A 144,179-nucleotide genomic window follows, 5' to 3' on the forward strand; every position below is an offset into this window, starting at 1 on the left:
CAGAGTATGCTGTTGAGCAAAGCTTTGAAAATGCAGCAAGATCTGGAAGACAAGAAACACGAAGTTATAATTGAAAATTTAGAAGGCAAAATAAAAGAGCAATCAGCTGCTATTGAAAAGAAGAACTTCGAGCTTCAAGCAACTGAAGGCTTATTGGCGGAAGCCGAAGCTAAAATAACAGAACTGAACACGAAGCTTCTCTGCCAATCTGGGCAGTTTGAACAAGAAAAGCAAGAACTTAATGCAAAACTTGAAGCCGAAGTTCAACAAAATTCAGATTTGAAAAAACTATTGGCAGGCCTTCAAGACAAATGTTTGGAATTTAGCAACAAATGTATTCAACGATTGAGAAAAATTTTCCACTCAGTTGGAGCTAGCAGTGAGAAATTCACCCCGTCAGCTGAGGATTTACCAAAGACCTTCGAACATATTGAAGGTGAAATTGACGAGCTTGACGAAGTTATAGCCGGGCACGGTGACTTCTGCGCCTGGGTAGCTTCTCGGGGCACTGCTGCAGCTTTCCTAAAAGCTAGCTGCGATCATGGAAAAATTGTCAATAGGCCCAATTTTACTCTGTCACCATCAATTCTAGATGACATTCCTGATCTCGCCCGAAGCATTTCTAATAGATTTGTAAAGATGATATGGACAAAAGGCGGGCGAGAAAAGGCTGGAGACGAAGCTCGGAGTCATCTTGAACCAGTAAGAAATCATACCTTGTGCTTACCTCTTTCTTCAAGCTCGATTTTGACTTACAACAACTTAATTCATGTAGGATGACGAAGCCGAGGCCGATGCTTAAAGAGAATGGTGCCGAAGCTGAGGTCCCTTGAAGATTAAATAGGAGTAGACTGTAGACAGACTCAAGAAACTTTTGAGATAACTTTTGTAAATGTGACTAAACTCGTTCTTAATGAATTCTGTTCATACCTTGTAATATGTTCTTACCCTTCCATTAATGTATGAGAGGTGCTTCGATGTGGACGAAATTGCCTTTTTGAGCCGAAAGCGAAAAAACACCTTCCCTTCTTTTCGTACACAGCGAAGCATAAAAAACAACATTTCCCTTGCTTCCGAAGCTCTTCTTTTCGTACACGAAGAAGTACAAAAAGACTGTTTTTTCTTTTTGCCGAAGCAGCCACCTATGTTATGATGATGGTTACCCTACATATGCCTAGATGAATGTTTATGAATGCAAATGTTATGATGTAATGTGATGTGCAAATGAATGTCCAAACACATATCCGAAGCCATAATCACAGCCGTTATTTCGTTAGAAACAATCACATATCAACGCTGACTTTTCGCTATAAGCTCTGCATTCCCTTAGGAACGACTTTGGAGCTTCTTCGCCTTTTACTTTCGGCGGAATCAGCGTTGATTTTTCGCTGTAAGCTCTGCATTCCCTTAGGAACGACTTTGGAGCTTCTTCGCCTTTTACTTTCGGCGGAATCAGCGTTGATTTTTCGCTGTAAGCTCTGCATTCCCTTAGGAACGACTTTGGAGCTTCTTCGCCTTTTACTTTTCGGCACTCGATGGTGCGTTCTCAGCTTTTACATTTACATTCCTTGGGGGATTTTGCTCTTATAAAACTAGAAAAGGAAATTACATATGGTGGCCCCATTAAAAACCTTTCTCCCCCTTCAGAAAGGAAAAGGGTGCCATGAAAAAGAAAAGACATAAAAAATTACATCAAGTTACACATAATATCGCCGAAGCTCATCCGCATTCCAAGATCTAGGAATGTCGTTGCCGTCCATATCCTTCAATCTGTATGAACCGGGTCTTGACGAAGATGCTACCAAAAAAGGCCCCTCCCATTTCAACTGCAACTTGCCCACTGTATCTGGGTTAGCCACTCGCCGAAGCACCAAATGTCCTGGCTCAATATTCTTTAGCCGAACCTTCCTATCACGCCATTTGATTGTTTCGGCTTGATACTTATTGATGTTCTCCACAGCTTGAAGCCTGATCCCTTCTATAGTATCTTTTTCCACAGAATAAACAGCTTCAGAATCTGACTCTGCCGAAGCTACTACTCTTATTGATCCAGTTTTGGCTTCCTCCGGAGTTATTGCTTCGTCACCAAACAATAGTTTGAATGGAGTAAAGCCTGTTGACCTTGACATTGTTGTGTTGTGGCTCCATACCACTTTGATTAATTGATCTGGCCACTTTCCCCTAGGTTTATTGAAGATTAACTTCATTATTCCTGTCATTATAATGCCATTGGCTCTTTCAACGAGTCCGTTTGACTCCGGATGCCTGACTGATGCAAAATGGATCTTCGTACCAATTTGATCACAGAAATCTCTGAAAGCTTCAGAGTCGAATTGTGTTCCATTATCTACAGTGATGGCCTTTGGTACCCCGAAACGACAAACAATATTCTGCCAGAAAAACTTTTGGATGGTGGCCGAAGTTATTGTGGCTAAAGGCTTTGCCTCAATCCATTTAGAAAAATATTCCACAGCCACTACAACATATCTTAAGTTCCCTTGGGCCGGTGGTAATGGACCTAACAAGTCAAGGCCCCACCTTTGCAATGGCCAGATGGGTTGTATGAGCTGTGTTAAGGACGAAGGTTGTTTTTGATCTCTTGCACATTTCTGACAACCTTCGCACTTTTGAACTAATTCCGCTGCATCCGAAGCTGCCTTCGGCCAATAAAACCCTTGGCGGAAAACTTTTCCAAGTAACGGCCTAGATCCAATGTGAGATCCACATAGGCCTGCATGTATTTCTTTCATCAATTCTATGCCTTCGGTTCTAGATAAACACTTGAGTAGTGGAGCACAAACTCCATGCTTGTACAACTCCCCTTCTATCATGACATATGGACGAGCTCTTGCCTCTATCCTCCTGTTATAAGTTTCGTCATCTGAAAGGAATTTACCCTGAAGGTAAGAGATGATCTCAGTTCTCCAGTCTTCGCTATAAACAGGAGATATATTGAGAACTGCTCTTTCAAGAAGTTCCACTGAAGGTGCTTTTATTGTTTCGAAGAACACATCCGAAGGTAAGGGCAGCCCCTGTGCTGCTGACTTAGCTAGCAAATCAGCATGCTCATTTTGTCCTCGAGGGATATTTTTGACAGAAAATCCTTCGAAAGAAGCTTCGACTTTTCGGACCATGTCTAGATATTTTTCAAGCTTCGGATCTTTAGCCTTGCAACTCTTGTCGATATGACCCGAAACAACTTGGGAATCAGTTTTAAGAATGGCCCTTCTGATTCCCATTGCTTTTAACTTCTGAAGACCCAAAAGCAGGGCTTCGTACTCAGTAATATTGTTTGTACAACTGAAATCGAGTCTTGCCGCATAACAAGTTTTAACTTTGGATGGTGAGACCAACACAGCAGCTGCTCCTGCTCCGAAGGTTCCCCAAGATCCATCGCAAAACACTGTCCATACTTCGGCATCTTTATTTGTTTCTTCATCCTGAGCCCCTGGCGTCCAATCGGCGATAAAATCTGCCAACGCTTGAGACTGGATCGAAGATCTATGCACATAATCAATGCAAAATTCATTGAGCTCTGCAGCCCATTTTCCAATCTGCCCAGTAGCTTCCCTATTTCTCATAATATCCTTCAACGGCTGCGAAGAAGGAACAACAATATTGTATGCTTGAAAGTAATGCCGAAGCTTCCTGGATGCCATCAAAATAGCATATAACACCTTCTCCAATTCTGTATAGTTTTTCTTTGATATACTAAGAACTTCAGATACAAAATACACTGGGACCTGCTTCTTGACTTGGCCATCAAGCTTCTCCTGGACAAGTGCTGCACTTACCGCTGAGTGCGAAGCTGCCACATATAATAACAACGGAGCCCCTGGCGTTGGTGGAGTTAATGTTGTTAAATCTTTCAAATATTGCTTCAGGTCCTCGAAGGCTTTTTGTTGGCTTGGTCCCCATTGAAAGACTTCGGCTGATTTCAGCACTTCGAAGAATGGTAAATTTCTTTCTGCTGATCTGGATATAAATCTATTAAGAGATGCCAGCCTCCCTGTCAATCTTTGGGCCCCCTTTTTTGTAGTTGGTGGCTCCATTCGAAGTATAGCTTCAATTTTACTTGGGTTAGCTTCAATTCCCTTTGTTGAAACCAAGCATCCAAGAAATTTCCCCTTCTTTACTCCGAAGACACATTTTTCTGGATTCAACTTTAGGCCAGCTTGCCTAAAACTGGCGAAGGTCTCTTGCAAATCAGCAATGTGATTTTCCTGCTTCGTGCTTTTTACAATGATATCATCAACATAAGTTAGCACATTTCTGCCTATGTGAGATTGGAGAACCTTCGCAGTCATTCTGCTGAAACTTCCTCCAACGTTCTTGAGCCCCTCAGGCATCCGAAGGTAACAATATGTTCCACTAGGGGTTATGAAACTGGTTTTTGGCTCATCTTCCTTCTTCATCCAAATTTGATGATAGCCTTAATAACAATCGAGAAGACTCATAAGCTCTGACGAAGCTGCTGCATCAACTAAGGAGTCTTTCCTTGGCAATGGGAATTCATCCTTCGGACAAGCCTTGTTGAGATCTGTAAAATCGATACACATTCGCCATTTGCCATTGGCCTTTTTTACCATAACAGTGTTAGCTAGCCATTCTGGGTACTTTACTTCTCTGATAACTCCTGCACTGAGGAGTCTTTTGACTTCATTACGAGCACCTTCGGCCTTATCATCAGACATTTTCCGAAGTCTCTGCTTTCTGGGTCTGAAGGATGGGTCAACATTGAGCGAGTGTTCAATAACATCCCTATTAACTCCGCAGAGATCATTGGCTGACCATGCAAAAACATCTTTGTTGTTGAACAAAAACCTTATCAAGGTTTTCTCCTGTTCTTCGGATAATTGAGAGCCTAACAGCACCTTCTGCTCTGCTATGTCTTCACATAAGAGCATGGGCTTCGGCTGATCTGCTGAAGCTGCTTTCTCCCTTCTGAATTTGTATTGTTCACAAGCTTCAGCTCCATCTATGTTATGGATTGCTTTTGAGTCAGTCCAGTTTCCTTCGGCCCTTCTGGCAGCTTCCTGACTTCCATGAATAGCGATGGGTCCTTGATCCGAAGGTATCTTCATGCAAAGGTAAGCAGGATGAAGAATTGCTTCGAAAGCATTGAGGGTGCCACGACCAATAATTGCATTGTAAGGGTATTCCATGTCAACAATGTCAAACACAACTTGCTCAGTTCTAGTGTTGTTGATGAACCCGAAGGTCACTGGCATGGTGATCTTGCCCAGTGCTACAATCTGTCTTCCTCCGAAGCCACAGAGAGGGTGTGTAGCATCATGAATCTTATCTTCTGGCTCTTGCATTTGCCTGAAGGCCTTAGCAAATATGATATCAGCTGCACTGCCTGTATCAACCAAGACATTGTGGACCAGAAATCCTTTGATAACACAAGAGATAACCATGGCATCGTTGTGTGGGTAATCCTTGAGTTGAAGGTCCTCTTGGGAGAAGGTAATAGGAATGTGAGACCATCTTGACTTGATGAAGGGTCCTTGCACCCCAACATGCTGTACCCTTCTCTGTGCTTCCTTCTTCTGCTTCTTGTTGGCTGGCTCTGAACATGAACCGCCTGTTATCGGGAGTAGCAGCTTCGGAGCCGAAACAGCTCCAGCTTGATCGTTGAACGAAGCCATCAGCTCAAAAAAGTGGAAGTGAGTTCACCGGAGGTGGGCGCCAATGTTGGGGACTTGTTCTCAAATGCTACGAATTAAGAACAAGGCAACATAAAATGTTAAATGTTAATGTCCTTCATCCATGAGGCATTATTCCCTTGAGGATAATGGATCTTGGATGAAGGTTGATGACAATACGGTTACGAAAGTTAAATCTTCGTAATCGAATTGTATTAAGTAACATAAAATAAAGAGCATCAAAGGTAAATGAATTATAAACAAATCATATTATATTTACTCAGTATATTTAATTATTGAATACAGTTATACCTCTGCCTTGGCAAAGATTGATTCCCGAATGATGCAATTGCCAATACCCGAATCCGTGAACAGTAAGGGTACTGTTTACTATTTATAGGCACAGGACACAGCCTGTGAGAAATTACAATTATGCCCCTTACAAAGGATTACAACAGCGACCTAAGCACTTATGGACTAGAGGGTCATTCTACTTTTAAGTCGGTTTGTAATACCGAAGCTTCATGAGTAGGAACCTTCGGTCATCTCATACGAACAGCTTCAGCCGAAAGCTGCTTCTTCCTACAAGACCTTCGGCGACGAAGCATAGTCCCAACAGATAGCGATGAGGAATTTGGTAACTTGTTTTACGCTCTTGGCACTTGGAAGAGGTCCATTCGGTGCTGGATGTCGATGGTGATGACGAGTCGGTCTTGTAGTAAACAACCTTCTTCATCCGCTATTTCTTGCCATCTTTCTTCTTGTGTGTCTTGGAAGAGTCGGTGGATTCTTGTTTACGCTCCTTGTGTTTGTCCCCCAAAGACGCCTTGATTTCTCCCGATAGCATATTATCTTCGTGCTTCTCTCTCTCGAGAGGGTATTCTTGTTCTTGGTAATTTGTCCCAACAACACTTCAAGTGGTTAAACTCTAAATGAAGTGTCAGGTTCTAATACCAATTGAAACTTGCCTAGAAAGGGGTGAATAGGCGAAATCTGAAACTAACAACTTTAAGCACAACTTCAAACCATAGGTTAGCATTAAAACGAGAATAAGAATGATCAGAGTGAGGGGGAGATGTTATTCTTACTTAGAGTTGCACTAATGATTGCAGAATTACTTGGGTGCAACTTAAATTGATACAGAATCAATCACAAGCAAGGGAACAAGAGAGAGGGGAGAGGAAGAACCAAATCACAAAGTAAGATCAAGCATAAAGAACATGGTGATTTGTTTCCTGAGGTTCAGTTCTAAGGACCTATTCCTCATTAAGGAGTCCACTTAGGATAGGTCTCTTTCAACTCTTTCCCTCCCTTAAACGGTCATGGATACCCATCGAGATTTTCTTCTCTTCTTAGGGACACCAAGTCCTACAAGGACCTCCACACAAAGAAATGGAGTCTCTTGCTTAGCTTTACAACTTGTGAGAATGGGAGTGAGAGCGAGAATTAAAACCCAAATCAAGAGCACAAGAGATTGCAACATTGGAGAGCATAAGCACTAAGTCTCTCTTCACTCAAAATAGTCGAATGCACACCGGACCGGTCCGGTGCGCCAAACTGCAAACCAATTATTACAAACTTGTCCAATTCCTTCAAATGAATTTGACTAGTCTTGAGGATTTTCCTATGACTTAAACAAGTGTATCTAGTGTCAATCCAACTGGTCTAAGTAACGGAATTCAGACAACACAATTTATCTAACACACGTTGCTTATTTTAGCTAAACTAATCTGAGCTCTCCAACCTCTATAAGTGTATCAAATATGTGTCCTAGGGGTGTTTAGGACTTATCCAAAGTATAGAACTAGACATAGTTCATCTATTCCAAGTTTAACCGCTTTATGGTTGAAGTTGAGCTAATTCTGACTTAGAAACTGAACTGTTTGAACTTATGAACATGTGAATCAAAGACTAGGCAAACTAGTTAGTCCATAAGGTTATGATGGTCATTAAGCACTGAAATCAATATAGGAAATATCTTTGGGGCCATTTCCCTTTCAGTTCTCATTGGCAAGGCTAGGATCAAGTGGTGGAGAGTGTGGCCAAAAAGTCGACACCATGGTATAATGTGAGAAATTTTCATGTTTGATATCTAACTTCGTCCATTCTAATTTATAAGGCAATTTGCATAAGTCAAGACTCAAACATTATAATCATAAATTTGACACTATTAGAGTTATAACGAAATGTGCTATTCAATAGTCATTAGATTATAACTACAAACAATATAAAATAAAACAATTAAATAATTAAAATATAATTTAGAAAATTGTGTAACATTTGACTAATCAACAATGAGTTGAATTATTGTCTACACTGACATTGTTGTCCATGTTAAGCCTCTTTCCATCAGCTGATGTAGTGGACAATCATATTTTTTACCGCATGAACCAAATTGTTCCACACCATTTAACCATCTTTTAGTAGCGCCCGAACCCATCAAGCAAATCAATAGGATTTTCTCTCTCAAAAACCTAGATCATGTGACCATGGAGAGGGAAGATGATGTGGCTATAGAAGACAATATCACTCATAGCTCCTCTTGCTGCAAGGGGAAGGGTGCTCATCCACAATGGCCTCTCCTAGTGATGCTTGTGCCTACATGTGTGGCTACATCGATCTTGCCTCCTCTAGTGATGTAAGGGCGCATGCTAAGACTCAAGCATTGCATACTTGATAAGCATGCTTGTCTTGGTCATTGCCTTCATAAAAAACTTAATTGAGAAAATTCTTGGTCAAAAGCTAAGTCAGCCATTATTGTATAATGGTAGACATTCCAACAATATCCTCTGACTTTTGACATAAGGAAAGCCAGAAATATTAGAGTATGTGAAAGTCGCCTAGAGGGGGGGTGAATAGGGCGAATTTGAAATTTACAAACTTAATCACAACTACAAGCCGGGTTAGCGTTAGAAATCTAAATGAGTCCGAGAGAGAGGGTGAAAAACAAATTGCGAGCAAATAAAGAGTGAGACACGATGATTTGTTTTACCGAGGTTCGGTTCTTGCAAACCTACTCCCTGTTGAGGTGGTCACGAAGACCGGGTCTCTTTCAACCCTTTCTCTCTCTCAAACGGTCACTTAGACCGAGTGAGCTTCTCTTCTCAATCAAACGGAACACAAAGTTCCCGCAAGGACCACCACACAATTGGTGTCTCTTGCCTTGGTTACAATTGAGTTTGATCACAAGAAGAATGAGAAAGAAAAGAAGCAATCCAAGCGCAAGAGCTCAAATGAACACAACAAATCTCTCTCTAATCACTAAAGCTTTGTGTGGAGTTGGGAGAGGATTTGATCTCTTTGGTGTGTCTAGAATTGAATGTTATAGCTCTTGTAATGTGTTGAAGATGGAAAACTTGGATGCCATTGAATGTGGGGTGGTTGGGGTATTTATAGCCCCAACCACCAAAAATGGCCGTTGGAAGGCTGCTGTCGCATGGCACACCGGACAGTCCGGTGCGCCACCAGACACTGTCCGGTGCGCCAGCCACGTCAGCAGACCGTTGGGGTTCGACCGTTGGAGCTCTGACTTGTGGGGCCCCTAGGCTGTCCGGTGGTGCACCGGACAGGTCCTGTAGACTGTCCGGTGCGCCAACTGCGCGTGCTCTGACTCTGGCGCGCACTGTAGCGCATTGAATGCGGTTGCAGTCGACCGTTGTGCGCGAAGTAGCCGTTGCTCCGCTGGCACACCGGACAGTCCGGTGTGACACCGGACACTGTCCGGTGAATTATAGCGAAGCGCCCTCTGATTTTTCTGAAGGTGGCGAGTTCAGCCTCGAGTGCCCTGGTGCACCGGACAGTCCGGTGCGCCAGACCAGGGTGCATTTGGGTTGTCTTTTGCTCTCTTTGTTTGAACCCTTTCTTGGTCTTTTTATTGGCTTATTGTGAACCTTTGGCACCTGTAAAACTTATAGACTAGAGCAAACTAGTTAGTCCAATTATTTGGGTTGGGCAATTCAACCACCAAAATCAGTTAGGAAAAAGGTGTAAGCCTAATTCCCTTTCAATCTCCCCCTTTTTGGTGATTGATGCCAACACAAACCAAAGCAAATATAGAAGTGTATAATTGAACTAGTTTGCATAATTGTAAGTGCAAAGGTTACTTAGAATTGAACCAATATATTCTCATAAGATATGTATGGATTGTTTCTTTATATTTTTAACATTTTAGACCACGCTTGCACCACATGTTTTATTTTTGCAAATCCTTTTGTAAATTTATTTCAAAGTCTTTTTGCAAATAGTCAAAGGTGAATGAATAAGATTTTGAGAAGCATTTTCAAGATTTGAAATTTTCTCCCCCTGTTTCAAATGCTTTTCCTTTGACTAAACAAAACTCCCCCTCAATAAAATCCTCCTCTTAGTGTTCAAGAGGGTTTTAAGATACCAATTTTGAAAATACTAGTTTCTTCCCCTTTTGAATACAATAAGATACTAATTGAAAAAATCATCATTTTAAAACCTTTTCTTAACTTTAATTTTGGAAATTGGTGGTGGTGCGGTCCTTTTGCTTTGGGCTAATACTTTCTCCCCCTTTGGCATGAATCGCCAAAAACGGATACTTGAGTGAAATATAAGCCCTTTTAAACTACTTTCTCCCCCTTTGGTAAATAACATATGAGTGAAGATTATACCAAAGACAAAGAGTTGCTCGGAGCGACGGCGAGGGATGAGTAATTCGATGGAGTGGAGTGGAAGCCTTTGTCTTCGCCAAAGACTCCAATTCCCTTTCAATACACCTATGACTTGGTTTGAAATTCTCTTGAAAACACATTAGTCATAGTATATAAAAGAGATATGATCAAAGGTATATTAATGAGCTATGTATGCAAGACATCAAAAGAAATTCCTAGAATCAAGAATATTTAGCTCATGCCTAAGTTTGTTAAAAGTTTGTTCATCTAGTGGCTTGGTAAAGATATCGGCTAATTGTTCCTTAGTGTTAATGTATGCAATCTCGATATCTCCCTTTTGTTGGTGATCCCTTAAGAAATGATACCGAATGGCTATGTGTTTAGTGCGGCTATGTTCAACAGGATTATCCGCCATGCGGATTGCACTCTCATTATCACATAGAAGAGGAACTTTGGTTAATTTGTAACCGTAGTCCCTAAGGGTTTGCCTCATCCAAAGCAATTGCGCGCAACAATGACCTACGACAATATGCTCGGCTTTGGCGGTAGAAAGAGCTACGAAATTTTGCTTCTTTGAAGCCCAAGACACCAGAGACCTTCCCAAGAACTGGCAAATCCCCGATGTGCTCTTTCTATTAATTTTACACCCTGCCCAATCAGCATTCGAATAACCAATTAAATCAAATGTGGATCCCCTAGGATACCAAAGCCCAAACTTAGGAGTATAAACTAAATATCTCAAGATTCGTTTTACGGCCGTAAGGTGAGCTTCCTTAGGGTCGGCTTGGAATCTTGCACACATGCATACGGAAAGCATAATGTCCGGTCGTGAAGCACATAAATAGATTAAGGAACCTATCATCGACCGGTATACCTTTTGATCTACTGATTTACCTCCCGTGTCGAGGTCGAGATGCCCATTGGTTCCCATGGGTGTCTTGATGGGCTTGGCATCCTTCATCCCAAACTTGTTTAGAATGTCTTGAATATACTTCGTTTGGCTAATGAAGGTGCCTTCTTGGAGTTGCTTCACTTGAAATCCCAAGAAGTACCTCAACTCCCCCATCATAGACATCTCGAATTTCTGTGTCATGATCCTACTAAATTCCTCACATGTAGATTCGTTAGTAGATCCAAATATAATATCATCAACATAAATTTGGCATACAAACAAATCATTGTCAAGGGTTTTAGTAAATAAAGTAGGATCAGCCTTTCCGACTTTGAAGCCATAGTGATAAGGAAATCTCTTAGGCATTCATACCATGCTCTTGGGGCTTGCTTGAGCCCATAAAGCGCCTTAGAGAGTTTATTTAAGTGATTAGGATACTCACTATCTTTAAAATCGGGAGGTTGCTCAACATAGACCTCTTCCTTGATTGGTCCATTGAGGAAGGCACTTTTCACGTCCATTTGGTAAAGCTTAAAGCCATGGTAAGTAGCATAGGCAAGTAAAATGCGAATTGACTCAAGCCTAGCTACGGGTGCATAGGTTTCACCGAAATCCAAACCTTCGACTTGTGAATATCCCTTGGCCACAAGTCGGGCTTTGTTCCTTGTCACCACACCATGCTCATCTTGCTTGTTGCAGAAGACCCACTTGGTTCCTACAACATTTTGGTTAGGACGTGGAACTAAATGCCATACCTCATTCCTTGTGAAATTGTTGAGCTCCTCTTGCATTGCCATCACCCAATCCGAATCTTGAAGTGCTTCCTCTACCCTGTGTGGCTCAATAGAGGAAACAAAAGAGTAATGTTCACAAAAATGAGCAACACGAGATCGAGTAGTTACCCCCTTTTGAATATCGCCGAGGATGGTGTTGACGGGGTGATCTCGTTGAATTGCTTGGTGGACTCTTGGGTGTGGCGGTTTTGGAACTTGTTCATCTTCCTCATCTTGATCATGGGCATCTCCCCCTTGATCATTGCTTTCCTCTTGAGGTGGCTCAACTTTTTGATCTTCTCCTTCATCATTTTGAGCCTTATCCTCATCTCGAGTTGGTGGAGATGCTTGTGTGGAGGAAGATGGTTGATCTTGTGTTTGTGGAGGCTCTTCGGATTCTTTGGACACACATCCCCAATGGACATGTTCCTTAGCTCAACGCACGGAGCCTCTTCATCATCTAGCTCATCAAGATCAACTTGCTCTACTTGAGAGCAGTTAGTCTCATCAAACATAATGTCACAAGAGACTTCAACTAATCCAGAGGACTTGTTAAAGACTCTATATGCCCTTGTGTTTGAATCATAACCTAGTAAAAAGCCTTCTACAGCCTTAGGAGCAAATTTAGATTTTCTACCTCTTTTAACAAGAATAAAACATTTGCTACCAAAGACTCTAAAATATGAAACATTGGGTTTTTTACCGGTTAGGAGTTCGTATGATGTCTTCTTGAGGATTCGGTGTAGATATAACCGGTTGATGGCGTAGCAAGCGGTGTTGACCGCCTCAGCCCAAAACCGATCCGAAGTCTTGTACTCGTCAAGCATGGTTCTTGCCATGTCCAATAGAGTTCGATTCTTCCTCTCCACTACACCATTTTGTTGTGGCGTGTAGGGAGAAGAGAACTCATGCTTGATGCCCTCCTCCTCAAGGAAGCCTTCTATTAGAGAGTTCTTGAACTCCGTCCCATTGTCGCTTCTTATTTTCTTGATCCTTAAGCCGAACTCGTTTTGAGCCCGTCTCAAGAATCCCTTTAGGGTTTCTTGGGTATGAGATTTTTCCTGTAAAAAGAACACCCAAGTGAAGCGAGAATAATCATCCACAATAAATAGACAGTACTTACTCCCGCCGATGCTTATGTAAGCAATCGAGCCGAATAGATCCATGTGTAGGAGCTCGAGAAGCCTGTCAGTCGTCATGATGTTCTTGTGTGGATGATGAACACCAACTTGCTTCCCTGCCTGACATGCGCTACGAACCCTGTCTTTCTCAAAATGAACATCTGTTAGTCCCAAAATGTGTTCTCCCTTTAGAAGTTTGTGAAGATTCTTCATTCCAACATGTGCTAGTCGGCGATGCCAGAGCCAGTCCATGTTAGTCTTAGCAATTAAGCAAGTATCGAGTTCAGCTCTATTAAAATCTACTAAGTATAGCTGACCCTCTAATACTCCCTTAAATGCTATTGAATCATCACATCTTCTAAAGACAGTAACACCTATATCTGTAAAAAGACAGTTGTAGCCCATTTTACATAATTGCGAAACTGAAAGCAAGTTGTAATCTAAAGAGTCTACAAGAAAAACATTTGAAATGGAATGGTCAGGTGATATAGCTATTTTACCCAATCCTTTGACCAAACCTTGATTCCCATCCCTGAATGTGATAGCTCGTTGGGGATCGTGGTTTTTCTCATAGGAGGAGAACATCTTCTTCTCCCCTGTCATGTGGTTTGTGCACCCGCTGTCGATGATCCAACTTGAGCCCCCGGATGCATAAACCTATACAAAACAAGTTTAGTTCTTGATTTTAGGTATCCAAATGGTTTTGGGTCCTTTGACATTATATACAAGAACTTTGGGTACCCAAACACAAGTCCTTGACCCCTTGTGCTTGCCCCCAACATATTTGGCAACTACCTTGCCGGATTTGTTATTTAAAACATAAGATGCATCAAAAGTTTTAAATGAAATTTTAGAATCATTTGATGCAATTGGAGTTTTCTTCTTAGGCAATTTCGCATGGGTTGATTGCCTAGAGCTAGATGTCTCACCCTTATACATAAAAGCATGATTAGGGCCAGAGTGAGACTTCCTAGAATGAATTCTCCTAATTTTGCTCTCGGGATAACCGACAGGGTATAAAATGTAACCCTCGTTATCCTGAGGCATGGGAGCCTTGCCCTTTACAAAGTTAGACAATCTTTTAGGAGGGGCATTAAGTTTGACATTGTCCCCCTTTTGGAAGCCAATGCCATCCTTGATGCCAGGGCGTCTCCCACTATAGAGCATGCTTCTAGCAAATTTAAATTTCTCATTTTCTAAGTCATGCTCATTAATTTTAGCATTAAGTTGAGTTATGTGATCATTTTGTTGTTTAATTAAAGCCATATGATCATGAATAGCATCAATGTTAATATCTCTACATCTAGTGCAAATAGTGACATGCTCAATGGTAGATGTAGAGGGTTTGCAAGAATTAAGTTCAACAATCTTAGCACGTAAAATATCATTGTTATCTCTAAGATTGGAAATGGAAGCATTGCAAACATCTAATTCCTTAGCCTTGACAATTAATTTTTCATTTTCAATCTTAAGGCTAGCAAGAGAGACATTCAACTCTTCAATCTTAGCAAGCAAGTTAACATTATCATTTCTAAGATTGGGAATTGAAACATCACAAATATTAGAATCAACCTTGGCAATTAATTTAGCATTTTAATTTCTAAGGTTGGCAATAGTGTCATGGCAAGTGCTTAGCTCACTAGATAGTTTTTCACATTTTTCTACTTCTAGAGCGTAAGCATTTTTAACCTTAACATGCTTCTTATTTCCCTTAATTAGGAAGTCCTATTGGGTGTCCAAGAGTTCATCCTTCTCATGAATAGCACTAATTAATTCATTTATTTTTTCTTTTTGTTGCATGCTAAGGTTGGCAAAAAGGGTGCGCAAGTTATCCTCCTCATCACTAGCATTATCCTCATCACTAGAGGTTTCATATTTAGTGGAGGATCTTGATTTTACCTTCTTTTTTTTGCCGTCCTTTGCCATGAGGCACTTATGGCTGACGTTGGGGAAGAGGAGGCCCTTGGTGACGGCGATGTTGGCGGCGTCCTCGTCGGAGGAGGAGTCGAAGGAGCTCTCGTCGGAGTCCCATTCGCGGCACACATGGGCATCGCCGCCCCTCTTCTTGTGGTACCTCTTCTTTTTTCTCCTCTTTCCCTTCTTGTCGTCGCCCCTGTCACTGTCACTAGATAGTGGACATTTTGCAATAAAATGACCGGGCTTACCACACTTGTAGCAAACTTTCTTTGAGCGGGGCTTGTAATCTTTCCCCCTCCTTTGCTTGAGGATTTGTCGGAAGCTCTTGATGATGAGTGTCATCTCCTCATTGTCGAGCTTAGAGGTGTCGATGGGTTGTCTACTTGATGTAGACTCCTCCTTCTTCTCCTCCGTCGCCTTGAATGCGACCGGTTGTGCTTCGGGCGTGGAGGGGCCATCTAGCTCGATGATTTTCTTTGAGCCTTTGATCATTAACTCAAAGCTCACAAAATTCCCTATTACTTCCTCGGGAGACATTAGTGTATATCTAGGATTACCTCGAATTAATTGAACTTGCGTAGGATTAAGAAAAACGAGGGATCTTAGAATAACCTTGACCATTTCATGGTCACCCCATTTGGTGCTCCCGAGGTTGCGCACTTGGTTCACCAAGGTCTTCAAGCGGTTGTACATGAATTGAGGGTCCTTGCCTTGGTTGAGTCGGAATCGACCGAGCTCCCCCTCGATCGTCTCCCGCTTGGTGATTTTGGTCACCGCATCTCCTTCGTGCGCGGTCTTGAGAACGTCCCAAATCTCCTTGGCGCTTTTTAGTCCTTGCACCTTGTTATACTCCTCTCGACTTAAAGAGGCGAGGAGTATAGTGGTGGCTTGGGAGTTAAAGTGGCGGATTTGGGTGACCTCGTCCGAATCATAGTCTTCATCCCCCGGTGATGGTACCTATACTCCAATCTCAACAACATCCCAAATACTAGTGTGGAGTGAGGTTAGATGATGCCTCATTTTATCACTCCACATATTATAATCTTCACCATCAAACATAGGTGGTTTGCCTAATGGGACGGAAAGTAATGGAGTACGTTTGGAAATGCGAGGATAGCGTAGGGGAATCTTACTAGACTTCTTGCGCTCATGGCGTTTAGAAGTTACGGATGGCGTGTCAGAGCCGGAGGTGGATGGCAATGAAGAGTCGGTCTCGTAGTACACCACCTTCCTCATCTTCTTCTTCTTGTCACCGCTCCGACCCGACTTGTTGTGTGAAGGGGATCCCTTCACCTTGTTGGAGGACTCCCCGGATGGAGCCTTCCCATGGCTTGTAGTGGGCTTCTCGCCGGTCATCATCTCCTTCTTGGCGTGATCTCCCGACATCACTTCGAGCGGTTAAGCTCTAATGAAGCACCGGGCTCTGATACCAATTGAAAGTTGCCTAGAGGGGGTGAATAGGGCGAATCTGAAATTTACAAACTTAATCACAACTACAAGTCGGGTTAGCGTTAGAAATCTAAACGAGTCCGAGAGAGAGGGTGAAAAACAAATCGCGGGCAAATAAAGAGTGAGACATGATGATTTGTTTTACCGAGGTTCGGTTCTTGCAAACCTACTCCCCGTTGAGGTGGTCACGAAGACCGGGTCTCTTTCAACCCTTTCCCTCTCTCAAACGGTCACTTAGACCGAGTGAGCTTCTCTTCTCAATCAAACGGAACACAAAGTTCCCGCAAGGACCACCACACAATTGGTGTCTCTTGCCTTGGTTACAATTGAGTTTGATCACAAGAAGAATGAGAAAGAAAAGAAGCAATCCAAGCGCAAGAGCTCAAATGAACACAACAAATCTCTCTCTCTCTCTCATCACTAAAGCTTTGTGTGGAGTTGGGAGAGGATTTGATCTCTTTGGTGTGTCTAGAATTGAATGCTATAGCTCTTGTAATGTGTTGAAGGTGGAAAACTTGGATGCCATTGAATGTGGGGTGGTTGGGGTATTTATAGCCCCAACCACCAAAAATGGTCGTTGGAAGGCTGCTGTCGCATGGCGCACCGGACAGTCCGGTGCGCCACCGGACACTGTCTGGTGCGCCAGCCACGTCAGCAGACCGTTGAGGTTCGACCGTTGGAGCTCTGACTTGTGGGGCCCCTGGGCTGTCCGGTGGTGCACCGGACAGGTCCTGTAGACTGTCCGATGCGCCAACTGCGCGTGCTCTGACTCTGGCGCGCACTGGAGCGCATTGAATGCGGTTGCAGTCGACCGTTGCGCGCGAAGTAGCCGTTGCTCTGCTGGCACACCGGACAGTCCGGTGAATTATAGCGGAGCGCCCTCTGATTTTCCCGAAGGTGGCGAGTTCAGCCTCAAGTGCCCTGGTGCACCAGACACTGTCCGGTGGCACACCGGACAGTCCGGTGCGCCAGACGAGGGTGCCTTTGAGTTGTCTTTTGCTCTCTTTGTTTAAACCCTTTCTTGGTCTTTTTATTGGCTTATTGTGAACCTTTGGCACCTGTAAAACTTATAGACTAGAGCAAACTAGTTAGTCCAATTATTTGTGTTGGGCAATTCAACCACCAAAATCAATTAGGAAAAAGGTGTAAGCCTAATTCCCTTTCAGTATGTCATAGTTGTGTCCTAATAGCCAATCTATAAGTACCACCCGACAGTCCACCACATCACACAACTATTAAAGTTGGGTTGTCTAGTTCAATTCTCCCTTTGACCCATATGCCAAGTTAGGTGGCTCTAGTAGCATTCCAACAATAACACTAGGTAGCCTACTCTTCACCCTCCTTCTCCCACTCTTCTCACTCTAGTTTATCACTCAAGGACTCTTTGAACCCTAATAGAGGAAGAAAGAGTAACACTTTGAACCCTAATTAAATAAACTTTGAACACTAATATTGAAGTGTGACTATATGTTAGCATGCCTTGGGTGGGTATTTGTTATATATGTGGATTAATTATGATGCTAATTTTTAAAACTTGTGTAAAAGATAAGCAAGTTTATTTCTTTTGTGTTCTTGACAAATTTATTATAAAAGGGGGAGCATTTTTAGCACATACATTGCACATTTATTATTTTAGCGGAGATTTTGGTTTGTATCTTTTGTTGACGATTTTTCACATTGCTTTTAGTTTATATTTTTATCGGAAATAATTTTTTAAACCGAATACCAATGTTCCATACATATGTGGCTTTGTTAAGGGGGAGATTGTAAAATCATGTACGATGAAATATTGATTTAGGTTGAAATTAGCTTGCAGAGTAATTAGCATAAGACATGGGGTTGTGCATGTGTGCAAATGTGTCGTCTTAATATTGATGTAACAAAAGTGGAATAATATGGATTGACTCTAAGTCAAGTCATGGACTTGTGCTCATACAAGATTTCATGTATTATTGATGTGCAGGTGTTGCTTGTAGTGGAACATGATCGGTGACGACTGAAACATGGTTTTGGGACTAAGTTCAAGGAAAACTGAGGTTATTGGACAAACATATTGTGCAGGACGTTTCAAAGTAAAGTTTGTTGCATATGAAGATTATGTGTGTTGGAGACTTGCATGAGATATCTAAAAGGGAAAAAAAAAGAAAAGAAACAACGAAACCATAAAAAAGAAAAAACAATAGTCGATCGACGTCACCCAACAGGGTGTGGCTGGCGTAGCCTAGGCCTAGCCGGTGCGGCCCCAAACGACTGAGGAGTGTGGGCCTCTGAGCAGTTGGTGTGGCCTAGTGTGGCAGCAAGCAGGCTAGGCTTCAAGATGGGCAGGCTTAGCCCACCTAGTACACCTAGGCAGGATGGTGAAGATGGCCGGCCCAGGAGGGGTCAATGCGGGCTAAATTAGGTCTCTTTACCTTAATAATATTGTAGGACCGGCGAGGCGACCAGAGGGGGGTGAATGGGATCCACTAATTTTTTTTGTCCTGCGTCCAAAGATCAACCTGAAAGACCCTCTAGGGACTTAGAGCAGCAGATTAGAGCGCAACACAAACTAGTGTCGTTTGTATGCACCAAAAACCCTAAGAACTGTAAGCCAAACATCCTAAAAATTATCAGAGTCAAAATCACCAGAAATTCAGAGTGGCAGTGTCGGCCTTAGGTTCGGCAGTGCTATAGGTCCAACAGTGTCGGTCGTTTAGGTCCGGCAGTGCCGGGGTATGGTAGTGCTGCACACACAGGCGGCAGTGCCGGGCAAGCAAAAATGCCCAGAACAATCTCAAACTTGACAGACAGTTTGTGCGAGGTGTAAGATGTTCTCTGGTAAAGTATGAACCCGAACAAACAAGAGATCAAGTCGCAGATTGGAAATCCTGAGAAGGATGGGGTTTTCTCAAAACGAACTCAAATGAGAATCAACTCGGATCATGACCAAGAACTGCTCATGAGGGCGTATGCAGTGATCCCAAGAGTCTATCTCCACCCAAATCAAACCCCAACAGTACCCATGTCACAAGAACTCAATGTTTCTCCACAAATCTACAAGAGAAAGGGAAGGGAGAAACCAATGGGACTGAGAAGTGACAAAAACCTGAGACTGAGAAGTGACAAAAACCTATGGGCCATACCGACGACCCTTCCTCATATTAAACTTGAAGAACACAAACACAGACGAAGTACAAAATCGTTGTGGATCCTTGGCTAAAACTAGAGACGTCTAGCGATGGGAAATATGAGTGCTAAATCTCTAAGCCAAAACAAATGGCAGCAAAGTGATACTAAACTAACCAGCCCTCCCCTCTATTTATAGAGGGTTATTATCACTTCCTAAACTACCCCTATTTACATAGAGCCTATCCACTCCACCGAGGGCAAAATGGACCAACTCCTGGGATTTTGATCCGACGACCACAACCTTCACACGAAGTTGCTTCACCATGACGCACCCTCCGCGATCACGCCACGTGCTGCCACCGGTTCCCTCCGGAATCGCCGCCGCCGAGTTTTGGGGGCCAAACACAGCAAAACCCACCATCTGTAGTGTTGGGTGGTTTTGAGGCCCAAACCACAAAACCCGCCGTGAGCACCGCACCTTGTACACGTCCTCCACGACCAGACACGTGTCCCACCAGTCCTCGACCATGCCGGCAACACGATCCACTCCACCACATCCTCGTGTGAATGCGTGTCCTAGGTGTCAGCCACCGCAGCTGGTCACTCGGCTGCTCTAGTCCGTCAGTCAAGACCCAGCACTCGCCCTTCACTGCTCCCGGTCCATTAGCACGAGCCCGCATGATCTTCACCTCAGCCGTCGACCACTGTCCCTGTGCTCCACACCTACACACCACAAGCCGACCGACATGGTTGCACAAGCATAATCTCACACTCTAGTCAATCCACTAACTACCCAAAGTGCTACCCATTGACAATCACCCATCATCAAGCCGAACCACAAGGGACAAATCAACCTTGTGTACGCAAATACCAGATCGAGTTTTTTATTATTTAAGAGCAGATTAAAGAGCAGTTTTAGATTAGATCTAATAGATTATATTAATCTAAAGCTTTTAAGGATTTTATGAGAAATCCCCTTGGTGCTTTTTGGGAGCACTTTGTCCATACAATCTTAATGATTAAGGTGATGTTTATGTAAGATTAGTGTGGTAGTCTTGTTCCTCTTCCTTTGCTCATTATTTGCATGCCTAGTTTTATTTCTAGATTAATTTATTAATTTCATGTTTGATTCTTGATTCTGTTCATCTTGATAATTGCTAAGGCATCAATTGAGTGATCTACAAAGTTTGGTTAATGTATCTTTTATGGTTCTTGGTTGATCATGAAATTAGGGCTTGATCAATTTCGTCATACTCTGTTATTATAGTCTTGTTTTGTTAATATATCTAGATCAAGAAGTCTGATCGATATTATTTTAGTTGGGTTAGTCACATAACTTTATCTAGTTTAATCTTTTACTTTTTTAAGATGACTAGAGTTATAGAATTTGAACAATCTCATTTTTTCTAACGATACAAAGTTGTGCCTATTTTTAGAAAAAGTAAATTAGTTTTATTTTATAATTACGAGATGTTATAATTTTTTAGCTTCCACAATCATTCAAGCTCCTCTTATTGTCTATCCTTGTGTACTATGATCCTACAAAAGGTGTCCTTAGAAATAACCTAAAGCTAGTATCCAAGTTTAAGAACTTCACATTGATTAGCATTGAAGATGGGCAAAGCTACCTCTTCTGAATTGATAACTACACAAATTAGAGTCTAGCGTCTACCGCTCCTGAACTCTACTCCTTTGCTAAGAACAAACTAATTTAAGTAAGCACAATTCTAAGAATGGAAACCTTTAGAGCTCTTCCATTTGACATTCTCTTCAGTGGCTCTAGCTCACATGCAAGACCTCCTTGCTAGTATGACTACTTTCACACTAACTGATGACAAAGACAAATGGAATTATAGTTGGGGACCCAGATCTTTCTCAACATTCATAATGTACAAAGCCATGATTCATCACCTAATAGTTGATCCTTCTTTCAAGTGGATCCGGAAAGCCCATGTCAACCAAAGCATAAAAGTATTATTCTGGTTACTCCTTAAAGACTGGCTTAGAACCAGAAAACCTTAATGCCTTGTTCGGTTGCATGTGAATCAAAGAGGATTGAGAGAGATTAAATCACTTTCTATTCAATTTTGACTAGCAAGGGATTTCATCCCCTTCAATCCACTTCTAACCGATCATGCCCTAAAAGGAGGGAAACATAGCCCTTGTTAGGGTGTGCTCTACAATTCAACTATGGAGGAAACCTCTCAACACCTCTTCCTCCATTGTGATTTTGCTAAGCAATGCTAGAATTTGCTGGGAACTAGTATCCCCATAAATGCTTCATAGAAATCACTTTCACCTTCCAGACAAGGCTAAGTTCTTCATGGTGACAACTATCCTAATGAGTTGGTACATCTAGAAAGCAAGGAATGATCTAATATTTAAAGGGTTTCAACCAAATATCTAGTGATCCAGGAGGATCTTCTTTCGAGAATTGATGTTTCAGCTCTACATCCCCTTAGGAACGACTTTGGAGCTAAGCTTTACATCCCCTTAGGAATGACTTTTGAGCTTCTTCACCTTTTACTTAGGTGGTATTTTAGCTCTGCATCCCCTTAGGAACGACTTTGTACCTTTTACTAGTGTTGTATAGAATTCAAGTTTTATATCAATACAAGTTATAAGTTCAAAGAAAATTTTACGAACAAAAGAAGCAAACATACCTCTAAGTTCTTACTGATCGAATCGAAGTCGTGCATACATTGTCGAATGCCGATCTCCTCGAAGGTCGGGGTGCCAGAAAAGGAGCGGAGTCAAGTGGCGTCTTTGGTTGAGAGCTAGGGTTCGCTGGTTCATCAAGCTCGCCGCCCGCTGGGGACGGATTGCATCATCCTGACGAGTGAGCTCGGTCATGTCGGGTGGACCGATGTACGACAATAATTATCAGCAGAGCAGGGGTGCTAGGAAGGCGACGAGTCGGGCATCATCATGCATCAGGAAGGGAGCGGTGGCAAGCGACATTAGGGATGGGCATCGGAACGGACTGACCCGAACGATGTCGGGAAGAATGGGGCCAGATGGATAGATGCAAGGAGTGGGACAAGAAGGAGGAATGGAGTCGAGAGGACTGAATCGATCCAATGACGAGACCTAGGACGGGGTTGTTTTAGCGCACACAAAACTTTATTTTTTTCTATGCAAATAAACATTCAATATAAGATGTTTTAGAAAAAAAATTGAGGGGGACCATGGCCCACTTTGCTCCTCTCTCGGTCCGCCACTGGTTTAGCTAATGGATTTAATTCACTAGTTATAGATGGATTGAGGTGGGTTATTTAGTTAAGTTATTGGTTTTGATGGGTTAGAAGGGCGGACGTGGTGCAGCGGCAGAGCCTACCGTCTGTAACCGGAAGGTCCTAGGTATTGTATTGGTTTCGTTGGGTTGAAGTCGATGACTGATTTACAATGGGTTGGTGTGTTTTACTGTTTTAGGGCAAGTTTGGGAAATCTATTTTCCATAGGATTTCTATGTTTATAAAAGAAAATGAAGTAATTTTTTTAGGAAAATAAAAATCCATTCGAAAAATGAGGTTCCCAAACAATGGCTAAGTTTACTGGGAGCTTACATACAAATCAAGTTTCGTAAGATTTCAAGCTCGCTGGATCCATCGCACGACCTGCTAACAGGGAAAAGGGCAACGTGGCGCGCTGCTGCATGGGTGATATGACGCTTAGGATATGTTTGGAAGCACCTTTGAGGTGGTTCCAAATATACCAGTTTGTATCTCAATTTATAGAAATTATATTCTCAGTTTATTAAAAATCAAGAAGCTGGTCTCTCCTAACTAAAATATAAAAACCAGTTTCTTGAAAACTGGATTGCCCCAAACAGGACCTTAATTAGACTGCGGTTTAGTTGTCAGAAGATTATCAAGCCGGTCCTGCATCACCGGAAGCAGTACCACAAGTTGAGAACAATGAATCGATCCCGTGTATCCTTACCCTGCACATATATACATGTTAAAAGCACCTGGCTTCAGTTTCTGCTCAGCGTTACCTATGCCAAGCATGAGAAATTCAGAGTCCAGAGCTGTGAGACAATCAGGCAGACTAGCTTTGCTTGCGAGTGTATGTGCCTGCACTGCATATAATATGCATGCATGTATGTGGATGTCCTGGAGCAATATATATATATATATACCGAGAGGCTGCAAGGTCTCTGTGAAACTCGTGATGGTGCATGATGTGTAAGTACTTTGAGGCAGCATACTGTAGCCTAGCGTGAAGACAGGAACTTGGCCTTTGTTGGGACGGTTAATGTGCTCCATCTACCCTCGCTCTTTGCTACCCTCCAGTTTCCAGTTCCGGCCGGACCCTGAACTGCATGCCCGCGCGCGCGGTGAAGCCATCAGTTAGATGACAGATCGAAGACGACAGTGAGAGAGAGAGAGAGAGAGAGAGAGTTTGGCGGCTGCTGATGGATGGAACCCTTCGTGTCGTGGTTGTATAGCTACCGTACTGGTGCTTTAGCCTCTCTTTTACAAGGATTCTGGGATTCGGCAGCTGGCTCGTACTCGCATCCGGTCAAATGTGTGGTCGCTGCCGATCCATCACACTGGATCCCCGCATCAAATGCGCTGTTTACAGAGACTATTGTGTGCAGGCCGGGCCGGCGCAGCAATGCAGCATGAAGCAGCGGCAATTGGACGGGTTCAGGGGCGAGCAGACTGAACATGCATGCATGCATGCATATATGGCGTTTGTTTGCTTGCTTGCTGGGTGGCTGGCCCAGCATAAGTCTTGCCAGGCAGATTGAAGTTCCCAATTGCTGCTGCCATCCATCCCTAATTGCATATGGCCACATCTCAAAACACACACTAATGCAAACACTTGGAATCCGTCGTTCGTACACTGGTTTGGAAGGAAAAAAAACACAGACACGTAAACGGAACTCTGAAAGTTTTCTTCTTTGTCCTCCTTTTACTTGACGACCACACTCTCTCTGCTATGTGTGTGTGGCAGCGATCGAGAGGGATCGCATCACCGTATCGCCGCCGCAACGAACGAACCGCTTGCTGCCATCCGCCTCGTCGGGCGGAACGGGGGCGATGATTGACGACGACGATTCACGTATCGTCACACGTCTCTCCCATCAGACATGCTAGCTACCACTACAGATGCATGCCAGCATTGTTCGTGGACGAAACCTTTGCCCACCGGTAGTACTACTACTACCAACCAAAACATGCATGCATGATGCCGAGCGGGAGAAAAGCTGCTGTTTGGCTCGGGAAAACAACAAGGGCTATTCTCATTGCTCGCTCGCCCTCCTGCGTCAAATCACACGGACCGGACCACCGTACGTACCGGCCCCCTTTCTCTGTCTGTCTTTCTTTCTTTCTCCCTCCCTACTGGAGGAGTACACACACAGACACACTCCCTCTCTCTCTTCCTTCATGCATCATTGGCGAATATTTACATTGCCATCTCTGCTGCACTCCCATTGGCAAGTCCAATAACCAGTTCCCTCACCACCTGCACACCCTCCCTCCCTCCCTCAGGCTCAGCTCTCTCGGGCTTGCTACCACCACGCCTAGGACTTGGAGCGGCAGCCAAGCTCTCACAGGGTACGGTATACGGTACGGTGCAGAGACAGACAAGATGAGGTGCTTCAAGATCCTCCTGCTGGTATCCCTCATCCCTCTCGTGCTCAGGGGGGTCTCGCTTCTGGGCAACGTCATCCCTGCACCATCGCCGCGCGGGCAGCCGTCGTCGTCCAGCCCCCGGACGAACGGCGCCGCCACCGTTCCTTCTCCGCTTTCTTCGGCCTCCTCGCGCGTGGGCGTGGGCCGTGGCCGTGCCCAGCTCCCCGCCGCCGCCGTCGCCCAGCGGCGGTTCGGCGGCGACGGCGGCGGCGGCGGCTTCTTCAGGGACGACAAGAGGTTCTCCCCGACCGGCTCCAACCCGTTGCACAACTTGTGAATCATCCACACCCCACCCGCATTGTTCAGGAACCAGCAGCAAAATGCAGTTTGGAGCAAGTCCAAGGCTTTCCAAGCCGATGCCCGCCCTTCTGCGGAATTGCAGATGAAAAGACGCGTAGTCGTCGTTCTCATATACTATATATTTTTCCTCTGTCTCTCTGTATGTTCGTATACCTGTTGTAGTCTGGCTTTGTGTGCATACATTTTGTATTTGTTCTTTTACAGCTTGGAAAATGCTGAATTTTTCCGCTCTGTTCCTTCGTGTTTCGTGTGTTAATTGTTTCACGGCGCGAGAGCAGTGACTCGCGAACGAGAGCGAGACAGACATGATAGGATGGTCGGCTGCTCCGTATGGCCGTATACCGGAGAAAAAAGATACTCCCTCCGTTTCTTTTTATTTGTCGCTGGATAGTGCAATTTTGCACTATCCAGCGACAAATAAAAAGAAACGGAGGGAGTACTAATTAGGATGGTCGGTTAGAATAGAGAAACCAACGTAAATTAGTAATTTTTGTTGCCTCCTCCTTGTCGATATAAATTAGATAATTTTTGTTAGGTGTCTGGTTTTAGCTAATAACAATACTTATTTTTGTGGGCTTCTCTTATGTGACGAAAAAAGGTCAAGAGATGTTTGAATACACTTAGCGCTAATGGTTAGTTAACTAAAAATTCCTAGTTGAATTAGCTAGCTAATAAATACGTATGTAGGTGTAATTATTAACTAATTTACTGAGAGTAGCTAATAGTTAAACTATTAGCTAGACTCTTCGTGTGTCTTCAAACATTACCATAATTTTTTTAAGTAATCGATAAAAATAGTTAATTTTATAGGTCTAAATAAAAGTCCACAAAAGATATTTTATTCCATATTTTTTTCTGTTTCCGTGTTATGCAACAAAAATTATTTTGTTCTATAAAATTCTTCCGGTTTCGTGTTATGCGCCCAATCCTCAACCTCGAGCGACAACCCAACCTCAACTAGCGCTTGCAGATCCAGCCAGCATCGGGGTGGCGCGGACAATACGTTGGAGGTGGCCTATCCAGCTACACACACTCCCCTCCCTGTTCCGGCAGATTTGACTAGTGCAATGCCGGCTAGTAGCTCGCAGGTGCGATTAGGCTTGTTCGCTCTGTAGCTTTATGCAGCTACAGTTTCAATAGTATTTTGTTTTTATAGATTGCAGTTACAACAGGCCGAATAGCTATATTATTATATCTAGAGTGAAAGGTGACAAGTTTCTTAAGTAGGTTGTAGCGACACTAACGAAGAAAGAGTGATCACTATCGTTTGAGAAGTAAGGCTATCCAAACTCATACTACTCTAAATTCGTACTCTAAAAGAAATATTTTATCATTGTCAGCAAGATTATCTACTCTATACTATAATTTTTCGCTGTCATATTTACTTTATATCTTAACTATATACCAACTATCACATATTATATTATTTTTCTAACTTCATCACTCCCTCAGCTGCACGTGTCCCTATATGAGAGACATTTAGAGTGCAAGAGTACAAACGTTGTATATGGAGTTTCCCGTGTCCTCTATATGTGTGCAGTCATCGGTAGGGTATCCACACTACCAGAATCCAGCTCTTTGCCGAGTGTTCGGCGCTTTGCCGAGTGCTTTTTGTTGAGTACTCAGCAAAGAATTGTTTGTCGAGTGCCACACTCGGCAAAGTCACACTCTCGGTAACGACTACGTTTACCAAGAGTAAGATACTCGGCATATAGACAGACACTCGGCAACGATCGTTTGCCGAGAAACAACCTTTGTTGAGTGCCTTCCAGTGCACTCGGCAAATGAATTAACAAAGGGGCCCGCTGGTGATCCCTTTGCCGAGTGCTAGTCCGGCGGGCACTCGCCAAAGAGGGAGCCTTTGTCGAGTGCCACCTAATACTCTCGGTGAAGGAACTGACAAAGGGGCCCACGGGGTGCTTATTTGCCGAGTGTCAGTACAGTAAACACTCGGCAAAGAGTGAGTCTTTGTCGAGTGTCACCATGGCACTCGGCACAGTCTCAATCGCCATCACCTGACGCCGTGACGATGACTTTTCTTTGCCGAGTATCGAGTGACACTCGGCAAAGTCTTTGCCAAGTGCCCGATAAAAAGTACTCGACAAAGAAGTCGTCGCCGATATATAGTTTACCGAGGCTTCTTTGCTGAGTGTTTTCTAAGCTTTGTCGAATGCTTCAGACACTCGACAAAGCAGTTGTTTCCGATAGTGCCGGATGCAAAATTTTCTTACTGCATATCCAAGTAGCGTCCAGTTTCCAGCTCGTCGCTCGGGTAGCCTAACTACAAGACTAAATTTCTAACCGATATTAGATAATCTATACTATACTTAAAGCACCAGTTTCAACGGTCGTCCCGCGTCATCTTTTTACAAATAACCCCTCACAGATATTTCAAATTAATCCGCTGCACGCCTATAGATAACCAAACGGCGGCCCGACACGGGCCAGACGCACACGGTCCACAACTATGTCCCAGGCACGTCATGGCGGCCTGCTGACTGTGTCGGGCCAGTTCGTTATCCCGTCGGCCTATTTGATTAAATTAGCGTAAAATGTTAAAAACGGTGTAAGAGGTGGGGTTCAAACACATGCCCTGATGGAAGAAAGGTGAGAGACACTAGGTAAAACTGTATAACCAGTAGAACATCATGCTCAGATGTTTTTAATATTGAATATAATTTGTATATATATATACACGTTTTTTTGTAAAATAAAAAAATATAATCGTGTCGGGTCGGACCAGCACTACGGGCCGAGGCTACAGCCAAGCACGACACGACGTTCTTGGCTCTTGCAAGCATTAGGTCGTTTCTGAAACCATATTGGCGCAATGGACTACATGGTGTTTGAGGTTGCTGAATTAGATGGAGCAACAATAATTTGTCACACTAACAGTAAAATAATATAATTCCACCATACAGAGACCAAATAAGAGAAATTTGTGAGCTCAAGTTTCTAAAATAAGTCACATGAAGTCAAACTGATAAAAAAGATAGATCAAAATATGAAGTGATTGCTAAAGTCAGACATCAATAAAAACTAGATGCGCTCCATATAAATTAAGTATTTTCTTTTTTCTTCTTAAAGTCGACACATTTATTAAATCTAAATGTAGTGCATCTTTTGGTTTAAATGTACAAGCAAGTCCCTTTTTCCGTCCATGTTCCTTTTACGTCTCTGTCCACCGGTGAACTTGGCCTTAGACGCCAATTATACCTTAGTGCAGAAAATAAAAAATAATAATTAGCTAAGAACTAGTTTACCAAAGCATCACTTACAATACATCACTTATAGCTTCAAGGCTAGTCGGTGGTTAGATGTATTTTCTTATTTCATGTCTAAGGGATAGTTCATGATTTAACTTCTTTTTATTTTTACGATGATCCATGTTAGCACGATTCATATGAAAACATATAAAATAGAAAAAAAATAGAGTTTAATATTGAGCTCAAGAATAATAGATGTACTTGTTAAAATAAACAATGTAAGTATTATGGGAGCCAACATAAAGGAAAAACATGGATAAACATTATTTTGTTTGTGTGTAAAACTGCAAACTCTATAACTAAGATATATAAAAATAATGTCATAACAACGAAGCCTCGGTTTCCAATGTGCTGCATGTGATAGCGTTGGCAAGGTGTCCTTAGACTCTGGGTGGTGCAATGTACGAGCTCACCAATTAGAAAGACTTGGGCAAGACCATATTTACAGGGGAAACATTACTATAGGCTCTAACTAAGAATAGGTACTGCAAGAGTTTGGGCAGAAACTAATGGGGTGTTTGGTTTGAGGAACGAGCTAGTCTATCATCTTCTCACTCACTATTTTTGTTTGGTTTCTGGAATAGAATGAGTTGATCCATCACCACCTCATTCCTTATAGTAAGTTAGTTAGTACTAATATGAGGAATAGAGTCATTCCACCAAATTTGAGGAATGGACTCATGATGCACCACCTCAATTTGGATGGTTTGATTCCTCAAACTAAACACTCTATAAAAGTTTTGGTCGCGAACCGAAGAATATTTAGTATTGGTTCTTAAAAAGAACTAGTACTAAAGACTTCGAATAAATCGGGATGGGATTTTTATTACCAGTTATTTTTAAGGTACTAAAGTTATTTGGGTATAGGAACCCTAAACTTATAGGCGGGAATGAAAAGTGACCCATATTAGATCTTTGCTAGAATCTTTAATAAAGATATCTCTATTTTTGCACCAGATTAAGGATGATGAGTATCCGTTGGTGTCTTCAACAAATACTAAAAACTTGACTTTAGTCCTCGTGCTCGACAAAGAAGGCTCTAGTGGACCCCTTTAGTACTTCCTTTACCGAGTGCGCTGGGAGACAGTCAGCAAAGGGAGCTTCTTTGACGAGTGCCAGGACTACATCACTTAGCAAAGGGAGACACTTAGCAATCCCTTTGCAGACTTCTAGCTTTGAGTGCAAATGTGCAATGGTTGGTCCATGTCGTAATGTATATATGTATTTCTCTTTCATTGTTGACTATTGTCTTGTGTTGATGGTTGATCCACTATGATTTTTTGTAGTGGTTGAAATGTGAACAATCAGGGGATCACTACCGAAATTTGGCTCTTTGCCGAGTGCCAAATATTTTGCCGATTGTTTTCTTTTAGGCACTCGGCGAAGAAGCTCTTTACCGAGCGTCGCGCAAAAAACCCTCGGTAAAAGAAATTGTCGAGTGTTTTATTTTTAACACTCGGCAAAGAGTTTCTTTGACGAGTGTCAAAAATCTAACACTCGACAAAGAGCTCTTTGCCGAGTGTTTTTTTTCAACACTAAGCAAAGAAAATTTAAAAATCACATTTTAAAGCAGTAAATTAATACACATGAAAAAGTTTTCAACTACAAATTTGTATAACTCATCATGATGTACAATTTATATTTTGAACATTTTTTCATATGACAAAATAAAAATAAATTTGTTCATAAAACCTATATCTCTCGTAGTTTATGAAACTACGAGAGAGATGTATAAGATTTGTACATACTGTTAGAACCATCATGTGAGATGAATAAATGACCAAACAATTAAAATAAACTTTATAGATCTTGAGAAATTATAAAATTTTGTAGATGGCAACCTTTTCATTTGAAGTCATCTTGTCAACGAAAACTAAGTCTGAATTTAAAAAATTAAAATTTTGAATTTTGAAAATGACCTCGAAAGAAAAAACTACCAACATGAAAGTTGTAAGTATTGAAGAGTTATGAAACTTTGTAGTTGACAATGTTTTCGTTTGAAATCATCTTGTCGTGCAAAACTATATTTGAATTTTAAAATTTAAAATTTTCAAACTACCTCGGATGGAAAAACCACCAAAATAAAAGTTGTAGATCTTGAAATGTAATAAAACTTTGTAATTGGCAATTTTTTTATTTGAAATCATCTTATCATTGAAAAAATCGTGTGAAGTTTTCAAATTTGAAATTCAAAATTTGTAAACGGCCTCGGATATAGAAACTATTAAAATATAACTTCTAGATCTTGAAAAGTTATGCAACTTTATAGTTGGTCACATTTTCAAATTAATTCATTTAGTGCCTTAAATAATCAAATTACTCTCGGTTGGTTATAGTACATGAGGAATGGAAACGTAGTATAGACATAATTGGTTTATTAGTAGTGTAGTGGTAGAGTAGGGTATGCGTGAGAGAGGTTGCGAGTTCGAATCTCACTATTCACAAAACATGTAAATTTAATTCAAAATAATAGTGAAAATGATTAGGGCGATGGGTATGACTAATAAATAGTGGTTGAAGAGTTGTTCATATAATTTAAAAAATATTTTGGTGTTTTTTGGATTTTTCATAAAACATGTAAATTTAATTCAAAATAATACTGAAAATGATTAGGGCGATGGGTATGGCTAATAGATAGTGGTTGGAGAGTTGTTCATATAATTTAAAAAATGTTTTGGTGCTTTTTGGATTTTTTCCAATTCATAATTTGCCGAGTGCTTTCGGCGAAGAATCGTTTGCCGATAAAATGTTTGCCAAGTATTCTTTGGGCTTTGCCGAGTGTCTTAGACACTCGACAAAGAACACGATTCCGGTAGTGGAGTTCGAATCTCACTATTCATAAAACATGTAAATTTGATTCAAAATAATAGTGAAAAATGATTAGGGCGATGGGTATGGCTAATAGATAGTGATTGGAGAGATGTTCCTATAATTTAAAAAATGTTTTGATGTTTTTTGGATTTTTTTTTCAATTCATAATTTGTCGAGTGCTTTTTGAGACTCGACAAAGTCTTTGCCGAGTGTTCGAAAACAGTACTCGGCAAAGAACCCTTTACCGATAAAATGTTTGCCGAGTATTCTTTGGGCTTTGCCGAGTGTAAAATGGCTTTTGCCGAGTGTCTTAGGCACACTCGGCAAAGAACGCGATTCCAGTAGTGGATACTATAATATTGACTTTCATGGCGTTGAGAAAGTGTATGCCAGATAAGTAGTATTATAATCTTTATGTCTATTTTATAACATGTTCAAACTATTTGTATTCTAATGTATTCGAATTTCATACTTCATTGTTAAATGTTTGAATTTATATCTATTTATTGAATTATTTACTGAATTTACTATAAAATTGTATATACATTATACATAGTTGTATATGAAAAAATCATGGCACATCCTATATAAAAAATCTAGGTCCGCCATTAATCGTGACACTAAAAATAACAAACAAATATATGTTTCTTACATGTTCTCCAGGTCCTACGCCATCACTGGAATGTTTTCAGGGCCATCATGCATGTCTGAAATCATGTTTAGTGCGAAATCATGTTTAGTGCTACGGTACTCTACTATATGTATTGCACCCACAGACTCCATGAACTCTAGGTCATAGTCATTGTTGCAAGGAAGGTGTTGTTTCTTGAGTAATGAATTCATGATTATGTTCGAGGTTCACTAGATCAATTCACATAGCTATGATATTCTTTTTGTCATCATTATAAATCTTTTTCAATTTTATCCGAGCTTTGCACTACATTCTTCCTGTGTGCTTATTGCTGGCTCTTAGGTTATCATCTTCCCTAGATGCACATTTTCCTTTCCTTGAACAATTCAACCACTTGCAGTATATCTTCTGCCTGTACCTTTTCAGTGGGAAACCAACTTCATATGTGTACCACTTATAAAATTTGTATGCATCATCCACATCATGAAACATCATGCCCACTCTAGGAACTATACTTGGATCAATAGTATCATGCTGGTGCATACACAACAACGAGCAAAATTATGCACATCATTTACATCCAAAAATATATAAATCAAAGAACAACGGTGGCTACATGCAAACATTATATACATACATTGGATCGAAAACTTACATGGGACTGCAGGATATGCAGTGTATCGATCTCACAAAAATCTATAATGGTCATAGGAGCCCATAGCAAAGCCGTCACTTGATTTCCCACATGCACGTGGTTGATCTCGTCATGTCGAGGCGCTCGCAGAGTTGGTGACACACCCACAATTGTTGGATATGCCGGCGACATCCGATGACTGACTCAATACCAAGAGTGTGTGTAAGTCACAATCACAGAGTTGATCATGTTCCCTCCATCGTTGCCATTTTGACTACTCAATACCAAGAGATGGTGTAAGTCACCTAGAGGGATGAATAGGAGAAACCTAAAATTTACAAACTTAAACACAAACTTCAACACCGGATTAACGTTAGGACAAGTATAAAGTTAATCAGAGTGTGTGAGAGGTGTTCTTCTTGCTAGAGTTGCTCAATCGATTGTCAAATTACTTTGGGAGCCAACTCGATTTGATATGAAATCTATCACAAGCAAGAGAACAAGAGAGAGGGGAGAGGAAGAAGCAAATCACAAGTAAATGATCAAGCCCAAAGAACACAACAATTTCTTTCTCGAGGATCCACTCTAAAGAACGCATATCCCTATTGAGGTGTCCACTAAGGACGGGTCTCTTTCAACCCTTTCCCTATCTCAAATGGTCATGGAGACCGATTGATTTTCTTCACTTCTTGGGTACACGAAGTCTCGCACACACAAAGAAATAGAGTCTCTTGCTTCACTTTACAACAATGATAATGGGGAGTGAGGGTGAGAATGAAAACCCAAATCAAGAGCACAAGAACTTGCAACACTCAAATGCACCGGCCGCTAAGTCTCTCAAACTCAAATCGATCGAATGCGGCGTGTATATGGCTTTGAATGCGTGGGAGGTGTTACTCTTTATGTATAGTTGATTAGAATAGTTCTTATGTGTTCAATGTGCTGGTTTGGGTGTATTTATAGTCCCAACCATCGCAAATAGCCGTCGTGAAGTGGGATTGAAAACTGCTCTATCTGTGTGTGCACCGGACCATGAACAATAGAGGTCTAGTGCACATCAAGCCCTCTGTCCCCTGACATGGCAGGTAGCCATTCTGACCTGTCAGGGGTATCGGATTAGGTCCATGCACAAGGACCTAATGCCACGTGAGCCGACTGTTGGAGATCCGAGAGATAGCCATTGAAGACTGATCGATCCGGTCCATCGGAATGGGGGACCGTTGCCTGAGGCTGAGTGCATCGAAAAGCATCTCTCTACGTAAGTGGTTCATTGATCACCAGACCATGGTTCGTTGAGTCCAACAACCGAAGTCCTTTGAGAAGCTCTCTACACTAGTGGTCCGATGATCACCGGACCATGGTACATTGCACATGGAGAGGCTAAATTTTGAATCTTCTATCTTTTCTTCTTCTATTCAATTTTACTGCTCTTGAGGTTGTTCCTATGACTTAGACAAATATATATCTAGTGACAATCCAACTAGTCTAAGTCATGGAATTTGTCATTCTAAGTTCTGTAACTCAAATTCTTTTGTTTTAGCTCAAACTAGCTCCAAAAGTGAGTTTCGATGAATCTGAGATTTCCAACATTTCTAGATAGGTCGATTAGGTTCACAGGGGTATTTATAACTTTTCCAAACTATAGAACTAGACATAGTTTGTCTTTTCCAAGTTTTACCCCTTTTGGTTGGTTTTGAGCTGATTCTGACTTAGAAATTGAACTGTTGAACTTATGAACATGTGAGTCAAGGACTAGGCAAACTAGTTAGTCCGAAAGGTTGTGATGGTCATCAAGCACCAAACTTAATATAAGAAATGGTTTAAGGACATTTCTCTTTCAGAGGGAAGGCTAGGATGTCTGGAGTTATGATAGTTCCGGATGAGATTGGGAGTATCATGTCCCAAAGAGGGCGAGGGGGATCCACATCCAGTCATCCACCATGTTGGATTGGTAATTCATGTAAAACAACCTAGATTCGCGCACGTCTATTTTGATATGGTTCCGCGTGACAACAGACTGATCTTATAACAATATTTTATGTTATGTATGTAACTATTTATGCTACATATGTAAATATTTATGTTATATCTATAACTATTTTTGCTACATGGTGATATCTTTTTTACCAATTCATGCTATTTCTATAACTATTTATGCTATATTTAATAACTAATTATGCTATATGGCGACCTCCCGTTTCCCTATGATGGTTATCGGTTAAGCATATATGTTACAGTTCATGCTAAAATTAGAAGGTTTTATACATTTTCCTCACTTGTTCCACAACACGTCGTTTCACCATTGTTTCATGGACTTACGATACATGTGTAACTTTTTATGAGAGACACAAACGATTTGTATGGTCATATATTTTTAGATATCAACAACGTGTCGATTTGAATTGTTTCATCCACTTCCCATCTAAAATTACGACATTCAACACATAGTTTTATGCTTTATCTCATCTCCACACCGATCAGATCTTGTGCCACCCTGCGCCACGACCTGGCAGTAGTGCTGGGAATTGGGCCGGGCCGGGCCAGCCCCACTACCGGAATCAGCTCCTTTGCCGTGTGTCTCAGACACACGGCAAAGGCAATTTTACACTCGGCAAATGCTTTGCCGAGTGTAACACTCGGCAAAGAACGCTCGGTGAACTGTACATCGGCAACAGCCTCTTTGCCGAGTACTTTTTGTCGGGCACTCGGCAAAGACTTTGCCGAGTGCCAAATGGCACTCGGCAAAGAAAAGTCACCGTCACGGCGCCAAGTAACGGTGACGGATCCTTTGCCGAGTGCCGTCTGTGGCACTCGGCAAAGAGGTCAATGTTGCCGAGTGTTTGATCGAGAGGCCCTCGGCAAAGACTGACCCAGTGGACCCCACTGCCAGTCCCTGTGCCGAGAGCTCTAGTAGGCACTCGGCAAAGGAGGCTTCTTTGCCGAGTGTCTGTTGGACAGGTACTCGGCAAAGAACCCTCCAGTGGGCCCCTTTGCCAGTCCCTTTGCCGAGTGCCTTGGCAATGGCACTCGGCAAAGATGTCTTTGCCGGTTCCCAGGTTTCCTTGTTTGCCGAGTGCCATTGTCAGCACTCAGCAAAGATGGCTTTACCGGTTCCCAGGTTGCCTTCTTTGCCGAGTGCCGTGGTCATAGCACTCGGCAAAGCGCCCCTTTGCCGAGTGTTACACTCGGCAAAGTGACCAGAATGTCCCTTTTTTATTTGCTTTTGTTGTTCCATCCAAACAAACAAAATATATATATGATTCACATCACATTATATATCAATCACATCACAGAATGAACACATTTATCATGAACACCATATATATCACAAAGTCTCACTAAAGTCTCACAAATATAAGTAAGGATCATCACAAAACAGATATAAGTCTGCGTCATCACTAACATCACCAAGTATCTCACAAGATAAAGTTTAACTAACATCACCAACACTCATAAAGGTAAGTCTGGATCATCACAAAACAGATCATCAACGAGGTGGGCATCTGGACTGGTTCGGCGAAGGGCTGGACGAAGCATGAGGGTTGTTCGACGCCGCCGATTGACCCTGCACAGAGAAAAGATTGTATGCGTGAGAACATATGAATAAATATCATGCAGTACTAAAATTTTGATACTCACAGGAGTAGTGAACTCTGTAGGGTCAGCTGCAGGGAACAACGGAGGTGGTGGAGCATGACCCTGTGCGGCGCCAAGGCTCTGCATGTACGCGAACATCTCCGCCATCCTCTTCTCCAGCTCCTCACGTTGCCTCCTCTCATCATCTAGCTGAGTCTGTAATATTTCGCCCTAATGTTACGATAATGCAAAGAACAGATATATAAAAATCAATGAACGATGAATAGATAAGGAATAACCTGGAGTTGCTGGATACGATGTTGTGAGGTGTCCTGCCGAGGTCGTATGGCTGGGCTCGCGCTCGTGCTCCTTGCTCGCACCTGAGAGAGAGTGGGAGTGGAGGACGAGTCGATTGCCCCGTCGGCAATCCAGTACCGCCCATGCCTCTTGCCTCCTCCGACCCTCATGAGGACATCTCCGTCGATGTCCTCGGTCCTCGGATCGTAATCTGGCCCATGGACCTCCTTGGCCATGGCGGTGTACTCACTGAGTCGGCTGTGGATGGCGGGGTTGGTGTACGCCTCGGGCCTGTCATCCGGGTTGTAGGTGACGTCGGACGTCGCCTTCCCCTTGTGGGCCATGGCATATGCCGAGAACGTGGAGCAAGGCGCGCCACCATGTGCCGCCGACTGCGAGAAAACCAACGATATGGTTAGAAATCATGTCTAATCGAAAGTTATATACCTAAATAAAAAAGAGCGCGTACCCATGCTTCCGCGTATTTGCCCAGGCTGCGGCTGCCTTGATGGTGGGAGGGACCTTGCATCAGCAAACGCCGTTCCCGGCTAGCGTTGTGCGCCTCGTCCCACTCAGCCGAGCACCACCTCTGCACCATCTTCTCCCAGCACTCAGGATGCGCGGCGCACCAATGAGGAATCATCTAAAAAAATATAAGTACACCGCATATCAGAAGATAAGAATAAGCATATTTAGTACCAATAATAAAGTTTTGTATTTACCTGCAAGTACTGGTCCGCAGTCAATGACATGGTTCGGGCGTCCTTCTTGTTCACCTTCTCCCCAAGGACGGAGCCGTGGTAAGTGACGATGGCCTGGATGCGCGCCTCGTAGTGCATGTCCACGACGAGCTTCTTACAGCACGTCGTAGACACCACATCCGCCCTGGCCTCGTATCCAGCATCGCACCTGAAGAAATCCTACATACAAAGACGATGTATCCATACATTATTTCAAGAATATGCAACAAATGCGACTTATTAAACAATATAGTGCGAGGAAGACTTACCCACAGCTCTTGCTTCACCCGCTCCGCCTTGTTGTTGAATTGTCTGCCGTCCCGATCTACTGCATCGGGGGCGACGGCGTAGTGGTCGAAGGTGTATGCTGGGCTCGTCACTCCGGCGTACTCGACAAGTCCAGGAAAGTGTTCCCGGCATAGAAGGCCGAGGATGCCATTGGGGTTGCGGCCGTGACCCCCTGCAGTCTCCAAAACCATCCAAGACCTGTCGAAGTGATTAAGATGAAGTATTAGTTTCTATTATTAATTTGAACATATAATATGAAAAAGCAGCAACAACATCTAAAGTTACCTACCTCTCTCCATCAGGTCGTATCAGCGGACGTCTGTCATGAAGTATGGGTCGCTTAGGTAGGCTCGCGGGACCTCGCAGGTAGATACTCCTCGAACCAGAGGAGCCAGAACCTGAGATGTCCTGCTGAGCGGCGTCGTCGTCGTCGTCCTGCTGCGCCGCATCGTCGTCGTCCTGCTGTGCCGCATCGACAGCGGCTTGCTGCTCCACCTGCTGCTGTACGGCGTCGTCCTGCTGCGCCTCCTCCTCCGTCCTACGGGTGCTCCTCCTCCCCCTCCCCCTCCCCCTCCCCCTCCTCGTCTAGGGATGAAAACGATAATCCGAACTGTTAGAACAAATTTAATATTTTAAAATAGATATGCATAAAATCTAATGTTGATCTTTTCTTATGTTATCAAGCACATTAGTACACATATGAATAAAATATTACACAAATTATTTTATGTATTATTTGCTCTCTACAACACGAAACGTTAAAAAAAATACCGAATTTATTTCCGAATCCATACCGAAGTTTATATCTATTATTTGAGAAAATATAGAATGAATTTGAGGTTTACCTTTTATGAATCTTTACAAGCTGGATGTTAAAAACAAGAATACAAATTTGTATTGTAGATTATATATCATATTTATTCGCAATCAAAGAAAAACGACTAAAAAACTGATTACCGAATAAATACCGTTTCCGACCGTTTTCATCCCGACCTCGTCCTCGTCCCACCGCCCACCATCTTTGTCCAACAACCTGCAATTAAGAGTAAACAATTAAGCACAGATAAAAAAATATGTATTTAGAAACATATGCAAAATAAATGAAATATAGCATTACATCGATTAAAAATAATCTTCATATGTGTCCGGGTTAGCCGGATCATAAGTGTCATCATCACTATGAACCATTTCATAGTCAACATCATCTGAAGGCGTAATTTCGTCATTGGCATTGCCTTCAAGTATTTCTAAGTCATTCTCATTTTGCACCTCATCATCCTCGTCATCAACAACCATTTCAATATATACTTCCATTCCGATCGCTTCGGTTAAGTCTATCTCAAATTGCCCTTCGAGCCCATCTTCTTGGAAGAACTCTCCGTCATATGTGTCCGGGTCTAAGTTATAATCTTCATCGTTTGGAACATGTAATTTAGCGTGCGGTGATACCTTATACACAACATCCCAACCCTTAAGATGTTGTTTCGTTTGGCACGCATATGGAAGATAATACACTTGTGTGGCCTGTTGGGCCACAATATAGACATCGTCTCCTGGTAAGGTGGAATCCTGTCGAATTTCGACTAGCCCAAGATTAGAATGTGTCCGTCTCGTAACTTCAGGGTCAAACCAATGACATTTGAATATCACTGGAGTAAGAGGTTTGGAACCATAAAAATTGAGTTCATATATTTCTTCAATTGTTCCATAATACTCGACCTCGTCAAGCCCGGGCGTAAAGACTCCAGAACACGTGGTTTTTCGATTGGGCCGACTTTGGTCGTAGCTTGTTGTGCGAAAACGGTATCCATTGACGTCATACCCAGAAAATTTCCTGACCCTATAGGCAAAGCCATTGGCTACTTGTCTCAACTCGGCACTCATAGACGGCTCTCTTTGGCCCTGCAAGTTCAAACACGCTAGATTGTTATATTATTCGCACGTAAGAGCAACTTGGAATAACAAACTAAGCACGTACCTTATGTTTAAACCAGGAAATGAAATCGGGCAATCCATTTCCCGCACCCTTTCTAAGAAGGGTATCATATTCCTGTGGAGTTGGGTCCCTTGATCGACGCCAGAATTCATGAAGAAATTGCTCCATGTATGGCGTCACCTCTTCAAGGTTGGTCAATACATATAGCATGATATGGCGCCACTCTTCATGTCTCAGGGTCTTGGTGGTCGAACCACTCGCGCTTCCGAGTTGCCCTCGAAAAATGCTGAGGTTCGATTCATTGCCGCCATCATTGTAACGAGGGGGTGGATTATGCACGCTCGGCAGTTTGTCACCATAGTAAGTTGTTGTGAAGTTTGACACCTCCTCCAGTATGTATGCCTCTGCAATGGAAGCCTCGATTTTGCATTTATTTCTACATTTCTTTCGGATACTCTTTAGACATCTCTCGATTGGATAGCACCAACGTCCCTGCACGGGCCCCCCCATTCGTGCCTCATACGGGAGATGAATAATCAAATGCTGCATTGGATTGAAGAAGCCGGGTGGAAAGATCTTCTCCAGCTTACACAGTAACACGGGTGCCATCCTTTCCAAGTCTGCAATCATGGTCCGAGCTAACTCTTTTGCACAAAGCTGGCGGAAGAAATAGCTCAACTCTGCAAGCGCTAGCCAGACATGCTCAGGGACATAGCCTCGAACCATCGCCGAAAGAATTCGTTCAATCCATATGTGGAAGTCATGACTCTTCATCCCTAAGACTCGCAGGGTAGATAAGTTCACCCCCCTACTAAGGTTAGCTGCATACCCATCAGGGAACATTAACATCTTGATCCATTGTAGTACTTCCTTCCTCTGGGCCCTGCTCAGGACGAAATCGGCCTTAGGCCTTCTCCATGTCTTACCACCACTAGGCGGCTTCATCTCTTGGTTTGGTCTATCACATAACTCTGCCAGATCCACTCTTGCCTTTACGTTATCCTTTGACTTATCAGGAATCTCCATAATTGTCGCCCAAAGTGCCTCGGCGACATTCTTTTCAGTGTGCATCACGTCAATGTTGTGTGGAAGGAGCAGGTCATCATAATAGGGGAGCCGAGTCAAGCCCGACTTATGTGTCCACATATGTTGCTCACCATATCCCACAAAACCACCTTCTGGGTTGGCCACGAGACCATCTATCTGTTCACGAACTTCGGCACCAGTCATCATTGCAGGTGGGCGGTCTGTCACCACGACACCTTTCGTAAAGTTCTTGATGTCTAGTCGGAATGCATGGTCAGGAGGGAGAAATTGTCGATGTTTATCAAATGACGAATATTTGCCACCCTTCTTCAACCAAATGAACCTAAGAGCTTCCTTGCAAACTGGGCATGGGAACTTACCGTGAACACACCAGGCGCAAAATAGCCCATACGCCGGAAAGTCATGCATGGAGTACTGGTACCAAACATGCATTTTGAAGTTTGTCTTCGTAGCTCGGTCGTACGTCCATACCCCTTCCTCCCAAGCACGGACCAATTCATCAATCAAAGGCTCCATGTACACGCCCATTTTATTCCCCGGGTGTCCAGGAATTATCAACGACACGAATATGTTCTGTCTTTGAAAGCATACGCCGGGGGGAGATTGATGGGGATAACGAACACGGGCCAACATGTGTATGGGGCAGCGGTCATTCCATAGGGATTGAACCCATCTGTGGCCAGCGCAACACGAACATTACGAGCCTCTTTGGCTTTCTCATGGTGAATGGCATCAAAGTGGGTCCATGCTTCACCATCGGATGCGTGAACCATCTTGTCAGGATTGTATCGTTTGCCTTTTTTGTGCCATGTCATCTGTTTCGCGGATTCCTCTGTCATGTATAGACGCTGGATCCTCGGTATGAACGGAAGGTGGCGTAGGATTGTCACGGGGATGTCGAGCTGCCTCTTCTGTCCATCACCAGAGTCTACCTCCATGAACCTAGATGATTTACACTTCGGACAGTACTTTGCCTCAGTGTGTTCTTTCCTAAATAGGACGCGGCCCTTCGGACAAGCATGTATCTGCTCATACGTCATCTTGAGTGCACGAAGGAGTTTCTGTGCCTCGTACATGCTCTTTGGCAGAACGTGATCCTCCGGAAGCAGGCTGCCAATAACTGTCAACAAACCATCGAATGCGTCTCGACTCATGCTATACTGCGACTTGAACGCCATTATACGCCCAATGGCATCCAGTTGAGAAACCTTTGTGTTGCCGTGAAGGGGTTTCTGTGCCGCGTCAAACATGTCGTAGAATGTCTTTGCGGTCGCCTCTGGCTCGTCCTCCGTACGTCCTTCGGCGAACTGTGCCTCGTGATAGTCGTTCAACATGTCTCCTACCCCGGCATCAGCATCGTAATCCTCGACGCGTTGTCTCACCACCTCCTCTCTCGTGCGATGCGCTTCACCATGGAAGATCCACCGAGTATAGTCCGGCGTAAATCCATTCTTCCAAATATGTTCTACCATGGCCTTCTTTGGTTTTCTTTTCCGGTTGTCACATTTGCTGCACGGACAAGGGACTAGGCTAGCTCCTTTAGCAGCTTCGCCATATGCCCGTTCCACGAAAGCATCGGTCTTCCTAATCCATTCTGGGGTGACATCATTACGTCGAACGCGGCCCGTGTACATCCACTCACGGTCCTCCATCCTCTAACATATATAACCGAGTATAGTTTAATATAGACATGTAATGCATGTACACTACGTTCCTACCTTCTAATAGGTGAGGATAGGTCCTAATCCCACCCGCGGTTGCGTAGATGTAGTTAGTTTCCATGCTCTACTCCGATCCGAGATAGAATTTTGGCAGCACCTCCCCGCTGTTCTCCGGATACACGTCCTGGCAGGGAGAGTGTACTGTCCGGAGAACAACAGGGAGGTGACGCCGAAACTCTTTCTCGGACCGGAGTAGAGCATGGAAACTAACACCATCTACGCAACCGCAGGCTGTCCAAAAAACATGGACAATTCGAAACTGATACATTTGTAGATATGCAAAGATCTGCATATCTACACCGTATCTCTTTCGAACGGGAGACGCCTAACTGGGTTACGTGATCTACGACCATGATGCGGAAATAGAGGTTATACCTAGGGTGGCGGTGGAGTCAGGCTAGTGGGGCTGTGGCGGGTCGGTGCAGTGGCGACGTGACGCGGTGCAGGCAGACCCGCAGCGGCTAGGAAGACCTCTGCAAAAAATACATGCCTGTCAACAAAAAATTCACATCACCGGCACTCGATTCCAAGTCTGACTTTTATTTGATAATTGATATGTGTGTGCGTGCCTATATATAAAACATAGTAGAAGAGTTCAGCATAGAGCATCTATCTCCTTTCCTGGTAGATTGAGAAAAGTGAATAGGGACACGTGCCTTGATCAGTAGATTGAAAAAACACTTTATTATGCGCAAGTGAGTCTTCATGGTAGTCTTCTTTCGGATCTCTTTCCATTATCTTTATTATCATGTATTTGACCAATACGTTGTTGGTCACACATTTCATTTTGTACACGCTCAATGACCTCACCACATTTCATAGGATCTTATAGGACTACAAGCCCTAGTGTACAAGCAATGGTACATGGAAGCACTAGGTGGCAAGGGTATGGAAATCTCACTAAGCAGCAGGCCTAAACTTAGGGCAAGTGCTAAATAGTTGTGAGGATCTAGATGGCTAGAGAGGTGTGAATAGCCAAAAAAATTCTTCTACAAATTTGACAACACTAAATCAAGCGGTTAATACAATAGAAAATCCTAATAAAACACTACAAGCACTCGCTCTAGTTCATTCGAGCAAGGTCACTATACAATTCTAGTAGCTAGTTGATTCCATCCTAATCGCTCCACCAAACAAATCTACTAGCTATACAACTACAATAAAAATGATTCATACACTCACTAGGGCGCGGGCGGACGGGCGGGCGCCGGCGAGGGCGCGGGCGCCAGCGAGGGAGGCCGCGGCGGGCGCGGGCGCGGGCGCTGGCGAGGGCGGCCGCGGCGGGCACGGCGGGCGGCGGCCGTGGCGGGCGCTGGCGTGGGCGGACGCGGCCGGCGACGGCACGGCGGGCGGCGAGCCGGCGATGGCGCGGAGCGGCGGCGGGCGCGCAGGGAGGCGGCGGTGGGCGCGATAGAGAGACAGCGAGAGCAGAGAAAGGAGGAGGAAGGAAGCCGCGGGCGAGTATATTCGCCTTCTTTGCCGAGTGCCCGTGATCTGGCACTCGGCAAAGTTTTTTTAATTTTTAAAATAAACTTTGCCGAGTGCCAGATCGGTGGCACTCGGTAAAGGATCCTTTGTCGAGTGCCACCGATCTGGCACACGGCAAATATTAACTTACACATCTTTGCCGAGTGCCACCCTGGGGGCACTCGGCAAAGAAGTCTTTGCCGAGTGTCTTCCTTGGACACTCGGCAAAGTACATTTTTATTTTTTTTATTTTGCCAACCAAAATTTTTGTGGTATGTTCCTACACTATATAGACCTACATGTACTATTTTGGGACAATTATAACAGTGTTTTCTATAGCTAGTACATTTAGTTTGTTTATTTGAATTTCTTCGGAAATTTCAGATTTGAACTGCAGGTCACTCGAAACTTGGAAAACCGTGAATGCAAAAATGATATCCATGCTACATAGCACAAGTTACGACCGATTTCAGGAGCGGACCGGAAACTTCGAGCACCATGCTCACTCAACATGGCCGTGAACTTGCCATACAACTGTTTAAAAAATTTATAAAACACAAACAAACTTAGAAAATCATGAAACTTGTCCACATGTCATGATATCATATGTAGAGTCTGTGATAAAAAATTTAGAATGTTTGGAGAAAGTTGTGAGACACTATGTGTAGAAACCTAAGAGAACCACACATGAAATCATAGAGTTTCAATGTGGATCTCTTAGGTTTGTACACATAGTGCGTTACAGCTTTCTCGAAACTTTTTCAAATTTTTATCACAGCCTCTACATATGATATCATGACACGTGGACAGGGTTCATGATTTTCTGACTTTGTTTCTGTTTTATACAATTTTTAAACACCTGGATGGCAAGTTTACGGTCATGTTGAGTGAGCATGGTGCTCGAAGTTTCCGGTTCGCTCCTAAAATCGGTCGTAACTTGTGCTATGTAGCATGAATATCATTTTTGCATTCACGGTTTTCCAAGTTTCGAGTGACCTGCAGTTCAAATCTGAATTTTCCGAAGAAATTCAAATAAACAAACTAAATGTACTAGCTATAGAAAAAATTGTTATAATTGTCCCAAAATGGTACATGTAGGTCTACATAGTGTAGAAACATACCACAAAAATTTTGGTGACCAAAATAAAAAAAATAAAAATATGCTTTGCCGAGTGTCTACAGAGGACACTCGGCAAAGACTATGTTTGCCGAGTGCCAGATATTTGACACTCGGCAACGACTGACGGTCGTCAGTTGTAGACGGCCGCTAACGGCCCTTTGCCGAGAGCCATGTTTGCCGAGTGCTTGACCCTCGGCAAAGAGGTCTTTGCCGAGTGCTCGGCTGTGCCGAGTGTCCTACACTCGGTAAACTAGCTCTTTACCGAGCGCAGGACGTTGCCGAGTGCGGCTCTCGGCAAAGCCTGCTTTGCCGAGTGCCCGATAAAAAGCACTCGGCAAAGCCACCGGCACTCGGCAAAGGCGCGAATTCTGGTAGTGCCCGGCCCAAGCCCATCGTGCTTCGTGTCAAACGGGTTCGGGCCAGCAAAGCCCAAAAGATTTTTGGGCCGTGCCGTGCCAGCCCGAAGTGTAAAAACAGTGGCCCAGCCCGGCCCTAAACCACGTCGTGCCTTCTTTGGGCCGTGCCGGCCCAAGCCCGGCCCGTATATTTGACCACATAAAATCAAAATATTACAACTTTATAAAGTTCATAGCTTACTAAATTAAAGATATTAAACAATTCTAGCATCATTTGACCACGTAAACTCCAAATATAACAACAATATAAGGTCAATATCTTACTAAATTCAAGAAATTAAGCAAATTGGGCTTAATTGGGCCGTGCCGGCCCAAGCCCGGCCCATATATGTGTGTCGTGCCGGAGGCCCGACGGGTCGGAAATTGAGGCCCGGCCCAAGCCCGCCTTCGGGCCATGCTAGCCCGGCCCATATTATTTCGTGTCGGGCCATGCTTTGGGCTCCTATTTTCGGACCGTACTCGTGCTGTCCCGAAAAGCCCGACCCATATTCCCAGCACTACCTGGCAGCCATGTATCCACATAACGACCACGCTCGGGTAACACGTGGCTCGCCACATCGCAGAAAATGGACCCCGTGAGATTTTCGGGCACATCCTGAACTGCAAATCCGCCGGTGGTGCTTGGTAGCACGGGGAGGGGAATGACTCGGCTGGTGCTTCGTGTACTATTAGAAGTCCATGGCTTCAAATATCCCATCCGTACGCACACATACAGAGAGAGAAATGATATTCATCACCCTAAATAATAATCACCCACTGTAGAATGGTTTAACAAAAATAATGAATTACTTAACGATTAATGAAGATTTGTTAAGCTATATATATATATAGTATATGTATTAGGAGTTCTGCCTCTATCTTACTTAAGGGAGCCCCGACCACACTCACTGATCGGTCGACGACGTAATCGCCCATTTGGTCCATACCCAATCCACCAGAACCCACTGAACATCCCAAATCCCCCAACCCTAACTAATCCGCCGTCATCCCTCCCGGATCGCCAGCAGCCCTCATCCCTTCCACAGTTCCACGGCTCCGCCGCCGTCGTCGGCTTATCCCTCCTCCTCCTCCTCCTCCTCCTCCCCCTCCTCCTCCTCCTCCTCCTCCTCCCCCTCCTCCTCCTCCCCCTCCCACCCACAGTTCCAGGTGCTCCACCCCTCCACCCCATCAGACCCGATCTGTCGTTTCCTGGCTCCCTTAGGTCCCCTCTTCGCCACCACACTGCCGCATGCTCCCCAGATCCGCCGCTCTATCGGTGCATCAGGTCTTGCCGCCAGTTCCAATGGAGGGAATAAATGGGCAAAGGCGGCCAACGGGGAAGCTGCGATGACGGTGGTGGCTGTGGAGTCAGATGAGCCTAGGACAGAATCGTCGTTGGAGCGGGGAACAATCATCTACAACCTCCTCGTCACGCTCCCCTTTCCCTCCGGTCTGATATCGCGCCTCCGTCGTGCATTCCTCCTCTACCGCTTCACCAACGACCTGGTCTCTAGATCCTCCCTCCACATGCTCCAACTCCTGGTTTTGCTCCACGTATCTGCCTCCCAAAACGCTACCGCCCACAATGATGTTCATGTTATGCGCACGGATATTAAAGAACAGAAACAGAGGTAACTTGTTTGATCCTTAATTATGAATTAGAAAGATTCAGGTTGTGTGCACACTATAAACAATTAAATCAATTCTATATTTCAAGAGGCTGATTTTGTGCTAAATGTCACAAAATTCAGGCAAGATCTGTTCATTACTTAGCATGAACTTTTTTTGGCCACAAGTAATAAGGTTGTTCATTGAGTTATACTCCTCACTTGGGTGGCGCTACCTCGTCTGCCATTCCCATCTGGTGGCGCTGTGAGTGCCACCGTTTTGTTACTCATTTGGACTTGTGGAGGCGCCTGATCGTAGATCTATAGCTTCTATCCTGGACGGATTGTGCCTGCTGAATTCGTGAGGCAGGAAGATTTAGGTTTGGCTAATTATTTCATTTTTTGCAGCAGTCTATTTGTGCATGGCACTAGCAGAGTAGTGTTGGGTTTGGCAAGGTCTGTAGTATCACACCCCGCTAGCAAGGCCTGTAGTATCACACCTCGCTAGCAACTTTAATTTTCATCTATCCGTCCCCGCGGTTGAGGCGGAACGGGAATGTGGGGTACAAGACGTCGGAGTATCGCGTGGTGACGCCGCTGGTGGAGGAACCGACGTCGCTCGCTGAGCTGCCGCGATGGATATTGCGCGGCATGTGGGAGCTCACATCCGCCCTCAACTTCCTCCACGTAAGCGGTATAATTCTTCCGTGCCCTTCAGCCTTCAATTGCTTCTGCTCTTCATTAGATAAGGTTTGAGATAATGTTTGAGAGTTGATTCTTCAGGTATGTTATGGTTGATCTACTTCGGAGTTGCAGGTGTTCCGGCCATTGCTGAACAATGTGGTGGGAGTTGATAATTTTAGGAAGTTGAAGATATATTTTAAAACATCTGGTGCCTAAGATTACGCATCCAAGTGATATCCTAGATATAGGAGTAATAGCATTCATATTCATTTATGGATATATGCATTATCATTTCAAGTCTATATTGAGTGGCAGGGCACCTTCCTAATTTTGGCTAAAAATTGTTAGCATGGCCTTGATTTTTTTCAGGATGCTAAAATATGCAGATCAAGCTGCTTATGTCCTTGATTTTTTTTCAGGTAGCCTATCATGTCCCGCCGTGAGATCAGTTCTCGCAGAGGTTCTTCAAGGATTCTTCAAGGTTGCTCGATTTTTTTTCAGGTTGCAGAGATTAATTCAGTAAGTGCCACCAATATATATTCTAGATTGTTCTCTTAACATATATAAGATATAAGTCACCCTAAACGCTATTTTTAAGCTGTATTATCATAGATCTGTGATTTTCAAAGGGCATCACGTTTTACCCATTTTCACATGGTAAAATAGAGCTAGCTTGTTGAGTTTGTGATCCAAATTCTGAAGAAAGCGGGCCTTTTCAGATTGCTCTTTGCATCTGATTTTTGGCTTTGCTTTCCCCGTATGTCTCAAGTCTAGTTACCATTTATGGCTTTCGCACCTGTAAACATTTATGGTTGCTTTTGTTGATTCATACTAGCATCTATGCTAATTTTTTTAATGCACGACCTTAATCCTACTTTTATGTGTATTTATGATCAATCACCATGTATTTTACGCTCTTCGGTTTTTTATGTCAAAAAATGGGTTTTTACGCTGATTTATATGTGTGCCTATGCTGCAACACATACAATTCTAACTAAATATGCATAAAGCAGCGCGCCAGCACCTCATATTTTATTCTCATCTTTTCTACTTCGTTAATTCATTGACCCATGTCTCTGTCCTGGTATATTCTGGAGACAGATCCCCACGTCCAGAGTTACAAGATCAAGCTTGGTTGTGGCTGCTGCTGTGTTGCCTCCTCTTGTTGGACCGAAGAGAGGGAGGGGAGAAGCAGCTGGCGTGCAGACTTCTACTCAGGTGGAAGTACCGGCTAGGATGACAAGATCTCGCTCAATAGATATATGCATTATCATTTCAAGTCTATATTGAGTGACAGAGCACTTCCTAATTTTTGCTAAAAATTGTTTGTCGTGCATGTATCCACATTCAGATAAGTGAAATAATGGTACTTCATTTGGTATTGCAGGTGGCCTTTTATTCTCTATGGGGCTTCTAGGATACATCTTCTCCAGAAGCACCATAAGTCTTGTCTTGGGCATTACACCAGGGCTAGCCACTCTGCTACTTGGCACTCTCAGTCTGAAGTTCTGGAGGAGCGACAGATCCAGCTTCCTGCTTATCTTGTCTCAGGCAGGTAGAATGAATTTTAAGCAACTAGTTGTATGGGACCTGGAAGTCTTTTTATGTCTTCTAGTGTACTTCACTATGCACTTATTTCTATCTCAAGAATTGCTGCTATGATTAGTCAGCGGTTAGTGACACTTGTTTTTCCCCACTATTGCTTTTTTAGAGGTGATGCTGATGTGCAAGCATCTTCACCTTGAGTTCTGCCTTGCCAGAATGAATCAAGTTTATTTTCTCATCCTGCTCCATTTGAGGTAGCCCAATCGTCTGTCCTCACATCAACTTTCACCTGCCTTAAGCCTTTAGGTTCATTTGTCTTATATATACCATGGTAAACCACACCATGAATATGCCATAAATAAGTAACAAGAGTGTATAGCAACTCAGCACACACAGGAAGTCAGGATCCTTCACGTACATCTTTCATGTTATTGCAACCTTGATTCTACATGCTTCAGGTAGTCTAGAATATCAGATTGTTGTATATATTTAACACCTTCTGTACCATCAAATTCAGAAATGCACTCAAGAAAAGGCTTTTCAAAACTCTTAGAATGTATTCCAAGAGCAGTGCACATATTTAGAAGCTAATTATGTAATTTCTTATATGTTGCTTTGAGGCAAATTGAACAGGGATTTGTTTGGCTTCCAAATGGTTTGTTGGTCCTAAAATAGTCAGAATCACATGACATCTGTGCTATAGGTAATCTGATCTTCTAACTCAAGTTTGCATTCAGTTTAGACTTTAGGTTATGTTAGTCATAACAAACTTGAAAAGACATATTAACAAGGAAAGATCATATTAACAGTTCATGTTACATTTGCAGATATGGACCTCGGTGGTTTTCTCCACATTAGGAAAGCTGGAAGAGCCTTTTTGAACTCAGTTTTTTTGCTAACAGTGGTGTTATGGTGAAACAGAGTTTTGTGTGTATGTACCAACAGCTAAAATGTAAACACGACATTATCATAGTTGAGTACAGGAATAATTATCTCTTATATCTTATTGCAAAATCTGAAACAGTTCTCCTGTAGATGGTTAGCTTGCATTTTACGCTACAATTACCTCAGATCACTTGTATCTTACACCAATTTACGAAATTTGTTGATGCGTTTTATGACAACCTCATGCGTTGAGAGATACATTCGTTATTATGAAACAGATGGACGATTTACGTTAAAATTTATACTCATTTACGTTGTTTTGGTTCACGATTTACGCTGAAATCCATTCGAGCCGGAACCCGCGGTCAATCGCCCGCACGCGATTTTCACGCCGTAATTCAGGCCTCATTTGCTGTTACGAAACAAGTATACGATTTACGCTAAATTCTGTACTCATTTACGCTGTTTTAGCTCACGTTTTACGCTAAAATCTATTTGAGCCAAAACCCGCGCACGATCGGACGCACGCGATTATTACGCCGTAATTTTGGGACCCATTTACGGTTACGAAACAGATATACGATTTACGCTAAATTTCGTACTCATTTACGCTATTTTGGTTCATGTTTTACGCTAAAATCTGTCCGAGTCAGAACCCGATCACGATGGGACGCGCGAGATTTTTACGCCGTAATTTTCGGGCCGCATTCGCCGTTTCAAAACAGATCTACGATTTACGCTAAAATTCGTAATCATTTATGCTCTTTTTGTTCATGTTTTACGCTAAAATCTGTCCAAGTCAGAACCCGTGCCCGATGGGACGCACGCTGGTACGGAACGTGGCTATACCTGGTTGAGGTTTCCTGGTACTAATGGAAGCCCAGGGCTTTCATTACCATCGCTCTATATATATATATATATATATATATATATATATATATATATAAACAATTAGAGCACATAATTAAATTTGGTCGTCGCTAAAGAATTAGGTGCCTGAATTTTAGATTTCTTCCTAGCGATGGCCATTACATATATTTTATAATAAATTATAGTTATAGTTTGTTGTCATTTATGTAGATATAACTGTATTTTTCATGAGAATAAAAAAAACTTTAGGCAAAACCACATACATGAAAAATCTTATATGCTTAGTGCAAAGATAATTACCAATTTATAATTGTTTATATAGTTAAAGAAAAAAATTTGGTATATTTATGTGCAAAACACATAGTAAATTATAAAAATAACAAATTACTTGTACTAGCTGATTGTACAAAATTATTGTTTAAAATCATCTTAAAATCTAAACATCTGAACCATAGAAGAAGTGTTAAAACGTAGTTGATTGAATTAAGTCCAATGTTGTTTGCAACTTTGCATATATGGACTAATAATTAGTACTCTCTGTTTCTTTTTAATTGTTGCTGGATAGTTCAATTTTACACTGTTCAGCGACAACTAAAACGAAACGGAGGGAGTAATCCACTTTGATTCACTCTTGTTAACTTAGGTATAGATTGCCGCATGCATATTAGTCCATATATTTATATGTTCAAAGATGTTATGATTAAACTTGAAAATGATTAAAAGTAGTCATATAGTATCAAATGGTCCTCGTACACGTGGAATCATATGGGGAACGAGATGTGACCATGAACTGATGCCTGATTGGCCTTCAAACCGCATCGGAAAGGCGCGAACTGGACCAAAAAGGCAGGCATGGACTGCCTGATGAGCTAGTACACGATGGACAAAGCATATGAAACTCTTGTGGACAGGCGCCAGTAGCAGCCACTGTGCCCATATGGACTGGATTAACTAGCCCTGACACGCAGATGGCCGGCGCCCACACCAGGATCTTTCGCTTTGTTTTCTTGTTGCCTTGCGATAATGTGTGCAAAAAAAAAAAATTAGTGCTGCTGAGACCTGCTGGTCGTCACGAGGTTCTGATGAAACCTCCAATTTCTTCAGCCAATGATTCTGCCATACATCAATCACGCAGTCAAAGAACTGCATACTGTCTGCTACGGTGCTACCCCCGTTCGGAGAAAGGATGCATTCGTAGATTTAGATCAAGGCAAACTTATTACACAATTTGAACTAAATTTTATGAAAGAATCATTATAAAAATATTTTTTATAATCAATATAATTGTTGGCAAGTTGTTTTCAATTGTTGTATGAAATAAAAAATAAGACAACACAATGTTAAAATATAAAGACATTCGTACTTGAAAAGTGTTACGCGAAGATAACAACTCAAGAACGAAGGTAGAGCGTAATCGAATAAAAAAACGAAGTATGACGAATATATGAGCACTCATTTCATGTGACTTAGCATTTTTCTTCTTTTCTCATACAAGTTTACAAACATACATTCGGCTTCATGATGCAAGATAGCACGAAGGTGTTTTGGAGGCTGAGCTATACGAAGCTGTAGCACCTGGCTAAAAGGTACTTTATGTAGGATATTGTTCTTCTATTTATATGGGACACAAACCGACTTAGTATAAGATTACAATCGTGTCCTTCATTGTTGCAAATGCCATCAGGGCAGTGACGTATTTTCTCCATCCTCAGCCGCGCGGGTTCGAGCCTTCGTCGCCTTCTCCTCTGGGTTACACCCAAAGTTCCTTTGCTGTCGTCGAAGTTGTCGACTTCGGCTAGGACCTTTTTCTCCAGGATGCATGTGAGAAGTTTTTTTGCACGCTTTCTGGACCGAAGATTTGCTTCGCCCATTAGTTAGGAGCACTCTTGAAATACACTTGATTGTATTAAAGTAAAAGATTAAACGAGTGATCTTCGGTATAGCTTTTTCTTATACTCTTGAGACAATCACATGATATAACTAGTCAAAGGACCTTCGGCAACACTGGCCCCATTGATAATATTACTTTTTTTTACTATGAATACTGTTATTTTTTTATAGACATAGCCAACTTTAAAAAAAATTAACTTGTCAAAACTGATAACATTTTACCAATCAAAACATGGTTGCAGCAGCGTCCAAGATGATCGGCCGCAAAGTTAAAATCAGTGAGTGAGCTGAGCTCATTGCCAAGGCCTGGAATCCAGGGAGCAAGCAGAAGAAAGCAACTGCCGATGGCCCTGATGATGCTCGATCATCAGAACTTACGTCCATCTGCAGACTGGAAAGAGAGAGAGAAAAAACTGTAGCCCCATGACCTGACGAGAGCCGATCGAGAAATTGATGGCGGTGAAAAAAAGCGAGTAGGCAGGAGTGAATGCAGTGAGAGATGCTTTTGGGGCGTCCTGGTACGTTGCATTTGCACCTGGCGCTGTTGAACACGCTGTGTGTGTATGTGCCTCCTTCATATCGCCACAGACTGAGCAGACACCGGATTGAATGCTCCGTGCGAGTGCTTCCGCTAGATTGAAATTCACAACACAGTTGATCTATTATCTCCTCAGACAGCACCGTGTCCGCTTATTCTATTGTATAAGTTGAGTTTAACAGCTTTATGGAGCAGTAGATTTTTTTGATATTATTATGGAATAGCTACACCGTGCAACGTAACAGACGTGTAACAGTGTCTACAGGTGCAGTGGAATAGCTACACCGTGCAACAGCTGTGTGCCAAATCGCAAGAACAGCCGTGCAATGGTGGTGTTAAGAGGAGGCACGAGAGTGAATGAGTGATGATGATGATGGCGAGTGCTCTTTTTAAACCTCTGTCGGAAGCTCGAGTGTGCGACCAACACATGATGGCCTGACCTGCCAGGTACACGGAAGCAGCAGCACCTGGTCAGTGGCTCATGCTCAGGGACTGGCGAGGTTGAAGAGCGTAGCACACCCCCACACAGAAACGCCCTATACTATACATAATTTGTAGCATAAATTAAGAATCAAACATGCTAAGTATATCGCTCAAAATTGCTAGTGGTAGACTACGATAAACAGTGTTAAGTACCTACACAGTGTCAAACCGTGTATACTGTTCTTTTTTTTTCTTTGACAGATTCTGAATGTTATATTACATAGTATCTTTTGTTGGAAATAATAGCAACTTAGTGATGAGCAAATTGATTCCGGCGATAATAAAAGAACAACAACGTGTTTAACATATGTATAGCTTACTAGCAGTTCATAAACTAGTGCTATGGATCGAAGGAATAAAACAATACACATGCTTACATCGGGGTTGTTGGCGCTAGAATAGCGTAATAGTAGATGGAGCATATCGACAAGAACCAACCCCGATGGCACGTTGACGGTGGGATGGGGAAGACGAAGACGATTTGGAACGAGGAGTGAAAGTTTGGATAGAGGATGACGTCTCGCCCCATTATATAGACACGACAGAGCTAAGACAAATAATCAGCCGCATAATCACAACAATAGCGTGATTGATTTGCAGTCAATCAATTAGATCAATCACAATTAATGCAAGAATAATTTCTTACCAAAGTAGGTCAGCGCAATTTTCTCCATGCATGTAACAAATATATCAAGTGGCAAAAGTAAGCCCCACACCCACAAGGTCAGACGCGAGAAATCGTCGAACCATTTGCGCGCATGTCGTGCGCCCGCACCCATTGCCCCGTCCCGCCCGATCCGGTGAGGCGAGCGAGCGTGTGGGTTCTCCATTTTTCTCTCCTCAATGGCTTCAACCAGTTGAAGATAACTTAACTATTTAAGTTGGCATCACTCTACCTAGAGTAGCAAGGTGGTACTAAAGTTCCCACCATACCATACATGTGTGAGTGGGCCTTTGGGATTCATAAGAATTATTATTTGGGCCAAGCCCAAATTCTCTAACAATCCCCCACCAGATTCCAGAGGTACATTTCATCCTCACTGTGTAGGACAATATCGTGCTATAAAGACTCAGAACACATTAAGACTAAGTCATCCTGCCTTACATAAATGAGAGTATTGCATCTTCAAAGGAGTGGGTTAAAAGTAAGTTCTACTCTTCCTATATCCTAATTCACGGGATCTCCGATCACATAGATTGGGTCACTACTAAGGTTAACTCACATGGGTCTCAGTCCCATCTCTCCTTCAATGCATTATCAATCACAGTACGTGATAGTCCCTTGGTGAAAGGATCTGCCAGGTTCTTAACTGTTTGGATATAATCCACATCTATTACTCCAGAGCTTTGCAATTTCCTGACAGACTTCATGCAAATTTTGCAGATTTTCAAAATTTAGTAATCATGTAGATTTTGCAAGCAAATTTGATGGTACCAGTGATCATGATGGTACTGCAGAAGAAGTCCAAGGTGATACATTGTAGGAATCTCCACCAAAAGACTACCATGATGCATACATATCTTTATTGAAAGAAGACAAAGGAAGTGGTGCTAAAGCCAAAAAATGCTCAGGCTTGGTAGTGTTGCTGCTCCTAGCACCCTAAATCCCAATCCTCGATGTAGTGCATATGGTCCTAAACATTTTGAAAATTTTTATGTCCATCAACCCAAACATGTTGTACATGTGTCCAACAAAAACAACAGAGGGTATTCCATTGGATCAACAACAATTGATAGAAAAAAGAGGAATCTAAGGCCCAAGAAAATGGTAGACTACCTAGACCCAATAGTATTCAAGGCAAAAAGGAAAGATATTCACACATACAAGAAATATATGTTGGAGAATGTAGAATTATGTTTAAAATATAAGTAATCATCTATTATTTTGTGTTGACATTGTTGTTTCTAGGTTTTAGCAGTTATAATGAACTTTGACGTATATAAGTATGATGTAGATTTTTTTTGTTATGGAAACAAAGATTTTGTGTGTATTGGAGGTAATTACTGTAACTACCATGCAATTTGCGAAGCACTCAACCCCATCGAAAATAAACAACACATTCATGAATGTGTATGCTGCGATATTCAACTTAGAAAATGGACCAGAATGCACGACATCAGACACAAATTTAAGGGTTTTTTTCGATCCTTCTTTCAAGGAAAAATGGAAAACTATTATCCAATTCAATTTTTACCTTCATAGGTTTTTGACGGTTTTTTTTGTTTGTGTGTTGGAAAACAAAATAATTTGATAAACAAGCAGTTGAGCAGTTGCTTGAAGGAGTTAATGCATAGACAATAAGCACACCTTTCCCGCACCCCTTCAGCTTCTGTCTTCCCCAGCCCGCGTAGGAAGAAAACCCAATGTTCGCGTCTAGACTTCCACTCTCCACCCAATCACACATGGACTCCGGCAAGCGCACTACCTACGAATCCTTCTGAGAGAAGAGGTCGTTGTGGAAACGCCTTTTTGAGATGATCGCTAGGCCACTTTTTTCACCGGCATTCGTTTGATATCCTTTACATCTTTTCATGGTGGTGTCTCACGCTGGCGGATGTCAGAGGGTCGGCTCACCATCCCATCCTGTTATGCCATCCTCCTCCGGCGTGTCAGATGTCCTTCCGACCCTAACGGTGGAAGTCTACGTTTTACATTTTTGTTGGACTTCATATTATCCTAACTATTCTTCACCTTCGTGATCACCGTTTGATTATCACAGTTTATGAGAATGGCAGAAATTGGTTTCTCAACCATAGGTAAGTCCATCAATAGTTCTCTCTTAACCACTCAGCTTCTGTTGAAGCTATATCTAGAGCCGCGAGCTCTGCCTCCATGGTAGATTTTGTAAGTATTGTCTGATTACATGATCTCCAAGAGATAGTGCCACCACCCAATATGAATATATATCCACTAGTGGCCTTCATCTTATCAGTATCTGTAATCCAATTTGAATCACTATATCCTTCAAGTACACTTGGGTACCCGGAATAGTGAATTCCATGACTCATTGTACCCTTCGGATAGCGCATTACATAGGCAATACCACACCAAAGATCATTTCTTGGATTAGCTGAGAATCAACTCAGCTTGCTTATAGCAAATGAAATGTCAGAGTGGGTTGTGCTAGCTAATAGATACATCAAAGAGCCAACGATATGGGAGTATCTCAGATGATCTTTTCCTAGTTTTTATTCTTTCGAAGTACTAGACTAGGATCATAAGGTGTTGGAGAAGGCTTGATATCCATATAGTCAAAGAGATTCAATCTGATATCAAACGTCTGAAATTGTGCTCAGATGGTCTGGCCATAGCTAGTGGCACGGACAAATCACACAGGGATTGAGGGGGCAGTGATTGCCTTAGGTATGAGTTTATCGGTATACCATATAATGGTTGAGACTGAAGAGGCCCATTGTTGCCGATGTGTTAGGCATAGACATCTCGATGCTAGCGTCATATGAGGGAATCTAGGGATAGTAGATTTTTCGAATGCACGTGTGAGTTTATTGAATTATTTTTCCATCCCATGTCTACTGTTTTTAGCTAATCCCTTTGTAAATCTACGTACTATCTAAGGGACTGAATATCATCAGATTTACTTACAGTGGTGGTCAGCAAGGAAGGCAGGAGGGACTCGAGGTTGATCTCTCCTTTTTGGTGACCTTCTGGTGCCGATCCACTATGAAGTGTGACATAATTTTTTCTTCACCGCTTCGCGAACTTGATTCATGATATCTTCAAATTCATGTAGCTCGTTGGTCGACAAACTCTTAATTGTCAGTCTAAGGATGTTGTCGTGGGAGACGTTAGAGCGACCTTTGGAACCCACCATATCGTGGGCGATCTAATAGATCTGATCTTCTCGTTCTCCAGCGGAGTCGCTAAAAAGTATGTTGGCGCCTTTGGGGTCAAATACTAACGACCCCTAGGTCCTACGCGTGGCGCATAGAACTTTGGGGAGTCCTTTGTGGGCTGGCGGACCGTCTGCAGTAGGTCCATGGACCATTCGTGGTAAGTCACCGGACGGTCCAAGGTATGTTACCGGACCATCCACGGTAGGTCACCAGACAGTCCCTGGTAGGTTACCGGGCATTTTGCGATGGCGTATAGAGCTCTAGGAAGAACCCAGATCCCACCTCCCAGAAGGTACCCCATCCGCAAGGAAGGATCTTGGGGTTGCCTTGAGGTCGGCAGGCTGCCCAAAGCGCCTCTAGGCAACGTAGAACGAAGAGAGGTGAAGATTGAGGTTAGGAAACTATAACTAGGGCTAAACTATGGCTAAAACTACTCCCAAAGCTAATGCATAAGGTAAATAATATAAAACTGGTTTGTAGATCGATTGTTGGTTCATTCAGTCGGAACGAAGGGAAGCTCAAGCGGCGTACGCAACACGTGTCCAAGTCGAAAAGACAACAACACACTCAACAATCTCTATAGATCATATGTATAGGATTTGAGGTCACAAGTGTAATTTTATACGAAGTTGTGCATCGCATTATCTCTATAAATAGATGTATAGTGCCGATGCATGGGCAGAGTTTTTCTAAAAACCCATAGCGTGTTTTTTGTTGAGTTGCTCAACATCTGAAGCTGTTGGAGCAAGAGCATTCTTAAACTACCTTCGAGTGTTTGAAGGTACCTTTGAAATCTCGTGTACCCGCTCCGAGACAAAATCCAATTGTTTCTCGCGAGTTAGTAGGATAACCCCGCAAGGGATAAGGACTCCAATATGAATTAATTTGTTCACGGACCGTCCGGGCTAACACGAGAGACCGTCCAAGTCGCGGACCGTCACCGTTCGACCGTCTCGATGCTCAACAACCTAGACACGAATCCAAATCATCATGTACACAAAAATTATGAACAATTCTTTTTAGCATTTTTCGTTATCCGAATTGTCGAGTTATTAAACTACCTGGTAAAAATATGGTTGCATGCCGGTCTATCTAGGAAGCTTTTCTTATAAACACGGAGGACAGTTTCTCAATAAAAAAATAAGAGTAGGTGTTATGCAGGTCTATCTAGTCTAGGAATCCGTTGGGCCTTCAAGAAGGCCCATAACTACGAAATGGAATGTAGCAGCCCACGGTAACACAATTCTCGGTTTTGCTTCGCTCCGGCAGTCCAGCTTGTACCTCCAATCAAGAACACACCACAGACGAACGGAAGTGGCGGAAGCAGTAACAATTAATCAAAGAAAAACACACACGGAAACAAGAGGAGATCAAGAGACGATCATCGATACACATACATTTTGGCTTTTGAGCTCGCTAGGAAGAAAAAGTGACGTTCACTGCTGCCACGCCGCGAGCAGCTAGCTCTTCCCGGCGCCGGCGGCCTCCGTGGACTTGCCATGGAGCACGCTGGTGGTCTCGGACCCCGAGTTGTGCTTCTGTTCCGACGACCAAGACACCGATGACCCCACTTTCCTGTACTTGCCGTCCACCCACTTCCCCCCGCCGCCACCATGTGCCGACTCCTCGCCATCGGAGTTGGACACCGACACCGCCCGCCAGTTGCTCCACACCCTCAGCATGGTGTACAGCAGCGCCACGCACACCACCGCCGAGACCAGGGCGATGCCCGCAACGATCATGACCACCTCCGTGCCCGACAGCCGCCTAGCAGTAGCAGGCGACCGCGGCCCGCACGGCTGCAGAGGCGCGGCGCAGAGTTCGTTGCCGACGAACGACGCCGCCGGGAAGCCCGATAGACCCGCGGGCACCGCGCCTGAGAGGTGGTTGCCGGATAGGTTCAGGCGATGCAGGCTCGTCAGCTGCAGCAGCGAGGACGGTATCTGCCCATCCAGCCGGTTGGATGACAGGTTCAGCCGCTCCAGCTTCACGAGTCCCCCGAGGGACGCCGGGATCTCGCCGGAGAGCCTGTTCCGGCTCAGGTCAAGTATCACCTGCAGCTCCGAGAGCTGCCCGAGCTCCGGCGGGATTGGTCCCTCCAGCGAGTTCTCCGACAGTCTCAGCTCGTACAGCTTGTCGCATTGGTGCAACGCTGGCGGTATGGCGCCGGTGAGGCTGTTTTTGTTCAGGTTCAGAACGTTCAGAGACGTCAGCCTGCCGATCTCCGGCGGGATGCTTCCGGTGAGGTGGTTGTCACTGAGGGACAGCTTCAGCAGGTCCGAGCAGTTGCCTAGCTCCGGCGGGATGCCTCCAGTCAACGCGTTCCACGAGAGGTCGAGCTCGCCGAGCGACCTGAGGCTGCCGAGCCATGCAGAGACGGTGCCCGTCAGGCTGTTCCCGTCGAGCTTCAGATGGGCGAGCTGAACGCAGTTGGAGAGCTCTGCCGGGATGTCGCTGGAGAGCTTGTTGAGCGACAGGTCAAGCATGCTGAGCCTTGTCAGATTGCCTAGTTCGGCAGGTATCGCGCCGGTGAGCCGGTTGCCGCCAAGCTGGAGCCGGACCATGTTCCTTGATCGGGCGACCACTGCTGGGATGACGCCGGAGAAGCTGTTGTCGGTGAGCGCCAGCACGGCGAGGGAGGTCGAGCCGAGAAGAGGGACGATGCTGTCGGTGAACTGGTTGTGGGAGAAGTTGATCACGGTCAGGTTCTTGAGCTGGAACAGCGACTCCGGCAGGGGGCCCGCGAGGGAGTTGTTGTAGAGAGTTATCACGCTGAGCTCGGCGAGCTGCCCGAACGTCTCGGGCAACGAGCCGGTAAGCCGGTTGTCTGCCAATGCCAGCGCCTGAAGGCTCCTGCACTCACCGAGGCTCGCCGGGATGGGGCCCGACAGGTCATTCTGCCGGAGCTGAAGCACGGTCAGGTTCCTGAGGTTCCCGATCCTTTCGGGAATAGGACCATGGAAGTGGTTGCCGAAGAAGTCCACCTCTTCCAAGCTCGTGCAGTTGGTGAGCTCGTCGGGGATGGTTCCGGACATCTGGTTCTCGTAGAGGAACAAGAGCTTCAGCTTCTGAAGCCTACCGATCTCCGGCGGTATTCCACCGGTGAGGCCATTGTGGAACAGAGACAGGACCTCCAGGTTGCCCAGGCTCCCTATCTGCGACGGCAGGGCGCCGGTGAAGCTGTTGTTGTGCAGAGCAAGGTTGATGAGGCCAGGCAGGCGGTCAATGCCCGGTGGTATCACTCCGGTAAAGCTGTTGTTTGACACATCGATGGACTGGAGAGCAGTGCAGCTGAGCAGCGCCTGAATGCCGCCTTCAAGATTGTTGCCAGCGAGGAACAGGTTCTCCAGCAGGCTTGATGAGTCGCCGGCGCAGAGGTCTTCAGGGATGGCGCCATCAAGGAGATTGCCAGACAGCACAAGGTACTTGAGGTTCTTCAGTTGTGCTGCAGAGATGCTGACCTTTCCAGAAATGTTGTTCACTGACAGGTCCAGAACCTGCAGCTGACCCAGCCGGTTCAGCTCTGCCGGAATGGAGCCGGTGAGGCTGTTACCGAGCAGGTTGAGGTACGTCAAGCTGGAAAGGTTGCCGATCTCCGCCGGAATCCCACCGGAGAACTGGTTGTTTGCTAAATTGAGTGACTGGAGATCACTGAAGCTTCCAACAAACGAAGGAATGTTGCCTTGCAGCATGTTATCAGACACTGACAGAAAGCGCAAGCTTACGCAGCCCGCGATCTGCTCCGGGATGCCACCGGTGAGGGCGTTGTTGTCAAGGGCCAGCTTCTGCAACAGCTTCAGGTTGCCGAGCTCAGCAGGAATGGTGCCATTCAGATGGCAGTAGGCCAGGCCGAGCGTCTCCAGCTCCGAGCAGTTGCCCAGGTGCGGCGGGATCTCGCCGTGCAGCCCGTTGTCGCCGATCCTGAGCACCTTGAGGTTCTTGAGAAGGCCGAGCTCCGGCGGGATGGTGCCGGTGAGGGAGTTGGAGAAGAGGAGCAGCGTCCTCAGGTTCTCCAGCGCGCCAAGCTCTGGCGGGATCGGCCCGGTGAGGGAATTGGAGGACAAGTCAATGGACTCGATGGAGACGAGGCCACTCATCGCCGGCGGTATCACGCCTGACAGGCCGTGCCCGGACAGGTTGAGGCCTGTCACAATGCCCGGTGAGACCTCACCGGGCAGGCACGTAATACCATGCCATGAGCACACGTCGGCCTCCAGTGACCAGCCAGAGAGGACGCCTCCGGGGTCAGTGAGGCCGGACTTCACTTGCAGGAGAACAGCAGGAGCTGTGGCTGGTGTGGCTGAACATACAGGTGCAAGCAGGACGCAAAAGAGTAGGAGGGATAGATCAGCAAGAACACGCAGCGTGAAGCTGATGCTCTGTTTGATAGCCATTGCTATACCTCTGCTAAGATGGTACCATGTGGTTGAGTCAGCTACAAGGAAGTGAGCTTCCTCCGGGGTGCTGCTATGGTGACGAAGGGGATGTCTATATGCTCCACTGCATAGAGTAGTTGCCCAAGCTGTAAAAGATGGGGGCAAAAAAAGAGTTGTCAAACACTACCTGCTCTATGTATCGCAGTCAGAGAATGTGCTGGATTCGTATCACTAAAAATGCATACAAGCCAAATGAGAAGGTGAAAGCAGTTCAGAAGAAGGAAAAAAGAAAACGCAGATACTATGTCAGAATAATGACCGGCATAGGCCTAACAACAGGTAATTTGAACGTTAACCTTGCTGTTTTGACTTGTTGCTCCATCCTCTTCTGTTCGATCTTGTTCTGACGAGGACGACAAAGGCGTTTGAAATTTGTTAACGATGCGCTTTACAGCGCGTACTTGCTCGAAACAGTTCAACTGCTCCCTTGATTTGGTGGCAACAGGACAAGTAGATGGTGCTTCCATGCTTTATTTAATAGTCTTTTTTTTTCTTCTTCTAAGTTTTAGTGACAAAAAATATATATATGTCTAGCATACTCTGGTCATCATCCCAAACCCGAGGTCAAGCTTCTGACTATGAAAACAACTAAATGAAGAAAAGAAATGCACAGCAGCATGCTAGTATAGTTATATGAATCAAAGCGAACCTGCTACAGATAGCTGAAAGTACATATAGTTGGACTTCGCCTATAAAAAGGTACTTTCTTCATTCTTTTTTTTATTTGTTACTGTTTTAGTTCACAAATGAACTAACGTGTGACAAATATTCGAGAACGGATAATTCTAGATCTAGCTCGGCCAAAATAACTAAAGTTTGACTAAGTTTATAAAAAAGTATCGATATTTATATACTAAATATGTGTACAATAAAACATATATTTAATAACGAATTTAACAACACATTTGGCATTGTAAATATTGATATATTTCTCCACCCATTTGGTCAAATTTAAAATGGTTTTAACTCGGTATTGTACTAGAATTGCATCTCCTTTCATGATAAAGAGTAGTATTTAACAAGCAAAGACATAAGTCACCACCTTATATGAACTAAGTATCTGAATAAATAAATTGCTGGAAAAGACCAATCATCAAGCAAGCAAGACCCACAAAAGGGGCTTTTCAATTATCAGGACGAAGGAAAGCCATTTACTTTTTGCAGGGGATCGACAGTGACACAATCGATCGAATCGACAGGGGCACAGGAAACAAAGCTGACTCGTGGTTCATAAAAGAAAACAATGGTCACTGGGGAAGAAAAAAACACACACACACAACGAGCACAAGCATGTACGCGGGGGGGGGGGGGGGGGGGGGGGGGGGGGCGCTCTCACCAGCTAGCACTTGGCTTTGCTTCACTCAAGTGATTCCCATAGACGGGAGGAGTCCATTCAGATAGGGACAAACGCCTGTCTGGTTATCTACTACTAGTAGTGGCCTTCGCAGTTCTCATCATGCACAACCACGCCCTCCTTTCTGGTTCAGCTTTCGGAGTTAAGACGACATAGTGGAGTGCCAGCTTTGCGCACCATTTTTCAGTCAGTTGCTAACTCACTGGTTTGGCTAACCCACACTTGCTAAGGAATAACTACTCCCTCCATTTTTTTATTTGACGTTTTGTAGTACATTTTTTGGGTACTATTTAGCATCAAATATTAAAAGACGGAGGTAGTACGTTGTTACCTTGTCTCTTCACTGTAATGGTTAATTGGAAAGGTGCAATGCAAGCAACACAGGAATAGGTTGTGGAGAAGCAAATATGTCCACCGGCGGTCTTCAAACTTGGTTCGGTTGTGTTATTCTGGTCCTTAAACTCATGAAATCGACGCTCATATATTCAAACTTGTTTATATGCGTCATCTCGGTCCTTAAACTCATAAATCACATATTTTGGTCACCAAACTTGTTTGTTCATATTATTCCAGTCCCTAAACATGCAAATCGTCCATTTAGGTCTTCAAGCTTGCTCAACTGTGTCAATCCGGTCCACAAATATTATTTGGGTGTCTTTGCTTGACTTTGGTTGAGAAAACTTTAATTGACTTTGGTTGACTCTCAATCTTAGCTTTCATTCTTAATGAAATTTTGAGCCTCTTTGCTATTGTGTTCTTCCGTCTACTCTCTTGTGGATTTATGAAGAACCTTCGAGTTCTTATTGTTTGGGTGTTGTTGAGGATTGATTTGTGGGGATATAAACTATTTGGATCACTGCGTACGTCCAGTCGGTGTAGTTCTTGGTCGTGATCCGAGTTGATATCGTTTTGAGTTCGGTTGAGAAAACCCCAACAAAACCCTAATTCTGACCGTATTTTCAAATCTGCGATTGATTTACGAATCCGATTGAATTCAAACTTTGTGGAGACCTTGGAAACACATTTTGTCAAGGTACAAGTAAAATTTCATGTCGATCGAAGTCCATTTGGTTCAGTTTTGCATTCAAGAACTGAATTTCGAGCCACTGAAATCGGCACTAGATAGAGACACGGTTTTGAACCGATTCGGACTTTTCGTTGTCTGATTTGCAATCCGTTCGTTTTGCCGGTCCCGTGTGATTCTTAAGAACATTTTATAATCACGAGATCATTAGTTTGCTGATTTGTTTTGGTTTGAGCGCTTTCTTCATGTCAATTAAAGTGAAGTGCTCAATTTCAGTTTTAGCAGCGAAAAATTGATTAGTTTCTCATTCACCCGGTCTCTGGTGTCTTACCGGTCCTTCGTAAGTTCTTCTCTATATACGACGCTAAGAGATTAACATAGGTACTCTCTCTGTTTCTTTTTAGTTGTCGCTGGATAGTGCAAAATTGAACTATCCAGCGACAACTAAAAAGAAACAGAGGGAGTACTAGGATAACATGGCCGAACAAGTTGGAGGACCGCTAGTAGGCTCTACTCTGAAATTAAAATGAAAAGGTGAATCGGTGGTAGCTGAACTAATGGCGGACAGTAAAAGAACTGAACCAGGGCTATATATGATCGAATGACTCCAAACCACAACCTACCCGTCAGTTCGGCTACATGAGGACAATGACTTCCAGCTGGTGCAATGGTTGCATTATTGGTCCACGATTGACTTTTTTTTCTGACGTCCGAACAATTTAGTACCGGTTCCCGAAGCCTGATTGATCTGGGTTTGACTTGCGCCTCCTTCACACTGTGATCATTCTTGCTTGCTTGTCCATTTCTCGCCTGCTCACCCACAAGATTCAGAGTTGGATTGGACACGAGTCAGAGGGCAAGTGTGCAGTGGGTGTGTGTAAAGCGTGCCATGTTCTAAGCTTATCTCCAAACATTAGTACTTAATTCAGTGCTAGAAGCAGCAATATGTCTTAATAAGAGATGTCGAAAGAAGGATAGTCTAAACTAAAATCGTGGCCCAAACATTGTTGGACTAATGAATAGTCCAGTCCATTTAGCATGTGTTAAAATACTAATGTGGAAGTTAAGACTGAGCACCCGCTGCGCTAATAACTTGCTGGCTGTGATAATAATAGCTACTGTAGGAAGCAACATAGGTGGTTCTAGTTTGCAAATCTAAGTATCAGCATTCAGCACGCACGCATGAGCCAAATCCTTTTCCCATGCAGTAGTATAAAGCCACACCCAGCAGTCACCCACACACACACACAAGCCTCGTCTGCCTGCAATCAGCTGCTGAGGCTAAACTTTCCGGTTGGGAGATGTTAGAAAAGCCCATCTCCCTTTCAGCGGGCGGAATGAATTGAGCCTGATGGTGAAACGTTGCGGTCATTGACCCAAAGCATACTAGGTAGTACAAGTAGAAGTAGGCTAGCAGATTACTAGCGACTAGCATCTTGATGGAACGAACGAGAACGAGACAGCACTTGCATTATGACGAATTGACGAGGATGCGCGTGCAGTACTTGTGCGGGCGGCGGGCGCTAGGGGAAAAAGGTAAGGAGATCCACCAACCTGCTGTGGCCGCGGCAGGCGGACGAACGCGACGTCTGGGCATGGATTGTTGAGTTGGAACAGGAGCCGTGTTCGTCAGCTGGGTCGGCCAGTCCATGCACGTTGCATGTCGTCGCTCCCATCTCGCTCCCCTGTCACTCTCTTGCCGAGTCAGTGCATCAGTCGCGGAGGATCCCAAGCCGGCGGTATCAGCTTGCGCGTACGTAGGCGTCAAGCCGTCAACGGGAGTAGGCAGCGCTGCACAGATGTGCAAGTGCAACCGTAGACTTCGTTCGCGTTTCCACGCCAAAGGGCGACCGGCTGTCCTTCTCCTTTGAGCATGGAGAATCTCCCACTCTCTTCATGAGTGGACAAGGGGAGAAGGTATTATCATTTTAATTATGTTGCCCTGTTATTGTTTTTCGCAAGAACTTTAACAGATGACCAACACACCCTTTGTGAAAAAATATTTTTGTATGTTAACTTCTCCCCCTTTATCATGAATTACCATAAAGGATGGTAACATGATTGAAAAGATGGAGCATGTAAACATGGGATGCACTATTGGGATGGAAATGATAGTGAAAGCTCACTTCAAGAGAACAACTATTGTTGAGATCATCTAGACATGGGGAGAACTTCTTGAATGTTCCCTTTGGGGGTACACAAGACCTGGTTGTCGCCTAGAGGGGTAAATAGTCGAATAAAAATGTACACCAAAGCTAGAACTTTTCGTAATCTACTTGTAGCAGTGTACATAGCGGAATCCAGATGAGTAGAGTTGCGTACTGGAATGGAGTCCTTGTCTCAAAAGATCCTGCACTTCACAAACAACTTATACCAAAGATAAGAGTAGAAGTGCAAATAGAAATAGAACAAAGAGATAAAGGGACATGACGATTTTCTCGTGGTTTGTCCAAGCTAGAAAAGCTTCCTACATCCACGTTGGAGTTAGCCAATCTATCTTGGAGTTTATTTCAACTCCTTCCTCCGGTTGTTTAGGCTTATCAACAGTGTGATAAACCGAGACTTCTCTTATCTCGATGATATTGCAGTACAGCAGAACCGTGACTATCACAACTCGATAGCTCGACAGTAGATGAACGCAATGCAAACTCCTTGCTCAAGATCATGCTTGCTAGCTCTATCTCACAGCAGCACTTTGCCTCTCTCTCTTTTGTCTTATACATGCGCCAAACACTTGATCTACGGAGAATTACACAAGCGAGGGATAGAGAATGTGTATGCACTTGTTCTACACTTAATATCTTGTAAAGGTGTACTCCTTACTGTCGTGGGAAACTCCTTTACATAGCCCCAAGCCCCTTGTAGTCGTTGGAAATCAAATCAGGAAAGTGGTATGCACTAGGGGCACCAGACCGGTCCGGTGCGCCACTGGACCAGGTCCCTTAGCCCCGAGTCCGGGATCTTGATTGAAGCTTTCCAAACCGAGGGGTCAGCGTACCGGTCCGGTGAACCACTGGACCGGGCGTCATGTCAGCTAGCCATCGGTAGCTTCTGCGCCGGCGAAGTAGCCGTTTGGTCAAGGTCTGGTGCACCACCGGACCGACACTATTCATGTTCTATTGAATTTTAAAAATAATTCCCGAAGCTGGTCTGTTCATCCATACAGGCGGTCTGGTGCACACGGAACTGGTCTAGTGCACTAGGCTTCCCGAGCCTCCCATTTCCCCACTACTCAGCCACTCTACTGTGCCTTTAGACCCTTACTGTAGATGGTCCAGTGCGCCAGCTAGGCGGTAGTGAGTTTATTTCTTCTCCTTTTAGTCTCCAATCCACTTGCACTTCTTCGAGGACTTCCTTGTGGCTTAGACACACATGATTAGGGTATAATTCAATTGACTAAGTAATGGAAACTTACCTCTTTCTCATCTCCTTCTCCACTTCTTTGTTTCTCCTCAAATAGGGACCAAAATGGCACTTTCTTTACAAACAGGTTAGAGTGCAAACCAAGGTGCCAACAACATAGCAAAAGGTGTATACAACATGTTTGGATGATCAAACCTCTCATACTTAACTTTATACATAAATTCAAGCAAAACTGTTAAACATATTTTTTAGAGAACAATTGAAATTGTAATCGGAGACAGGAAAGCAGAAGGGGCTATTGTAGGTTCACGAGAACCAAAATATGAGGAATTTCATAGTAATTGCATTATTTTTTATGCATTTACTTTTCTGGATCACAGTATGAGTGCAGATTTAAACTTCCTAAGAATTATACAATTCAAATTTTGAAGTTGCAAAATAAATAAAGGGATAGTATTATTCTTGTGCAGCAGAATAGTTTCAAACTCTATATGTGCATCTATCTGTTGTTTACATTTTAGTATTTTACAAGGGAAGGTCAGTTGGTAATTATGTTTGTTTAAATGTCATTTATCCTTAGTGCGAATTTAGAACCTTAGTGTGTTAGCCTGATGAACAGCGAAGTCATTTGCTTACAGCAATTCCAAATTTGATTTATGCAGTCGCTGATAGCTACCAAGTGATGGATATAATCATATACAACGTGATTGGTTGCCGGCGTCTGGAGAGCATGGCTCTCACGGACTTGACCCGTAAAAACGCGCGTCACTCAGTTCTCCACGGATGCATGCAGGTGGTGTAAAAAATACTTATGTTGTTTCTGTGCGTGCAGGACGAGAACATACAAGTATCAAATCATACATCAGAGTGCAGTTAACGCATGCGAGCGACTTGGACACGGGTGGCCTAGTAACCAATCACGCGGATAGTGTCTGAAGGGGGGGCAACTGTCTATTGATCGAGAATATTTCAGTGCTCACGAATGTAAAGGAAGGTGCGGGACCATGGGGGAGTCGAGACAGGAAATAACAGCGACTTTTTTCTTCTTCTTTTGTTCAGTGTGGTGTCATATCATTTTGTTGCTTCATAGAAAGACATACAATGCTGTAAAGTAAATAAATAGTTACTATATTCGTTTCATTTATTGCCTAGGATAGCACGTCGATTAACACACATGACTGAGCACTGTAACAGCGGTCCACCGAGAGAAAAAAAAACTGTCGGCAAAATTATGGAGAAACGTTTTCTACTTTTCTCATACTACTGTTCATATTCATTTCACTGTTCATATCCATAGATCGCATGTTCAGAATTCTGTTACGCCAGAAAGATGGTCGGGACCTTTTCCTTGACCTTGATGATCTCAGGAGAGGTCGTTTAGCCAATTTAATGCTTTGGCAGAGGTAATCAAATTTGGCTGTTCATTAAAAAATCATTAGGCTAACACACTAGGTTCTAAATTCGCTGTTCATTACGGAAGGGGAATGGTGGTCCGAAACAATTTCTAGTAAGATTGATTCTATAATTTATATAAGTTTCGGTCAGCTGTAACGATTTCTAGTCTATTTTTGAACAAACGAATAAGTCTTTAACACGTGTCCAGTCATATTCGCCCGGCGTTGCAATTCCACCAGCCTGCTACTGATGTTTTGTTTCTCGCATAGCCCATATGTGATCCCTGGTCGGCTGGTCCCACCATATCGTGTCGACAAGCAATTTTCTTTTTCTTCTTCTTCTTTCGACACGGTTTTCTGAATGGATGTTGCGCGAGACTTGTGGATCCTGTGGTACGTACCAATACCATACAATAGAAGAAAAAGAATGATGGCGAATGAGAACGCGGCACGCATGCCGGTTGTTACCTGTTAGCCAATAGCCAGGAGACTCTTTTTTTTTTTTTTTGAGGGCTGCTGCTCTGAACCTTGGGAATTGCAGAACTTTACGAGCACGGGCAGGCCGTCAAAGCTGCAATGTACTACTAGTACTGCCACTGGTACCAGTACTGACGATCTACGCAGAAAAGCCTTTTCAACTTTTTTTTTTGTCTAGTGGTATTTCTGACATGGAAGTGAAAGAACCTGGGCGTGGAGGATCTGCCCCAGTTCTTTACCGGCGTGATTCGCAAGCATCGTCTCAACTGACGGAGGAAGGAAACAACGATAGGTAATGTAGACATGTACAATGTTTCATCGAGAGTAGACAGTAGGTAATGTAGGCATGGGCTAGACTCTCACACACACATATCCCACAGGCCACGTCGCCACACTGGATCGGAGCACTCGGCATGGGCGCTAACCATTGCTCCGACAAAGACATCTAGAAAGGTAGTACGTAGCTCAGCACTGCATCATATCATATGCAATGCAATGCAATGCATGCACTGCCATGGCAGCTGTTCCGCGGGCCTCTCTGCCTTCAGCAGCGACGCATCACTGTCCCCGCTGTCTTGTGGCCCATCAGCATCTGTCTGTGTAAGATGAGATGAGAGCAGCCAAAAGAGCGCGGGATGCGCTGCAGCAGTGGTGGCAATGGGATCGTGGTCAACACTGGACGAAGACTAGAGAGCGCCACGGGCTAGCCGCGGCTGCCTGCCTCATGCAGTCATGCTGGCTGCTTGCTTTGCTTGCAATGGTCCTAGCTCTCTCTCTCTCTCTCTCCGTTTCCCTTTTTGCAGTTGCAGCGAAGATTGTCGAATCAGGATTTCGAGGGGCTGTGATATACTTAGCTCCTCACAAGGCGCTAATGATTGCGGCCTTGAACGTTTCCCTCAAACACAAGAAGAGTCTAGCTCCCAAGTCAATAACTGATAGGACGCCCTCTAATATGATCAGAGAACATAAGAGAGCCCTCGAGTCTGACAGAAAAACTCAAGAGCACAAGCAAAATCAAACTTCGGACAACAAAACTATCGCTCCCATCCTCAACCAAACCGAAAAGCAAGAGCGCGCGCACACATGACACCTAAAACCGATCGGCGGTTGGTGGTTTATAAAAAGTTTTCTGGATAACTTATAAAGCTACCGAAATAAACGGATCACAAAAACAGACAAAATCACCTCCAAAAGGTGTCAAGAACACGCGAAAGTTGGTCTGGACCATGTCAAGGGTCAGCCTGACCGATTTTCAAGAGCCCTATAGGTGTACATTCGGGCCGCCCAGTCCGGTCCGGTTCAAGCTCGAAAAGGCCTGTATTATTTGAATTTCAGGCCCGGTTTGGCCCGTTTGAATTTTGGGCTGTGCCGGGCCGGCCCACGGGCCTAGCCCTCGGCCCACGACCCGGCCCGTAATTGCTTAAACGTGTCGGGCTTATTTCGGGCGGCCCGAAATTAATAAAGCCTGAAATTCACATTAGGGCCCGAAATTCAATTTTTGGCCCGAAATTCAATTTTTGGTCCGAAATTCACATCAGAGCCCGAAATTCAAAACAAAATAAAACAAGTAAAAGATAAGACAAATAAATTTGACCAAAAACAAACTTAATATTTGTATTAAGTTACTAGAGCTATGCAATGACTACCTCGTTTACAAATCATTTTGTTAGAAAGAAAAAGAGTATAATCAGCTCTATATAAAGTTCGTAAGTTCAGTTCGTTATCTAATGGTCATAACAAAAAAAAAATTACATCACATACTCTAATTCAAAGCTACAAAAAACATCTAACTAACATTATCTCTAACTTTGTGTTCTTTATCAAGTACATGAAAGTGTGGAATGAAGTGTGATTTTAATAAATATATGGGCCTTTTCGTGCCTCTATATGGGCCATTTCGTGTCTGTCTTAAACGGGCCATGCTCGTGCCCGCCCATGGGCCGCGACCTTGGCCCAAACCAGGCCCGATATATTGGGTCGTGCCGTGCCTGGGTCGCAACCCAGCGAAAATTCGGTTCGGGACGAATAGAACAGACTATGTCGAGCCAAGAGCATTTTCATTACTATGGAAAATGATGGATAGGCAAATCCACAATCGATCATGTCCTTCAAGTCGCACGTTGCTTTCTACCACATCGTTTTAAACGAAGTTTTACCATAACATTCCTCTAATTTCATTGCAAAATAGTATCGAGAATTGATCCAATATGGATGGAATCATGAATAGTCATTGCTTTTGTATACTAATTCAAACCTGCTATCTAAGGAGAAAATTGGATAAAAGAAATAAGTATTTATCGGGGAACACTCTGCAAAGATACAATTTATTTAAACCCATATTCTATCATATGAATGAAACATGCTTTTTTCCGTGCTTTGGGCCGGCCCATCAGGCCCGACCCAAATGTACACCTATAAAGACCCCTCACAAACTCGACCTAGCTTGTATACCCAACCCGGCATGGAGGCCGGGATGCTAGCTAGGTCCGTTTAACCTGTTTTTGGCAGACTCAGCAACCTAAAACCAAACTTCCCAAAGGTGAAACTCAGTCAAACGAAGTGTGCTTGGGATCAAACTTTGTTGAGATGTTTCTAAGTATGTTTAGTAACTATTCCCAAAAGAACAACTCAAAAATACCAAGAGAAGAAAAAAACTCTCTTCAAGACGGGGGTTGTCTCAACTTTTCTCAAAATTCACCAAACTTGAGTTCATGATGAATCTGGTAAAATCAACTTGTAGGAACGAGAGTCACCTAGACAAAGGTGAATAGGTGAAACCTGAAATTTAACACTTACTACAAGAACTTTGATCCCCGTTAGGTGTTAGAACAAGAAGTAATACAATCGGAGTAGGGAGACGAGTTCCTCTTGTGCACGCATGTTGCTCTTCGTACATAATTACACAAATGCCCCAATTTCTTCATGCGAGATCTATACAATCGCTAGAGGGTATTTCCATATTTTCGCAAACAAGACGAGTCGTGTACGTCTTCTGATGTTCCCTTCATCTTTTCGCAATCCGAAGGTGAGGCCCCTTCAGCGGTAGGGCTTCGTCCTACATCGAGCGTCATTTTCAATCACCCGAAACAAGCATCCGAGGTCTTCAAAAACCACCAGCATATTAGACTTTGGGTTTTGCTTTAGATTCAATCTATCAAGTTTAGTATCGTTGATAATCAGTTTGTTGAACCCCACCTTTGTAACGGATTTAGTTGATTGGAACTTTCCTGTTCTTGCTTATGCTCTTAATTGCTCTTGCAAGGATAAGCCTTCTTCACAAGGTGATCTATGTGGCATGTGTGATAACTAATAGAGTCGCGGTGTAGTGATTTTGAGGAGCCATTCACTCAGAGCCTTGAATCTCATCAATGTTAAGATCTCAACCATAATTGACTTACCTTTTGGAAGATTGGGCCTAATCTATCTATCACAAGTGATAGGATGCCCTCTTGTATGACCAAATAACACAACTAAACATTTGAACCAGAAACTCAAGAGAATAATCGAATCACTCTAAACCCTAAAAATATCGTTATCAACCCCGTTTGAACAAAAGCAAGAGCACATGCACAAGACACCCAAACCAACTAGCGATTTGATGACTTAGAAAAGTTTCTAAGCAACTTAGAAGCTACAAGGACATATGAATAAGAAAATAGGCTCTAGAACTAAAAATCACCTTCAAAAGGCTAAAAATATAGGAAAGTCGACCTAGCTGGGGTCAAGAGTTGGTTAGGCTAGTATTGGAATGCATGGGAATGTAAACCCAGCCTAGTCATGATGCATACCCATCCTAGACTAGAGGTCAAACTAGTGAGGATGCTAGGTCGGTCCTACATACTTTGGTAGGCTGAATAGTGTGAAACCCATTTCTCAAAAGGTGAAATCCATTCAAATGAAGTCAAATTGAGCTCAAATTTTGTGAATATGTTTCTAAATATGTATATAAACTATCCCCAAAAGGTAAACTCGTAAGCTTAAGGAAACTTCACAGCTAAAAAAACTCTCTTCAAGATTATGCTTTTCCCAACTTTCCTAAAAAATCTCCAAACTTGAGCTTGTGAGGAATCTAGTCAAATGGAATTGTAGGAATGTTTCATATGTGCCATAGCTCATTCCAACCCCTAAATCAATCCCAAGGTCCCTATAAAACTTAGTTACCAAAAAACCCAAATAAAGGGTGTTCAGGCAAGAGAAAACCAAAGAGATTTAAGAACTCAAATCAAGAACTTAGATCTTGAATCCACAAGGACAAGAGGAGGCAAGGGCCTCCATTTCCACCAAAATCATAGGATATAAGATTCAATTACACAAATGAAAGGTTATGTAGTGGCTAAATCATTTGTGGATCTTCTATAACAATATAGAGGAAGGTAAAACCTAATAGAGAGATAAACCATGATAAATAAGGAGCTAAGGTCAGTTGAATCAACCTCTCTTTTATTTATAGTGCTATTACATATTCTCAACTTGCCCTAAGATAATTGGATCCAAACCACTTAACCCTAATGATGTTATGGTGCAACTCAAGATATGTAGATTTAATGGTCATGGGATCTTCATGACTTTCCCATCAATGCAACCTTCACGATGATGTCAGGTGACACCTCTGGTTCTTGTTAGAACCCCATGCATGTTTTGAGGTCTAAACCCGAGAAACCGTCCACCCAATGCTTTTGAGGCCCAAACCACCAAACCACTCTAGATTAGCGTATCGTTTATGCTCCCTTTGTGATCTTGATACATGTCACCTCTGATCCTCAACCGCTCAATCATCAAGTCCTCTAGTGCCTCTGCTTGACATGATCTATCGATGTCTTTACTTGGTGAACATGGATTACTCCTCTATATACACTTGCATTTGTTAATGACCATAAGTGTCAACCATCCATGGACAATCCTTTGATTTCTTCAGACTCTCGGCCTAAATCTCAATTTTCATCTTTCACTGCTCCTAGTATATTAGCATGAACCCACTTGACCTTGATTTTCACTGTCTATTGGCCACCTGCTAAAGTCCCTATGAGAAACCATAATAGGGAAAATGGGTATGCAAATGAATCCTTCTCTCCTTATCCTTGAGGTTTCAAAGATAAGGGAAGAAGGGAAAAGAGTGACGAAGAGAGCAACACACAAGAGTCGCAAGTATGGAAGCACGACAATGATCCATCGACTTTTTACTTCTCCTTCCTTTTATTCCCTTTTGAGTATGTGCACATTTACACGGTAAATTACACCATAGTAAATACGAATACCTTTGAAGGTTTTTAGGACAATGGAAGGCATGAAACAAATTTGTGCTTTGTAGGCAGAGCACTCCAAAAGTAAAGTTGATCTACCGATGCGAGAAAATGCAGATCCTCGTGGCAGTGGTACTATTCATCTATTTATAGGGGCACGTCGACGTGCATCTTCATGCATAATTACACAAATGCCCCAGTTTCTTTATGCAAGATCTATACAATCCCTAGAAGGTATCTCCATATTTTCGCAAACAAGACGAGTCGTGTACGTCTTCTCCTTTTCCCTTCGTCTTTTCACAATCCGAAGGTGAGGCCCCTTCAGTGGTAGGGCTTCGTCCTACCTCGAGCGTCATTTTCAATCACCCGAAACAAGCATCCGAGGTCTTCAGAAACCGCTTCCTGAAACAAACTTAAAACAACAAGTCTTATTATTCGAAGACATTCGGCAAAGCCTTCTCCCTGACACGATCGATGACCGCCTATGTTCTCCACGTCTGCGCACCACAGGCTAGGAGACATGTTGCATAACGTCGTACCCATGCTATGGTTGGTCTTTAAACCTAACTAAATCCGATCGTCTTGTTGATAATTACTTATCACACTCGACCACCATAGACAAATATCAACCGTGTGTTTGTAAAAATCAAGAAGAAAGAAGAAAAAATGATGCAGTGCTGTTAAATATGGAATGGACACACTGGCATGGGTTGGCTGCTAACATGCTTACTGTATGCACAGCGCCTAGCAGTGGTAGTAGTGCATAGTGCCAAACCCAACCAATGTTAAACTAACAGAACGCAGGGAGTCTGTGCAGAGGACGCTGCCGGGTACCGGCCATCGTGTTTTGCTTCCAATCCACAGAAGCAGGGGGTGCAAAAAAAAATGGAGTCATGTCGCCTGACTGCTGGTCAGGAAACGAACAAACGAAAAACTACAGAAGGATGCACGTCCGTCCAGCGAGCTCAGTCAGCTCACCCCTTTTCTACCGCAGCCGTGAACGAGCTGTCAGCCAGCCAGGTAAAAAAAGCAGTGTCTGCCTGCCGTGGTGGAGTTCTGTGAGACGAAGACGACGATCCATGGCTATGCGGCGGCGCACTGTTTCTCGGTCAAAACTTCAGTGCACGATGCAAAGCATTGGCCATTGGGTCGAGGGAGGGGGGATGGGAGGTTCAGGGCGAGCAGAGGAGAGAGCTTGGAGTTGGAGCTTGCTGCTAAATGCTGGCGCCGTGCATGGAGGGCCGTGCAGCAGCAATCTTGAAATCGAAAGGCTGCACTTCGGCCGGTGCTCCACTGACGGTCTGACGCCCACCAAAAAGGACACGAACAGCAAGCACATAGGAAAAGAAAATGATGGGTGGGGGCAGATCTTGAAAAGAATTGATGGAAGCATGGCAGAAAGAGTTCTGCGCTTTCGGGGTGCGTATTTCGAGAGCTGGCGGGAAGATCGAAGCCACGAGAGCTTACTAGAGCTCGTAGCGTAGCTTCCCCTTTCACTAACCACCAGACAGTGGCGGACGCAGGACGAAAATTCAGGGGGGCCAAAAAGACCACATGAGAGACATGATTTTCTAGTTCGCCATATCCGTCGACCTCATGGGACAAGTCATATCGTTGCGACGAGCGAGATCTAGCTTGTCGAGCGGATTGACGTCATGTAAAAACAAAACAAGGGACGGAGGCGGCAGAAAGGGGTGAAGTCGGGTGGCGTCGCATCGGGAATGGGTCGGCGGCGGAAACAGGACAGCGAGCAGACTGATTTAGGTGGTGTCGAAAAGATTAGAGTTAGACAGGTAGATGCAAGGACTGGACCGAGAGGATTAGACGAGCAGGCTCATAACATGGTTGTTTTATGTCATGTTCTAAACCTTTATAGCTAACTGTTAACTGGTTTTAGCTGGGTTGTGGCATCTAACAACTAATACTTATTCGAGGAATATAACTAACAATTAGTTGATCCATTCTAAACCTCTTGACTAATTTTAGCAACTAGCTATTAGTTTTAGAGATTTAGAACAAGACTCTATACTATCTAAAACTTTGATTTTTATTCTACATTTAATACTAAATAATTATTAGACATAAAAGAGTGTACAAAATTGAGGGGGGCCATGGCCTACTTTGCCCCCCTATGGATCCGCCTCTGCCACCAGACACACAGGCAGGAAGAAGCCGACTGAGGCTGGCCGGTCGTGCTTTGTTGTTCTTCTTTTCTCCGATTCTTTTTTTTTTGCTGACGGCTTTGGCAGTAGCGCGCGCACACACTTATACTGCCACTAGTTAGAGGCCCGTGCGTTGCAACGGTATATATCTGACATGATTTAAATTTGGAGATAATAATTTGTAAAAATCTATCGGCGATGTGCTATAGTCTTCCCGCCTGTTGCCTCGGACACCTCCTTGTCGCCAACATTCCCCTGGGCTTGAGAACCAGCATGTCCCCAGGCTGGTGCATCTGGAAAACGCACCTTCAAGGCTGCTTCGTCCTCCCATGTCGCTAGCTCCTTGGACATGTCTGACCATAGCACTTGAACTTGGGCGATGAAATCTCATCCTCGCTCAATCATACACCGCTGCAAAATCTGTAATGGAATCTGCACAGGCACCTCCTCCTGAGGCAAATGTGAAGAAAGAGACACATTACGGCCAACAGAACACTTCAGCTGCGAAACATGAATTACAGGATGAATGACACTGGCGGGAGGAAGCTGAAGACGATAAGCCACTGCACCAATACGCTCCACAATCTGATAGGGCCCAAAAAACTTGAAATACAATTTGTTGTTGGATCGAGTTGCAACGAATGACTGAATGTAAGGTTGAAGTTTAAGATAAACCCAATCCCCAACAGCAAATGTCCTCTCTGAACGATGTTTATCTGCTTGCCTCTTCATGCGATCTTGTGCATGAGTCAGATGAAGTTTAACCACTCTGGTCATCAGCTCCCGATCGCGCACCTAGTCTGCCACCTCTAAATTTGGAGTCGCATGTTCAAGGACAATTCCAAAACGGTGAGGAGCAAAACCATATAACACCTCAAAAGGCGAATGACCCAAAGACTCCTAAAAACTGGTGTTGTACCAATATTCAGCAACAGACAGCAATGCGACCACTTAGCTGGACAAGTATGCACAAAACATCTGAGAAATGTCTCCAAACATTGGTTTAACCTTTCGGTCTGTCCATCTCACTGCGGATGATATGCTGAAGACATAGACAACTGAGTATCGGTCAGATGAAACAGTTGCTGCCAGAACGAACTTGTGAAAATTCTATCTCTGTCAGATATTATATTGACAGGTAACCCATGAAGCTTGTAAACCGAGTCCAAAAAGAGCTTAGCTACTTTAACTGCTGTGAATGGATGTGACAGAGGCAAGAAATGACCATACTTTGAAAACTTGTCAACAACCACTAAAATGCAGTTAAAGCGCATTGACTGGGGTAACCCTTCAATAAAATCTAATGAAATGGTATGCCAAGCTTGAGGTGGAACCTCGAGAGGCTGCAGTAATACTTCATACCGGGCCAATAGAAAAACGTTTCAGTTTCTGATAAGTAGCAGGAACACCAGAATGACCTCCCACAGCCGAGTCATGTAAAGCCTTCAGCACTCGCTGTTGCATAGAGAGATTCCCAGCCAACCATACCCTACCCTTGTGGCGAATCACCCCTGGATGCATCGAGAAAGGACCCAAAACCTCCTTTTGCAGACTCAACTTAGTGAGTAACTCCTGGCTATATGGATCATTAGCATAAGCAGCCACCACTTCCTGCAACCATTCTGGGGTAATCTGAGATATAGCAGTACACTGAATCGTGTCCCTTGGTTGCCTAGAGAGAGCATCTGCAGCCCCATTCTCAATCCCCTTCTTGTACACAATTTTATACTGCAGTCCAGCCAGTTTAGTGTACATCTTTTGTTGCCATACAGTCATCTGTAAAATGACAAAGATAATAAAGTCACATTTTTCCAACGGAGACCATAATTAATTTATTTCCATAATGTATGACTGTCATCTATGAAAACAAAGAGTGAGTTACATTCTTAGATCGGATACCATGGTAAAAAAACAAAGATAATAGACTCACATCTTAAATCGGAGACCATAATTAGTTTATTTCCACAATGTATGTTCTCCTCTGCTGATACGAAGTCGAGCTGAGAGAAGAACACTAAAATATTTTCTTGTAAAAAATACACATACACGAGGTTTCATCAAAGTAGCAGGTAACTGAGGTATCACAAGATCCATTTTTGTTAGCGATGAAAATAAAAAATATGGGCAAATTTGACCACAGATTACTACCTTATAGGCGGATATGGGTGTTGTCTATTACCAATATAAGAGTGAAAAGGAAATTTGTTCTATGCCTATGCCTCATACTTTTATTTCTATGTCTGAACACAAGCAACTTATCATGACACGAGCGCTACGATGCCCCATAGTCTCTTCATTAACCTCTAAGCTTGCCTCTGGAACAGCTTGATTTTCTTGGCTCATATCAATTTCCACCACTGCGCCCTGGCATATATCCACAAGCTCTTGGTTAACCTCAGATCCTGGAGTTTCATTAGTTTCCTTTTCTGGGTTAATATGATTTCCCATGGGATTTTCACTGATCTCTGGTCCCAGCTCCTGATGAATCCCCAAGTTGGCCATCTGTCTGGTTTCCATCTCCTTCATGCCACATAATATTGACTGTACTAAAATTTGCATGCATGCAACAACTCTATAATATTGATAATATATAAAGTAAACTTACCATGCTTTCAAAACTTGGAATTGAAGCATTCATAAGTGCACAGTTTGATTTGATATTGCCCACACCTACAGTGTTAACAGAAACAATAAGATATCTGAATAGATCTTGTAACACATATAAAGCGAAGAAGTTTCATACAGACTGCAAAAACACAAATGTAGAAATTGGCAGCATATAATTGATAATGGCAAAATTACAAAACCTAATGTTCAGCTATCTAAGTACCAATTGCAGTTAATTGCATGGTTTATAGAAAAAGAATTCCATAACTTGCAGAAACACATACTACATCTGTTCTCGAATATTTCAGTTTTGAACTAAACCGCTATTCAAACTCATTAGTTCTCAAATATTTCTCAGTTAATTAAGAATGGCACATAGTACCTCCATCATCAAAGTCACTGGACAGTAGCGTTGGTGCAGGGTATTTTGTTTCAGGAAGTAACTCCTTTTTTTATTTGATCACGTTGTGTAATCCACTGTTGTAGTACAGCCTACCAAAAATGCTGGCGCATCCAATCATCGATGTCCAGTTCAAGTACCACAACACCATCAAACCCACATTTTCTATGCGTCGTTGTGTTCTGCTAAACCAAGCGATTCCCGGTCAATTAGTCTGCAGAGAAAACAAAATAATTATTGTACTGTCAATTCCTTCATATGGATTCAGTTGATACCTATTGCCAAACAAAATGAAGTTAGGCATAATAGAGCGTATGCACTTGTAACTCGATCAGGTACACATATACAAATAGCTAAATAGCAAGTTAGGGTTCTTAGTTCCGCAGGGAAGAGAAGGAGCCGACATACCTGGTGCTTGCTGTCGACGGGGCAGGGTCCGACGGATACCTGGGCACCTGACCTAGGGCGGCGTCGGTTGCCTACAATTTTAGCAATATAATGGCTTTCAAAATTAACAGGTCTGCTACATTCAAACAATTCACATTTCAACTAAAGTTGAATAGCATTTATAATCCAAAATAAGTATGTCAGCTCAAGGAGTTTATATGGTCAACATGGATCTCTCTGAAAAACTCAAACACGCATCCTAACATTGGGAGAAAGCGTTTGAAGCACATTGGCGTGCTAGCCTGCTAGGATATGCAACCTAATCACATGAACAAAAGGCATGGAAGGCAATTGTATATTGTAGAGGGCAACTGTAGCCTCTAATGGAGCTGAGGGGGAAGGAGAGGGGGCCGCTGTAGTTAGCCTAAGCTGCTAAGGCCGATCAAGATCCGTTGCCCGTGGAGAAACTGAAGCTCACCTGAAGGGGCCTCTTGGAGTGTATCCATGGTGTTGATGGCGGAGCCCGTAGGAGCTGTGCACCTCGCCGTCGCGAATGGGTGATCACGTGAGGGGCGGCAGGGAATGGGGTTGTGGATGGGTGGGGATGGCGCGGCGAGGGAGCGGGGTTGCGGATGGGTGGGGATGGTGCGATGGTCGCGGCACCGAAGTCGCGGGGAATGGGGTCTTCAGGCGGGGGCAGTCATGGGAGTGGGGTTGCGGATGGCTGCTGGGTGGGGATGGCGCGGCGGTCGCGGCGCTGAAGCCGCGAGGAACGGGGTCGTCGGGCGGGGACACGCGGGGTGGACGGCGCCTGGAATCCGAGGATGGGGCGCGTGGTGGCCTTCCATAGTTGGAGCGGATGCGAGATCTCGGGCACAGGGGAGGAGGAGGAGGCGGCGGCGGCGGAATCAGCGAATGCGGACGCACAGTGAGGGGAGGCAGGGGCGCGGACGCGCGGGTGGAGGCGGGGGCGCCACGGCGTGTGGACGCCCTCGTTGTACCCTTAAGGTATAGTAGAGATTTAGCATTGATTGAGGTTGTTTTGAGGTGGCCTCGTGGTGAAGAAAGGCGAGAGCTGGAGAGCAACGAGACAAGCACGGCGGTGTGCGTGCGCACAGGCACTAGAGTGAGACAGCTCTAGAAGAGAGCAAGCCGCCGCCGCCGCCGCATCATCGTCAGAAGCGGCCACTCCTACCTCTGATCCTGATACAAAATCCAGGCCAGAGGGCAGGAGCCTCCAAAAGAGATCCACTCCCCCGGATGGCTTCTTGCCTCTGCTTCCGCAGACGCCGCCGCCCAATCATTGCCTCCTCTGTCCCCTTCTTCCTCCTCCTCGTCTCCTTCCTCGCCTCGGCCTCGGCCTCTTCCACGACGACGACGAAGCTGCTAGGCAGCGGCAATAATGCCACGCGGCGGGTGACGTTCAGCTCGGAGGAGCTCCGCGGGTTGCGGAGCATCACGGCCCGGCTTGCGCGGCTCAGGGACGCGTCCGTCAAGACGATCCAGGCACGTACGCGTTCGCTCCTTGTCCCTGCGACCTCCAAATGCAGTTAGTAATGAGGTGTTCTTTGCTTGCTGGGACGACCTGGCTGGCCGATTCTGGCTTGCGCTTTCTGCAGAGCCCCGACGGCGACGTCATCGACTGCGTGCCGGCGCACCTGCAGCCGGCGTTCGAGCACCCCAAGCTGAGGAGCCAGAAGCCAGAGGTAGGTAAGGTGGCCCGCCCATGAGCGATGACGACGAGCACGCAGCTCGCCGCTCATCGGTCGATCGATCGGTCTCTTCTTTGTCTCAGCTCTGAAATGCGCCATGCCTCCGCGTATACGCAACGCAGGAGGAGCCCGAAGAGAGGCCGAGGAGCAGCGCTGGCCGCTTCTCCGACGCTGACCTGGACGAGGACGACGACCCGTTGCCGCAGGTGTGGCGGCGCTCCGGCGAGCACTGCCCGGAGGGGACGGTACCGGTGCGGCGAACCACGGAGGACGACGTGCTCAGGGCCACCGCCTCTTCCGCCACCCGGTTCGGGATGAAGGCCCGCGGTGCGGGGCTCGGGTTCGCGCGGCGCGACTCCACCGGCGGCGGCCACGAGGTCAGTGCCAATCGGCGATCACTCAGTCACCGCCGCGGTGACGACGGTCGCCGGTCAACAGTCAACACTCCAATAATTTACCTTTGGCTGTGCAAGCGCAGTGCAAGAAATTTGCTCATCAATGGCACACCGCACACGATGAAAAGTGGAAATGACACCAATAATTGCGTGATTATTGTTGTGTGCTTGCGACTTGCGAGTCCGATCCATCCGGCACAGGTGACAGTCACGGTACAGGGGGCTGCACTCGCAATGGCCAGCACATGCACATGTTGTCGACTCGACTGCATCGTTAAACAATGGGAGAACGTCAGTACGTCACTGAGCAGCTAGACGGCCTCTGTTTGCAGCACGCGGTGGGGTACGTGACCGGCGGGCAGTTCTACGGCGCCAAGGCGAGCCTGAACGTGTGGCCGGCGCAGGTGGCGTCGCCGGCGGAGTTCAGCCTCTCGCAGATCTGGGTCATCTCCGGCGCCTTCGGCAACGACCTCAACACCATCGAGGCCGGCTGGCAGGTCAGCCCTCAGCTGTACGGCGACAACAGCCCCAGGTTCTTCACCTACTGGACAGTAAGAGCAGCTCCCTCGATCATCCCTCGTCACCATTTTTTCCGGCCATCAATCAAGTAAAAAAATGGAAACGCAACGCAGGACGACGCGTACCAGGAGACGGGCTGCTACAACCTCCACTGCTCGGGCTTCGTGCAGACCAGCAGCCGCGTGGCCATCGGCGCCGCCATCTCGCCCGTCTCCTCCTACGCCGGCCGCCAGTTCGACGTCACGCTTCTCATCTGGAAGGACCCGCGCCGGGGCCACTGGTGGCTGCAGCTCGGCTCCGGCGCGCTCGTCGGCTACTGGCCCTCCGCGCTCTTCACGCACCTCGGCTCGCGCGCCGACATGGTGCAGTTCGGGGGCGAGGTCGTCAACGCGCGCCCCGCCGGCGCGCCGCACACGCCCACGCAGATGGGCTCCGGCCGCTTCCCCGCCGAGGGATACGCGCGCGCCGCATACTTCCGAAACGTGCAGCTCGTCGACTGGGACAACAACCTCGTACCGGCCGCCGGGCTCCGCCTGCTCGCCGACCGGCCGGGGTGCTATGACATCGCCGGCGGCAGCGGCGGCGCGTGGGGCACCTACTTCTATTACGGTGGGCCCGGCAGGAATGCACGGTGCCCGTAACTTTACTAGTATATTAGCTAGGAACGGAATCGAATGCATGGGATGGGTGTTGTACTTGTACGTGTGTTTCGTACGTGCGCACTCAAGCACACATTAGCAGAGGCTGATTGCTATATATTACTCCAAATGAGTCTGCTTTCACTTTTTTTAATCTCTCCATGTGAATATGATGCCGTTGTGATCATCTAACAATTTGCTCATTTAATTTAGCATTCTTTTTTCCTGTTTCTTTACTGCAATTATATTGGACGGTTGGGGCTATGAGTTTGGTGCAAATTAGTGTTCAGAATTTTAGCCCAAATTTCACGATTTTCAATACTATTGTGGCATTCGGTAAATAATGTAGACATTGGTGATTTTGTTCAGATTGTTTAAATTTTTCAAATGCTATGTCATAACTTGGGGGCTAATAATCTTTACTAATATACAACAGGACTTTGAACCATGTCTCTAGAAAGAGAACACTCACCTCCAACCACTACAGCTATAGATGACCAGAAAGCCTGCGGCCTGTTAGCCCGGCACGGAGCCCGTTATTTCGGCCCGGTATGACTGGTAACGGGCCTGAGCTTAGCACGACATGGAGCGCGTGCCGTGCTCGGCAGCGACTTTGGCTCGTTGGGCTGACCTAGACACGGGTCGATGATAACCATGCTTCAAAATCGGCCCAGTAAAAATAACGGCACCACCGCTGTAAACCCTAGCACCCTCCTCGTCCTATCGTCCACACCACACACGCATTCATGAATTCAGATGGTGCCTCTCTAGCTCTCCTCTCGCGAACCTTCCGTCGCGCCTCCGTCCTCGGTATTTCCGCCACACCGGAGCTTCACCACTCCACCGCCTCCGTCGACCTGTGGTCCTCTACTCTCCTCCAGTCCTCCAATCCTCCTCCCTCTCGGTACACCCAACTCGGAGTTAGAGACGCTGATGCCGAGTCACCGAGCAGCCGAAGAACTAGTGCTCTGGTGCTCGTTCTCCGGCTCCTCCTTTCCTCCCCCTCTCTACCTCGACCTCAAAGGCGACGGTGCCGATGAACTAGTGCTCTAGATATGACCGGCGCAGGTAATCTGTCGTAACCCTAACTAACTTCGGATGACAGGATCTGCTCTGATATGCTACTGATCTGCTTGTTGTTGTGATATGCTTCTCGTTCTCGGTGATTTGATGGGACGAGAGGAGGCAGTGACTTGGGATTTATAGGCACATGGGAGGGCGAGATGGGACGCAGAATCATAGACCGGGTGGCTCGAGCTAGCACTTCAAGGTGGTTAGGAGGACCTTCGCTCGTTACGGGGTTTGTTACAGGGGTCTGTTGAGATTTCTACGGTGGAAGAAGGATGGGATGACAAGGTGGTCCCACGGCTCAATGAAATGGGTCGTGTTTGAGGCAGTCTGGCGAACGGGGCCCGCGTAGCAGTGGCCCAGTGCGTGCGTGCGAGGGCGAGGCGGTAATGAGACACGGGCGCATGTAGACACTAGCCACGAGGGCCCACACGCTAGTGATGGTAAGGTGATGCGCGCTTGTGGTTGGGCCGGCTGGGTGGGCCGCGCGGTGAAGGGAAAGGGTAATGGGCTGGTAAGGCGGTGAATCTGATGGTTGGGCCGCGCGATATGGGTAGGAATGGGCCCGCTCCTGGGGGATTTTGGCCCAATAAAGCTTTGTCTTTTCTTTCTTTTTCTGTTCATTTTCCTTTTTTACTTTATCATTTCCACTCCTATTTCAAATTTCCAATCTGAGTTTAAAGTTTCCTATTTAGATTAGTATGCACAACATAAAACCCATCATGCAAATTATTATTTTATTTTATCTCAATTTACAAATTGTTTTGTTCACTTAACACATGTTTCAGATATGTGATGCAGACACATAGTTACTTAAAGAAATCCATTTTTTGAGTATATAGTTAATTCAAAAGTCCATTAAAATCTAGTATGTACTACTTGTTTAGTTTATAAGAAAGTAATATATTTTAATCAAAATTTACTTTAACTCAAATGTTTTTAAGGAGTAATTCTCCACTTTAGCAAATTGGGTCGAAGGGTTCCTATTATTATGTTTCCTTTTCTGGATTTCATTTTAAATTCTAGTTTTGAAAGGTGTTATGTTTTATGCTATTTTGGTATTGCCAACTATTTATTATAGGGGAGAACAACGTTAAGAGTGAGGAATCCATGTTAAGAGATATTTTAAATTATTAATCTTTTGAAGTATCTTTTATAAATTCCAAATTAGGATTTTGGGTGTTACAAAGGAGCAGAGCGCGGGCCCAGTCATACGACCTCGGCAGGACGGCTCGCAATATCGCATCCAGGAACTCTAGGTTAGTACTTCTGTAACTCGTCATTCATTGAGTTATATACCTTCTCTTTGAGTTATTATAGCATTGGGATGAAATATTATAGGCCTAGCTAGAAGAAGAGAGGATAGAACAGATGGAGATGGAGGCGAGGATGATGGTGAAGCGGGAGGCGGAGAGGGTGGCTCGATTGGCAGATAAGCAGAGGATGGCGAAGATGTTACAGTACATGCAGAGCCTTGACGCCGCACAGGGTTTTGCTCCACCACCTTCGTTTCCCTCCAGCTGACCCTACTCAGTTTCATACTCCCGTGGCTATCAAAATTCTAGTCCTGCATGATATATATTCATATGGTCTCACAAATGCAATATCTTCTCTATGCAGGGACAATCTGCAACATCAAACAACCCTCATGGATCGCCCAGCCCATCGTCGAACCAGTCCAGTCGCTCACCTCGCTGATAACATTTGTGTTGGTGACATGTTTGAGAAACTTGTTGTGAGATACTTGTTGGGAAACTTGTTTGTGAGATACTTGGTGAGACTTATGTTTGTGAAACTTGTTTGATGTGTTGATATTTGTGAGATATATGTTGTTTGTGATACATGTGTTTGTTCTGTGATATATGTGATGTCAATGATATATATCTTTTGTTTGTTTGGATGTAATAATAAAAACAAATAAAAAAGGGTTTTTGGGTCAATTTGGCGAGTGTAACACTCAGCAAATAGGTACTTGTCGAGTGCTATGAACATAGCACTCGATAAAGAAGGCACACCTAAGAACCGGTAAAGCTTCTTTGTCGAGTGTTGTGGCCACGACACTCGGCAAAGAAGGAAAATTTATCGAGTGTCTTCTAGAGCACTCGACAAAGAGACCGGCAAAGGGGCCTACTGGTGCTCCCTTTGCCGAGCGCTAGTCCAGCAGGCACTCGGCAAAGAGGGAGTCTTTGCCGAGTGTCTCTTGTAGCACCCAGCAAAGGGACTAGCAAAGGGGCTCACGAGAGCCTTTTTTGCCGAGCGCTAGTCCAGCAGACACTTGGCAAAGGCTACATCACCGTCACTTGGCGCTGTGATGGTGACTTTTCTTTGCCGAGTATCAGGTGACACTTTGTCAAGTGCTCGACAAAAAGTACTCGGCAAAGAAACTGTTGCCGATATATAGTTCGTCGAGACTTCTTTGCCGAGAGTCACACTTGGTAAAGAGTTCGTCGAGTGTTTTTTAGGCTTTGCCGAATGTCTGAAGCACTCAGCAAAGCAGCTGTGTCCGGTAGTAAATTATCGTCCTGTCAATAGTTGACATTGAGTTTGTTTTGCACTACCATTGTCAGCTAGGAACTGGTTTTCAGAAGGAAAATAAATTTTCCCCCGTGATAAAATTCAAAGTACAGGAGTACGTACACTGATTCTCTGGTTTCAAGCCGCTAACACACACTATCTAAATGAAAATGGTAGTTACACACAACTCGGGCAACCCATCTAATTTAAATGCACAGAGTGATGATACTTTCGATGTAGACGTGTGGTGTTTCGGGGTGACGGCGTCATGGCGTGCTAGCTGCAGCACGTGAGGCTGCAGCATCTCCTCCGCCACTAGTGCTGGCGGCGCCGAGCCACCGACTACCGTGGTGGCATACATGTGTTTGGGACCTTGGAGACATTGGCACCGAGAGCATGCTGTCGATCCTACTCATTAAATGGGGTTTGCAAAGAGAATTGTTAGAATGGAATCAAAGAATTCTATTTTTATTCTCTATGGTTTCATTTTGATTGTTGATTAACATATTTTTTTGGAACAACACGTTGACAAAGAATTTATGAGACATTACCGTCTGTACCAGTAAGGAAGATGAATTCAACTTTTCACGATAGTTGAACGTTTTATAAAAATGTGTATGTAAATACCTTTTGAAAATAAATATACATTTAAAATACTATAGTCTTACTAGATATATGCCCGTGCGTTGCTACGGAATCAATATATCCATTTACAAACATAGTTGTTTCATAAACTAAATTATTTGAAAGAAATCAAAGTTATATGACATGATCATTTTAGAATTTGCATGATTAAGAGAGCTGACACAATCAGATAAGGACATGAACACATGAAATTTTACCAGTTATATTTACCAGTCATCCATGAAATTTTAAAATGACAAAGATACCATATATAGAAAGGAAAAAATAAGAAACTACCAATATACTCACTATCGAAAACTTCATACAAACAACATCATACCCCATACATCAACTTCATTCTTCAACTCCACATTAACTCTACTGCCATGAGGCCCTGACACCAAGACTACGGCCCCACCGCACGCTGTGACCCCACATGACAGTTATCTGTGCCCCAACGACCAGTCAAACCCAAGAGTCCACGCCCACGCACCGACTCTCGAAGACGAAACTCTTGAGCCATCCCATCCGTCCACTCATCCTGCTAACGGCGCGGATCCCTCCTCTCCCGACGCCGGCCAGATCCGCCCGCCACTCGGGGAAAAAATTCCCGTCGTCTCCACTCCACCAGTCCACCTGCATCCGTCCACCTGCTATCACATGGTACCACATCGCTCGCTGAATGATGACGAGCGACCGAGCAAGCTATAAAAAGAGGTCGGACTTATTTTCAACTCATAACTTTTTTTGGTCTTTTGGCTAAGATAAAGTGTAATATTTGTTCTCAACTGTGTCATATATTTATGAACAGAGGGAGTATTTGTTTTACCAATTCAATATATGGTATATGAATAATATGTTCACTTTGACATTAAATTCGTTTATTATAAGTATTTTTATGTGGAGGATCCATTAAGACTATCAAGTGTCGCTTAGTCACCTAATCAATATCATTAAATATAATTGGCTACCGTCGCAACACACGAGTATTAGACTGTATGTCTTTACTCATGTGTTCAAGAGTGATAATAAGCTTTAAATTTACACTATAAAATTTAAGAACCGAATCATATTGGATTAGACTCTATTCATTTTTAAACTAAAATTAATTTAGTGTAAATTGTGAAGAAACTCTGAAGAAACATTTGGATTGCGACCTATTATCACCCTAGCCATGCTACCTAACAATTAACAAAGAAAATAATATTTCTATATCTTCTCACCCATCGAAAATCTAGCATGTGGCAGTTCTTTACACTCATTACAAACACTCGTTACAGGTAAATCTATTTTTACAGCATGGCCCTTAAATACTCGTATTTTACACGTATAAAATGTATTCCATCTTTACAGGATTTCTTTACCACTATCACCCCGCCCCCACTAAATTTACATAACATTTATGCTATATACCTCGTCCATTCTGTACCCCAATTACAACTACAGCTACATTTCCACGCCTGAAAATTCAGTCCAGGCATGTTGTTCGTCCTGGCACTACAAATGACAAGTCACTTCCCCATGTTTTCCAGTGCGTCAGCTGAAATTCAGGCCACAAAATCATGCATCAGAGGTGACACCTCAAACCGCTGCCGTTGTTGTTGATCTATTTGGCTCGCCGAATCATACTCTGAAGATGTGGAGGTGACGTTGAGAGGAGCTGTGGAGTTGTAGATGTCTTGGTCTCTGACGCCTGGGAAGCCCGGCTGGGTGTTCTCGGCATGCTGCAACCCCAGAGTCAATGAGACGTTGTTGTTCCCATACCTCCCAAACTCTGTCAGGTGGTACGCCATGAACCGCGCGCTCTCATCGGAGTGATGAGTGATGACATCATGGAGGAGACCGCTGCCATCGGTTTCACGCGGTCTCTGGGCCTTCAGCATCAGGCTCATGAAGCTGTCATCGGGGTTGGCATCGTTGTGGAAGCCGCCGGCTGGCACTCCACCAAAGCTCATCACTCCACCAATGTTGGCTTTGGATTCGCCAAGCTGGCTGGTTTGGCAAACCTGGCTCATTGAGGTCTTATGGTCCTCTTTTTCTTCGGAAGATGGCGGCTTGTCCTTGTTCCGCTGCACATTGTCAGAGGAAGAGTTGGAGTCTAGCCCTTCCTCACCTATCTCCTTTGTACATGTCTTCGATCATTGGCTTCCACAGCCGGACACGGGCATTGATGAACCAATTTGAAATCTAGAACAGAACACACACGAGTTTCAGTAAATATGTTTTCTATTATTCAATACAGAATACAAACTACTAAAAGGACAGGAAATCATCAGATCACCAGTAACCGTTCGAAGCCAAATCCCAACAGAATTAGTGTGTTGTCCCGCAAAAGAGCCACCTCCGCCATTCCCTCTCCTCACCTCCCTTCCATTCCAGTCTTCCACCTTGCTTCTCGCAGGCAGCTGAAGCCATCGGAGCAAGCAGAGAGAGACCGACTCCTCCCACCCCCAGGCAGCCATGGACGCCCCCGAGGCGAGGAGTAGCGCGTCCTCCTCCCCGGAGTTCGAGTTCTGGCCGCTCTACCCCAACCCCGAGTCGTGGGGGCGCGTGGACGCGCGTGGGATGGCGGCCGTTGCGGGCGGCCGGCGATTTCGCGGTGGCTGGCGCGGACGCGCGGCGGATGCGGCCGTGGCGTGCGGGCAGCGGTTTCGCAGTGGCTGGTGGGGGCACGTGGACGCGCGGCGGATGCGGCCGTGGCGTGCGGGCGGCGGTTTCGTGGCGGATAGCGGGGCGTGCGCGTGCGGGTACGAGCGGGGGCAGTCTACACTCCACTCTTAATAGTTGTAGAGATTTAATATTAGAAAATCATAACTCAAAAAAGTATGAAACACGTTCACGTTTTTTCTTAAAATCATGCGAACAAGGGCTTTGCCTAGTCATGTGTTGGGCCTTCCTCTACAGATGAAATAAAAGGGGGGGGCATGGGCCTTAGTGCGCCCGTGCTGGGCTCTGCTGAATTTTTTTTGGCACTCAAGGAACACCACTGACAAGTCTCAACTCAAACACTGCTCCAAGCTCAAAACCTGGAATGTCATAGGCCCATTGCTCATTGGCTTCGTTAAGTACTTTGAAACTTTTTTTAACAAAATAATGAAAACTAATTGGTTTCGGACTTATTCTGAATATGGCCACCTACGATCATCTAAAAGAACAATTATCATCCGTGTGCAGAGTTTATTTTCTCCTGAAAAAATTACATATTTGAAAGTTAGATTCCTTTGTTTCCTTTCCAAAAGAAACATAATTATATTAAGACTTGGTATAGCATATCATCAAATTGCACGTACAAAGATAAGATAAAAAATCTCTTTTCATATCAACTTTTTTCGATGTAGTTCTCCTCCACATGAACAAGGCTTCATCAAATACTAAAATCAAATCTAAGAGCATCTTCAAGACAGGATCTAAACATGACCCTATTTTAAACATTCTTCCAACATCAACCTTATTTTATAAAATTTAATCAAACGATTACAATACTCGGTGACTCGGGTCCTAAATGTAATACCACATGTACTTGAGCCCGAATTTTTTGTATTTTATCCTTTTGTTGGAAAAAAATTCACGTTTAGACCTTAAAAAATTTTAATATCATTTTCGGACCCTTTCCTCGGCGTCATAGCCTATGGCGCCGAGGTAACACATCTCGGCGCCATAGGCTATGGCGCCGAGGTACGTGCTGCGCTGCCCCAACCCCGACGACGTGGCGCCGACGTGCCACCGAGCTCGGCGCCAAGATCTATGACGCCGAGCTCAGATATATAACCGCAAAGCTTGTCTAGCTCAGTTGGTAGAGTGCAAGGCTCTTAACCTTGAGGTTGTGGGTTTGAGCCCCACCATGGACATTTAATACTTTTTGTCTTTGTCGCTGATTTTTTTTGTTGTCGAGATTTTTTCGTTTATGCCGCTGATTTGTCCGTCAAAATTTATTTCTCATCTAGATTTTTTTTGCTTCATACAGTAATACTTAGATTTTTTTGCTTCATACGATTTTTTGACTGACGAGCAGGTAGTAGTCTAGGACTAGCTAGGTCTTGGAAGGAAGGGACGGAGCTTCATACGACGAAAGCAAATATACAGATGCTACTACTTCAATCTTTTAGCACCTCTTTAGCTCTTCACTTTACGGTAATACTTGCACCTAAAACCATCCCTAATTTCCTCTCCATACTCCCACGTTAGATCCGGCATCTCACCTATAACACTGCAAATAATACTACCACATATTTTTTATAACAACTATCATGTCAGTAATTATAACAACTACCATATAGTACAATTAAAAAAATTCATAAATTAATCAATGCACTTACGTCTAACATTACCGTCAAGTAAATAATTAGGCAAATAATATTGATACAACCATCTAAATAATTGATACATTTTTTGTCCTTATTAAGATACTGTGAAGCTACTAAATTTGACATGTCATATTTCAACTACAGTACTATATAGTTAGCGCATATTCTTCTTGTTTCTTTTGACGCGTTCTTTGTCGACGGAATCTGTGCAAAGGATGACGGCCGGTAGTTGAAGACTGAAACATGAAAAATGATCTGAAAACGTCCAAACTAGCTGTGGACTTCGACACCTTCGCATATCCAATCCGTACCCCCAGGATTTTCCCCGTTTTTATTGAGTTATTAGCTACTGCTAGTAGAGGACACATAAAACAAAGTGACCATTTAACTACTCTCTAGGAAGCAGTTTCTGCGCACAGTGGTACATACACGGAGTGCTCCAATAGATTATGTGCATGGTCCTTGCGTCACGGAGTTTGAATAAACAAAAATAAAAACAAAAAATATCTAGATGAATAAACAAATCAGTCACAAAAACAAAAAATCTAGATGAGAAATAAATTTGACGGACAAATCAGCAACATAAACGAAAAATATAGATAACAAAAAACAAAATAGTGACAAAGATAAAAAACTATTGAACGCCCACCATTGGGCTCGAACCCACAACGTCAAGATTAAAAGCCTTGCACTCTACCAACTGAGCTAGACGATCTTTGTCATTATACATCCGAGCTCGGCGCCATAGATCTTGGCGCCGAGCTCGGTGCCACGTCGGCGCCGCGTCGTCTGGGCTGTGCCAGCGCAACACGTACCTCGGCGCCATAGCCTATGGCGCCGAGATGTATTACCTCAGCGCCATAGCCTATGGCGCCGAGCAAAGGGTCCAAAAATGACATTAAATTTTTTTAAGGTCTAAACGTGATTTTTTTTCGAGAAAGGGACAAAATACAAAAAATTCGGTACTTGAGCTCTATCATCGTTTCCTATTAATCTTCAGCCATTTATTTCCTAAATAAAATTATCTAAGGTCTAACTGTTGGAGTAAAAAAATTAGGACCCTAAACACTCTAAATACGGTCCTATTTTAAATTTTAGTACTCTATTTTAGAGTTTATAGTTGGAGATGATCTTAGAGGATGAACGAGGAGGCCATAGAAGTCGGTTTAATCATCCTCCTATGACCGAACATCAATGGTAAAGATCTTACTTCATCAACAACCTCAGGAAGCTTGAAGAGGCAACGGTCTAGTGATTCCTTCACCTCAATGATGGCGGAGAAATTAGACAAGTTCACTGAAGCTATTAGGGATGAAGCACCAAAAAGGCCAACATCAAAAGAAAATTTTAGCACATTGGAGAAGATAGATGGGTTAGATGAAGACACATTTTTAGATTTGTTTGATATCTTAATAGGTGATGCGCGCAAGTACAAGTCCTTATTGGCACTTCCCGTGACCCTAAGGAAGAGATGGATGTTGAAGCAACTTAAAAAGTGAACCGATGGTTGGGTGAATTCAACTGTTGCTGGGTGTGTTGATGTTGCTGTCTTAGTTTATGTTGGGTGAATTGAACATCACATTGAGTAGCAAGTAATGTGTTCCAATGATATGTAGACATTTGAGACAAATTTGTATTATTATTACTATTCTCGTGATGCATGCTGCTTGATAAATTGTAGGGTGAAAACTTGTCTCTAATCTATTGCACATGTATATGACTCATCAAGGTACATGTGCACACAAGAAACAGGTGTATTTTGTCGTGTACAAGTTGATGTGGTTACTTCCCTCGAAATATGTAAATTCCATATATATAACTATCCAAACAGGCTATTGAATTTGATTCATGAAAAGAATTCCATTAGCATCCAAACAAAAAAATTGAATTGAATCAAATTCTAAAAAATTACTTTCTTTAGGAATCTAATATCTAGAATGTTATTCATGGAATGAGTTTTATTTCCAAGGAAACAAACGGCCCCTAAGAGTTTTCTTAATTGTAAATGAGGGATTATGTCCTCTCCTTACCCGCGCCGGCTAGGAGGCCATAGGAGTCGGTTGCAAGGAGAACTAGACGATAGTGCTGGCTATTAAATTTAATGGTTGTCTTGTAGAAAGATGCATATTGTGACGTCTGTTGGAAATTCAAACTATATTTAGTTCTGACCATATATGTCCGATCAAAATGATGAATTGAGTACCTAAAAAACATCCGTGAAGACTGTTTAGTACTTGCATCTTCTTTCTCAACTGCTGCGATCAATGTGTGTGCTTTGTGCCCCCATCTTCTCAAATTCAAAATGCAGGTCCCATTATAGTATTACTATGGATATATCAACATTAAATCCACAACTCTAAGAGCTAAAAGAGCACAAATCACGCGTGAACCACCGGCACTAACAAAAGAAACCAGACGATAGGGATACAGAATCTATGTGCTGTTGGATCTTTTATGGGCTTGGCCCATTTATTGAATAAACTCTATGGTGTGTAATGGTGGAGAATACCAATAGTACCACATTGGAAGTCCAAGGGTCTTTTGCCTTGACTTATATGGTGGGATTTATTCCACTTAACTTGAGAAGTCAAGAAATGGACAAGGGCGTGCCACACGCGCGCGCGCGCGCCGCCGCCGCCGGCCTGACGATGCATGCGAAATTTTTAGCACTCACTAACCGCGTCCTTCAGCTGCCGACTTATGGCGTGACTCGGCTAGAGCAGTCGTGACTCGGCGACCTTTCTCCTTCAGCTTCCCTCTGCGCGCACAGAGAAGCGAGAGGGCAGGTGCCTCCGGAGCCCTTGCACGAGGGATCGACAATTAGGTTTTTGGGGAGCTCCTGCTGACATGACAAGTGAAGTTGGACAAGGATCTAGATCCTCGGAGCGCATGGCTGGGTATGATCAATTCATCTCCCTACTATTTTTCATTCTGCAAATTATATATGTTCCTACCTGCTGTTTTATTTATAGCCATAAATTTATCCAATCTGTTTTGTCGTATTATATCATGACGTGTCTGATGCCTGATCATACTAGTACTATAATAAATCTGTTTGTCTTAATTTTACAGTCATGCTGTTTATGTTGCTATCTGTTTATTTTCAGTTGTTCCATAATAATACATGTTCCATGTTTATTTGCTTATTATATTTATATGATTCATATGTTTCATGTTCTCTTGATCCATATTGTTATGGATATATTTGAGATAATGATTTCTATGATTAAACATATTTTATATGCCATCATCATAATGTTAATTTATGGAATTAAAATAATACGGAAAATGCCTATATTTCTAACAATCCAAAAACCTAATGTTAGGCATTTTTCTGTCAGAGGTTTTGCAGCTGTGCTAAAGCCTGATCCTTTTGATGGTAAAAACTTCTTGATATGGAAAGCTAAAATGGAATTGTGGCTAACTGCAATGTCTTGTTTTCATGCCGCTGAGGGCAAGCCTGCCAACTTACCTCCTGAGGATGAGGCTAAGTTTAAGGCTGAAGACAACCTCTTTCGAGGTGCAGTGATTAGCGCACTTGACACAAAATTCCAGAAAAGCTATATCATCCTTCCCACGGGGAAAGAGCTGTGGGATGCTCTTGTTGGAAAGTTTGGAGTTACTGACGCTGGTAGCGAGCTGTATCTCATGGAGCAGCTGTATGACTACAAGATGGTTGAGAACCGATCTGTAGTGGAACAGGCTCATGAGTTTCAGGCACTAGCTAAGGAACTCGAACTTTTTCCTTGTCCTTTGCCTGACAAGTTTGTGGTTGGCGGTATAATCGCCAAGTTGCCACCTTCTTGGAAGGACTTTGCTACCTCTCTCAAACATAAGAGACAAGAGTTCAATGTGGAAGAGCTCATTGGTACTCTTGATGTTGAGGAAAGGGCTAGAACAAAGGACAGTGGAAAAGGTGTTGAGACCTCTACTGCTAATGTGGTGCAGAAGAGAAACTTCCGCAAGTTTAACAAGAAGAAAAACCAGAACAAACAAGAGAATGCAAATAAGCCTGTTCATACGGCACAGTTTAAAAAGAAGAACAACAATAACAAGGGAAAGGGAGGATGCTTTGTCTGTGGCAGTGATCAACATTGGGCAAGAGAGTGCCCTGATCGCAAGTTCACTCAAGACAAGAAATCAGCTAATGTTGTAACCACTGAAACTGAAGAAGGAACATCTGGGTATGGTAATTCTTTACCATTTGTTCTTTCAGTCTGTAATTCACCTGAGTGGTGGATGGACAGTGGTGCAAACATTCATGTGTGTGCTGATGCCTCTATGTTCACTTCCTATCAGGTCGGGAGGTCTGGCGCCTTGTTGATGGGAAATGGGTCGCGTGCTCATGTTCTTGGTGTTGGTACGGTCATTCTGAAGTTTACTTCGGGAAAGACGGTGCCATTGAAGAGCGTGCAGCATGTGCCCTCTATCAAGAAGAATCTCGTTAGCGCTTCTATGCTATGTAGAGATGGATACAAAGTTGTTCTTGAGTCTAATAAATGTGTTGTGTCGAAACATGGTACTTTTGTTGGTAAAGGATATGATTGCGGAGGCTTGTTCCGCTTATCTCTGCATGATGTGTGTAATAAACTGGTGAATTCTGTTAATTTTTCTGATGAGTCAGATTTATGGCATTCACGGTTCTGTCATGCAAGCTTTGGCTGTCTTATGCGGTTAGCAAATATAAATTTAATTCCTAAATTTAACTTGGTCAAAAAGTCTAAGTGCCATGTGTGTGTTGAATCAAAACAACCCCGCAAGCCTCACAAGGCTGCTGAGGCGAGGAGTTTGGCACCTCTAGAACTTGTTCATTCTGATCTGTGCGAGATGAATGGAATTTTGACCAAAGGTGGTAAAAGATACTTTCTCACTTTTATAGATGACTCCACTAGATTTTGTTATGTGTATCTCTTAAAAACAAAAGATGAAGCGTTCAATTATTTTAAGGCCTATAAGGCTGAAGTTGAGAACCAACTTGAGAGGAAAATAAAACGGTTAAGGTCTGATCGAGGTGGAGAATATTTCTCTAATGTGTTCGATGAGTTCTGCGTGGAACATGGTATTATTCATGAGAGGACACCGCCATTCTCACCACAATCCAATGGGATTGCTGAAAGGAAAAACCGCACTCTAACAGATTTGGTGAATGCCATGTTGAGTACAGCGGGATTATCCAAGGCATGGTGGGGTGAGGCGATTTTGACAGCATGTCATGTCCTGAATAGAGTTCCAACAAAGAACAAAGAGATCACTCCATTTGAGGAATGAGAAAAGAGAAGATTAAATCTCTCATATTTGCGCACTTGGGGTTGCTTGGCTAAAGTGAATGTGCCAATCAACAAAAAGCGTAAACTTGGGCCTAAAACTGTTGATTGTGTATTCCTTGGGTACTCTTTTCACAGCACTGGGTATAGGTTCTTAATTATAAAATCTGATGTGCCTGATATGTATGTTGATACTATCATGGAATCAAGAGACGCAACATTTTTTGAGAATGAGTTTCCTATGAAGAATACACCTAGTGATATAAGTCATGAGACTATAATTTCCCATGAGCACGAACTGTCGATTCCTATAGATCATGCTGAGGATTCTCACGTGCACATCCCTGAGGAGGATGACACTATAGTCACTCGAAAGAGCAAGAGACAGAGGGTTGCAAAATCCTTTGGTAATGACTTTATAGTGTACCTTGTGGAAGACACACCAACTACCATTAGTGAGGCATATTCCTCTCCTGATGCTGACTTATGGAAGGAAGTAGTAAGGAGTGAGATGGAATCTATTATGTCTAATGGAACTTGGGAGGTCGTTGACCGTCCTTATGGTTGTCAACCTATAGGTTGCAAATGGATCTTCAAGAAAAAGCTTAGGCCTGATGGTACAATTGAGAGGTACAAGGCAAGGCTTGTGGCCAAAGGATATACCCAAAAGGAGGGTGAAGATTTCTTTGATACCTACTCACTAGTGGCTCGATTGACTACAATTCGCACATTAATAGCCGTGGCAGCCTCTTATGGTCTTATCATTCATCAGATGGATGTTAAGACAGCTTTCCTAAATGGAGAATTGGATGAGGAGATCTATATGGATCAGCCAGAAGGGTTTATTGCGGATGGTCAAGAGAATAAGGTGTGCAGGTTGATAAAATCATTGTATGGCCTAAAACAAGCACCTAAGCAATGGCATGAAAAGTTTGATAATACTCTTACAGCAGCTGGCTTTGTTGTAAATGAATCTGACACGTGTGTATACTATCGGTATGGTGGGGGTGAGTCTGTTATGCTGTGCCTTTATGTCGATGACATTTTGATCTTTGGATCAAATCTCAATGTGATTGAGGAAGTTAAAAATATTCTATCGAGCAATTTCGAGATGAAAGATTTGGGAGAGGCTGATGTCATTCTAAACATCAAGCTTGTTAGAGAAGCTGATGGTGGGGTAACTTTGTTACAGTCCCATTATGTGGAAAAGGTATTGAGTCGCTTTGGTTTTAGTGACTGTGATCCTGCTCCAACACCTTATGACCCCAGTGTGCTATTAAGAAAGAACCGGAGAATAGCAAGGGATCAATTGACATACTCCCAGATCATTGGCTCGCTCATGTACCTTGCAAGTGCAACAAGGCCAAACATCTCTTATGCTGTGAGTAAGCTGAGTCGGTTTGTGTCGAAACCAGGAGATGATCACTGGCGTGCTCTTGAGAGAGTGTTGCGGTATTTGAAAGGTACTATGACATACAATATTCATTATACCGGAAACCCAAAAGTGCTGGAAGGCTATTGTGATGCCAACTGGATTTCTGATGCTGATGAGCTTTATGCCACAAGCGGATATGTGTTTCTGTTTGGAGGTGGCGCTGTTTCCTGGAAGTCTTGCAAGCAGACTATCTTAACGAAGTCTACAATGGAAGCAGAACTCGCAGCATTAGACACTGCTGGGGCTGAGGCTGAGTGGCTTCGTGATTTCCTATTGGACTTACCGGTGGTTGAAAAACCGATACCGGCTATTTCCATGAACTGTGACAACCAAACGGTGATTACAAAGGTTAACAGTTCTAGGAATAACATGAAGTCTACAAGGCATGTTAAGAGGAGATTGAAATCTGTCAGAAAGTTGAAAAACTCCGGAGTTATTACTGTGGATTATGTCCACACATCGAATAATCTGGAAGATCAATTCACTAAGGGTCTATCACGCAATGTGATAGAAAGTGCATCGAGGGAAATGGGTATGAGACCCATGTGAGATCTACTCTAGTGGTAACCTACTCTATGTGATCGGAGATCCCGTGAAGTAGAGTGGAGAAACAAGCTAGGAGTAGATTGTGAGGAAAGATCCCTTCTTTAACTCATTTCTGATGCACATCTTTCCTATCTGTAAGGCAGGATGGTTTTTACCTTAATGTATTCCAAGAGTCTTATAAAGGTGAGATGTTGTCCTACAGAACATCTTCTGAGGAATACACCTATATGAGTCAGACTGCTAGTCACAGTCTATGGGATTTGGGTAATCCCTAAATACTCATGAAAGGCACTGAAGTGTGACTTATATGCTTCTAAACAGCGGGAATACCCTTCTGCAGCCTAGTATCAGCAAAGGATTTGAGTGAATCTTATTTCGCACAAAACTGTCAATTCAAGGCATAGTCCATTGTTCAGTTGTGAATAAGTGAAACTCTTATTCTAGATGGATGTTCAACTTAACAGTCTCCATCGAAACACTGGTATATCAAAGGATTGTGATTCTGATACTTCATCATTACAAACCCTAGAGTTTGGTGGGGATTGTTGGATCTTTTATGGGCTTGGCCCATTTATTGAATAAACTCTATGGTGTGTAATGGTGGAGAATACCAATAGTACCACATTGGAAGTCCAAGGGTCTTTTGCCTTGACTTATATGGTGGGATTTATTCCACTTAACTTGAGAAGTCAAGAAATGGACAAGGGCGTGCCACACGCGCGCGCGCGCCGCCGCCGCCGCCGCCGGCCGGGCCGGGCGTGGCGTGGCGTGGCGAGGCGAGGCGAGGCGAGGCAGGCAGGCAGGCAGGCAGGCAGGCGAGCGGGCGTGGTGTGGTTGTGTTAATTTTTAACACTCACTAACCGCGTACGTCAGCCGAGTGACCCTGTCTCTTCGTCAGCCAGCCGAGTGACCCTTCTCCTTCAGCTGCCGACTTATGGCGTGACTCGGCGACCTTTCTCCTTCAGCTTCCCTCTGCGAGAGGTTAAATAGAGGAGCACCCCTGTCACTCGGTACACGCGAGAAAACACTTTCAGAACACAGTCCAGCAGCCGAGTGAGGGTATTTCCATCTCGTGACTCTGCGCGCACAGAGAAGCGAGAGGGCAGGTGCCTCCGGAGCCCTTGCACGAGGGATCGGCAATTAGGTTTTTGGGGAGCGTCTTCGCGACTGCCCAAAGTCTTCTTCCTGCTGACATGACAAGTGAAGTTGGACAAGGATCTAGATCCTCGGAGCGCATGGCTGGGTATGATCAATTCATCTCCCTACTGTTTTTCATTCTGCAAATTATATATGTTCCTACCTGCTGTTTTATTTATAGCCATAAATTTATCCAATCTGTTTTGTCGTATTATATCATGACGTGTCTGATGCCTGATCATACTAGTACTATGATAAATCTGTTTGTCTTAATTTTACAGTCATGTTGTTTATGTTGCTATCTGTTTATTTTCAGTTGTTCCATAATAATACATGTTCCATGTTTATTTGCTTATTATATTTATATGATTCATATGTTTCATGTTCTCTTGATCCATATTGTTATGGATATATTTGAGATAATGATTTCTATGATTAAACATATTTTATATGTCATCATCATAATGTTAATTTATGGAATTAAAATAATACGGAAAATGCCTATATTTCTAACATGTGCTCCCTTTAGCAAACATATCATTGACCACATAAGCATTATTATCAATTATATAATAATATTTTACACTAAACTCCATTGCACTTTGCCGGATTTATGGTACAGAACATTATTAGTTAGACTTTCATGACTCGGGGGACCCCAGAATGATCCCCTATTACCACTAATAAATTTCTAAAAGATTCTATTTTGTACCCAACGTCACATGGTTGCACCTAGCAAAACGACGCACCCCTCCCTACTTTCCATTTTCCAACATCTCTGCTACGGTTCCCCCAAGAGGCCAAGAGGTACACCACACAGTGGTAGTGGGTCCAGCCAGTTCAGATCATTTTACTCCGGGTTCTTGAGCAGGCTTTGCGACCCTGAACTTGTCCGGGCCTGGCCTGGTTGGGCTAAGGCCATCAATTTGGTCGGAGAAATGGGCTGCTTCGGGTCGGTCCATTTTCTCGCTCCGGCCCCGGCCTCGGCCACTGTTGCTCCGCCTCCAGCTTTCCGCGCCTCGATGCTGTCGTCGTGTTGGATGCCACGCAGCAGCGCCGCCACGTCCTTCATCATCGGCCGGTCCTCGGGGCGCGGGCTGGCGCAGAGCAGCGCGATGCCGAGAGCCTGCAGCATCTCCTGCACCTGCGTGTCCGGCCGGGCCTGCAGCCTCGCGTCAATGATCTCCATGGGCTCCCGCTTCCGGCACAGGTGGTCGCGCACCCACTGCACCACGCTCTGCCCCTCGCCGAACGAATGGTCCAGCGGCCGCCGACCCGTGATCATCTCCAGCAGCACTACGCCGAAGCTGTACACGTCGCTCTTCGTCGTGATCTTGGTCATGCAGCCGTACTCTGCACGCGTCGATCAGGACGAAACCAGTGGATTTGATAATTAGTAAATGTCAGGCCAACTCAGTGCTAAAGAATGGAAGAAGCGAGCAACGGACGGCCGGCTTACCGGGAGCGATGTAGCCGTAGGATCCGGCGAACGGCGGAGGCGACGAGCTGGCGCCCTCGTCGGTGAACCTGGCCAGGCCGAAGTCAGCGACGCACGCCTCGTAACGCTCCCCAAGGAGGATGTTCTCGGCCTTGACGTCGCGGTGGATGATCCCCGGCACGCAGTCGTGGTGGAGGTACGCGAGGCCCTCGGCGACACCGACGGCGATCGCGAGCCGCACCTCCCACTCAACCACGGCGGTGCCGGCCGCGCCTCCGCCGTGGAGCAGGTCGCCGAGGGTGCCGTTCGGGAGGTAGTCGTAGAACAGGAGGCGCGTGCGGCGGTTGGCCGCCCACCCCAGCAGCCGGACGACATTGCGGTGGCGCACCCGGGGGAGCACGCTCACCTCGCTCGCGAACGCCTCGGCGGACGCCTCGTCGCACGACCGGAACTTCTTCACGGCGACGGTGACGCCGCTCGACGGGAGGTTCGCCCGGTACACCGAGCCGGACCACCCCTGGCCGATCACGTTCGCGGGCGTCAGGCTGCGCGCCACGTCCGCGACGCCGATCTCCAGCTTCTGGTACAGCGTCACGTTCCACGGCGGCGACATGTCGCCGTCCTTGTCCCCGCCGCCGGCGCGCGCGGCGCGCCAGTGCCGCCCGACGAGAATGAGCGCCGCGGACACGAGGAGCACGACGAGGGCAGACAGCAGCACGGCCATCGCCACGCGCGCCGCGTGGCGCGCGTCGCTCTCGCGGTCGCCAGCGTCGCCCGCGCACCGGGAGAGGCACAGCGCCGGATTGCCCTCGACGTCGCTCGTGGGAAGCTTTGCGAAGAACGCCGTCTCCGGCAGCCGACCGGTGAAGCCGTTGAAGGATACGTTGAGGGCCACGAGGTTCTGGAGCGCGGACAGCGTCTGGAGATCACCGGACAGCTGGTTATGCGACATGTCGAGCACCCCGAGCCTCACAAGCCCAGCGAACTCCGCCGGGACTGTGCCGGTGAAACTGTTGCAGCTGAGGTTAAGAGCAATCTCCAGCCCCGAGATCTTGCCTATGCTCCCCGGAATCTTGCCAGAAAGTGAGTTGCCGCCGAGGTCGAGGAGCTGGAGCCGGGAGCACGAACCAATATCCGGTGGTACCGGCCCAGACAGCCGATTGCCGCTGAGGATGAGCTTCGTCAGCGAGGTGAGCATGCCGATGTCCGACGGGAGAGTGCCTCCGATGACGTTGTAGGAGAGGTCGAGGTACTGGAGAGAGAGCAAGTCCTGGAACAGCTCCGGTGGCAGTTCGCCGGAAATAGCGTTGTCGTGCAGGTCGACGAACGTGAGATTCCGGCACCCAGATATCTCTGCTGGCAGAGAGCCGGACAACCGGTTCGAACCAAGGTCCAGGAAGCTGAGGTTACCAAGCCTTCCGATCTCGGTCGGTATCGCGCCGGTGATGTGGTTGCCACTCACTCGGAACCGGACAAGGGACGTGCAGTTGCCAATCTCCGGCGGCAACTCCCCGGACAAGTTGTTGTTGATGAGCAGTAGCTTGGAAAGCCGTGGCAGCGCAAAGAGGGGCCGCGGGATGGGTCCAGTCAGTGCGTTGTTCGACAGGTCGAGCGCCTCGAGGCTCGTGCACCGGCCGAGCTCCGGCGGGATCATGCCCGTCAGCTGGTTGGCCCACAGATAGAGCATGCGCAGCGACGGGAGGCCGCCGAGCACGGCAGGTATGCTGCCGGTGAACTGGTTGTTGTCGAGCTCGAGGTCAGTGAGATTGCTGCACCGGGCGAGCTCGGGCGGCACCGTGCCGGAGAGCTTGTTCACGCTAAGCTGCAGCTGCTGCAGCGACGGAAGGTTGCCGAACGAGGCCGGGATGTGGCCGGTGAGCCCGTTGAGGGACAGGTCGATGACGGTGAGCTCGGGACACGACCCGAGCTCCGGCGGGATGATGCCGACGAGCTGGTTCTGCCACAGCAGCAGGTTCGTGAGCCTCTTGAGCCTGCCGAGCTGCGACGGGACGGACCCGGACAACGCGTTCTCGTAGAGGTAGATGTTCTCCAGGCTGGTGCACTGGCCGAGCTCCGGCGGTATCGGGCCAGAGAGCAGAGCCGTGTAAATGGCCAGCGTGGTGAGGTTCTTGAGCCGGCCGAGGCTCGCCGGCAGCGGCCCGGTGATGCTGGTCTCGGCGAGGCCGATCATGGTTAGCCGAGAGCAATTGCCGATCTCGGTAGGGAGCGCGCTGTGGAGGTTCTTGTTCCCGCCGCCACGGAGCACCTCAAGGCTGGCCATCCGGCCGATAGCCGCCGGTATCTTGCCTGCAAGCTGGTTGTCGTAGATGATGAACTCCCGGAGAGAGGTGAGGTTGCCGATGGCGTCCGGCAGGGCGCCCTCCAGGCGGTTGGAGTTGAGGTACAGCGTCTCGAGCTTGCTCCCCGGCCGGCACAGCCCCGCCGGTATTGGCCCCGTGAGCGCATTGTTGCTGAGGTCGAGGTGCGCCAGCGCCGGTAGCTGGCCGAGCCCCGGCGGGATGGGCCCCGTCAGGTTCGCGCCGGTAAGGACGAGCCGGGACAGCGTGGAGCCCAGGGCGGTCAGGTTCGCCGGCACGCCGCCGAACAGGTCGACGAACTGCAGGCTCAGGTCCGTGACGCCCCCGTCGGCGTTGCACGTCACGCCCGTCCACCGGCACGGCGACGCGTCGGTCGGCTTCCAGTCGGCTAGCGCATCGCCGCCCCGCAGCGTGGCCTTCCACACCAACAGCGCCGCCGCCTGCTCGTCCACGGCGACGGCACAGCCCACGCACAGCACCAGCACCGCGGACGCCATGACAGCCCGCCATTTGCTTCTCCTACTCATCATAACGCCAAGACTCATAGCACTTGTACTGAATTGTAAGTACTGTGTCCAAGAACACGATAATCCCGTAGAATTGTAATGTACTACTTCTAATTGTCGCCCCCTAAATCTTGGTCTTGCTTATGTCTCAAGACTAGTACAAACAGAGGAAGAAGACAGAGAAAGAGAGGCCATGGAGATGGTGCAAGGTTTTTTATATGCTTGCCTCGAAGTAGTTGCAGGGGAAGAGGGAGGACAAAGATAGCAGTAAGAACAAGAAAAGTGAGGGTCTAAATAGGCTATGCTTGAGAGGGTAGGAGGAGGTTAAAGAGTTTAGAGTTTGATGAGGTCATGGAGCAATGGAGGCTGTGCTTGTGCTTGTGCCTGCGGAATCTCCGGATCCAATGTCAGTGCGCTGCACACCGCATACACCTCTGTCCATCTCTGTGGACTCTAGTGCAGTGTAATTACTGGTGCTAAGTGCTAGGTTACTGTTAGGATTGGAAGGTTAAGTTTTGAAGGAAAGGAAAGAAAAAAACTTGGGTAGGGAGGGATCACACCAACGACTAATTGCTTCGCGGGGGGAGTTTTTTAATGGCTGCAACAGCTTTGATGCTCAGAGGAAAAGATAGTGTGCCTCACCTCCTCAGAGCCACATTGGTGGCATCAGATCAGGCAGACAGCTGAGTAACTTCATGGAAAGCCTGTGTGTCACGGGGGATAAGTTAAATTAACATGCAGTTAGAGCAGCATTTTTTTTGACAACAAGCAAGGACTTGGTTGCACTTTTGAGCTTTGCACGTTGCAATCGAAGCTCAAGAACAGAAGAATGGCGAGACCGCGAGAGCTGAAACTTGAAATAAATGGAGATGGAGTAAAAGGATACATCGGTCAGGGTCATCAAAGTTTCTTTTTTTCCCCCATTCGTTTCGTACAATATATCTTGAGCACATCGACAAACTTTAGAAATTATGGTTCAGAATAGCGTCAGTAAAATTTGCTGAAACAGCTGAACAAGGAGGCAGGTACAGGCGATTTTCATTCATGTTAGAACATGCTTTATAATTGTACTTGTAAATGTGAATGCGTCTGAAAACAGTTCTGCTGATAGTTTTCATAATGCTTTGAAAGTCCGAATGCATGTTTAGTGCCATATCAAGTATAGCTATTGCTTAAAGTCATGGTGGGGGTAAACAACGAGTATGGCCAGCACTGTAATTACAACCATTGCAGGGTGACAACTGAACAGCTGTGCTTGTAAGAATCTCCAAAGCTGAAAGTTAAGAAGAAGAATAAAAAGGAGACATCACAGCTGGTGACCCAGTGGTAACACATGGCAGAAGTGAATAAGAACCAGTTCATTCCATGCAGTAACAATTATATAAACCCCAGTGCCAGAGCCTGTTCCTTGGCAGATTAAACAGGCAGGATTGGATTGGATCCAAACCCCTCAATTCAATGGAGTTGCTGTCACATGCTGGCCCTGGGTTAGATCTAATCTTGCCTTTCCACTGTCAAGTGCTTTGTTAATTACTGCCCCCTTGTACTTGGTGTTAATGTAGTGCAAGCCGCCATCCGGCAGATCAAAAATATATATGTACTGGCAAAAGGGCAGGAAATTTTGCAGGCACACGCATCTAGATCTACCTACCTGCCTCTCCAAATTCCCATCGGTAAATGAGCTGTTCTGAGTACTACAGCGTTACTGATCCCGATCCGGTAGAAGATAATGGAACTTGCAGGGGATTTACATTGGAAGTAGAACTTCTGTTGCAGTGCTTGGTTGTTCTACCTCAAAAGGTTATGGTACAAACTCCTGCTCGGTGTTTACAGTAAAAAAGAATAGGTACAGAGATAAGTGCCCTGATCTCTGATAGCATACATGTAGATAGATTAAAGTCGAAGTATAACAGTCTTCGGTCCATAAGATCAATGAGCTACTTGTTGAACACAAAAAGTGACCGCGTGGTCCGCACGTGCGCAGAATCAGTTAGAGTTCCGTGTTTTTTTGCAGGATTTGTTAGCTAAATCCACGGGATTAACTCGAGAAATGATTTGTAACGTGTCTAGACCTCCCCTTTATATAGATGAAGGGCTACGACCAATTAAATCCTCCACAATCGATCAAATCAATTCTATTTATCGTTTTTACCTTATGCATTAGGAGTAGTTCTAGTTTAGCCCTAGTTTAGCCTCCCTCTACCTGAAATCTTCACCTTTCTTCGGCTCTACATCGACTAGAGGCGACTTGGGTGGCTTGCCGACGCCAAGACACACCCTAGGATCTCTCCTCCCGACGAGGTCCCTCCTGGAAGGCGAGATCTAGGCCTGCTGTGAAGAAGAAGAGCTTCTGCGCCATCGCGGACCGTCCGAGCCTCATGCGCGGACCGTCCGGACGTACGCAGAGGAGTCGCTCCTGTGCCAGGTCGCGAAACGTCCGGCCCTGTGCAGCGGGTCGTCCGCGCCTCCGCAGAGAGCACCGCCAAGCGGTCCGTTCCAGTGTTTGGCGCCCGGATTGGCGCCAACACAATTTTGACGACTTCGCTGGGGATAGGTGTCTAGATCTACTAAAAATCAGCCCTCAAATGGCCGATTCTAAAGATCACACCGACAGGCCCGTCTCTAAAAAAATGAGGCCCCGGAACGAGACTAAAATAGAGGCTCTAAAATTACAAAAACAATATGTACTTAATAATGTATACTTCTAAACTATAGTGCTTACCTCATGTTCTACTAAAAAGCAACATCCGCCTTGTGTTTCTTGAAATAAAATCTTCAATTATGCCTTCATAATCAGTATCCTCGAAGACACCACTTTCAATTGATATCATTGCCAATCCATTGAGTCTTTCTTGTGTCATAGTAGAACGCATGTAAGACTTCAACAACTTTAGTTTAGAAAAGCTTCTTTCTGCAGATGCAACAGTAACCGGAATGGTTAACAAAATTCTATATGCAATGATGGCATTTGGATAAAAGGGACACTTTTTAGAAACTCCAAAATATCAAGAGGGCCCATAGATTTTTTAGTAAATCTTGGATCAAAATCAACTCCCCAAATAATTTTGTCCCATCAATATCTTTGTGGTCTTTACTCTTAAGGGCATCCTCCATATTAACACAACTAGCCATAAGACTTTTATCATCCAAGGATCGCAGCTTATCTGAAGTAAACAAAAAACCAAAAGTTTTTTCAAACCCTTGATATTGTTCAAATCTCCTGGTAAGTGAAGCTATAGCTTGATCAACAATAGGTAAAAAATAATTGATCCTAAATGACTCCTCTGCGGATTGTGACTCGATAGATGGATCATCCACACACTCATCAAATTGTCTTTTTCTCTTAATTTTACGCTTTGTTCGGAACATTGGATGAATATCCATCCCCGCTGCAATTTCCTTTGCATCTTCCAATGATTTTGGAAAGCCATCTTCTCTGTACCTTGTGAAAAAGGAAATCAGTCCCTGTACACTCTCAATTGCAATATCAATAAGCATATCTTTTGATTGCAACTCCTTACTAATCGAATCAACTTTAGATAATATTTCATACCAGATAATGATTGACACTAAAAATTCAAATCCACCAAGTTCATTTTCTGCTAATGATTTAGCTTCACTACTTGCCAATGGATCATTATCACTTTCAGCCACCTGTAGCAAAGCCTCTCTTATTTCTGGGAGCTGAAATCTTATAGCCTTAACATTGTCAACACGACTTTCCCAACGAGTAGATGACAATGACTTTAGAGTCAATCCTTTTATGTTTTCTTTAAGAATGTTCCATCTCTTTGTAGAATTTGCAAACGTTGTGTATATGCGTTGGATAACTCCAAAAAAATATGTTGCTTTACGACAAGTATTTGGATTTTGGAGGCCCTGTTAACTTTGGGGGCCCTGTGCCATTGCCCAGATGGCACTTGGCCATCGACGGGCCTGCACACTGTTATCTCCCCGGGCCTGCACACTGTTATCTCCCCGGACAATATCCTAAAGCCGGTTATTGAAAGTTTGACGGCCGATGAGCAACAACAATACGAAGACTACATGTGTCAAGCGAAGGAGAAATTCTTGTCACAATACACGGTGTATCGCCACTAGAAGGTTGTCAAACATGGAGAGACCGACGTCGCATCTCTTCTATCTTCGGTTCAAGTCCCCAACGTAAGTAAACCCGACAACATCCAATCTATTAAACAATATGTAGATCATCAGCAGAATCAAATGAAACAACAGATTGGAGAGTTAAAAGAATCAATTAGAAAATTAACACGTTCGTTGGAGAAGTCTGTTGCTCCTAGTTTCCTATCATATGAAACTAGTAATAGGATATCTATGTCTAATACATCGGTAACAAATGGGGATTCGCAGCCCCAGCCATTATATGGTATGCCGATGAACTCATATCTAGGGTAAATACCACCACCGCCGTCCCTACTTGGTAGATCAGCGCCCCTGGACACGGTCAGACCGTCCAAGCTTTTGTCCGGACCGTCCAGCCCTTACGCGGATCGTCCGGGGCTGCACTAGGACCACCGTGTGGTGACCCAATAGCAGCGAACATGATCGGTCAATTCGGATTTACCACCGGACAAGACCGGATACACATACGTAGAGCCCACTGTTCCACACTTTGCACCGAATTATTACACACCACAGCAGCAGTACGTTTCGCCCCCTACATATTTAAACTACAGCGCACCATATGATTACAGGCCGATCAATATTATCGATCGATCACGGCAAGAAGGTCGGCATAGCAACGCTCGACCAAATGTGCCCCACAACCCAAGGTCTGGTGGTCTGTCACCGGACACAATGGAGAAAATTAGGGAAGAGACGACTGAATTATTTTGAGATTGGCTTAGAATTAGTGTAGCTAGAATGAGACAATCATATCAAAAGCCATATGATCACCGGTTTGACACTATCACATATCCACAAGGGGCAAGGATACTAGAGTTTTCTATGTTTTTCGGTGAAAATGGGAGAAGCACACACAAACATATAGGCCAGTTCCTAGCACACCTAGTCGAATTGGCCGATGGGGAAGCATTTCATGTTCGTTTACTTTCTTTATCCCTTACTGGTACCGCTTTTGCATGGTACGCCGCCTTGCCTCCTAATTCCATTAATTCCTGGAATGATTTAGAGAGTAAATTTCTTTTGATCCATATGGTGAAGTTTTGGGAAGCATGCCAAGATTGCCTGGAGTAGAAATTTTTATTAGCTCCCATTCATGCCTTCTTCGGTCTCTTAGTTTGGTATTTTAATTAGTATCAAACTAGCTTGAGGATTGGTCCACCTTAACCGGTCTTGATCTACAAAGGCTACATAGATGATGGTGTTGGCAAACCACTATTTTTCAATGGGGCAAAATTTCCTTATTAGAAGATATTGAAAGGGAATTAGGCTTAAACCTATTTCCTAAATGATTTTGGTGGTTGAATTGTCCAACACAAATAATTGGACTAACTAGTTTGCTCTACTGTATAAGTTATACAGGTGCCAAAGGTTCACACTTAGCCAATAAAAAGATCAAGTATTGGGTTCAATAGAAGAGCAAAGGGACAACCGAAGGCACCTCTGGTCTAGCGCACCGGACTGTCCGGTGTGCCACCGGACAGTGTCCGGTGCACTAGAGGACCCCAAGTCAAACTCGTCACCTTCGGGAAAATTCAGAGGCGCTCCGCTATAATTCACCGGACAGTGTCCGGTGCTCCAAGGAAGGCCGCCTCAGGAACTCGCCAGCCTCGGGAATTCGCTCCGCTATAATTCACCGGACTGTCCGGTGTACACCAGACTGTCCGGTGAGCCAGCGGAGCAATGGCTACTTCGCGCCAACGGTCACCTGCAGGCGCATTTAATGCGCGCCAGAAGCCGCAGAAGTCGGGCACGCGCGCGCTCGCACACCGGACACTCTACAGTACATGTCCGGTGTGCCACCGGACATCCAGGCGGGCCCAGAAGACAGAGCTCCAACGGTCGGAACCCAACGGCCTTGGTGACGTGGCTGGCGCACCGGACATGTCCGGTGTGCACCGGACTGTCCGGTGCACCATACGACAGTCAGCCCCACCAAACGGCTAGTTTGGTGGTTGGGGCTATAAATACCCCCAACCACCCACCATTCATTGCATCCAAGTTTTCCACCTTCCAACTACTTACAAGAGCTCTAGCATTCAATTCTAGACACACCCAAGTGATCAAATCCTCTCCAAATTCCACACAACGCCTTAGTGATTAGTGAGAGAGATTTGCTTGTGTTCTTTCGAGCTCTTGCGCTTGGATTGCCTTCTTCTTTCTTTGATTCTTTCTTGTGATCAAACACTCACTTGTAACCAAGGCAAGAGACACCAATTGTGTGGTGGTCCTTGCAGGGAAGTTTTGTTCCCGGTTGATTTGAGAAGAGAAAGCTCACTCGGTCCGAGGGACCGTTTGAGAGAGGGAAAGGGTTGAGAAAGACCCGACCTTTGTGGCCTCCTCAACGGGGAGTAGGTTTGCGAGAACCGAACCTCGGTAAAACAAATCCACGTGTCACACTTCACATTTGCTTGCGATTTGTTTTTCACCCTCTCTCGCGGACTCGATTATATTTCTAACACTAACCCGGCTTGTAGTTGTGATTAACTTTGTAAATTTCATCTTCGCCATATTCACCCCCCTCTAGGCGACTATCAATTGGTATCAAAGCCTGGTGCTTCATTAGAGCCTAACCGCTCGAAGTGATGTCGGGAGAACTCGCCAAGAGGGAGATGGAGATCGGCGAAAAGCCCACTACAAGCCACGGGAGCACTTCATCGGAAGAGTCCCGCATCAAGAGGAAGGAGAAGAAGAAGGACTCCTTCAAAGGAAAGGAGAAGAGATCTTCTTCACACCACAAAGAGAAGAAGGAGAAATCCTCTTCCCACAAGCCGCATCGGAGTGGGGACAAGAAAAAGAGGATGAGGAAGGTGGTCTACTATGAGATCGATTCTTCATCGGCATCCACCTCCGACTCCGACGCGGCATCCGTCACTTCAAAACGCCAAGAGCGTAAGAAGTATAGTAAGATCCCCCTACGCTACCCTCGCATTCCTATACATACACCTTTACTTTCCGTCCCATTAGGCAAGCCACCAACATTTGATGGTGAAGATTATGCTAGGTGGAGTGATTTAATGCGATTTCATCTAACCTCACTCCACAAAAGTATATGGGATGTTGTTGAGTTTGGTGCACAGGTACCATGCGTAGGGGATGACAACTATGATGAGGATGAAGTAGCCCAAATCGAACACTATAACTCCCAAGCCACAACCATACTCCTCGCCTCTCTAAGTAGAGAGGAATATAACAAGGTGCAAGGGTTGAAGAATGCAAAGGAGATTTGGGATCTACTCAAGACCGCGCACGAGGGTGATGAACTCACCAAGATCACCAAGCGGGAAACGATCGAGGGGGAGCTCGGTCGCTTCCGTCTTCGCCAAGGGGAGGAGCCACAAGATATGTACAACCGGCTCAAAACCTTGGTGAACCAAGTGCGCAACCTCGGGAGCAAGAAATGGGACGACCACGAGGTGGTTAAGGTTATTCTTAGATCACTCATCTTTCTTAACCCCACTCAAGTTCAATTAATTCGTGGTAATCCTAGATACACACTAATGACTCCCGAGGAAGTTATCGAGAATTTTGTGAGCTTTGAATGTATGATCAAGGGCTCAAAGAAGATCAACGAGCTTGATGATCCCTCCACATCCGAAGCACAACCGGTGGCATTCAAGGCGACGGAGGAGAAGAAGGAGGAGTCTACACCAAGTAGACAACCAATCGACGCTTCAAAGCTCGACAACGAGGAGATGACTTTAATCATCAAAAGCTTTCGCCAAATCCTTAAGCAACGGAAGGGGAAGGATTACAAATCCCGTTCCAAGAAGGTTTGCTACAAGTGTGGTAAGCCCGGTCACTTTATTGCTAAATGTCCATTATCAAGTGACAGTGACAAGGATAACGACAAGAAGGGCAAGAGGAGAGAAAAGAAGAGGTACCACAAGAAGAGGGGCGGCGATGCCCACGTGTGTCGCGAGTGGGACTCCGACGAGAGCTCCACCAACTCCTCCGACGACGAGGACGCCGCCAACATCGCCGTCACCAAGGGACTCCTCTTCCCCAACGTCGGCCACAAGTGCCTCATGGCAAAGGACGGCAAAAACAAGAAGGTTAAATCTAAATCCTCCACTAAATATGAGTCTTCTAGTGATGATAATGCTAGTGATGAGGAAGATAACTTGCGTACCCTTTTTGCCAACCTTAACATGGAACAAAAGGAAAAATTAAATGAATTAATTAGTGCTATTCATGAAAAGGATGACCTTTTGGATTCTCAAGAGGACTTCCTTATTAAAGAAAATAAGAAACATGTTAAGGTAAAAAATGCTTACGCTCTAGAAGTAGAAAAATGTGAAAAACTTTCTAGTGAGCTAAGTTCTTGCCATGAAACTATTGACAACCTTAGAAATGAAAATGCTAATCTGTTAGCTAAGGTTGATTCTCATGTTTGTAATGTTTCAACTTCCAATCCTAGAGATGATAATGTTGATTTACTTGCTAGGATTGATGAGTTAAATGTTTCTATTTCTAGCCTTAGGATTGAAAATGAAAAATTGCTTGCTAAGGCTAAAGATTTTGATGTTTGCAATATTACTATTTCTAACCTTAGAAGTGAGAACGATATATTACATGCTAAGGTTGTAGAATTAAAATCTTGCAAACCCTCTACATCTGTCGTTGAGCATGTATCTATTTGTACTAGATGTAGAGATGTTGATATTAATGCTATTCATGATCACATGTCTTTAATTAAACAACAAAATGATCATATAGCAAAATTAGATGCTAAAATTGCTGAGCATAACTTAGAGAATGAAAAATTTAAATTTGCTCGTAGTATGCTTTATAATGGGAGACGCCCTGGCATCAAGGATGGCATTGGCTTCCAAAGGGGAGACAATGTCAAACTTAATGCCCCTCCTAAAAGATTGTCTAATTTTGTTAAGGGCAAGGCTCTCATGCCTCAGGATAACGAGGGTTACATTTTGTACCCTACCGGTTATCCCGAGAGCAAGATTAGGAGAATTCACTCTAGGAAGTCTCACTCTGGCCCTAATCATGCTTTTATGTATAAGGGTGAGACATCTAGCTCTAGGCAACCAACCCGTGCTAAGTTGCCTAAGAAGAAAACTCCTAGTGCATCAAATGAACATAGCTTTTCATTTAAAACCTTTGATGCATCTTATGTGTTGACTAACAAATCCGGCAAAGTAGTTGCCAAATATGTTGGGGGCAAGCACAAGGGGTCAAAGACTTGTGTTTGGGTACCCAAAGTTCTTGTATCTAATGCCAAAGGACCCAAAACCATTTGGGTACCTAAAGTCAAGAACTAAACATGTTTTGTAGGTTTATGCATCCGGGGGCTCAAGTTGGATCATCGACAGCGGGTGCACAAACCACATGACAGGGGAGAAGAAAATGTTCTCCTCCTATGAGAAAAACCAAGATCCCCAACGAGCTATCACATTCGGGGATGGAAATCAAGGTTTGGTCAAAGGTTTGGGTAAAATTGCAATATCACCTGACCATTCTATTTCCAATGTTTTTCTTGTAGATTCATTAGATTACAATTTGCTTTCTGTATCTCAACTATGCAAAATGGGCTACAACTGTCTCTTTACTGAGATAGGTGTCACTGTCTTTAGAAGAAGTGATGATTCAATAGCATTTAAGGGTGTGTTAGAGGGTCAGCTATACTTGGTAGATTTTGACAGGGCTGAACTCGACACATGCTTAATTGCTAAGACTAACATGGGTTGGCTCTGGCATCGCCGACTAGCCCACGTTGGGATGAAGAATCTTCATAAGCTTCTAAAGGGAGAGCACATTTTAGGACTAACGAATGTTCATTTTGAGAAAGACAGAATTTGTAGCGCATGCCAAGCAAGAAAGCAAGTTGGTACTCATCATCCACACAAGAACATTATGACGACCGACAGGCCGCTTGAGCTGCTCCACATGGATCTATTCGGCCCGATTGCTTACATAAGCATCGGCGGGAGTAAGTATTGTCTTGTAATAGTGGATGATTATTCTCGCTTCACTTGGGTGTTCTTTTTGCAGGAAAAATCTCATACCCAAGAGACCTTAAAGGGATTCTTGAGACGGGCTCAAAATGAGTTCGACTTAAGGATCAAGAAAATAAGAAGCGACAACGGGACAGAGTTCAAGAACTCACAAATTGAAGGCTTCCTTGAGGAGGAGGGCATCAAGCATGAGTTCTCTTCTCCCTACACCCCACAACAAAATGGTGTAGTGGAGAGGAAGAATAGAACTCTATTGGACATGGCAAGAACCATGCTTGATGAATACAGGACTTCGGATCGGTTTTGGGCCGAGGCGGTCAACACCGCCTGCTACGCCATCAACCGGTTATATCTACACCGAATCCTCAAAAAGACATCTTATGAACTCCTAACCGGTAAAAAGCCCAATATTTCATATTTTAGAGTTTTTGGTAGCAAATGCTTTATTCTTATCAAAAGAGGTAGAAAATCTAAATTTGCTCCTAAAACTGTAGAAGGCTTTTTACTAGGATATGATTCAAACACAAGGGCATATAGAGTCTTTAACAAGTCCTCAGGACTAGTTGAAGTTTCTTGTGACGTTGTGTTTGATGAAACTAACGGCTCTTAAGTAGAGCAAGTTGATCTTGATGAGATAGGTATTGAAGAGGCTCCATGCATCGCACTAAGGAACATGTCCATTGGGGATGTGTGTCCTAAGGAATCCGAAGAGCCTCCAAATGCACAAGATCAACCATCCTCCTCCACGCAAGCATCTCCACCAACTCAAAATGAGGATGAGGCTCAAGTTGATGAAGGAGAAAATCAAGCAAATGAGCCACCTCAAGATGACGGCAATGATCAAGGGGGAGATGCAAATGATCAAGACAAGGAGGATGAAGAACTAGGGCCACCACACCCAAGAGTCCACCAAGCAATCCAACGAGATCACTCCGTCGACACCATCCTCGGTGACATTCATAAGGGGGTAACCACTAGATCTCGTATTGCACATTTTTGTGAGCATTACTCTTTTGTTTCCTTTATTGAGCCACACAGGGTAGAGGAAGCACTTCAAGATTCGGATTGGGTGGTGGCAATGCAAGAGGAACTCAACAACTTCACTAGGAATGAGGTATGGCATTTAGTTCCACGTCCTAATCAAAATGTTGTAGGAACCAAATGGGTCTTCCGCAACAAACAAGACGAGCATGGTGTGGTGACAAGGAACAAAGCTCGACTTGTGGCCAAAGGATTCTCCCAAGTCGAAGGTTTGGATTTCGGTGAAACCTATGCACCCGTAGCTAGGCTTGAGTCCATTCACATATTATTAGCCTATGCTACTTACCATGGCTTTAAGCTTTATCAAATGGACGTGAAAAGTGCCTTCCTCAATGGACCAATCAAGGAAGAGGTCTATGTTGAGCAACCTCCCGGCTTTGAAGATAGTGAGTACCCTAACCATGTCTATAGGCTCTCTAAGGCGCTTTATGGGCTCAAGCAAGCCCCAAGAGCATGGTATGAATGCCTTAGAGATTTCCTTATCACTAATGGATTCAAAGTCGGAAAAGCCGATCCTACTATATTCACTAAAACTCTTGAAAATGACTTGTTTGTATGCCAAATTTATGTTGATGATATCATATTTGGGTCTACTAACGAGTCTACATGTGAAGAATTTAGTAGGATCATGACACAAAAATTCGAGATGTCGATGATGGGGGAGTTGAAGTATTTTCTAGGATTCCAAGTCAAGCAACTCCAAGAAGGGACCTTCATTTGCCAAACGAAGTATGCTCAAGACATTCTAAACAAGTTTGGAATGAAGGACGCCAAGCCCATCAAGACACCCATGGGAACCAATGGGCATCTCGACCTCGACACGGGAGGTAAGTCCGTGGATCAAAAGGTATACCGGTCGATGATAGGTTCATTACTCTATTTATGTGCATCTCGACTGGACATTATGCTTTCCGTATGCATGTGTGCAAGATTTCAATCCGACCCTAAGGAATCCCACCTTACAGCCGTAAAAAGAATCTTGAGATATTTAGTTTATACTCCTAAGTTTGGGCTTTGGTATCCTAGGGGATCCACATTTGATTTGATTGGTTATTCGGATGCCGATTGGGCGGGGTGTAAAATCAATAGGAAGAGCACATCGGGGACTTGCCAGTTCTTGGGAAGATCCTTGGTGTCTTGGGCTTCAAAGAAGCAAAATTCCGTTGCTCTTTCTACCGCCGAAGCCGAGTACATTGCCGCAGGCCATTGTTGCGCGCAACTACTTTGGATGAGGCAAACCCTTAGGGACTACGGTTACAAATTAACCAAAGTTCCTCTTCTATGTGATAATGAGAGTGCAATCCGCATGGCGGATAATCCCGTTGAGCATAGCCGCACTAAACACATAGCCATTCGGTATCACTTTTTAAGGGATCACCAACAAAAGGGAGATATCGAGATTTCTTATATTAATACTAAAGATCAATTAGCCGATATCTTCACCAAGCCACTTGATGAACAAACTTTTAACAAACTTAGGCATGAGCTAAATATTCTTGATTCTAGGAACTTCTTTTGTTGATTTGCACACATAGCTCATTTATATACCTTTGATCATGTCTCTTTTATGTACTATGACTAATGTGTTTTCAAGTCTATTTCAAACCAAGTCATAGGTATATTGAAAGGGAATTGGAGTCTTCGGCGAAGACAAAGGCTTCCACTCCGTAACTCAACCTTCGCCATCACTCCGAGCAACACTTCGCCTTTGGTATAATTCTCACTCATTTATGACCAAAGGGGGAGAAAGTAATTCTAGGGCTCTAATGACTCCGTTTTTGGCGATTCATGCCAAAGGGGGAGAAAGTATTAGCCCAAAGCAAAAGGACCGCACCACCACCTATTTTTAAAAGAGTTTTTTCAATTGGTATGATTCTCAATTGATAACTTTCAAATTGGTATCTTAGTATGTTCAAAAGGGGGAGACAAGTAGTATTTTAAAATTGATATATCAAAACCCTCTTGAACACTAAGAGGAGAATTTCATTAGGGGGAGTTTTGTTAGTCAAAGGAAAAGCATTTGAAACAAGGGGAGAAAATTTCAAATCTTGAAAATGCTTCGCAAAATCTTATTCATTTACCCTTGACTATTTGCAAAAGAACTTTGAAAAGGATTTACAAAAGAATTTGCAAAAACAAAACATGTGGTGCAAGTGTGATCCAAAATGTTAAAAATGAAGAAACAATCCATGCATATCTTATGAATATTTATATTGGCTCAATTCCAAGCAACCTTTGCACTTACATTATGCAAGCTAGTTCAATTATGCACTTCTATATTTGCTTTGGTTTGTGTTGGCATCAATCACCAAAAAGGGGGAGATTGAAAGGGAATTAGGCTTAAACCTATTTCCTAAATGATTTTGGTGGTTGAATTGCCCAACACAAATAATTGGACTAACTAGTTTGCTCTAGTGTATAAGTTATACAGGTGCCAAAGGTTCACACTTAGCCAATAAAAAGATCAAGTATTGGGTTCAACAGAAGAGCAAAGGGACAACCGAAGGCACCTCTGGTCTGGCGCACCGGACAGTGTCCGGTGCACCAGAGGACCCCAAGTCAAACTCGTCACCTTCGGGAAAATCCAGAGGCGCTCCGCTATAATTCATCGGACTGTCCGGTGTACACCGGACAGTGTCCGGTGCTCCAAGGAAGGCCACCTCAGGAACTCGCCAGCCTCGGGAATTCGCTCCGCTATAATTCACCGGACTGTCCGGTGTACACCGGACTGTCCGGTGAGCCAGTGGAGCAACGACTACTTCGCGCCAACGGTCACCTGCAGGTGCATTTAATGCGCGCCAGAAGCCACAGAAGTCGGGCACGCGCGCGCTGGCACACCGGACACTCTAAGTACATGTCCGGTGTGCCACCGGACATCCAGGCGGGCCCAGAAGACAGAGCTCCAACGATCGGAACCTAACGGCCTTGGTGACGTGGCTGGCGCACCGGACATGTCCAGTGTGCACCGGACTGTCCGGTGCACCATACGACAGTCAGCCCCACCAAACGGCTAGTTTGGTGGTTGGGGCTATAAATACCCCCAACCACCCACCATTCATTGCATCCAAGTTTTCCACCTTCCAACTACTTACAAGAGCTCTAGCATTCAATTCTAGACACACCCAAGTGATCAAATCCTCTCCAAATTCCACACAATGCCTTAGTGATTAGTGAGAGAGATTTGCTTGTGTTCTTTCGAGCTCTTGCGCTTGGATTGCCTTCTTCTTTCTTTGATTCTTTCTTGTGATCAAACACTCACTTGTAACCAAGGCAAGAGACACCAATTGTGTGGTGGTCCTTGTGGGGAAGTTTTGTTCCCGGTTGATTTGAGAAGAGAAAGCTCACTCGGTCCGAGGGACCGTTTGAGAGAGGGAAAGGGTTGAGAAAGACCCGGCCTTTGTGGCCTCCTCAACGGGGAGTAGGTTTGCGAGAACCGAACCTCGATAAAACAAATCCACGTGTCACACTTCACATTTGCTTGTGATTTGTTTTTCACCCTCTCTCGCGGACTCGATTATATTTCTAACACTAACCCGGCTTGTAGTTGTGATTAACTTTGTAAATTTCAGCTTCACCCTATTCACCCCCCCTCTAGGCGACTATCAGATATACATGTCTGTGTACCTCTAGAGCAAAGGCTCATGGGTTTAGGAGATTTGTTTAGGTGTTGCACACGTGGTGCTTGGTATTCGGATCAGTCAAAATTAAACTAACCATCATGATGCAAACAACAAGACCAGAAATGCTCATTTCTCTTACCTTTCATTGTCTTTTGAGTGTGTTGGACACCTCAATACAACTCATGGGATTCGGTCAACCCTTGCATAAATTTCATGTGGGCTCTTTTCATGTGAAAACTCGACTCTTTGAGACATCGACGTGAGTATGAGAACATTGTTTAGTTGACTAGAGATTCTATCGATTCTTTTTCTCGCTTTCAGTCCATCATCACAAGATGCAGGAAAACGTATTGTGACTTCTCTATGATGTTCATGAGAGGGTTCTTAATTTCCTACACGCCATAGATCAAAGGGTTTGTGATGCAAAGGTATCGAATGTCATTGAGTCAAAAACTATGATACCCTAATCATGGATGTGACATTCAACAAGCTCAAGTCCATATAGACCGACCACCAGATTCAGGCCAAGATTGAGAACCCCACTGCACCGACCATTTATCTTGTCTTAGTACTAGTGGTTCTTTGGCTAACCACTCACACATCTCATTTGTTGTGTCTTGTTTAATTTCACTCATAGAGGAGCATGTTGATGTACTTTAGGATGATGAGGTAACATTGATCATTAGTCGATTCATGTGGTTCTATAACAATTGCACCAATCACTGGCATTGTGGTTTGTTGGGGAGTGAATAAACCCAAAACATGAAATAGAGAAACAAACTATATTGTATAACTTTTTTCATGTCCATGAATGGTACAATGGGGGTTCATAGGGGACCCCATCTTTGTAATTCATATACAAATACTTAAATAACGTCAAACTATGACATTATAGTTTCAAGTTCGCTAAAGGACAATTTGGTTAATATCCATATTTATTAGTCATTGAGTCCTTATTGATGTCCAGTCTATGCAAGCCCGTATATACTTCCAACAAGGAATCTTTATCATCTTTGCTTGATTGCTTAAGTACAAAACTCTTTTTTATTGAGGCTTCATAGGTCATGTAACTTCATGTGAAGTCATAGTAGCCGAAGCTTCACGTATCTTGGGGTTACATAGATGAAGCTTCATGTATTTTGCCTTCGGTGACGAGGTCTTTAAGCGAAGGGCAGAATCTTTTCATTTAAGTGAATTGATTCATTTCTTTCTTATCACTTTGTTGCTTTATCTAATGCAAAGTTGAATATAGAAGACAATGTTAACAACAAAGGCCGTTAGTTAGCTCCAAAGTATCAAGGGACACATTTACCTATAGTGAAATCCCTAATAGTATCCCCTTATGAGTGAAGACCTATTCCAAAGGTCTAAATACCATAAAGTCTTTATTTTTTTTTGCAAAGGTTATAACACCATACTTGATCTTTGGAGTTGGATGTTAAAGAGAGTAATAATAAATTTTGAATTTGTAATGTTGAAGTTTAACTATCGTGGTTAAAAAGGATTGTGAATAATAATTTGATTGAAACTGCTTATAAATATCGTTCTCACGGGTTATGTATTTTACTAGTTTTCCTTGTGCTCGAGTGATCTTGCTATTCTTGTCACGAGCATTGCAAAAAAAAATTGTGAAGTCTTTCTTCTTGGTTGCGCTCATGATATCTAGAGAAGAACTTGCCTTCACGGTCTCTTCTAGTTCTAAGAAATACCTGACTGACATTGAAGTTTCCGAAAGAGAAACTGGTTGATGAAGCAAAGTCTCTTAAGTTTGGAGCATTTCTAATGGATGAATTAGAAATACCTTCACAGTCTCTCTATGTCGCGTAATTTTGTTCGGTACCTTATTTGCCATCGTAAATATCCTAATTCCTTCTATACCATTCGGATACAATTTTTTATCCTTCTATACCATCGCCGCCAATGGCATAGAAGGGGCAAGTCACTTATATTCCATTGGCGATAGCATGGAAGAATAAGAAATTATATCGAGTGGCATATAAGCGATTAAGATATTTGCGGTGACAAATTAGGAACTGAGCAAAATTGCAGTACCATACAAGGAATCATCTCAATTTACTATTGATATAATCTTGAGACGTGTAAGCGTATAATAGTTCTCATGAACCAATCTATGAGATCACAGCATCAAAAATGCAGCAGAAGAGAGGCTTAAAGCTGGCACAAACTGAAAGGGTAGCGATTTACTAACTGAGGAAGTTATGCTTGCTGAATACTAACAGTGGAGTTAATATTTAGAAAGTACAATCATTGGCACGATGCACAATTTTCAAGGCTTTCACCACATCCTGATCTGGATCTACCGACCCAGACTTGTTCACCTGCTCCAGTTTGTTCCTTGATGCATATGGCATCGGCAGCTAGGTTTGTTGGCGAAATGTCAATGTATCTGTTCTTTGCGTGGTGCTAAGCTTGTGCATGCTACGCGTAGATCAGGTAATTAAAATCTACCAGTCGTTGAAAGGCATCTCGATCCATATGGCATATTTTTCTTTGAATTTTGTTAAGCAAAAGCGATCACGTGAGAGGCAGTGGACAGCGAAGATACTTGCCGCGTGACTGCATCCACCCAACAATATTCCATTTTTTAGGCTCTTGTAGCCGTGGCGTGGCTATTGGCAATCATGTGCTCCATCTTTGGCTCGGGGAGTAGCTAGCTAGATTTTCTTAATCCTACAAACCAAAAGCTAAAGCGAGTTTTTACGCAAGGAGAAGCAAAGCAGGTCGGCAAAATTCAAAATGAAATGGGGGAAAGAGAGAATATGAATAAAAAACTGAAATATTCAAAAGCTAGCTTGCAAGTAACAGTAAGAATGTACATATGAAATATTGAGAAGGAGAGAATCTACGCATGATGGGCGAGGGGAGGTGGTAGGGTCGGAGTGGTGTAGAACACATGGAGAGGTTAAAGACACGGAGAATGATACAGCACCCAAGAGGAAAAGGGCAAGTTATGATGTGAGAAGGTGAACGTGGAACAGATAGACACGTACTCTCTTGGGTTATACAAATTAGTTCTCTTAATCGTAAAATAAATATTATTATGAGATCCATGTATAGTTAGGTTGCTCCAAAAACGGTGGGGTTGAGATGTTTTCTTTTAAATCTTGTTATGGTGTTTGGTGTACAGGGGCGGATCCAGGAGAGGGGGGGGGGGGGGGGGGGGGGGGGGGGGGGCTGCCGGGGCTGCAGCCCCGGTCGCCCCCCATAACACCTATTAATACATATTTCATCTATCTTATTTTAAAATAATAGTCATCGTTTTAGGGAATTAGTAGATTTATATAATTTTTGATTGATGCATGTATTTTATATATGTGTCTAGATTCATCATCATCCATTTGAATATAGACATAAAAACAAGAGTTAAAAGGACAACTATTTTAGAACGTAAGAGTATATATAATAATATATATGCAGACTATAAAGGTTAACTAAGATAGGCCACAACCTTCTTTTTCATCGTGTCATTCAGCACATGTATTTGACCTCCATCGGTGCCACCAGCACGCTAGGTGGTAGCGCGCGCATCCACGCTGGACCTGTACATGCTTCATCGGTGCAAATCCACGCCACCACACAGGACGCAGTCATGAGCTAGCGCGCACGGTCAATGCACATCTAATAGTTAGCAGCGCGCATGTACGCAACGCAAGAGGCAGGCTGCAAGCCAGGGGACAGGGGAGTAATGTCCTGCCTAATGCTTCCCTAATTCTATAGGACATGTTAGTTTTTTAGCTAATTTCCATGTAAATAGTGCAAAAATGCTTCTAACAGCCTCATTAATCTAATTTGACCCCCCTAATTTTGGATCCTGGCTTCACCCTGCTGCAAGCAACACCATGACAGTCCTGCTGCAGCACACTAGTACATCAGGCCTGCGAGAACGTCGTCGTGACACTCACCCTCAAAATGATCACTGGTGGCTCCGCCAAACATGTTTTAACTTATAGCCCCTTCTTTGATTCAGTCCTGGATCCGCCACTGTTGGTGTATGTTATAGAGTGGTGTTTATCCTTCCTGTTTGTTTGTGTATTATTTAGAGGTTGATCCAATTAGTGTGAATCAACATCAGCATGAGGAAGAGCCTCATGTTTTCTATCAGCAAGACAAGCGGATTCTCCCTCTGCATTTCTTGTTGTACCCAAATAATACATTCAATAAGATTTACGTTTGAATATGTGCATAATTTGACGGGTTTGCCTAAAATAGGATTACCTAGAAATACTATCCTTATTTCTTGATTAACCTGGGTTTAATACTATGCTTAGTAATTATGCTATTGCTCAACTTTGTTATCAAGTTGTCACTCGTTTGAAGATGTTATTGTTCCGGAGATGAAATTATATGGTGTTGTTAATCCAATGAGTAAACAAGATCATTTTATATTAAACGGAACATGGAGTGACCACCCAGAAAAAACAATGCAACCACGGGTGATATCATGGCTCTGGCTTTGATAATTAGATTTATATGTTTAGTGCTTAATAACCTTACCTGAAATATAGGCAACAGAGGGAGCGGTCGATGGTGACAGCTCAAGTTAACATGGGGTGGTATTATTGGCTAAGATACCTCACCCAGAGGGTCACCGCATCGACTTGGAAATTCTTAGCGGGTTGTTTTGTATTAAATGTATTCTTTGAAAGCCTCATAGTGGATCCTTAGCCATTCACCTCAGACGTGAATACGAGACTTGCAAATCCAGGCTAGAAGGGATACACAGATTGTTGAGAGCACCTAGAGGGGGGTGAATAGGTGATCCTGTAAAATTCAACACTAATCGCACAGACTTGGTTTATAAAGTGTTAGTTAGACTAAACCAAGTTGCTATAGAGTGAGCTCTTGAGAAGAAATCAATTAGAGAAAAGCAACACAAGAGACACGGTGTTTTATCCCATGGTTCGACCAAGTAACACTTGTCTACTTTCACGTTGTGGCGTCCCAATGGACGAGGGTTGCACTCAACCCCTTTCAAGTGATCCAATGATCGACTTGAATACCACGGTCTTTTTCTTTAGAGTCCTTTTCCCGTTTGCGAGGAATCTCCACAAGTTGGAGCCTCTCGCCCTTACAATATTGATCACAAGAGAAGAACAAGAGTAAGGGAGGGAAAGCAACACACGCAAGACTCGATACATAGCAAACACACGCACACAATCCAAGACTTGAGCACAAAAACACAGCACATGAGTTCTTGACTCGAAAGGTGCTCAAATCTCTAACATTGCGATCCAAATGCGTGGCGGCGGAGTCTAGGTGTCTTAGATTGTTCAGAGAATGCTTGCTATTCTGCTCCATGCGCCTAGGGGTCCCTTTTATAGCCCCAAGGCAGCTAGGAGCCATTGGAGATCAAATTGGAAGGCAATTCTTGCCTTCTGTCGGGTGGTGCACCGGACAGTCCGGTGCACCACGGGACATGAACAGTTCCTGTATGGTGCCTGATCTCCTTCCTTTTGTGGCAAAGCCGACCGTTGGGTCTTTGGTCCCGTTGGCGCACCGGACAGTCCGGTGTGACCATCCGGCCGTTGGCTCAGCCACGTGTCGCCCGTTGATCGCGCAGACGACCGTTAGCCGCGGGCGTCGTTGGCTCATCGGACAGTCCGGTGAATTATAGCCGCGGCACCTTCGCTTTTTCCCGAGAGCAGCGAGTTCGCCGCCGGGCCAGCCTAGGCACCGGACATTGTCCGGTGCACCACAGGCTGGAGCTGGTTTGACTGAACATAGCCAATTCTTCTCCACTTCTTTTCCTCTTTTCTTGGCAATGTCTCTAGTACTTAGATAAACATGTTAGTACACAAAAAACAATTTACTAGGGCTAGAAACATACCTTAGTTCTTGATGTGCACTTCTAAATCACTTGGCACATATGAACTTAAAACAATGTGTTGGGCATCTAATCACCAAAACATTTATAGAAATGGCCCAAGGGCACATTTCCCTTTCAATTGTGGGTAAAGTTGTACCACCTCTGTAGAGTGTAAAACTGATATCAGTCGCTCTCACGGTTTTGAGCAGACTGGACCCTCACATGATAATTGAAGTTGAAGATGAAATAAATTGTGTTCTATTGCGCTCAAGTGGTTGAGCTTCATGTTAATAATATTTTGGTTCAAGTGGTTCTAAGCTTTATGCTGATATATATATATACTACTTATTAAGGCAGTAAGGGGTAGGCTGCCATTCCATGTTCTGTCATTCCCATTCCCACCTTCCCGCACTGTCTTTCTCATTCCCCTCCCCGCAAAGCTCATTCCCATTCCCGGCTGTTATTCCATGTTATGTCATTCTCATTCCCATTCCCCCCATCCCCGCTGTCTTTCTCATTCCCCTCCCCGCAAAGCTCATTCTCATTCCCACGTGCATTCCACGCCTAGCTAAAATTAAATTAAAAGAACACAAATGTGGCTCTAATGGGATTTGAACCCGCGACCCCTCAAGCAAATGTGCTTGTAGCTACTACTACACCACAAGTGTGTTTATGTTAATATCTGTTACAGTAAAAATATCTATTACATCTCTCCTAAAGCCTATCTGCTACTCTTGCACAACGTGTAGTAGTAAATAATTATCAACAAGATTTCTGAATTATATTTTTGGATGGAGGAAGTAATATTTAAAGAAGAGCCTTGCATGCAATTCCTTTTGTTTGAATAATGTTTTCAACTTAAATTCATTTTTTATATGTGTGACATTTATTCTCCGTAATATTTTTTCATGGATCTGACTTGTGAGTCATTTTCATAAACCAACGCCAAAGATGAATCCATGTTTCTTACTTGGAAACACCGAACAAACACCACTAGCAGGAGGCGCTCGCGTTGGCGTCACTCATCGACAGCGAGAAGAACCTTGGTGACTGCTAGTTCGACCTCTGAAATCAGTCCTATGTGGTCGCATGCGCCGCTATGTTCGACAAGCTCCGGTGCAGCCGCCGCTTGAACGCGATCCAGAGCGGCTGCACCGTGTTGTCCATCTTCAAACAGGGGACCTTATGGTCGTCGCCAACGCCAGCGACTCTCGGGTTGTTCTGGGCACCGCATCTGACAACGACGCTGTCACGTCGTCCAGCTCATCATCTACCTGAAGCTCAACCTGCCACGTAAGTCGCTACTGACCGGCCATGAATTTTTGTGCGCTGGGACAACGACCGTTGCTGACGTTGTGTAAGTGTCCTCAAACAAGATGTATGTTGAGGAGTAGCACATCCGGTGATGCAAAGGCTAAGTGTACTACCTCGCTGATGAGCCCGGGGTGCACTTCGTTTGGCAGCCCAGCCAAAAGTCATCGGTACTCGCCATCGCGCGCGCATTCGATGACTACTATATCAAGGACTGTGGCGTCATCTGGCCACCAGAGATGACACAGAAGAGGACGGACAACAATGACCGCTCGCCATCATCAGGGTAGTTTTTGTGCCGGCCTGCCTTTAATTCTCTTCGCAAACACATACACTTGTCTTTTTTGTTTAAGCAAGCGTGTATGGTGGTGCGTACCTGATGACTGACAATGTACGAGGGAACTTCTACAAGCAGGTGTGACACGTGCTCTTCAATGATGAGACCATGCAAATCGTGGCATATATCAAAGTCTGCATGATACTGATGGTTGCAATGTAGTAGTGAAACAACTAAATTAAAATAACAAAATTTATGTATAGCCAGGATTACAAATGGATTATGAAACATTTTCTTATAACAATATAAGACACATTTTGTATATAAGTTATCATGTTATTATATGTTCCCGTTGTAACGCACGGGCACTCACCTAGTATATATATATATATATATATATATATATATATATATATATATATATATATATATATATACACACACACACACACCGATGAATATTGCTTACGTTTGATATGGGTTTGGTATATACTATATACTCATACCTAGTAATCAGGTGTTGATAATAAAATATTGACAAATTAAAATGCTAACTTCATTAAACTTTAGTCTTACCTTGTTAACCTGAGCTCCCACCATAAGTGAGCTCATATTTTGCTTAATTTTGATCAAAAGTTTGCAGATGAAGATTTGATGGTGAACTCGATGGATGCTAGTAATAAAGGCTAAGTCATTATGTCGATTCGAAGTGTAATATGTTAGTATAATTTTTATTTATGCCTTTATGCATCGTTCCTTTTATATATTACACTTGTGATGCCAACGTATGTATGAAAATAGATCCTGGTACACATATATTGTGCATTCGGTTTTGTCCTTAAAACCGAATGCGACAGTTTTCATACCCAAAGTCTATAACAAAGAGAGAAAGCAAAATAAATCACCTTTAAGATTGGAGGATGACACAATAGACCGGCGGTCTACCTAATGATATTTGTTCTTTTTGTTTCTCCACTTAGTTTTTTAATTCAGATTATGTTGGATGACACAAGAAATCATAACATATATTAAATCATTATTTTTATTGGTTAAATCTATATTTACTAAATTAATTATATATATATGTATATATATGTATATATATATATGATGAAAAATTTTAAAATAATTTTCTAACATGGGTGGAGCCGACCTAGAGTCCATGTGATACTATAGCGTGTGACAATGATAGATTGGATTAAATTAGATTGATTTGGTTTCTTAGAAAAGTTGTAAGTTAGATTAATTCGGTTATGATATTTTATTAGAAGTCTAGTCATCTTTATAAAAGAGACAACATAATATTGATCGTGATAAATCAAGAACCTAAAAAGTTGTCTCCAGACTACATGGTAGTCTAATCCATGTTATCTACCAACCCAGAAAATTACAGCTTAAAACTTAACTTGTACGTAGATAAATAAAAAATACAAATATCATGAGGTGTGGGTCAAGCCCATATTTTGAATAATGAATCCGTACCGAAACTCCAAGTCTTCGATACAAATAGAGTGAACGCAAATAAACATTACTTCATCAAGACATGCATACAGGAATTTATCAATAACAGTATCATTCAGCAATAAACAGATAGCAACAAATTGGACTCGCGTGTATTGTCAATCAGCATATTTTTCATCAACCAGCTTGCAAGAAACAGTTGACCCTGTCCTTTCAAAGCGTTCCATTGTAAACCTGCTAAGTCAAGAAACACGAATATAGAGTTGTAGACCATACAATTCCATTGGTTCCTTGGTGCACACTATGGAATGATTAGAAACACAAATATAAAATTAGCGAGTGGCCAATTCACAATGAAGCTATGCGTATTTGGTCACTATTTAATTAAGCAAGATAATTGTCCTTTCGAGAACATCTCGAGAGCAGTGCCCGGGTTCTGTGGGTAGTGGACTGGAGTCCTTTGATCTCTTTCGGCTCTAAGCAGCAATTGAACCAAAAGTACCCATATAATACAGCTGTAACCATCTTTCCCTACTTTATTTGTGACATAGTCAGCTTTTATAATATGCATTTGAGTTTTGTTTTTCAGGTTAGCTGTGCCCATTTTACACTGATATGAACGCAATTATGCAGTATATTCGTTGCTTGTTCACCATCAGCTCCAATCTTCACCTCAATTTGGGAGATTGTTAACTATTCCCAAGAATGTGTACCTTTGCTTTTCACTGCATGTCTATACCTCAGTCTGGAGAAACATATATATAGAATGTCTCATCATGTGGTGGTTCTGAAACTCTCTTACACTGTTCTTGTGCAAAATCGAAGGCTCTGCTGTTCTTCAAGGTATTTCTGAATTTTGACAACATTAATGATCATGCCCTCTGTTAGTTCAAGTCTTCAACATGGCCCTCTGTTAGCATCTTGAAGTAATTATGAAGTTCCATGGTCAATTGATGTCATGCTACAGAAAACTAAAATCTGAGGTATAACACATCCAAAACAGAGGTCAGAAACCTTGCATTGACGTCCAAAGAGAATCACATCTACAGTAAAATAAACATGAAAACTAATCAAGGATAGGCTGATACAAAAACATTGAGCATGTTGGTTAGTACGCCTAAACATAGATATAGAGTCTAAAACCAGAAAAGGGAACAGTTAGTGGAGTGACTTTATCGAATGAAGAACAAATCAGGTAAGGTACAGAACGATTTGATATGATCAATTACACATTTACATTTAAACGCTTCATGTGGAGCAACTCTTTGCAAGGACTTACATGAAGCATTGCACAGCACAGACCGACTGTACGTATTATGCATGAGATGTAACAATTGGCAGGATGTATCGCATCACCTCTTAGTGCTTCCTGAAATCAAGGGGCATGCCTTATTGTTGCAATTGTATATAACAACTAAAGAGGAAGCCCCCAAAAGCACAGGTGCACTTAGCTTGGACAGTGTCAAAACTAAGAACTATGGCAGGACGCCATGATCCAAAAAGTAAGACAAAATTTTAGTCAAGTTACCTTTTTGCAAAGCAGGAAGATAGAGCCAGGCAGTATGCCATGGTGGCCCGGAAGACAGCAAAAAAAACTGATGTCATGCTGAACTTTTATTTGGTTCAAACACTACATGATGAGAAAGTTGTTTGCTCCAGCTCATTCTGTTATGAATCTTAATAGCATTAGCAAGAAGACTAGAACAACTTCATGTGGTCTTATATCATGAGTTGATTGGAAATTACCTCACACCGTCACTACTAGTACTCACAATGATGATGTACATTTGAAAATTCACACTGACTCCAAATATAGGTAGGCGTTGCATATGAAAAATGTGTCTACGAGATAATCCCAAATTTAAGTCTGTCACGGATCATGTATCATATAGCAAGATAATACAGGGGGTGGAGCTGGAGGCATTGACCGCCGTCGATCATTGCAAACAACAGAATCTAGCAGCTAATGGCCCCACGGAATTTGTTGAGGACTTGAGGTCGTGCCCTGTGACCCCAGTGTTCTATGATCATTGGAAACCGCGAAGAACCTCAAAACAAGAAGAAGAAGAAAAAAGGAAAACGAGAAGCAGAAATGAATCATAAAACCAAAATGAAAACGATCAACGTTCGATACTCTGAAAATTGTAACTTTGAACAGCCAACAGTTAAACAGCAGTACAATACAAGCAGGTAGTGATCCAAGGAACGAAAACCAGAGCCAAGGACTCACGCGTCAAGAACCTCAGATTAACCTTGCAAGCATGCCGTACTCGCGCATTTTTTTTGCGCTGGATGCAGGCATGCAGCAGCACATGGTCATCGACTCACCGTTGGTGTAAAATCAATAGTAAATTGGGGGCTAGAGACAACCGTGTCTACTGAAACGGCACCCCTGCTCCATGGAGCACCTCTGTCTACACATATATGCCGGGCGCGTCATCCTAGGACGCTTGCTGCCATTGCACAGTCAAAAGAGGATCAGATTAGGTATGATGAACTGGTGAATCATGAAGGCGTGTATGATGGCAGGCACCTTAAACTTAAAGCACACTCCAAACCACAAAGACCGCGGCGGCAGCAGCAGTATTTTTATATATATTTTATTTCATGAGAACGAAACTAGCAGAATCAGTCGACAGCCAAATTTCAGAGTCCCTTGTCTTCGATTGTATAGCAGGGCGAAGCAATTGCACAGAAACCGCAAGGAGATGTTGGGTAAGGACTTGAGATCACCGGGCTGGACTCACCGCCGACCCCGCCGCCGAACCGAAGAGAGGCAGAGGAGACGAACCGGCCGGCACGGCGGGTCGTTCGTGCTCCCCATCGGTGACGGGCTGACGGCCTTCCGTCTTTTCAATTGGACCACTCCAACCATATAGGCCCATCAGTTTCGGCCCACTCATTCACGAAAGCCTGTCAAGGAGTAGGCCTGACAGCCCAGTCCAGCCCTATGTTATTATACTGAAAAGTTTTCTTTTCACGGCCGTGCCATTAGCACGTTTTTATTATTAAAGAAAGTAAAAAAGATTTAAATTTTCTATAACAGTAATTATCGTTGCGACGATACAAACTACTGGAAAACATTGTATAACATGCATGAGAGCTTATACAAGAGATAAGGCTTATCCAGATGCCAACACCATTATATAGATCTAAGCAAACAATAGGAACTTATGCTTTGGCCTATCTCCACTCCAGCAGATAGTATCTTGCACAACCATATGTACGATCTGCTGCCCATAGCCTTATAGAAGTAGAGATTAGTGCGAAAATTAGTTTAACTTAATGCTCCGAACCAACAAAGAAAAGGCATTAAGGACACAATCCAAGAACATCGTTAATAAGAGCAATCATTTTAAGGCTAGTTTGGGAACCACATTTTCCTATGAGATTTCCATTTTCCAAAGGGAAAATGAACTAATTTTCCTTCGAAAAATGAAAATACTATGGGAAAATGTGGTTCTAAACTAGCTCTTACATGGTTGTCTCCAGCGGCTTAACCATCGCATCTCTCCTCTCATCCTCTATTTATCTCTCATCTCATTTTTTATTTTAAACTTCATCCTTTGAAAAGTACATTCTATAATGTAAAATATTACTTTAGACGACCATATATCCGATATGTTGGAGATAGCATTAGCTCGGGTCGTCTTGTTGCCGTTTCCATTGGAGCTTGCTGATCGGTACACAACAGGCACTACCTCCTCTGCAAGATGGTCAGTTGGTCGTTCTCGCTGTCGGCAACCTCCAACCAGGGGCGAACCCAGGCCCATGGCCACCTCGGCCACGGCCCGGGGCGCGGGTAAAAAAATAGAAAATATACGTAGCCCACGGCCCACGAACAATCAGTGCGACGCAGCCTCAGAACCCTAGCCGCCAGCCATCAGAATTCAGTTCCGCCGAGTCGTCCGGTCACGCAGGGCATGCCGGCACGCGCAATCCGGTGAGTCTTGACTCTTGACCCCGTCCAGCCGTCCTCGCCCACGCCCAGTCGTCCGGCCAACTGGCCAAGCGCCATGCGGCCGTGCCGTGCGCCATCACGCACTCGCCGGATTGTGCGTGCCGCGTGCGGGCAGCGGCCAGCCGCCAGTGGGCGTGCCGCGTGCGGCCAACGACCTCGCCTAGTCGCCGGCGTCGCCTGTCCGCCGTTCGGCCACGCGCGGACGCGCCGTGCGGCTGCGGCTGCGGTCTACCGGCTGCCGCGGTGCTACCTGCGGCTGGAGCCTGAGCGGCTAAGTGGCTCACCGGCTCGCCTTGCCCGCCCGGCGCCCGCGCCACCGCCGCAGCCTGCAGACGACAGTCATTTTTTTTTCTTTGAAAAAGTGGCCAGTCATTGTTCATTATTTTGATTTTACCAGTGGTTCAGAGTGACAGGCATGTTGTCTTTCCATTTGTATATTGTCTCATTGAATTAGCTTTGATTTTATCAGTGACAATATCATCTGTGGAGAGAGCTTTCTTATCTATGAATATCATTAAAACTGAGTTGCGGAATATCATCTTTAATATTTATGGAAACATTGTTTCGTCGTACAAATTTTTTTATATGCTACTATTAGAGTCTATGTTGTTTCGGCCCGAGGCTTGACTAATTTCTAGGTCTGCCACTGCCTCCAACGAGTGGTCTATGTGGTCAACAACGACCGTCTGAAGCTGAACGGCTGCTACACCCGGGTGCTGCACCTATGCATCCATACCACGATGCCGATTAGGCTCGGAGGAACCTATCCCCATGACGAATAAATCTTCCCACGGAAATTCCCACGAACATTTACGGGGATATTTCTTCCCCATGTCCGTTCGCCACAGGATAAATCCTTTTTGGAGATCCCCGTCTTCGCTTAAATTATAATTTAAATGTACTTCATATGTTATTAATACAAAACATCGTCACTATACGCATTGTCAGATGTAAGAAATCATTATGCGTACATTAAAAAAACACATTTGTATAACAAGTGATCTCTTGACAAGGTAATTATTTATTTTTATTATTAACTATTACATGAAAATGTTGTCACGTGCAGTTTAACGGGTCCCGCGGGAAACGGGGATGGAGAATGCTTCCTCATCCCCATTTACCCGTCGGGGAAGAATTCCCCCATTTACATCCCTGTGGAGGAGAAACTCCCTCATCCCCATCCTCTAATGTAGGAATTCTCCACGGGGAATCGTGAATCAGGTCCCCATTGCCATCGCTACTCGCGTGAGAGGAATCCATGACAACCACCTCCCTGAGCAGCACCCGCTGCCGTGCTCCGTTGCAACACCATGCGAGCTTGGGTCGCTACTTCGGAGCGGTCTAAGACCGCACCTTGACCTTCGATACCGACGATCTCGACATGTAGTTTGGGCGATTAAGCGACGACGAGTAGCCCACGAGGGACTTGGTCAAGGTGGTCGAGTAACATGAAGCGAATTGATTTGCCTACATGTAGGAAAGTAGTAGGAAAATGTGATTTAAGACATTTTTATATTGTTTTTTTGTTTGATGAACATAGGGACCAAGTTCGCTAATGAGGAGGACGTGGTAGGGGCTATTTTCCGCAAAGGGAAGAGCTCAGGCGACGCCGGTGAGCCCAGTAGTGAAAAGGAGTGACAGGAACACCCTGACAAGGGCCGGAGGAATCATCGTGCAGTTGTATGCTGGTGCGCCATGGTCCTGATCGTATTCATACCGCTGCCTTATCTCGCTTTTGTGTCGATGATCGCGTGAAGCATTGATGTTGCTCCGCGTGTCTCACCGACTGTTGATGACGTGGCGCATGACAGGACCCAGATGAGCAGGGGAAGAAGATGGTTTGCCTCCTGGGTGAGGATCTGTCGATAGCCCTCCGTATCCAGAGTGCAGGGCAGGCTGTTGGCGATCTGGGCCAGAACTTCGCCGACTTCACTCGGCATGTGCACGGCTCGAACGAAGTCGGGTAGTAGGTTCCAGGGAAGGAGCGGATTGTCGCATCAGTGCCTAGCATCATGTTCCCCTCGTTCCCGCTTGCGATCCTAGGCGAGGCGGCTATCATGGTATCGAGAGTTTTGATGTTCGTGGAGCGTCCTGTCGTCAGGGGTCTCTCCTGCTTTAGATGCCTCATCCTGAGACATCGGTTGAGCGGGGTCCCGCTCTATGGACACATGGTGACGCCGAATATTCCAGCACCCGTTACGACGCTAACGTGGCTCGCACTGTGGGGGCTCCTCCCATGGTATGCTGGGCTCATCGTCAGTGATGGGTGTGTCATCAATTCTTCCCTAGATCTGAGCGAGGTCCCGCTCTCTGGCCACATGGTGACGCCGAATGTTCCGGTGCCCTTTACGACGCTAATGTGCCTCATGCTGTGGGGGCTCCTCCCAAAGCTTGGAGTCACCTCCCATGTTTCAATCGTCACCCATGCAGGCGGGACAGCTGAGATAGTCTTCGGTTTTGCTCCTGCGGCTATGATGGTGTCGTGACCTTCTGCTCCTTTCTTCCGAGTGATCCGGGTCCACACCCGGGTGGGTGATGTGGACAATGGAGTCCATCATGCCAAGGGTGCTGCTTCAGTCGGTTGGGTCATAGGTGCCAGTATAGCCCTGGGCCTAGCCGATGTGACCGCGACCCTCCATGGGGGCAGGGACTGGTCGAGGTCCTTGTGATTTAGAGTTCGTCGGAGTAGTCTTTGCTGAGGTCAAGTGGGGCGAACCTGCGTCCACGGTCAAAGCCATCAGAGAAGATTCCTTCTTGGCTGGATCTGCGATGCAGTGCAACTCTTTTCGGTCTGCGATATAGGAGAGGGATCCAAAGCGGAAAACCTCCTCAACGTTGAAGATGATTGAGGTGTTGAAGAAGATCACCATGGAGTCGTTGTGAATCAACATCACACCCCCTACCCCGTGTGTGTCGCACCCGGATCTAATGGATAAAGTTGGGTGCATCTCATATGTGCGCCAATGAAGAACATCACATATAATGACAAAGTGTATAGAGATAAATGTCACAAGTATCATTATTACATAGCAAAAGTCTTACAAAAATAAATGAGGATAATAAAGCGAACTAAACATTAATCCTTGGCGCCAAAAAGGCTGACTGGGAGACGCCACCTAGATGAGCTCGTACTTCTCATTGTAAGGCTCCTCCTGGACCACCTGTTCTTCTCCTGTGAGGGGTTTATATATCGCAAGGGTGAGCTCACAAAAGATCATAGCTCAACAAGTTGTGCGGAATATTGTGCATGAACTCATCAAAGGTGTGAGTTCATGTGAAGTGTAAGGCTGATCAACAAATAAGGGTTAAAGTTGAGCCTTACTTTTAATAAGTTGGTCAAGTTTTATTAGCAGTTACTAAATGTAAGTAGATACCAAACCAGAGTAATAATATATCAAAATTAATAATAAACCACAATGCGATGCAAATGACAAATTGAATTTATTTCCATAAAATAATCATGCAAGAGTCTTGAGCTGTTCATGAACGCGAGCACGGCTAGTATACCAGTTTTACACTCTGCAAAGGTTGTACCTGAAAGTCGCCTAGAGGGGGGGGGGGGTGAATAGGCGAAACCTGAAATTTATAAACTTAAGCACACACTAAGGTCGAGGGTTAGCGTTAGAATTAAATTCAAGTCGGAAAGAGAGGGGAAAATAAATCAAACAAGAACCAAGGCGAATGAACACGATGATTTGTTTTACCGAGGTTCGGTTCCAAAGAACCTAGTCCCCGTTGAGGAGGTCACAAAGACAGGGTCTATTTCAACCCTTTCCCTCTCTCAAACGGTCACTTAGACCGAGTGAGCCTTCTTCCTTAAACTCACGGGTCACTAAGACCCCTCAAGGACCACCACACGCTTGGTGTCTCTTGCTTCTCTTACAAAGCACTTGAGAATAAGAATGGAAAAGAAAAAGGCCAAGACAAGCAACAAGAGCAACAAAAGAACACAAGAACACCCTCTCTCAAGTCCCTAATGGAATTGAGTTGATTTGGAGGCTTAGAGCGGATTCAATCTATTTGATGTGTCTTGGAGTGGAGTCTTTTGCTCTTGCATTGAATGAGATGTTTGGAATGCTTGGATTGATATGAATGAGGTGGTTGGGGGGTATTTATAGCCCCCAACCACTTCCATATCCGTTGGGGAGGCTGTTGGCGATGGGCGCACCGGACAGTGTGTAACCGGACAGACACTGTTCCTTGTCCGGTGTGCCGCCACGTCACCCAATTGTTAAGGTTCGGAGCTCGGTCAACCGTTGGAGCTTTGTCTTCTTACGGCACCAGATAGTCCGGTGCTACACCGGACTGTCCAGTGCCCTCTGACTTCGCAGCTCTGACTTCTGCCGCGGCATTGTAGCCCACTGTAGCACTTTGCAGAGTCGACCGTTGGCGCAGATAGCCGTTGCTCCGCTGCCTCACCGGATAGTCCGGTGAATTATAGTGGAGAGCGTCGTGGAATTCATGAGAGTGACTAGTTTGGAGTGTACGGCCCTGGTGCACCGGACACTGTCCAGTGCGCCATTGTTCAGCACACTCAAGTCCTTTTGCTCCTTTAAAATTGTGTCTCTAACTTGAATCTTTTATTGGTTTGTGTTTAACCTTATACACTTGTAATACATGAATTCTTGACAAACTAGTTAGTCCATGTGTTTGTTTTGACCATCAACCACCAAAATTAATTATAGGAAAATGTTAACCCTATTTCCCTTTCAGTACCCTGTACCCACAAGTCGTGTATCCCGTCTAGCCTGGGTTTGAAAAGCCCTAAGAAGCTGCCGAGGTGAGGGATCCACTACGAGGCCTTTACAAAGTTCCACTAGCTTCAGAAAACCCGCTACAATTTCTAGGAAGAGCAATGCAGGAATCCACCGTATGACCGTCATCACAGTAAAATCAACCCGAGAATCTCCCTACACACCTACTCCCCTACTGCCATTGCCGTTTCGGGTAAGGTAGTCCTCCACTAGCTTTCATAGTTAGTCAGCTAAGGGCGTCCCATTCCACCCTTGTGGTGGCACGTGTTTCTCAAGTTAAGCTCGATGTTCCAATTAATATAGTTGTTTTATCATGAACAGAAATAGGACAGTAATAGAAAGATCATGTGTAATAGTTATCTCAACACCCAAAACCATATAGCAATAGCAGAGACTACCCCAAAAGTTCATGGATAAACAAGGTGAACAGATAACTGGATTAGGGTGGGCTATTGGGTCCCATCAAAATTAAGCCTATATATGATAAAATGATTATAGATAACATTATTGGGTAAATAAAAGTGGTCAATGGCACAAGTTGCCTTTAATGAGCTCCTACTCAGCAACTTCTACCTGCTGAACACTAGAATCCTCGGCCACTAGCTCATCTACTCGCCATAATACAAACAAACATGGTACAAAGGGGAAATTAACATCACACCATACATAAATATAGAATACATAACAATAATCTACGCATCGAAACGAGATCGTAGGAACAAGAATCACTAAATTCACAAGTATCATTATTACATAGCAAAAGTCTTACAAAAATAAATGAGGATAATAAAGCGAACTAAACATTAATCCTTGGCGCCAAAAAGGCTGACTGGGAGACGCCACCTAGATGAGCTCGTACTTCTCATTGTAAGGCTCCTCCTGGACCACCTGTTCTTCTCCTGTGAGGGGTTTATATATCGCAAGGGTGAGCTCACAAAAGATCATAGCTCAACAAGTTGTGCGGAATATTGTGCATGAACTCATCAAAGGTGTGAGTTCATGTGAAGTGTAAGGCTGATCAACAAATAAGGGTTAAAGCTGAGCCTTACTTTTAATAAGTTGGTCAAGTTTTATTAGCAGTTACTAAATGTAAGTAGATACCAAACCAGAGTAATAATATATCAAAATTAATAATAAACCACAATGCGATGCAAATGACAAATTGAATTTATTTCCATAAAATAATCATGCAAGAGTCTTGAGCTGTTCATGAACGCGAGCACGACTAGTATACCAGTTTTACACTCTGCAAAGGTTGTACCTGAAAGTCGCCTAGAGGGGGGGTGAATAGGCGAAACCTGAAATTTATAAACTTAAGCACACACTAAGGTCGGGGGTTAGCGTTAGAATTAAATTCAAGTCGGAAAGAGAGGGGAAAATAAATCAAACAAGAATCAAGGCGAATGAACACGATGATTTGTTTTACCGAGGTTTGGTTCCAAAGAACCTAGTCCCCGTTGAGGAGGTCACAAAGACTGGGTCTATTTCAACCCTTTCCCTCTCTCAAACGGTCACTTAGATCGAGTGAGCCTTCTTCCTTAAACTCACGGGTCACTAAGACCCCGCAAGGACCACCACACGCTTGGTGTCTCTTGCTTCTCTTACAAAGCACTTGAGAATAAGAATGGAAAAGAAAAAGGCCAAGACAAGCAACAAGAACAACAAAAGAACACAAGAACACCCTCTCTCAAGTCCCTAATGGAATTGAGTTGATTTGGAGGCTTAGAGCGGATTCAATCTATTTGATGTGTCTTGGAGTGGAGTCTTTTGCTCTTGCATTGAATGAGATGTTTGGAATGCTTGGATTGATATGAATGAGGTGGTTGGGGGGTATTTATAGCCCCCAACCACTTCCATATCCGTTGGGGAGGCTGTTGGCGATGGGCGCACCGGACAGTGTGTAACCGGACAGGCACTGTTCCTTGTCCGGTGTGCCGCCACGTCACCCAATTGTTAAGGTTCGGAGCTCGGTCAACCGTTGGTGCTTTGTCTTCTTGCGGCACCAGACAGTCCGGTGCCACACTGGACTGTCCAGTGCCCTCTGACTTTGCAGCTCTGACTTCTGCCACGGCATTGTAGCCCACTGTAGCACTTTGCAGAGTCGACCGTTGGCGCAGATAGCCATTGCTCCGCTGCCTCACCGGATAGTCCGGTGAATTATAGTGGAGAGCGTCGTGGAATTCATGAGAGTGACTAGTTCGGAGTGTACGACCCTGGTGCACCGGACACTGTCCAGTGCGCCATTGTTCAGCACACTCAAGTCCTTTTGCTCCTTTAAAATTGTGTCTCTAACTTGAATCTTTTATTGGTTTGTGTTTAACCTTATACACTTGTAATACATGAATTCTTGACAAACTAGTTAGTCCATGTGTTTGTTTTGACCATCAACAACCAAAATTAATTATAGGAAAATGTTAACCCTATTTCCCTTTCAGTACCCTGTACCCACAAGTCGTGTATCCCGTCTAGCCTGGGTTTGAAAGGCCCTAAGAAGCTACCAAGGTGAGGGATCCACTACGAGGCCTTTACAAAGTTCCACTAGCTTCAGAAAACCCGCTACAATTTCTAGGAAGAGCAATGCAGGAATCCACCGTATGACCGTCATCACAGCAAAATCAACCCGAGAATCTCCCTACACACCTACTCCCCTACTGCCATTGCCCTTTCGGGTAAGGTAGTCCTCCACTAGCTTTCCTAGTTAGTCAGCTAAGGGCGTCCCATTCCACCCTTGTGGTGGCACGTGTTTCTCAAGTTAAGCTCGATGTTCCAATTAATATAGTTGTTTTATCATGAACAGAAATAGGACAGTAATAGAAAGATCATGTGTAATAGTTATCTCAACACCCAAAACCATATAGCAATAGCAAAGACTACCCCAAAAGTTCATGGATAAACAAGGTGAACAGATAACCGGATTAGGGTGGGCTATTGGGTCCCATCAAAATTAAGCCTATATATGATAAAATGATTATAGATAACATTATTGGGTAAATAAAAGTGGTCAATGGCACAAGTTGCCTTTAATGAGCTCCTGCTCAGCAACTTCTACCTGCTGAACACTAGAATCCTCGGCCACTAGCTCATCTACTCGCCATAATACAAACAAACATGGTACAAAGGGGAAATTAACATCACACCATACATAAATATAGAATACATAATAATAATCTACGCATCGAAACGAGATCGTAGGAACAAGAATCACTAAATTCGGAGTTACGGATTTCAAGTTATAATTTTCTGAATTTTTTATGTGCTTGGTACGGAAATAATTAAGTGATCAATTTACTCTAGATTTCATGCTAAAACAGATACACTATGTGATGAACAATATTAATACCAAATTATAGAAATTGGCATGGGTCAAAAAGAAGTTAAAATGAATTTTCTATGATTTAAACAAGTTTCTGCATTTATTTTTATATTAAAAATCATTTTCAAAATGAATTATCTAGTTTTCCCAGTTCTCTGGACTGCGCGCATGATTAACAGATAGTTCAAGGGTCCGCTTACAAATTTGTAGGGCACAAGTGTAATTACTTATAAGCAGTGGATGGCGGTCAATTCTCAGGTTCTCCAAGGTCTCATATGCTTGTTTGCTTCGGCTGAGGGACTATTCCTATTGCGAACCGTTTGATCAAATTTGGATGGATCGGATTAGATCAACCCATGGCGAAGCGGTACGTGCTGACTACCCTCGGATCCGAGATCGACGGTCAGGGTTTAATGAAGGTGGGTTTGAGAGCACCTAGAGGGGGGGTGAATAGGTGATCCTCTAAAATTCAACACTAATAGCCACAAAACTTAGTTATTAAAGTTAGAACGGCTAAGTAGCTTGAAATGAGCTCTTGTGAACACAAACGATCAAAGAGAAAGCACAAAAGAGACACGTGATTTTTTATCCCGTGGTTCGGCCAAGTAACACTTGCCTACTTCCACGTTGTGGCGTCCCAATGGACGAGAGTTGCACTCAACCCCTTTCAAGTGATCCAATGATTAACTTGGAGCCTCTCTCCCTTACAATGATGATCACAAAAGAAGCACAGAAGTAAGGGAGGGGAGAGCAACACACACAAGACTCAAATCACAGCACAATCACGCACACAAGTCACAACTTGAGCTCAAAACACAACCCACGGAGTTCACAACTCAAATGGAGCTCAAGTCACTATCTCAAAGAATCAAATGCGCAAAGTTGGAGTCTTGGAGTCTTAGAATGTTTCTTGTAAGCTTGGGTTGCTCCTCCATGCGCCTAGGGGTCCCTTTTATAGCCCCAAGGCAGCTAGGAGTCATTGGAGGCCAACAAGGAAGGCTATCCTAGCCTTCTATCGGGTGGCGCACCGGACAGTCCCTATAGACGGTCCGGTGTCAATCTCCTTCCTATTCTGGCGCAGACGATCGTTGCATCTCCGGGCCAGGTGGCGCACCGGACACTGTCCGGTGCACACCGGACAGTCCGGTGCCCCCTACCGACTGTTGGCGCGGGCCACGCGTCGCCCACGGATTGCGCGGCCGACCGTTGCGCTGGCGACCGTTGGCTCACCGGACAGTCTGGTGCACCACCGGACAGTCCGGTGAATTATAGCCGTACGCTGCCGATTTTTCCCGAGAGTGGTCTGTTCACCGAAAGCCAGCCTGGCGCACCGTACACTGTCCGGTGCACCACCGGACAGTCCGGTGTGCCAGACCGAGCTGGACTTCGGCCGCACCAAGCCAAGTCATTTGCAATTCTTTTCTTCATTTCTTCTCACTGTTTCTAGCACTTAGATAAAACATATTAGTACTTAAAAACTATGTACTAAGTCTAGAAACATACCTTCTCTTTGATTTGCACTTCTCTCTTCATTTAGCATATAAGAACTTATTTAAATGTGTTGGGCACTTAATCACCAAAACATAATAGAAATTGCCCAAGGGCACATTTCCCTTTCAATCTCCCCCTTTTTGGTGATTTATGCCAACACATCCAAAAGCAACTAAAAGAAGTGCAACATCACTGCAATTGAGAACAAAATTGTATTTGCACAAATTTTGACATATTTGGATCATTCTTTGCCAACACTTGGTTTGTTTTTGCAAATCAAATTCATTTTCCTATCTCTAAGTCAAACACACTTGTTTAGGCACAAAGAGAGATATTCCAATGGAAAAATTGATGAAGTGCCAAAAAATTCCCCTTTTCTCATAATCATACATTCTCCCCCACAAGAGACCAAATTTTGCAATAAGAGTATTTTGGACAAATCAAAAATTCTAACTCTACTATTTTCAAAATTCTTAAGTGGTAGCTGATCCATTTGCTTTGGCCTTAATTTCTCCCCCTTTGGCATTAAGCACCAAAACGGGATCATTTTTTACCCTTTAACCCCATTGCCTCACCAAAAATATCAATGAAGAGCAAAAAGGCAATCCCTACTACTCCTTAAGAGCGGAGTGTAGGCGTCCACACATTTGAGTGGTGCACGGTTTTGCCTGCGCGCGGACGGAAGGTCCTCTTGCCGCTGATGGAAGGTGTCGTGGATCCCGACCCTCCTCCCCACACCGCCTCTGCCTCCGCCTGTGCTCCACCTCGCCGTGATCTCCGCCACGGTGTCGCGGATCCTGGCACGCTCGATCGCTCGGATCTCGCCGTGTCTGCGCATGGATCCCGCCCGCTCGCCCGGTGTGAATCATCTAGGCCCCTTTAGTAATGTTTTGGTAATTAATGACAACTACTTGTGGACTAACGATTCTTGGAGAAATAAGAATGCAGGGTTGGACCACATAGAACAGGAAATGTTGAAGAGTCATACGCATTGGTTGTGGATCAGATGAAGGCAAAGGTATAATATAGGTTTTACTTTTGCCGGTCTTGAGGAGTTTAGAGAAGATACCTGACCGGATTAGTAGGCTAGATAGCCGTACTATTAAGAGGGGTCAATGACTTAGATCTGTGTAAAACTTAGTGCCTCATAGAGCATCAAGTAGTTGCATTTGCATGAGGACTAACAGCGCTTCTCATTTCGTGAGTTAAAAGTTCATTCAAAAGCATGTTTGAAATTTGAGAAGTCTTGGTCGCGCGGACTGTCCGGCCCTTGGGGGCGGACCGTCCGCGATCCTCCAGAGGGTCCGAAGTCTGACCATTTGTGTTGGCACTGTGTTCTATTGCACTGCGGACCGTCCGGGCCTTAGGGCCGGACCGTCCGCAGTCCTGACCAGAGGAAGGTGGCTTCGGGTCAGTCCCTGAATTATAGGCGGACGGTCCGCCTGTGAGGGGCGGACGGTCCGCATGTGTCTATCTCGTTTTTGGACAGGGACTGTGTGTTTTTATTGAGTTGTACTACGGACGGTCCGGGAGACCAGTCCGGACAGTACTGTCTCAGGTCGCGGACGGTCCGGGATTTATAGCCGGACGGTCCGCGTGTGTTAACTCCGTTTGATCCGAGACTCAGGTGTTTGAAATTGCCTGGTCGCGGACGGTCCGACCTTGAAGGGCGGACTGTCCGGACCCACCTTTTGAGTCGTCTCTGACATGTTCCAACGGTCATTATAGCCGTTATGGTGTACGGCGGACCGTCCGGCCCTAGGGCGCGGACGGTCCGCGCGTGCGCAGAACTGCCCTCTTTTGTGCATAACGGTTGGTTTTAGATGGGGGCCTATAAATAGAAGGGTAGCTCGTGTGTGAGTCCTGTCTTGGCCATTCCTTGCACACATTGAGCTCATTTGTGATCCTCCAACTCACTCTCTCACACTCTTTGCTTGAGGTTGCATTCTAGTGAGAGATTGAGGGTTCCTAGT

The 144,179-nt window shown here is 44.5% G+C and overlaps 4 protein-coding genes, 3 long non-coding RNA genes and 1 pseudogene across 11 annotated transcripts; 3 read left to right on the plus strand and 5 right to left on the minus strand.

Annotated features, from left to right (window-relative positions):
* Positions 1-24,911: 24,911 nt before the first annotated feature.
* On the plus strand, positions 24,912-25,718 carry LOC100276541 (uncharacterized). The gene has a single exon (NM_001150305.2). It carries the CDS (start codon positions 25,144-25,146, stop codon positions 25,462-25,464), a length of 321 nt encoding a protein of 106 aa, NP_001143777.2. The 5' UTR covers positions 24,912-25,143; the 3' UTR covers positions 25,465-25,718.
* A 22,701-nt stretch (positions 25,719-48,419) lies between these two features.
* LOC103630100 (uncharacterized) lies at positions 48,420-50,376 on the plus strand. Its single transcript, XR_554834.4, has 3 exons — positions 48,420-48,925; positions 49,095-49,955; positions 50,080-50,376. It is a non-coding gene; the product is annotated as an uncharacterized lncRNA (long non-coding RNA).
* An 8,632-nt stretch (positions 50,377-59,008) lies between these two features.
* On the minus strand, positions 59,009-62,675 carry LOC103630101 (LRR receptor-like serine/threonine-protein kinase GSO1). Its single transcript, XM_020539500.1, has one exon. The coding sequence runs from the start codon at positions 62,165-62,167 to the stop codon at positions 59,234-59,236; it is 2,934 nt and encodes a 977-aa protein (XP_020395089.1). The 5' UTR covers positions 62,168-62,675; the 3' UTR covers positions 59,009-59,233.
* A 14,556-nt stretch (positions 62,676-77,231) lies between these two features.
* Positions 77,232-80,710, minus strand: LOC103630102 (uncharacterized). Its single transcript, XR_002262851.2, has 5 exons — positions 80,639-80,710; positions 80,213-80,444; positions 79,829-79,893; positions 79,154-79,743; positions 77,232-78,999 (listed from the first exon to the last, which is right to left on the minus strand). It is a non-coding gene; the product is annotated as an uncharacterized lncRNA (long non-coding RNA).
* A 982-nt stretch (positions 80,711-81,692) lies between these two features.
* LOC100194165 (uncharacterized) lies at positions 81,693-84,116 on the plus strand. Of its 2 annotated transcripts, none has more exons than NM_001254823.2 (5): positions 81,693-82,123; positions 82,237-82,323; positions 82,452-82,706; positions 83,057-83,275; positions 83,357-84,084. In NM_001254823.2, exons 1-5 carry the CDS (start codon positions 81,878-81,880, stop codon positions 83,882-83,884), a joined length of 1,335 nt encoding a protein of 444 aa, NP_001241752.2. In that variant the 5' UTR covers positions 81,693-81,877; the 3' UTR covers positions 83,885-84,084. The 2 variants fall into 2 exon arrangements, 1 of the variants encoding a protein (NP_001241752.2); NR_158156.1 differs by having other exon boundaries at positions 81,722-82,123; positions 82,237-82,327; positions 83,357-84,116.
* A 5,274-nt stretch (positions 84,117-89,390) lies between these two features.
* LOC103631443 (BEL1-like homeodomain protein 6) lies at positions 89,391-90,549 on the minus strand (annotated as a pseudogene).
* A 10,761-nt stretch (positions 90,550-101,310) lies between these two features.
* On the minus strand, positions 101,311-105,427 carry LOC103630103 (LRR receptor-like serine/threonine-protein kinase). The gene is made up of 2 exons (XM_008651195.4): positions 102,233-105,427; positions 101,311-102,126 (listed from the first exon to the last, which is right to left on the minus strand). Exons 1-2 carry the CDS (start codon positions 105,072-105,074, stop codon positions 101,624-101,626), a joined length of 3,345 nt encoding a protein of 1,114 aa, XP_008649417.1. The 5' UTR covers positions 105,075-105,427; the 3' UTR covers positions 101,311-101,623.
* Positions 105,428-128,667: 23,240 nt separating this feature from the next.
* Positions 128,668-131,534, minus strand: LOC103630104 (uncharacterized). 4 transcript variants are annotated; one of them, XR_554838.2, is made up of 3 exons: positions 130,216-131,534; positions 129,967-130,056; positions 128,668-129,730 (listed from the first exon to the last, which is right to left on the minus strand). It is a non-coding gene; the product is annotated as an uncharacterized lncRNA (long non-coding RNA). The 4 variants fall into 4 exon arrangements; XR_002262852.3 differs by having other exon boundaries at positions 129,967-130,352; positions 130,434-131,495; XR_554836.3 differs by having other exon boundaries at positions 129,967-131,140; positions 131,221-131,494.
* Between the last annotated feature and the right edge of the window lie 12,645 nt (positions 131,535-144,179).

The sequence above is a fragment of the Zea mays genome, chromosome 6 (assembly GCF_902167145.1).
Source record: "Zea mays cultivar B73 chromosome 6, Zm-B73-REFERENCE-NAM-5.0, whole genome shotgun sequence".
NCBI lineage: Eukaryota > Viridiplantae > Streptophyta > Magnoliopsida > Poales > Poaceae > Zea > Zea mays.

What these genes read in the sequence shown, in the direction of transcription:
- LOC100276541 (NM_001150305.2), top strand. Translation starts at nt 25,144, where the DNA reads ATGAGGTGCTTCAAGATCCTCCTGCTGGTATCCCTCATCCCTCTCGTG.
- LOC103630101 (XM_020539500.1), bottom strand. Translation starts at nt 62,167, where the DNA reads ATGGCTATCAAACAGAGCATCAGCTTCACGCTGCGTGTTCTTGCTGAT.
- LOC100194165 (NM_001254823.2), top strand. Translation starts at nt 81,878, where the DNA reads ATGGCTTCTTGCCTCTGCTTCCGCAGACGCCGCCGCCCAATCATTGCC. An exon ending in CCACCGGCGGCGGCCACGAG is followed by an intron (nt 82,707 to 83,056) that starts GTCAGTGCCAAT and finishes CTCTGTTTGCAG; the next exon opens with CACGCGGTGGGGTACGTGAC. An exon ending in GGTTCTTCACCTACTGGACA is followed by an intron (nt 83,276 to 83,356) that starts GTAAGAGCAGCT and finishes AACGCAACGCAG; the next exon opens with GACGACGCGTACCAGGAGAC.
- LOC103630103 (XM_008651195.4), bottom strand. Translation starts at nt 105,074, where the DNA reads ATGAGTCTTGGCGTTATGATGAGTAGGAGAAGCAAATGGCGGGCTGTC. An exon ending in CTACGGCTACATCGCTCCCG is followed by an intron (nt 102,127 to 102,232) that starts GTAAGCCGGCCG and finishes CGACGCGTGCAG; the next exon opens with AGTACGGCTGCATGACCAAG.